At 32.8% G+C, this 142,487-nt stretch overlaps 17 protein-coding genes, 2 long non-coding RNA genes and 3 pseudogenes across 24 annotated transcripts in view; 7 read left to right on the top strand and 15 right to left on the bottom strand.

Moving 5' to 3' along the window:
• Positions 1-113, bottom strand: part of LOC146944280 (DOMON domain-containing protein / dopamine beta-monooxygenase N-terminal domain-containing protein) — a 3,396-nt gene extending 3,283 nt beyond the window's left edge. The window contains exon 1 of the mRNA XM_085742666.1: positions 1-113. This exon is cut by the window's left edge and continues 3,283 nt beyond it. The gene's annotated coding sequence lies outside the window, so the exon portion shown is untranslated.
• Positions 114-1,001: 888 nt separating this feature from the next.
• On the bottom strand, positions 1,002-3,469 carry LOC146944279 (F-box protein SKIP19-like). 2 transcript variants are annotated; one of them, XR_015025888.1, is made up of 3 exons: positions 3,022-3,469; positions 1,283-2,072; positions 1,002-1,163 (listed from the first exon to the last, which is right to left on the bottom strand). XR_015025888.1 is itself a non-coding variant. In XM_085742667.1 (2 exons), exons 1-2 carry the CDS (start codon positions 3,393-3,395, stop codon positions 1,433-1,435), a joined length of 1,014 nt encoding a protein of 337 aa, XP_085598793.1. In that variant the 5' UTR covers positions 3,396-3,469; the 3' UTR covers positions 1,002-1,432. The 2 variants fall into 2 exon arrangements, 1 of the variants encoding a protein (XP_085598793.1); XM_085742667.1 differs by having other exon boundaries at positions 1,002-2,072.
• A 3,665-nt stretch (positions 3,470-7,134) lies between these two features.
• Positions 7,135-9,650, bottom strand: LOC146944278 (F-box protein SKIP19 pseudogene; annotated as a pseudogene).
• Positions 9,651-14,159: 4,509 nt separating this feature from the next.
• LOC146944277 (F-box protein SKIP19-like) lies at positions 14,160-16,166 on the bottom strand. The gene is made up of 2 exons (XM_085742665.1): positions 15,641-16,166; positions 14,160-14,982 (listed from the first exon to the last, which is right to left on the bottom strand). The coding sequence occupies exons 1-2, from the start codon at positions 15,994-15,996 to the stop codon at positions 14,343-14,345; spliced, it is 996 nt and encodes a 331-aa protein (XP_085598791.1). The 5' UTR covers positions 15,997-16,166; the 3' UTR covers positions 14,160-14,342.
• Positions 16,167-18,364: 2,198 nt separating this feature from the next.
• Positions 18,365-21,480, bottom strand: LOC146944276 (F-box protein SKIP19-like). Its single transcript, XM_085742663.1, has 2 exons — positions 21,047-21,480; positions 18,365-19,177 (listed from the first exon to the last, which is right to left on the bottom strand). Exons 1-2 carry the CDS (start codon positions 21,427-21,429, stop codon positions 18,556-18,558), a joined length of 1,005 nt encoding a protein of 334 aa, XP_085598789.1. The 5' UTR covers positions 21,430-21,480; the 3' UTR covers positions 18,365-18,555.
• A 995-nt stretch (positions 21,481-22,475) lies between these two features.
• Positions 22,476-22,817, top strand: LOC146944275 (uncharacterized). The gene has a single exon (XM_085747930.1). The coding sequence runs from the start codon at positions 22,476-22,478 to the stop codon at positions 22,815-22,817; it is 342 nt and encodes a 113-aa protein (XP_085604056.1).
• Positions 22,818-27,092: 4,275 nt separating this feature from the next.
• On the bottom strand, positions 27,093-28,775 carry LOC146944274 (putative F-box/LRR-repeat protein 23; annotated as a pseudogene). Its single transcript, XR_015028128.1, has 2 exons — positions 28,291-28,775; positions 27,093-27,878 (listed from the first exon to the last, which is right to left on the bottom strand). The product of XR_015028128.1 is annotated as a putative F-box/LRR-repeat protein 23 (transcript).
• A 3,501-nt stretch (positions 28,776-32,276) lies between these two features.
• Positions 32,277-33,881, top strand: LOC146944273 (myosin heavy chain-like protein). 2 transcript variants are annotated; one of them, XM_085742680.1, is made up of 2 exons: positions 32,277-32,562; positions 32,807-33,881. In XM_085742680.1, the coding sequence occupies exons 1-2, from the start codon at positions 32,478-32,480 to the stop codon at positions 33,601-33,603; spliced, it is 882 nt and encodes a 293-aa protein (XP_085598806.1). In that variant the 5' UTR covers positions 32,277-32,477; the 3' UTR covers positions 33,604-33,881. The 2 variants fall into 2 exon arrangements, with proteins under 2 accessions (XP_085598806.1, XP_085598805.1); XM_085742679.1 differs by having other exon boundaries at positions 32,307-32,562; positions 32,804-33,881.
• Positions 33,882-34,114: 233 nt separating this feature from the next.
• Positions 34,115-39,829, bottom strand: BRCA1 (breast cancer susceptibility1). Of its 2 annotated transcripts, none has more exons than XM_085742676.1 (13): positions 39,751-39,829; positions 39,592-39,645; positions 39,438-39,508; positions 39,231-39,344; positions 38,088-38,608; positions 37,721-37,828; positions 36,649-37,629; positions 36,473-36,573; positions 36,111-36,297; positions 35,793-35,999; positions 35,541-35,706; positions 35,275-35,393; positions 34,115-34,750 (listed from the first exon to the last, which is right to left on the bottom strand). In XM_085742676.1, the coding sequence occupies exons 1-13, from the start codon at positions 39,795-39,797 to the stop codon at positions 34,400-34,402; spliced, it is 3,027 nt and encodes a 1,008-aa protein (XP_085598802.1). In that variant the 5' UTR covers positions 39,798-39,829; the 3' UTR covers positions 34,115-34,399. The 2 variants fall into 2 exon arrangements, with proteins under 2 accessions (XP_085598802.1, XP_085598803.1); XM_085742677.1 differs by having other exon boundaries at positions 36,649-37,623.
• Positions 39,830-41,463: 1,634 nt separating this feature from the next.
• LOC146944271 (Tetratricopeptide repeat (TPR)-like superfamily protein) lies at positions 41,464-44,889 on the bottom strand. The gene has a single exon (XM_085742675.1). It carries the CDS (start codon positions 44,445-44,447, stop codon positions 42,657-42,659), a length of 1,791 nt encoding a protein of 596 aa, XP_085598801.1. The 5' UTR covers positions 44,448-44,889; the 3' UTR covers positions 41,464-42,656.
• A 1,478-nt stretch (positions 44,890-46,367) lies between these two features.
• LOC146944270 (protein MAINTENANCE OF MERISTEMS-like) lies at positions 46,368-48,380 on the top strand. Its single transcript, XM_085742673.1, has 2 exons — positions 46,368-47,258; positions 47,404-48,380. Exons 1-2 carry the CDS (start codon positions 46,503-46,505, stop codon positions 48,172-48,174), a joined length of 1,527 nt encoding a protein of 508 aa, XP_085598799.1. The 5' UTR covers positions 46,368-46,502; the 3' UTR covers positions 48,175-48,380.
• A 3,373-nt stretch (positions 48,381-51,753) lies between these two features.
• On the bottom strand, positions 51,754-58,974 carry LOC146944269 (BAG family molecular chaperone regulator 3-like). Its single transcript, XM_085742674.1, has 3 exons — positions 58,669-58,974; positions 58,026-58,429; positions 51,754-52,126 (listed from the first exon to the last, which is right to left on the bottom strand). The coding sequence occupies exons 1-3, from the start codon at positions 58,892-58,894 to the stop codon at positions 52,025-52,027; spliced, it is 732 nt and encodes a 243-aa protein (XP_085598800.1). The 5' UTR covers positions 58,895-58,974; the 3' UTR covers positions 51,754-52,024.
• Positions 58,975-63,602: 4,628 nt separating this feature from the next.
• Positions 63,603-69,189, bottom strand: LOC146944268 (nucleoporin protein Ndc1-Nup protein). Its single transcript, XM_085742662.1, has 4 exons — positions 68,685-69,189; positions 67,800-68,024; positions 65,867-66,235; positions 63,603-64,474 (listed from the first exon to the last, which is right to left on the bottom strand). Exons 1-4 carry the CDS (start codon positions 69,099-69,101, stop codon positions 64,001-64,003), a joined length of 1,485 nt encoding a protein of 494 aa, XP_085598788.1. The 5' UTR covers positions 69,102-69,189; the 3' UTR covers positions 63,603-64,000.
• A 3,333-nt stretch (positions 69,190-72,522) lies between these two features.
• Positions 72,523-75,154, top strand: LOC146944267 (Tetratricopeptide repeat (TPR)-like superfamily protein). The gene is made up of 2 exons (XM_085742672.1): positions 72,523-72,660; positions 73,182-75,154. The coding sequence occupies exon 2, from the start codon at positions 73,347-73,349 to the stop codon at positions 74,427-74,429; it is 1,083 nt and encodes a 360-aa protein (XP_085598798.1). The 5' UTR covers positions 72,523-72,660; positions 73,182-73,346; the 3' UTR covers positions 74,430-75,154.
• A 4,881-nt stretch (positions 75,155-80,035) lies between these two features.
• On the bottom strand, positions 80,036-84,526 carry LOC146944266 (uncharacterized). The gene is made up of 4 exons (XM_085742671.1): positions 84,297-84,526; positions 81,333-81,377; positions 81,165-81,243; positions 80,036-81,032 (listed from the first exon to the last, which is right to left on the bottom strand). Exons 2-4 carry the CDS (start codon positions 81,354-81,356, stop codon positions 80,248-80,250), a joined length of 888 nt encoding a protein of 295 aa, XP_085598797.1. The 5' UTR covers positions 81,357-81,377; positions 84,297-84,526; the 3' UTR covers positions 80,036-80,247.
• A 2,065-nt stretch (positions 84,527-86,591) lies between these two features.
• LOC146944265 (uncharacterized) lies at positions 86,592-86,879 on the top strand. The gene is made up of 2 exons (XR_015025890.1): positions 86,592-86,655; positions 86,740-86,879. It is a non-coding gene; the product is annotated as an uncharacterized LOC146944265 (long non-coding RNA).
• Positions 86,757-92,909, bottom strand: ERD4 (Early-responsive to dehydration stress protein (ERD4)). Its single transcript, XM_085742670.1, has 6 exons — positions 92,425-92,909; positions 89,939-90,081; positions 89,577-89,852; positions 88,332-89,176; positions 87,760-88,015; positions 86,757-87,365 (listed from the first exon to the last, which is right to left on the bottom strand). The coding sequence occupies exons 1-6, from the start codon at positions 92,693-92,695 to the stop codon at positions 86,985-86,987; spliced, it is 2,172 nt and encodes a 723-aa protein (XP_085598796.1). The 5' UTR covers positions 92,696-92,909; the 3' UTR covers positions 86,757-86,984.
• A 9,432-nt stretch (positions 92,910-102,341) lies between these two features.
• On the bottom strand, positions 102,342-105,539 carry LOC146944263 (PKS-NRPS hybrid synthetase cheA-like; annotated as a pseudogene).
• Positions 105,540-112,563: 7,024 nt separating this feature from the next.
• LOC146944262 (Galactosyltransferase family protein) lies at positions 112,564-118,482 on the bottom strand. The gene is made up of 7 exons (XM_085742661.1): positions 117,040-118,482; positions 116,403-116,635; positions 115,451-115,741; positions 114,158-114,286; positions 113,874-114,047; positions 113,201-113,308; positions 112,564-113,106 (listed from the first exon to the last, which is right to left on the bottom strand). Exons 1-7 carry the CDS (start codon positions 117,962-117,964, stop codon positions 112,897-112,899), a joined length of 2,070 nt encoding a protein of 689 aa, XP_085598787.1. The 5' UTR covers positions 117,965-118,482; the 3' UTR covers positions 112,564-112,896.
• Positions 118,483-120,978: 2,496 nt separating this feature from the next.
• Positions 120,979-124,521, bottom strand: LOC146944260 (BTB/POZ domain-containing protein At5g03250-like). 2 transcript variants are annotated; one of them, XM_085742659.1, is made up of 4 exons: positions 124,289-124,521; positions 124,023-124,092; positions 122,209-123,420; positions 120,979-121,650 (listed from the first exon to the last, which is right to left on the bottom strand). In XM_085742659.1, exons 1-4 carry the CDS (start codon positions 124,345-124,347, stop codon positions 121,165-121,167), a joined length of 1,827 nt encoding a protein of 608 aa, XP_085598785.1. In that variant the 5' UTR covers positions 124,348-124,521; the 3' UTR covers positions 120,979-121,164. The 2 variants fall into 2 exon arrangements, with proteins under 2 accessions (XP_085598785.1, XP_085598786.1); XM_085742660.1 differs by having other exon boundaries at positions 124,023-124,078; positions 124,289-124,502.
• Positions 121,105-123,306, top strand: LOC146944261 (uncharacterized). Its single transcript, XR_015025887.1, has 2 exons — positions 121,105-122,799; positions 122,884-123,306. It is a non-coding gene; the product is annotated as an uncharacterized LOC146944261 (long non-coding RNA).
• A 966-nt stretch (positions 124,522-125,487) lies between the features above and the next one.
• PTAC12 (plastid transcriptionally active 12) lies at positions 125,488-132,644 on the top strand. The gene is made up of 9 exons (XM_085742658.1): positions 125,488-125,632; positions 126,101-126,814; positions 127,101-127,213; positions 127,550-127,809; positions 129,130-129,251; positions 130,207-130,275; positions 131,227-131,280; positions 131,418-131,567; positions 132,101-132,644. Exons 1-9 carry the CDS (start codon positions 125,579-125,581, stop codon positions 132,194-132,196), a joined length of 1,632 nt encoding a protein of 543 aa, XP_085598784.1. The 5' UTR covers positions 125,488-125,578; the 3' UTR covers positions 132,197-132,644.
• The last annotated feature ends 9,843 nt before the right edge of the window (positions 132,645-142,487 follow it).

Genomic DNA, 142,487 nt, shown 5'->3' with positions numbered 1-142,487 from the left:
TTTTATTTTCTAAAAAAGGAAAATAAGGAAAAAAGTGTTATTAGTTGTTGTGATTGGTGTTTCGGGCTTTGTGTTTGATGTGTAACAGCTTGTGTGATGCGGTGTTGATAGTTGAAGAAAACAAAGAACTCAAGTTTCTTCAATACTTTATTCAAAGTATTAAAAAAATAAGAGATTTGATAAAAAAAAAAAAAAAGTTATGTAAACCATGTTTTGTCTTTGTTTTCTAGCATGATTTTTTTAATGTAAATAAATAATTAAAGAAGTTAATTTCACAATACGTGGCAACGAAGATTGACTCAATTGATAAAGAGTTTGATAGATTGTGGATTCATCTTCTATTATCCATGTGATAGTTTATTTGATTGTAAATGTACAAAAAGTTATATACATTCACTTTCTTATTTGTTTCTCTAATAAAATTCAATTCCAGGCCTTGTTTAATAATTTTTATATAATCAATTAATTATATAAGTCAAAAGTTTGTGCATGACATTAGTGGTTGAAGAGTATGTCGTCATATTCGATTCAACAATGACATTAGTGGCTGTTATGTTACAAAACATTTTGGAGAGAAAAAAGTTCAAACCCACTAATAACAAAGATAGATATACGATTAATACTAGGTCGTTACATAAGTCACTTTGTTTTTCCGATAAAAAAAGTTTTTTTTTTTAAAGAAAAAGTCACTTTTCTTTAGTCAATTTGAAGGGAAAGAAGCACTAGTATAGGCGTAAAAACAAAAACAAGGTATGTGAAATCAAAATCAAAGAACTTTTGTGACGTTATCTAATGTACAATTTATAAGAAAAACATATTTTCCACCTACAAAGTTTTATAATGCGATGATAACTGGACACTGAGGTAGTTGCCCTTGCTGGTAGTATTAAACTACTGGCAGTCTAGCACACCATCGTTTCACCATGAACTCATCAAAATGCTAATCATTTTTTACTTCTATTTTAGATAAGTTAAGGAAACTGCACTTTACAAAACCTTAGTTCAGAGCCAAACTATAACTTTCATATATTCAAATATAAAGCAGAGAAATTGCATCTTACATCTATCAGATAAACACAAGTTGCAAAATGATTGTACTTCACAAAGGTACAATATGATTATCCGCAATTTACCCATATAGAAGACTGTCACACTGTGACAGCCTACCAAATTCATTAAACAAGCATCACTATTCAGAAAATTCAGAAAATGATTGTACTTCACAAAGGTACAATATGATTATCCGCAATTTACCCATATAGAAGACTGTCACTATGACAGCCTACCAAATTCATTAAACAAGCATCACTATTCAGAAAATTCATCAAAACAACATTGTTCGGCCGTTCTTGACTTTCATATTATCCAATGTTTAAGAGAAACAAGTGACCAAGACATTTACAACACATTTCTCCTCTTGTGCTGAAATGTTTCAAAAGCCATAGGGGTTATCATCAGAAAAATCACCCTCACCTAAGAAGTCATCATAATCTTCATAATCATAATCATAACCATAGTCAGACATCAAATCACTCTCATCTGCATCGTCTTCAACAGGTGATCCATAATCATCACATTCAGATGTTTGAAATGGATAGTCATCAGTGGCGTCATGTGGAAGCCGAAAATACTTGATCTGCTCTTTACACCGCTTCCCCAAAGTTCCTACCAAATTAACATTGAAACACCGACGTATGTCAAGAGATTCAAGGTGAGGACAGCCATCAAGAAGAGCAACCAAACCATCATTAGTCATCTCGTTTCCGATAAGCTGGAGATGGCGCAACCCAGGCATGTATTTTGCAATAGCAAATGCCTCATCATTCTTATCATATGCATCATCATCGTCATCATCATATTCAATGTGTGGATGTCTGTACCCTTGACTGTTGAATTTCAATGTTTTCAATTGAGGGCAACATCGGCCAATTGCTTCGAAAAGACGAGCGGATAAGTTGCTGATTGATATATCAAGTTCCTCTAAGCGAGGAAACTTTTCAGCAGCATCACACAATCCTTCATCTGATATGCTCCAGCAAGATGCAAGACGAAGGCGTTGTAGATGACTTGCGCTGAAAAATGCCAAGACAACAAGTTGAGATACTGTTACACAGAGATAATATCAAAAACATTTGTGACTTTAGTTAACTATCTAAAAATGACAAATTTTCGTACATCACATAAGAACATTTTAGGATATAAACATACGCACAAAAAAGTAGTTTGTATTACAAACATAGGCAAGTTTTCACTTCCAGCAATAACTACATCACACACATAAAAAAAAATCTATATGATAGCAATATCTAAAGTTTAATACAAAGGACAATTGATGGTTATCCTTCAAACAAAGTCTCACTTACTAACATTGTTATCACTAATAATATAAGATGGATAAAAGGACAAACAGAAATGATAACTTGGCTTCTGACAATGAGAGATAAATGAACTTTCTTTGTCTAACTGAAAACAACCCACCAGACAAGTGACAAAATTTATGAAACCTAAATGTAAATTAATATCATAGCTCTGTAGGTATGGGATGATTACGTTTAATATTTCTTTTGTCAGGAAACTTAAGCATTGTCAATGAATAGAATGAACTGAATTGATCAGTTTTCTAATCCTTTTCATTCCTACATCATCACCAACTAAACAGAGTCTATATACATTTCTAGTCAAAATCCCAGATCCTAATTTGAGAGTTGGGTAATATTACTTTCGAGTAATATTATTTTGAGAAGAAACATGCCTGCCACCATTAGTTACACTAAGTTCAATCGTCTAGATCTACTTCAAATTTATACAAAAACACAAGTTTATTACTTTCAAGTTCAAATGCAGCTACGACAATCATAAGCATTAATTTATCATTCTCTAACATGTCGGATTTTGAACTAAAGTGACAAATTAAGATGATACCAGCTATTATTCCTGTGAATTAAAAAACAACATAGCCACAATGAAGCATATAATTGTGAAATAAAAAACGAAAATGTTATAGAAGAAAGTGGAACATACGAATTAGCGATACGGTGGAGAAGATCATCAGTACCAAAATACTCGATGTTGATATCAATTATGTGACCGGAGCTGTAATCAACTGCGCGTTGGCATAAAGTCTCTAAATCGAGCTGATAGTCAGGTTCGCCTAAATTGGGCATGTCGATGGTGCGAAAGAGAAAAGGGTCTTTGGAGATTTTGCGCCAAGTGGTGCAAACATTGTGAGCGCGAACGAGAAGATCGATTGTGTCGAGCTTTCGGAAAATGGATAAGACTGCATCTCGTGGAAGATCTAGCCAGTTTCGTTCTCCAGAATCGATTATTGGTTTCGAATTCGAAGTAGTGGAAGACGATGGTAACGATGGTGGTGGTTTTGGTGGTAAGGATTCCATTGAATTGAATTGAAGAATTAGGGTTTGAGGATTGCGGTGGCGAGACACATAGTCATAGAAATGTAGACAAATGCAAAATGGATTTGGGATATAATTTTAACTTTTAACCTTGAAAACAATTTTTTTTTTATCGTGTAATACTCCCTCTGTTTTAAAATGAGTGTCGCTTTAGGCTTTGACACACGGATTAAGAAATGGAATGAAATAATCATTGGATATAACGCTTTTACTAAATTGTCCTTACTTTATTAGAAAAAGACAAACTTAAAGTTGCATTGTAAATTGTGTGAGAGAAAAGTTTGAGAGGGTAAAGTTGGAAGAAAAAAATTAAAGTTGTATTGGAAATGTAAAGCGATATTCATTTTGAAACAATTTTTTTTGGCTAAAGTGCAGTGGCGGAGCCCTTCATGGGCTGGGGTGGGCCACCACCCGGAAAAATTAAAAATTCAACGATTATAGGTCTATTTTGCGAGATTTTATATAATTTTGTGTCGGTTTTAGGTTTCGGTTGATCCAAATTCCCGCAAAGTGGTGTAGTGGCCCACCCGAAAAATTTAAATAATTCAATTATACGTCTGTTTTGTGAGATTTTATACAATTTTATGTCGGCTTTAGGTTTCTGTTGATCCAAATTCCCGCAAAGTGGTGTAGTGGCCCACCCGAAAAATTTAAATAATTCAATTATAGGTCTATTTTGCGAGACTTTAAACAATTTTTTAACGGTTAATTTTAGTGGCCCACCCCAACTTTTTTTCTGGTTCCGCCACTGCTAAAGTGATACTCATTTTGAAACGGAGGGAGTAAAAAACAGCAACATCCAAACTAAACCACATTGACTTGGTTTTTATTTTAATACACAATGTTCAAGCAATCATTTCCTTTTATAAATCTTTAACAGTTCGGGGCACTGATTAACATTTTCCTTAAAGGGTCTTGTAATTACTACTATATTTTCTTTCTACTTTTAGCTTCTTAACCAGTGCTCTGGAACACCGGTTAACAAGACCCTTATTTTAATAGTCAAGAGAACCAAATCAAACTAAACCGCATGTTTTTTTACATTTTGCCTCAAAACTGAATCAATCGAACCACAAAAACCCCAAACTTTTCTATTATGCTTTTAACTCTTTTTTTACAATTATTTAATTTATCTTTTCTATATTAGACGATTTTGTGAAGTAACTTACGATATCTCTTTTCAATTTCATACAAAATTAATAATATTTCTTAATACTTGTAAAATAACATAAACAACTTATAATTTGGGACAGAGTGAATAGTTTTAAAGGTTGTTTTTTTTTTTTCCGGGCAAAGAACAAAAAAGTGGTCAAAAGAGTAACCATCACTCAAGTATTTTACTCAATAATAGATATTATTTTATTATTTTCTTTCTATATTTTCTCAAATGTATGTTGTATTCAAACGAAGTGTCTAAATACTTGTGACCAATCAAGTATTTTCCTCTCGAATACTGTTGGCGGCTTTTTTGCTACAAAATATTCTGTTTTTATTCAGTAAACAAATTTTTGAGCTTATAATTTGTAAGTTAATAAAACCAAAATAGACATGTTTAGTATTAATTTTTTTTCTATAATTTTTTTAAACTAATATATAGTTTTTTTACAAGCTACTTCATGTAGTTTTTTTACAAGCTACTTCATGTAGATTACAATTTATCATTGTCTCTCTCAATTATACCCCTGTTATCTTTATTAAAAAATAATAATATTAATAACATCATTTTTAAGTTGTTTCATATTCATAAACTAATAACAAACAATTTAGATATATCTTTTATGGTGATATTTAGGGTGTACAAGCGTTAACTTGTGCACCATGGAAAAGTAAATTTTGATCATTAGATTATAGAGGAATACTGATCTTATCATGGTTACATAAATATTATGTATTTTATACGCGTGAGTATAGAAAATAATGAGTTTCTGGTAATTTTATGGTTGTTAAATGAGTTGGAGATTTTTGGGTAATTTTAAAAAAATAAATATATATTCAATTAAAAAACATCACGTAATTTTAAATGTCTAATAAACATGTATTTTGTCAACTCAGCATAGCACATTTGCAATTTTTCATTGTCACTTACCATCAAATATGTATTTTTAAATCACATGAGAGAGAATGACATCCAAACCCTAAATTTAAAGATAAACAAAATAAAATAAAATGACATCCAAAAACTTTAAAAAAAACAAAATCCATCATAATGTTGTAACTACTTTCAGAGGACCATATATTGAATTTTATCATCACATTAGACTAAGAGAATCCATACAAGTGAGTTTGATACCACATATTCACCCCAAATCTTTAGGCATTAAGTGTACAGTTCATATCACTTGTATGTTGCTTGCTCGATATACACTATTGCATATAATTTTAAACTTTAACTTACATTTGACACTTTAACATCTCTCGTTCAATTATGAGACTCCACATTCATCATCTACCACCAAGAACCACTATGCTTCCTCACAAAGTCAAATCGGACTATGATATCGTCTTTATACCTTATGAGGGAGGCAACACTAAATCAATCTATTAGACATAAAGCAATCATCTACCACCAAGAACCACTATGCTTCCTGACAAATCGGACTATGATATCGTCTTTATACCTTATGAGGGAGGCAACACTAAATCAATCTATTAGACATAAAGCAATTACACAAATGAGAATGATACACATCTTCATCCAATATTTTAAGTATGAAGAAATTATAACCCGTGTTTGACACGATATTCATACTAGTTTATAAGAAAAATATATTTTCCATTTACAAAGTTTTATTCTGCGATGGTGGTATTAAACTAATTATAGTCTAGCACACCAACGTTTCACCATGAATTCATGACTTAGGATCATTTTCATTTAATATCTTCTCCATTTCTTTCATTTGTAGAGATAAAGACATAATAAAATTTAAAAAAAATTAACTGTGGGACCCGTTTACTACTCTCTTCATTTCTTTCATTTGGAGATATATAGACACAAAAAAGTTTGAAAAAACATAATAGTGGTGGGACCCACTAAATGTCATCTACTTATTTTTTGGAGTCAAGATCCTCTCCATTTATTTCCCTCTCAATTTCCTTCGTTTAGAGAGATAAAGACACATAAAAAATAAAAAATAATTAATGATGGTGGGACCCATTTAATGATAGGACCCACAACTTATTTTTTGTGTCTATCTGTCTTCCAATTGCATCTTCCATTTGTTTTCCATTTATTTTTATAAATGGAGAGGATCTTAACCCGATTTTTTGTATCTATCTCTCATCAAATATAATGACATTATTCATTTATGTTAAGCAAATGGAGAGGATCTTTGCTAATTTTTTAGAGTTGGATCCTCTCAATTTATTGCTTTTTTTGTTGCTAGAATTCACCTTCAAGGTGAATAAGTGGGTGTCGGGGTTCAAACCTCAACCCCTGCATATAACAATGCATGTCCCTGCCAACTGAGCTATGTTTGAATAAAAAAAAAAAACATAAATAATGAATAGTTGTACTAAGTGTAGTAAAACCCACTACTTATATTTTTGTATCCATCTCTCACTAACGACAATCTCCATTTATTTTTATAAATGGAGAGATCCTTACTCAAATTCATCAAAATGCTAATCGTTTTTCACTTCTATATAGACAAGTCAAGGAAAAAAATTGTTAACCGCACTTTACAAAACTTAGTTCAGAGTCAAAACTATAACTTTCATATTTTCAAATATAAAGGCAGATAAATTGTTTCTTACATCTATCAGATCAGATAAACACTAGTTGCAAATTGAATGCGCTTCACAAAGGTACCATATGATTATCAGCAATTTACCCATATAAAAGACTGTCACTATGTAACCGCCTACCAAATTCATTAAACAAGTATCACTATTCAGAAAATTCATCAAAAAGTCATATGGTTTATCATCAGAAAAATGACTCCCACTTGAGAATTCATAATCTTCATAATCATATTCAGACAACAAATCTATGTCTGAGATCCCATCAGGATAGTCTTCAACGGGTGATCCATAATGACCTTCAGATATTTGAAATGGATAGTCATAAGGGAAAGCCGTAAAAATTTGATCTATATTTACATTCACATTTAGATGTTTTAAATGGATAGTCATCAGTGGCATCATGTGGAAGTCGTAAATACTTGATCTGTTCTTTACATCGCTTCCCCAAAGTTCCTACCAAATTGATATTGAAACACCGACGTAAGTCAAGAGATTCAAGGTGAGGACAACTATCAAGAAGAGCAAGCAAACCATCATTAGTCATCTTGTTTCCAATAAGCTGGAGATCGCGCAACCCAGGCATGGTTTTTGCAATAGCAAATGCCTCATTATCATCATCATATCTAACGTATGGATGTCTGTAATCTTCACCCACGGATTGAAAAGTTTTCAATTTAAAAGTTTTCAATTGAGGGCAACATCGCCCAATTGCTTTGAAAGGACGATGCTGAGTGATATATCAAGTTCCTCTAAGCAAGGAAACTTTTCAGCAACATCACACAATCCTTCATCTGATATGCTACAGCAACATGCAAGACGAAGGCGTCCTAGCTGATTTGCACTGTAAAATGTCAAGACAACAAGTGAAGAAATTGTTAGGCAGAGATGCTATCAAAAATATTTGTGGCGACTTTAGTTCAGTAACAAAAAATGACAAATTTTGTATTATAAATCACATGAGAACATTTTATAATATAAACATACGCACAAAAAACTAGTTTGAATTACAAACACAGGCAAGTTTTCACTTCCAGCAATAACTACATCATACACATAAAAAACATTTCTATATGCTAGACATGGACATATCTAGACATTCCGTATATGTGTGGCTAGAATTTAAAAAAATAAGAAATAACATTATTTGATACAATACAATTACAATGAAAATTGTCTCATATTCATTAGTTGAAAATGAGCTAAAATAACAACCTAATTTTGAAAAGAACGTTTCTTTCTGGGAAAATACTTGGGTGACATAATGTCACCGTGACATTAAATCTAGGCCACACAAAGGTGTTGTGTTGTGTGGCCCAGATGTTATGTGGCAATGTGTGTTGTGTGGCCCAGATTTAATGTCACAGTGACATTATGTCACCCAAGTGCTTCCCTTAACGTATAAGTTCCAAGACGATCATTTAACCACCGATCACTTATTTTATGACATAGCAACATGCAAGACGAAGGCGTCGTAGACGATTACATTTGATATTTCTTTTGTCGGGAAACTTAAGCATTGTCAATGAATATTGAATAGAATGAAGTAATTAAATTGATGAGTTTTGTAATCATTTTCATTTAATACTTTGTCTCCAACTACACAGAGTCTTTATACATTTCTAGTCAAAATCCCAGATCCTAATTTGAGAGTTGGGTAATATTACTTTCGAGTCCAAACATGCCTGCCACCATTAGTTACACTGAGTTCAATCCTCTAGATCCACTTCAAATTCAAAAATGCCTTCAACTTTATAGAAAAACACAAGTTTATTACTTTCAAGGTCAAAACCAGCCACAACAAAAAAATTCTTCTTACAAAAACATACCTTATATGCAAAAAAAAAAACCATCTATGTCTAATTTTCTCTAACATTAACATGTCGGATATTCGACTAAAGTGACAAATTTTTTCTAATATAACAGGCTATTATGATTGAGAATTCAAATTATAATAAAAATGAAACAAATATTTATTAGAATTAAACAAAGGAACATACGTAAATTTGTTTGCATGCAAATAGAGAGAAAAAACAAAACCTAGCCACAGCTGATATGGCGGAAAATAAACAAAGAGAAAACACAAACACCATGAAGCATATGACTGTGGATTAAAAAACGAAAAAATGTAGAAGAAAGTGGAACAGACTTATCAGCGATACGACGGAGAAGATATTGGTAGCAAAATACTCAATGTTGATATCAATTATGTGGCCGCAGCTATAATCAATGGCACGGTTGCATAAAATCTCGAAATACTTATTGCCGCCAAGACCAGTCATCCAGTCATGTCAATGGTGCGATAGAGGAAACGATCCTTGGAAATTTTGCACCACTTAGTGCAAACACTGGGAGCAAGAATCAAAATATCAATTGTGGAAAGCTTCTGGAAAATGGATAGGACCACACATTTTGTGGAAGATCCAGCCAGTTTCGTTCTCCGGAATCAATTATTGGTTTTGAATTCGATGATGATTGTTGTGGTAGAAAGGACTCCATGGAAGAATTACTTACTACTATTGTTTTTTGATGCTGTGGGAATCGCACACATTTCTTAGTTTCCATGGGAAGATTTTAGGGTTAGAGAATTGTGGTGGATACTTGTAAGCTAGCCGCGTTTTATGCTAAAAAATATTTTGGCTCTATCGAGTAGTAGGTTATCTTAGAGCTTATGCAAATAAATATGAAAAATAACTTATTTTAAGTTTATGAAAAATGATATAAGCTAGTAAAAAAAGTTATAAGTTGAAAAAATTGTTACTAAGACCCTGTTTGGATTGAGCTTATTTTGAGTTTATGAAAAAAAGCTTATGCAAATAAATAAGTTTTTATCTTAATTTATAAGTTCTCATTAACAAAAATTGTACCTTTATAAACTTTTTTTTCATAAACTACATTAACAACCTTATAAATATTTGCATCCGTTTGGTTTGAGCTTATTTTAAGCTTATAAAAAATAGCTTATGTAAATAAATAAGCTTTTATTTTATAAGTTCCCACTAATGAAAATCGTATTTTCATAAACTGTTTTTTCATTAACTACATTTAAAAATTATAAATAATACATAAAAACTTATTTATTTACATAACCTGTTTTATATAAGCTCTAAAATAAGCTAATCCAAACAGGGTTACTAACAATTTTTTTAACTTATAACTTTTTTTACTAGCTTATATCATTTTTTATTTAACTTTTTTACTAGCTTATATCATTTTTTCTTTAAGCTACTTCAAGTAGCTTACAATTATTCATTTTCTATTTCAATTATTCATTGTCTCTTTCTATTTTATGTTTTTTCTTTCTATTTTATGTTAAAATCTATACTTTACTTCCTTTATAATTTTCTTTTATTTCTAATAATCTTGTACAAAAAAAAATCTGACACACTTTAAAGTAAAATAGTATTGCGGCTCCATTTTAATATAATCAAAATTCGAATGCATGTTTTCTGCTATTTTTTATTCATAATTTCATTAACATATAGTTTTAAACCCTATTATAAAATATGAAACAATACAGAATAAACTTAAAATATGTGGAAAATTAATTACTAAAGTCGATAAGATATGGTTATTTAAAAGTGAATTTTATACTCTAAATTATAAAATTAATAACAAAATATTTAAATTTAAATATCATTGACATTTAAATCATAAAAAAATGAATTTATTTTTCTTAAAAGGCGGTTCAATATTAATATTAATATATATAATAAAAATACTTATTTATATAAAATAGATTAAAGTGTACTGCATATTTACTTATTAAGGGATGAAGTTGTAATTCAAGCATCTCATAAAGGTGAGGAGTATAATTTTTACTTTTCAATCGAGGTGAGTGTATATGTTAACATAAGAGGATAGATAAATGTAATTTACTCAAAATTCAACTATCTATCTTATATGTTATTACTTAGCTTATCAGTTATAAACCACATATCAACTATTCATTATTTTTGTTAATTACAAAATAAAGTTTGTAGAGAAAAAAGTCAAATACAAGATGGATTCTAGGGTGAGGTTTCTATTAAGTTCTTCATCGATAAAGTAAAAGAAACACAAATTCGTCCATCGTAACGGTTTCTCTCGCTGCTGCAACGACCCTCTTTCCGGTCACTTTTGTAGTCAATTCTGGTGCATTCTTTTTGTCTTGTTTCACTAAAGGCATATTCGCCATCAATTTTACTTTCTGAAGACTCGTTTTCCGTTAACTGTACTTCCTCATCTGAGACCTCGTGAATCTGCTACTTCGCTGCTCTGAAGCTTTCCGGCGTGATTCTCATTCTTTTTCCGCAGTGGATTTATGGCTTCGAAGTTGATTCTTTGATTCTGGAGCGTTTTGAAGTTGATTTCTGGTTCAATCTGATTCTGAGTTGTTTCTTCCTTTGCGGTGGATTTATGGTGTTCATTGTGTTCGATCTGCTCTGTGCTTTCTTAGCTCCGCCCTCAACGACGACGCCGAATTATGAAACCCTCGTTGTAAAGTTGTTCGCTTAAGTAGTCGCTCGTACTAGCGATATCCAGCTATCTCAACTTCCTCAGAAAGTGATAGAGGTTGAATCAGTCAGCGTTAAAAATTCACAAGAGTAAGAATTAGGCGTGGAAGATTGTAAGAGGAGCATCCATGGGAGATTCTCCCTCAACAAGGGTGATCCTCCAATCACCACCATGGTACTGAAATCTAAGCTTAGCTTGTTATGGAATGACCTTAAACATTGGACCGTGATTCCCCTAGACAAGGGGTTTTTTGAAATCAAATTTAATTCTATGGAGGATATGCACAAACTTTGGTCCTTGGGGGTGATTAATCTCAAACTAGGCCTTATTATGTTTTCATGTTGGACAAAAAAAATTAAACCTCAAAACCAAATAAAAACGCATGCCCAAATTTGGATTAGGCTTATGAATTTGCCTCAAAAGTCTTGGAGGGATCGTACTCTATATGAAATTGCATATGGGATAGGTACTCCTCTTAGTATTGATGAATCCACACAAACTCGTGTATTTGGTATATATGCAAGAGTCCTGGTCGATGTTGATTTATCTAGTAGGATGCTTAACAATGTGGTGGTTGAAAGGGATGGGCATGCTTTTCATGTTGAGGTTTGATACGAAAAAGAAACCTCTCTTTTGCACTCATCGTAAAGCTATATGACATACAATTCAGCAGTGCAGGAAACTATTGAATCAGGGTTCTCTGGGGGATGCTAACGGGCAAGCTAAGAAATCTGACACATACAAAAATAGACAGGATCCCTGTAAATATAGTAACTTTTCATTTTAGTCCCTCTAAAATTTTCTTTAACTTTTAGTCCCCAAATTTTTTTTTATTTTCACTTTTGGTCCCTCCTTTTAAGTAAACTCATGTAGAATTCATATTTTTGAATAAAATTATGCAGAAAAGTTTATAATATTATAAGAATCTTTGCCTCAAAAAATTAGATTTTTTTAACAAAACATGAATAAAATATGAATTTTTAAATTTTTGGCGGTTAAAAACTAATATTTAATTCATGTTTTGTTAAAAAATCTAATTTTTTTGGAGAGATTTTTAAAATATTCTACACATTTCTGCAAAATTTCATTAAAAAATACATGGGTTGACTTAAAAATAGGGACGAAAAATGGTGATTTAAAATTTTATACGGACTAAAAGTTGAAGAAAATTTTTAGAGGGACTAAAACAAAAATTCAATATATTTATAAGGACCAATACATATTTAACCTTAAAAAAAATAGAGAAAGTGGTTGATCATGTTACAAGTGTGTAGAATGAAGCTAGAGGTTTTATTTTTTGACTTATTACCCTCACCCTAAAAGTTATCCTAAAATAAGAGAAAGAAATTGATCGTCTTACAAAAGTCACTTGGTGTTTTATAAGAAAAAAATATAATTTTTGTTTTGTAGATTTGAAGGGAAAGACGCACTAAAAATAGGTGGCATTTAGCATGGGAAAGGGTTAGAGTTTCCCACCATGGGAAAGTAAATATTGACCATTAAATAAAGTAGAGAACATGGTTTTATCATAGACACTCAACACCAAATCATTTTTCACACTCATCAATCACCACGAACTGTCTCAACTCTCTTTCTTCCTCTCCTCCTCGTGAAACAAAAAATATGGATCTTTTCTCAAAAGCTTAGGAAGCTATCAAAGACAAAAAGCCAAGAATTGTTTCTCTTCAAAACAAGCCAATAACGGATTGCTTGTCTTGACAGTCTTGACAGTCGCCAATCACCACCAAATCTTATGCTTGCTTAACAACATCTTTCAAATTTCAATTGATAAAAAATTCACAGATCCAGAAAAATCATGAAACTAACATAAGGACTCAAAATCTCAAGAGAATTGCGTTCAACACAGTCCCCGTTAACAAAGCTTGTAACTTTTCTTAAATTCTAATTGAAATTTCTTCTATGATGTTATGTTTTAATTTTTATTTATGTTTGTTTTTTTGTGACTGTGGAGAGAAACTGATGCCCATGGAAATTTTTTGTTTAATGATTTAGGTTCATCATTTTAATTCTGAAATTTTGCCATTAAAATTTAAAGAATGGTTTTTGAAAAATCTATTTTTTTTGTCACCGATAATGGTTTGAAGGAGAGGAAGAAGAAGAGGAAAATATTTGGTGTTGAGTGTCTATGATAAAATCATGTTCTCTACTTTATTTAATGGTCAATATTTACTTTACCATGGTGGGAAACTCTTTCCCTTTCCCATGCTAAATGCCACCCTAAAAATAGGTGGACAAACAATTTAGCCCAAGTGAACACAAACACTTACATGTAGTTGTGATAATAAATGGACACTGACGCAGTTGGCCCTTGATGGTAGTATTAAACTACTAGCAGTCTAGCTCTAGCACACCCAACAACTTCATCAAATTGTCAAAAAAAATTATGTTTATTTAAATCAAATCAAGGAAAAATTACCAACTACACTTTACGAAACATAGAAGTAGAATCAGACTATAATCCTCAAATTTTCAAACATGAAGCCAAAGGAATTGAAAAACTGCTTCTTACATTTATTAGGTAAACACAAGTTGCAAACTGTGAGTGTGTTTCACAAAGATAACAAATTATTACCAGCTAACTTTCTTTTGATCCCAATGTTGCAAAGAAATAAAGAGGAGTGGTGACTAAGATGTTCACAAACATCTTTCATGTGCTGAAATGTTTCAAATTTGTCAAAAGTCATCATCATCATAATCATAGTCGTCATCGTAATCATATTCAGAGAATTCACTCCCACCTGAGAATTCATCATATTCATAATCATCGTCAGATAAAAGGTCTATGTCTGAGATCCCAGATGGGTAGTCTTCATCTTCATCTTCATCAAGTGATCCATAACCATAATGAAGTTCAACTTGAAATGGATAGTCATCAGTGGCGTCATATGGAAGTCGTAAATATTTTATTTGTTCACGGCATCTCTTTCCCAAACTTCCTCTCAAACTAAGATTGAAACACTGACGTATGTCAAGAGATTCAAGGTGAGGACAGCCATCAAGAATAGCACGCAAACCATCCTTACTCATCTTGTTTCCAACAAGCATGAGATGGCGTAACCCAGGCATGGTTTTTGCAATAGAAAATGCCTCGTCATCAAATTCCATTCGTGGACGTCTGAAACCTTCAATGTTGAATTTGAAGGTTTTCAACTGAGGACAACTTCGGCCAATGGCTTCTAGAGGAGCATTGGATAAGCTGTGGATTGTAATATCAAGTTCCTCCAAGTGAGAAAGCTTTCCAGCAACTTCACACAATCCTTCATCTGTCACATTGTAGCAACCTACAAGACGGAGGCGTTGAAGATGATTTGCACTGTAAAATGTCAAGACAACGATATTGTTACACAGAGATGTTACCAAAATATCTACCATATATTGGCAAACTAACCAGATGCCATACTATCAAAATATCAATGATGGAATTAGCAAAATATCTAAAAATGTCAAATTTTGTATTTATATATCACATACGAACATTTCATATTAAACAGAAGCACCAAAAACTAATGCTAGTAACAAACACTGGCACATTTTCACTTTCAGCGATAACGACATCTCACACACATAAAAATAATATATGATAGATAGACGGTACCTGAAATCTGAAATAAAAGACAAATCACAGGTAGTCTCACTTACCCATATGATTATCACTATTTATGTTCTCAGTTGCAGGCAGTAAGAAACATGATTCCAAATTATATAAAATATATTAAAGAACAAATAGAGATGAAAAATGAACTTTCTTCATCTAAAACTAGAAACAAACCACAGTTTAAGAAACCTAAATGTAAATCAATATCGTCTCTCCTCCAGAGCTATGAAGCATGGATGGAGAGGACACAGACAATCATATAAATCATATAATCAATATTTTAATAATGAACTAGCTCATAACCCCACCAGACACAACTGAATTATAGTACGATTGTGAATTAAATCATGAAAATGCATAAGAAAGTGGAACTTACGAATCAGCTATATGACGGAGAAGATCATCGGTACCAAAATACTCGATATTGATATCGGTTGTTTGGCCGGAGCTGTAATCAACGGCGCGTTGGCATAAAATCTCTAAATAAAAGTCGGTGCTGAGGTCAGTCCCGATGTTGGGCATGTCGATGGTGTGATAGAGGAAAGAATCCTTTGAGATTTTGCGCCATGTGGTGCAAACATTATGAGCACAATGGAGAAGATCGATCGTGTGAAGTTTCTGGAAAATGGATAATACGACATCTGGTGGAAGATCCAGCCAGTTTCGTTCTCCAGAATCGGTTATTGGTTTCGAATTCGAGGAGGAAGATGACGACGGCGGTAAGGACTCCATTGAAGAATTAGGGTTAGAGGATTGGAGTGGCAATGTTTACGGTTACATTTTCTGTACTTAATAGTTTCAATTTCGGATCGGATAGAGAAAGAGATCAACGGAGAATTGAATGCAAAATGGATATCAGTTTTTAAGTTTGAAGAGGTCCAAATGTTTATTTCCATCGTCTCAAAATAATATTCATTTTATATGGAAATGATTTTTTTTTTTTGAATAAATTTTATATGGAAATGATTAATTTGTTGATTTTAATGATAAAATTAATACTCTATTTGTCCCAATTTATATATCCTTTAGAGAGAAAAAAATTGCATCATATTATATGTCACTTTTTTTTTTTTGACGTTATATTATATGTCACTTTACAATACCAACAAAGCATTAATAATTTTAGAGAAAGAAGCATTAATGTTATTTATTCTATTATATTCTTAACTATTTATTATTATATTTTCTTTCAATTCTTTAATTTATCATTAAAATAGAATTCAAAAAATAAAAGTATAATAGTGGAAAATAATGCGTCATTTACTAAAATACTCTTGTTAACTGCCATTAGTGAAATAGTTAAGCTAAATAAAATTCAATAAATAAGAATATAATAATATAAAAAAATAATGAATACTGCATCGATATTTTATAGGGACAATCATTTTAAAACAGAAAAAAATGTTAAAAAGACAAATTATTTTGAGTCGAATATCTTTTTTATAAAAGAAAAAATTGCATTGGCCTCCAATAAATTCTTTTTAAATGATACAAACATCCCCTCTATTTTTAAAATAGACACCAACCTCCCTTAGTTTTAATTAAATGAATAAAAATATCCCTCCTCTCTTCACACCGTTTGATTTCTCCTATGAATGAAAATTGAAAGTTGAAGTTCACACTATGTTGAACATTTAAGTGATAGTTCCATTGTTAAAGTCGATCATCTCTCACACAACACCTTGACAGTACCTTACTACTTCACAATAGCTAAATTGGTGCTTCCAAATTCCATTGATTTCCCATTTAGTGACTCATTCTTATTATTGTATACACTATCGACCTCCATTTGTAATCCCTCCACTGTATCCACCCAAACACAAATGTAACCCAAAACACGACTTTAAGCATTGCAAATTTCAAAAAAGATAAAGGGAATTGAACAAAAAGAAATACATGTACGGAACGAAAAGGGGTGAGGATGATATTAGCCAAACATACAAGGAAAATGAAAGAGTTAATTAAATTAGTTTAGATCATCTCTACTGATTCTAAGTTCTCAAAGAGAACAAGGTTACATGGTGCTTGTTGGAGGAAACGAAGACGGTATAATTTTTAAAATGTCGAGGATCATAAATTAATTTGAAAACTAAAATTGATAGAAGTTTGACTGAGCAAAACGGTAGGGGGGGTATGTGATGAATAAGAAAATAGAAGGAATGTGTGTTACATTTAAAAAAACATCGGGGGAGGTAAGTGTATTTTTTCCATAATGTTTCTATTAAGTTTCTCATCGAGTAGAAAAAATACGTTGATAGACTTAATTAATGGACTAGACTTGTAGAAATCAAAATGATAATATTTACACATTTTCACACTCAATCTTACCCCTATCTCCTCCTCTTGTGAACGTGTCCTCTCCCATAGTACTTCAGTGGTAAATTTTCACAAGTTTCATTTTTTTTTTCTAGAGTTAAAAAATAAAAGTTGTTATTCCCAAATCGATAAAAAGAACGCGAAGGAAAAAAGAGAAAGTGGCTGATCGTGGTACAAGTTTTTTTTTTTTTTTTTTTTGAGGGAGTGGTACAAGTTGTTATATTGGTTGAGTTACGGAGTATCTGATGTTTCTAGTGATTTTCTTCGTTGTTTTCAAATGCAGAAAGAAATTGTGGATGGATGAACAAAGAAGATTACTATGTTCTAATGTTCGAACATATGGAGTATTTGAAAGCCATTCTTATGGTGCATAAAAACTCTTTATTTTACTAGACGTACATATATGAACAGAATAATAACCCTTGATTAAAATCGATTTATATAGTTGTACCCATAAAAAGTCTATAGAAGAGTTACTCAATCCCGTCAATCCCTCAACATATCTACCGTGTTAATCCTTTTTTCAGTTCCGGAAAAGCAGCTTTTAACCGTTAGTGAAATTCACCATTGAAAACGACGGTCAAACAAATTGGAGAGAGATAGGTTGAACTGTGTGTGCTCCATTGTGTGGAATGTGTACATATTCTCTTTTAATTTCTATAAAAAAAATATGTTTAATTTAAATAAATCAAATCAAGAAAAAAAATGGCAACTACACTTTACGAAAATTAGAAGTACAGAATCAGGCTATAATCTAAGATTTTCAAAAATAAAGCCAAAGAAATTGCCAAATTGCTTCTTACATTTATTAGGTAAACACAAGTTGCAAACTGTGAATGTGCACAAAGATAACAAATTATTACCAGCTATCTTTCTTTTGATCCCAATGTTGCAGATAAATAACGAGGAGTTGAGACTAAGATGTTCACATCACAACACATCTTTCAATTTCATGTGCTGAATGTTTCAAGTTTGTCAAAAGTCATCATAATAATAGACACCATCGGAATCATATTCAGAAAACTCACTCCCAGAGAATTCATCATATTCATAATCATCGTCAGATAAAAGATCCATGTCTGAGATCCCAGATGGGTAGTCTTCATCTTCATCAGGTGATCCATAATCATAAGCTACAGCTTGAAATGGATAGTCATCAGTAGCATCATATGGAAGCCGTAAATCTTTAATTTGTTCACGACATTTCTTCCCCAAACTTCCTCTCAAACTAAGATTGAAACACTGACGTATGTCAAGAGATTCAAGGAGAGGACAACCATCAAGAATAGCACGCAAACCATCATTACTCATCTTGTTTCCAAAAAGTTGGAGATGGCGTAACCCAGGCATGGTTTCCGCAATAGAAAATGCCTCATCATCACATACAAAGTGTGGACGTCTGTATCCTTCAATGTTGAATTTAAAGGTTTTCAATTGAGGGCAACCTCGGCCAATGGCTTCCAAAGGTTCATTGGACAAGCTGCTGATTGTTATATCAAGTTCCTCCAGTTGAGGAAGCTTTTCAGCAACTTCACACAATCCTTCATCTGTTACGCCATAGCAACATACAAGACGAAGGCGCCGTACATGACTTGCACTGTAAAAGGCCAAAGCAACAGGAGGTGATATTGTTACACTACCGAAATATTTTGAATGGTAGCTTTAGTTAACTACTAATAATGCCAACTTTTGTATTTATAAATCACACAAGAACATTTTTTAATAAACAAAAGCACCCTAAACTATTTTGTATTGCAAACACGAGCAAATTTTCACTTTCGGCGATAACTACATCACACACATAAAAATCATTTCTATATGGTAGACAATACATGAAATCTAAAATATAAGACAGTTTACTGTTATCCTAACAAAGTCTCACTAATATCATTATCACTAATAATAGAAGATTGATAAAAGAACAAATAGAAATAAAAATTTGGCTTAGAACAATGAGAGATACATGAACTTTCTTTGTCTAACTTCAAACAACCCACCGTACAAGTGGCAAAATTTATGAAACCTAAATATAAATTAATATTGTAGCTCTTGAGGTATGGGATGATTACATTTGATATTTCCTTTGTCAAGAAACTTACGCCTTTGTCTATGCTGGAATGAACTGACATTGATGAGTTTTGTAACTATTTCTTCCAATCATTTTTCAAAATTAAAATTCCGCCATGCTTCTCAGTTAATACATATGTTACTACTAAACAAAGTCCTTATACATTTCTATTCGAAATCCCATATGCTAATTTGAGACTTGGGACATTACTAGTCAGTGTCCCTCTTCAAGTCCAAACCTTTCCGCCACTCTTAGTTACACCAACTTCTATCCTCTAGAATCTACTTCAAATTCAAAAATGTTTTCAGCTTTACAGAAGAACTCAATTTTATTACTTTCATGATCAAAACCATTCATGACAAAAATCTTCTTCCAAAAATATACCTTTAACCAAATCCCATCAAGGTTTAAAATGAAATTTGATACTTCGGTAATATTCTAGTTACTTTTCCTACAAACAATTAAGTTTCAATAGATTATGCTTTACAAGTTCACACCAAGCAAGTGGTTCACCATTCATCACTTGACTTTGCCCATGTTCAGGAACTACCTCTGGAGATAAGGAAGTATAAAACAAGAGGAACACATTCTTTTGTTCTTTGTTTCACAAATGTCTACGGAACACACACTTAAACAATCTCTTTTCAAAATTAAAACACTATTAATTGTGCAAGCTCCCATATTGGCCCCATTAAATATAATAAGAGTGAAGGCCCATTTTGGTCCTTAACAACGTTCGTACGAGACAATTTAGTCCCTAACAAAAATAAAACTCCTACATTTTTATACCATGGATAAATTAGTATCTAACTATGTATAATATAAATATAGACCAAATTGCCGGTAGAATAACCCATCAATTTGGTCCGTGAACTATCATTTTCTCTCAAATTTGGTCCTTGAACAATAGAATTATAGTAGGTAGTCCTGAAACTATTATCCATCCATCAATTTAAGGGATTTGAGGGACTAAACTGATGGATTGATAATAGTTTAGAGACTATTTAGTACAATTGGAGAGAATGTGATAGTTCGGAGACCAAGTTGACGGTGAGTTCATTGACGCACGGTATGAAACTAGCAGGGACTAAGCTGGGTTTAATTTTTGTCGGGACTAAATTGACCCGCATGAAATCGTGAGGGATCAAAATGGGTCTTCACTTGTAAAATAAATGTAACTGTTTAAAAGCTGATATGTTAACTCAGTAGCAATTCTCCCATTGTCACAATAGTTTCAATCACCGGAAGTTATTCGGCAAAACATAGTGTACCTCCAGCAAATACCAATACCAATACCAACATAACAAAACAATCTATCTTATGGTGTAGGTCACAAAGCAACACTTCAATTATTGGAATTTAACAAAAAAGGATAATGTAGAAGAAAATGGAACTTACGAATTAGCAATATGACGGAGAAGATCGTCGGTACCAAAATACTCGATATTGATATCGGTTACGTGACCGGAGCTGTAATCAACGGCGCGATGACACAAAAGCTCCAAGTACTCGTCGGTGCTAAGGTCAGTCCTGATATTGGGCATGTCGATGGTGTGATAGAGGAAAGGATCCTTTGAGATTTTGCGCCATGTGGTGCAAACGTTATGAGCACGATGAAGGGTATCAATTGTTCCAAGCTTCTGGAAAATGGTTAATACCACATCTTTTGGAAGATCCAGCCAATTTCGTTCACCGGAATTGAGCACCGCTCTCCAATTCAACCAAAATGAAGAAGACGGTGGTGGTGGTGGTGGTGGTGGTGGTGGTGGTAAAGACTCCATTGATAAATTGGGATTAGAGGATTGTGCTCTCCGTTCATACAATTGAATTTTCCTAGTTCTTGAATTCTGCTCTTTACCCACAAAAATTGCTCGCTCCCAACTGAAAAGACCAAATTACCCCGCATGAGTTAAGTCACACAACGTGAGTTCATAAGAGTGACTATTTGCCGATATTTGGTACCGAGAAGCGTTTTAAAGTTATCTTGGATGGCTTACACCCTCCAACAAGTAGAAGTGAGATTACGCCGGAAGATAAGTGGTTGACAACTCCGGATATGGGTCACATTGTTGCTACTTGCTACAATAGAGCCGTTGTTCAATTGACTTTGCCCGAAAATGGTATATGTGAGACATGTTTCCCAATCTGAGGTGCTCCACCACTTAACCCACATTCCAACATCATGTGTCTTTGATTAATTCCCGACCACTTTCTTCATGTTTTGTTAAAAGAAGATTGTGTGTTACCACCGCCTTGTACGGAGTGGATGATCAACATGATTGGTGAGGTGGAGAAATGACATTTTGCTTTTACGGATAAACAAACCGCCTTCAATGACCTCATGTCTAAGGAGCCGAAGCCGCCAAAGAAACCAACAAATGAGCACAATCCTATTATTTGTGACACTCCGACTCCGGAAAAACGCAAAGCAAGATTTCAAAGTCATGGATGAAGACGTTGATTATGCACTATCACTAGTCTAGTTAGATAGGTTATGACACTTTTTGGTTGGTCGGTGTTCGTCATATTTTTTGGCGGTATTACACCAACGTATTTTTTGGTGGCTGGTTATGTAATTTGGATATTTGTGGCCAATATGTAACTAATATTATGTATATATATAAATAAATATATGAAGTGATTTTTTTTTTTTGTGGCCGGTTATGCCACGCCAATTATTGCTCGCATTTTTTGTCTCTAATTATTCAACTATTTATTTTATCTTTTTCGGTTATGTCACGCCAATTATTGCTCGCATTTTTTGTTTCTGATTATTCAACTATTTATTTTATCTTTTGTTTTTCATTATATTTTGTGAAAGTGAAACATGTGTGAAGATGCACAAGATCCAGTTGAAGTTCATGTCCTTTATGCAGTCGTGAAAAAGAGGGTTAGGTTCTTTATAAACCCCACTGACAAGTTGGACGAGTTGAAGGCAAAACTTGACGGATACTTTATCCATATTTGTGCAAATCAAAGAACATCTGATGTAATAGTAAATGTGTCAGGCGTGGACTTGGGAGAGGATAAGGAAGAGGACTTTTGGAAGACCGTGTATTTTCCACAACTTCCCGAAGATGATAGCGATGTTGCTTACATGTTTAGCGTGATGGTTGAAAATAACACTTTACATTTTATGTCTGATCTGTTTAAGTGTAATATTTATTAACGTGTAATAGTGTAATTTGTTTGAATTTGTGTCTGTATTGTTGAATTTTAATGAATTTATGTTTATATAATTTAACGATGAATTTATGCAATTTTGACCGTTTATGTGAGATTATGTGATTTTGGAAATTTAAGGACGAATTGGTGTAATTTGGATCATTTATGTATCATTAAGTGTGATTAAGTGATTATGCGTCATTAACGACGAATTCGTGTAATTAGGATCGTTTGGATCGTTTATGCGTTATTATGTGATTGTGTGATAAACGATGAATTTGTGTAATTTGGATCGATTATGTCGTATTATCTGATAATGTTGTTAAACTGACGTAATTCGGTTCAATTATGAGTGTGTCAATGTTACAGGTAATGACTTGATTGCATTGCATTAAATGTTGTCTGCTGCTATATCAGTAGTTTGCGTGAGTTAACTCACGCAGACCTATAACCAACGCGAGTTAACTCACACAGAGATTTACACTAGAGTGAGTTAACTCACGCAAATTTAACACCAACGTGAGTTAACTCACGCAGAGGCAATTTGGTCTTTTCAGTTAGGAGCGAGCAACTTCTATTGGGTAAAGAGCACAGTTATGAGCTCTTACAATAATTGGGCAAACCCATTATCTAGCCTTTGCAAAATGAAAAGAAATTGCTTTTCTCACCATCATGTTTGCTCTAAAACACCAGAAAAATAGGAATTCCAGTATTAACCAGCGGCAATTAACTGCCATTACCTGTATTTTCATATTTTTTTCCAGTGTTTTTGAGCAAATATGATGGTGTGAGAAAAGCAATTTTCTTGCAGAATGGGTATAGTTTTAGTTAAAAGAATTTTCTGCCACTAGTTTGCCTCGTAGGAGTGTTATCCGAACATCTAAAAACCAATAACTACTGTATAATTAGTATAAAAATAAATTATTTATAACTATTGATGTGACTAAATAAGCTAATCTTTTTTTCCTCATAAAAAAATTAAATTAAAAAACCCATAAATTTAATGTTTTGGAATAAAACATATATACACACCAAAGGAATGTTTTTCAATATCAACCACAAACACAGCCGTGAACCGTGTGCCATTCAAGGGATATTGGTCCCATGTGAAGGTGATAAAAACCGAAATACTAACCAGGACATTAGGGATAGTGCATTAAGAAAACACGGACAATGTATACTGGAAGTGGAAAACATAGACTATGTCTCTGACACCGGTTTATAAACATTGCCTAGATGTTGTTGGTACCTGTACTCAATCTCTGTCATTTTTATGTATTTCTTTTTAAATCAAACCATACAAAATATTTCTGTTAAAACAAATATCGTATAGAATTCTTTTGTTACAAATTTGAAGATAAATTTTTTGACATTTACTATTTTAGAGATTAATTTTTTGAGATTTTATATAAAAAAAATAGAATTTATTTTTAGGTCTCACAATACTCGAAAGATTAGCCTTCGTAGTTACGTGCGGAAGATACCCGGTTCACAACAGGGGCGGACCTGGCCTGGGCCTGCTGTGGCAAGTGCCACACCAGCCCAAACCCAATTTTTTTTTTTTAAATTATGTAGAAATAGAACAACAACAAAAAACAAAGCACTTGCTTTCCTTTTAATTTTTATTTTCTTTCATTCTTTCCTCTTGGGTAGAAAATTATTCATTGTCCTCGTGAGCTTAACTCAGTTGGTTTGGACAATGCATAATATATGCAAGGTTCGGGGTTCAAACTCCGGCCACTACCAAAAAAAAATTATTCATTGTCTTGATTCAGATATAAGAGGTATAATTATCAATAGTTCATGTGATTTTTTAGGTTTATGTTTATTGTCATGCTTTATCAAATGTCAATTGCGAAAAACCCATTTGGGTTGGTCTGATGGTATTGACTTGGGATTTGGAAGTGTGCTCCTCCTCGAGATCTCATGTTCGATTCTCTCCGGTCCCAATTTAGGTGGGCACGTTAATTTCCAACCAATTTTATACTCACACAGTTAATTGTTACGCTTCGTCTCCGGTCCCAATTTAGGTGGGCACGTTAATTTCCAACCAATTTTATAACTCACACAGTTAATTGTTACGCTTCGTCAAGAAGTGGTTGTGGGGTTATCATTTTTATGTTCGGATTATGATTAATTTTACACAGATTAAATTGTCAAACATGCTGCGAATTTTTTGCATATTAGGCAGGGTTATGATTAATTTTTTGTTCATGTTTTTGACATATTGTAATGGAGTAATCTAATATATTTTTTTGTTGTATAACTGAATGAGGATGAAGAATTTTTTTCAGTTATGCCTAGAGTCCATAAATTTTTAGTTAATAATTTTGGTTGCTACAACTATTTTTAATATAACTTCTTATTATATTTACCATTATTAAATTATTTGATAAACAATTTGTGCCCCAGTGGTATTCAGAGTCCATGTCCGCCCCTGGTTCACACCACAAAAAATAGTAAAATCACAATTTTAAGAAAATAACTTTTAGCTTGTTTTGATACAACTATATAAAAGTGATTCTTTTTACTACAAAATTATCTTTCACTTTTTAACATGTATTTTTTCTTGTCAAAAAAAAAACATGTATTTTTTCTCTTCTAAAAATATTATTTTTCGAGAACCCGTCCTTATAATTTTTCATTTGAAATTGTTTTTTGATTTTATTTAGATTCCGATTTGCAATACTTTTAAAATTATTATTTTTATAAAATAAATGTGAATTTTTTTTCTAAAAAAAAATTGTAACATTTTATTGCTAATTCATCCCGTCATTATCAATTCAATTTTTTTTTTTGTCAAAATTACAAAAACATTTTATTGAGAAAAAAAGTTCAACCCACTTGTAACAATGATATATACGGCCAATAGGTCATTAAGTCACTTTTGTTTTCCGTTAAAAAAACAAGTCTTGTCCAACGTAACAATTTCAGCATTGATCGTTGGGAAATTTTACCCTATACCCCTACATATTTACCTTCACCCCTACAAATTACAAAAAAATTTCAATTTTACCCTTTTATCATTTAATACCCTCACTTTCATCTTTTGTGAGTTCGAGTTCACCCCTACATCACTTGTTTTTTCTTCCCGGAATACTCCAAAAAACAGTTCCCTGGCATTATTTTTCACAAAACTCATGTTCATTTCTCCCTAGAATAAAACTAGAAAACTCTTGGTATTGTTTTCGGTGTGTGAACATCTACGTATAGAAACTTCAAATAGCACATTTCTGTAATTGCAACATATTCCAGTAACAAATTAAGATGCTGACATAAAGAGTTATAAAATGTATGGTGTGTTTAAATGGCAATTAGATGAGATGAGAGTCTGATTAAAAAGTAATTGGTCGAATCATGGTGGATAGATGCCAAAAACAAAAACAAATTATATATAGTTTTTTTAAACAACAGATCGAAATTAAATATTAGAATTTCACCGAATTTTAATATTCCAGGAACAATTCCGGGAACGATTCCTGGACAACGTAATTTCACCAAATTGACATTTCCATAACACGATTCCAATAAACCTTAAAAATCCAGAAAATCTCAAACCTCGATCAATGATTCGGTAAACAATTAAAAGAACAAACACAGGAAAAGGTTAAGAGAAAGAACAATGAAATGTTTTTGGCAAACAATTGTTACTGATTGTTGGGAGCGTTTTTTCAGCCAGGAAGGGATAAACAACACGTAAGTTTTTTTTTTCTCAGAAAAAAGGTGGGGTGAATATGGGTGAAAGAGTGAAGGGTAAACTTGGTAGTTTGTGTTAAATGTTGGGGTCAAGGTATAAATGTAGGGGTATGAGGTATAACTTCCTGATCGTTGAGTCGGACTTTACAGACTTTGACTTCTCAATCTGAAGCAAGGGAAATACGCAAATCCAACCAACGATCAAAGAACTTTTGTGGCGTAAGTTTTTTTTTTTTTGGTCGGTAGACGAAATGGCAAAGCCATTATAAACTCACACATACAAGTGGAAGTACCGGGGTTCAAACCCCAATCAAAGAACTTTCGTGGCGTAAGCTTTATTGCTCTTGGATTGTTTTTTGACTCAAATTCGAATTATATGAAAAGCATCGTTTCCACTTAACCAAACAACACAAGGAACCTATTATAGTTAGACAAAACTTTGGGTTCCAAACGCGAATGCCCAACACAACTAATTTCTATAATTCTATGTAGTTTTATACTGCAATTAAAACTGGACACCGAAGAAGTTGCCTTGATGACAGTACTAAATTATCAGGTAGCACACCAACAATTCGCCATATGTTAATCAAAATGCTAATCCTTTTAATTTTAACTCTAGATCAAGTCAAGGTCAAAAAATAGTCATGTGCACCGTCCAAAACCTAGAAGAAGTTGAGAACCAAGCTATAATTTCGAACATATAGCCAAAGAAATTGTTTTTTTACATGTAAACCACAAGTAGCAAAGAGTGAATGTGCTTCACAAAGATACAGTATACTTCAATAGAATGCATTGCCGACTTTTTTATGGTATGTTACAGAAAAACAACGAGGAGTGGTGATTAAGATATTCGCATCGCATTTTTGCTATGCTGAAATGTTTCAAATTTGTCAAAAATCATCCTGAGAATTCATAATAGACATAATCATCTTCAGACAAAAAATCTATAGTGACGTCATATAGAAGCCGTAAATACTTGATATGTTCTTTACATCACATCACTACCAAAATCCTTGACGCATATAAAGAGATTCAAGGTGAGGACAACCATCAAGAATAGCCAGCAAACCTTTGATTAGTTATCTCGTTTCTGAAAAGCTGGAGACGACGCAACCCATGCATGTTTAGCTCAATATCAAATGCCTCCTCATCATCATCTTCACTTGGATTACCCCGCTCTACAATTCTGAATTCAAGGGTTTTCAATCGAGGGCAACATCGGCCAATGGCTTTCAGAGGGCAAATGGCTAAGCCGCTAATACATATATCAAGTTCCTCTAAGTGAGAAAACTTTTCAGCAACTTCACACAATACTTCATCTGTTACCTTATAGCAACATGCAAGACGAAGGCGTTGTAGATGACTTGCACTGTAAAATGGCAAAACAACAAGAGCACATTTTGTTACACATCAATGCTACCTAAAAATCCACCGTACTAAACTAAATATTGATACTGATATTGTAATCATTAATAATAGAGGAGATGAATAAAATAACATATTAGTATATGAAAACTTGGCTTTTAACAATAAGAGATAAATGAATTTTCCCAGACAAGTGACAAAATTTATGAAAACTAAACCTGGCTTTTAATAAAGTATCGGACTCAACCAAAAAAATAATTAAAAAAATCACTCTTTTCTATTCAGTCTCTAAAGTATACTCCCTCCATCCAAAGTTATAAATCGTTTTGAGGAAATTATAAGTGGTTTTACATTATCAATGAAACAAACACATTTGTGAAATAACAGACGAAAGAGCAGATGAAAGTGGAACATACTTATCAGCGATGTGGCGTAGAAGATCATTGGTACAATAATAGTTGATGTTGATATTGATTATTTGGCCGCAGCTGTAATCAATGGCGCGATGACATAAAAGCTCTAAATACTTGCTGGGGCCAAGATCAAGAATGTCGATGGTGTGATACAGGGAAGGGTCCTTTGAGATTTCGTGCCATGTGGTGCAAACATAGTGAGTGCGAATGAGAATATCGATTGTGTCGAGCTTCCGGAAAATGGATAAGAGTGCATCTCGTGGAAGATCCAGCCAGTTTCGTTCTCTGGAATCGAATATTGGCATCAAATTCGATGGGGAAGTAGCAGAAGATGATGACAATGATGATGGTAGCGGTAAGGACTCCATGGAAGAATGAAATAGGGTTAGAGAATCTGGTTTATTATTACCTGTTGTAACAAAAAAAAATATTTTTGGAGAATACCAGTTATAATAAGAAATTTTTTATTTACACCCCATATATTTCTTACACCTAAATTTACTTAAAATTTTTAAGTTAATACCAAAACTGCCTTTTTCGTATAATTTTTCTCAAAACTCATTATGCTTTGTCACACTCCAAACCGCACTCTAAACTTTCACCCCCTCTCACCCATAAACAATCATGGATGTACAACCAATATCAAGATTAAAGATTCTATCATAATATCTTTCACTTATACTCTAATGCATATAGGTAAATATATTTCTTCTTTTTTCCAATTTTTCAATGATTTTGAGTTTCTATTTTGTCTTTGTCCTTTATCTTCTTTGGGGAAGTAGTTTTTCTATGGTGTGTGTTAATTAGGTTTAAGTGTTAATCTCAGATTAACGTAATTTAAATTTGCATAAAACTTAAAATTTACTAAGGTTAATGCAAATTAAGGTTAAGTATGTACACTTAAATTTAATTTAAGTATGTACAAATTGTTAACCTCTAAGTGACGTAAATTAAGTTCAAGTATGTACAATTAAACTAAGTTTAGGTATACACAAATGTTAACCGAAGGTTAACGTAGTTTAAATTTAAGAATGACTACATCACTTAAAACAATGTTAACCCAAACAAAGTTTAAGTGTGTACACGTAAAATCAGTTTAAGGATCTACATGTAAACCCATTTTACGTATGTACAAACTACTATCCTTACCATATATTTATTTGTATGAGCTGTTGTTTTTCTTTCTTTCTTTCTTTCTCTAACCTACTTCATTCAATTGGGTTTTGGATGATGAAGAGTGGGTTCCTAGTTACATCGAGTGAAAAATAGTGGGATCAAAATTATAATTAAGCCTTCTTTTATCTTCTTTTCACACTATTATGGTCTTTTTGATCCATTTACAAATGGATATTCAAACTTCAAATCTACGATTTATATGAAAATATAGGTGAAAGACTATATATTTGAATTTGAAGATCGAGAGAATTCATAGAAATAAAAAATATAGATTTGAAGTTTAGAAAACTATATGCAAAGAGACCAAAAAGATCAAATAACGTGAAGAAAAAATGGTAAATTACCAAATTATTTCCTGAAATTAAGTTAAAGGGTCACAATAGTAATTTTTCTAATGTAAAAATAAAAAATACAAACAAAAGTGAAAATCCATACAATTTCAATGTACTGTTATTACTCTATAACAATTTAAAATCGAATAGAAAATTGAAATATTTGAACATCCGACTCATAATTCAACTGCCTTAAAATTGTTTGAACTAGGAGGGAATCGGATGGAATTGATCGTAAAAATAATTGAACCACAATAATGTTGTAGCAAAGGATGGTTTAATTGATTGAACAGTTTGGTTCAGTTTCTAAATCAAAATTTTTATATTAACTTCATTATTTATAGATAAATAGTTAGACCTTCTGCTCACACTAGTTGTTACTTGAGTTCAAATCTAAATTTATGAAAGTAATAGGTTATATGCAACATCTATTATAAATTCCCAATGAGATTGCTAAACCGTATAAAAAAATTGTAAAGCTTAGATAAATGATCAGATTACTATAATAGGTTAGGTCCAATCCAAAGGATCAGCTAGCCTTTGCTAAACCGTATGCTAAATGCCTCCACTAAAGACAAAGGCCGCTTGTAGGGGCGTTGATCGCGCTTAAAACCACATGCATGGATATGATACAAGTATTTGTAGCTATGGTCAAAGGCAATGATATATTTTCTTATGTGATTTGGTAACTTGGGATAACAAAAGAGACAATATTCTGTGTAATGCTAAACCACATTGTATGAGTGGGTTTAACATTTCTCCATTTTTCAACCTAGTTGGTCGCAAGTACTTCCTCTTAATATGCCACGTACTAATCACTTTTGTATTAGATATATAGTAGGTATAACGAACAATGAACAAGAGACACAAGCATATTAAGCAAAACAAGGCATTGTATATCAACCCCTCAAAAAAAAAAAAAAAAGGCATTGTATATCAAGTTTATTTCTAGTTCAAAAAAACAACCAAAAAAAATGAAAAGTTAATTAAAGACCAAAAAATTTTGAGAAGTTAATTAGAAGATTAAAAATTACCCAAAAACAAAGCTACTACTATATATACAAGAACGATATCTCACACTCCAAACCTTGAATTACTAATCCAAAAAGAGGAAAATAAGAAGCACGCATCTGGAATATATAGTTCAATTTTAGCCTGAAAAACGATATCTAATCTGATCCTCTCAATATATGTTAAAGATACCTAAAACCCAACACAACACTCTCATCCTTTACTAATTTATATGAAGTTTGGATGAAAAATAAAGACTTATATATTGACTAGTCGAATATCTTTCAATGCATTACTAAAATTTGTCTAAGATTTTAATAAATCACAATAATATATTTTATTTTATTAGAAAAATAAGGATTTATATTGAATAATTAATAACTAAGTCATACAGAAATTATTTTATTTAAATTCAAACTAAAGAAGAATTGAACTTTTTATATATGGGAATGATTATGGTTGTTTACATCACACCGATCAAAATAAAACCGCAAATCAATTCAAAAAACTAAAAATAGCATAAAACAAATTTTATTGGATGTGCTTTTATAAAATTAGATATGATCAAATTTTAGATTCTTTTTCCAACCGAACAACAAACATAAATATTAATACTTACTATTTTTATTAGTACAATATATTACGTTAATAGTTTTTTTTTAAGGATATTACATTAATATATATTATTCATTGGTTTTTCATTCTTTTTAATAATATAAATACTAGTAAAATGTAATCTATTTTTTACTATTTCATGTTTAAAACATTATCGTTAATTTTTAATATATTATAAGTTATCTGTTGCATCAAATATATGATTTAACCTTGTCTTTCTAATATTAATAGATTTTTTTACTAAATTATAATTTGGATATTTAAAAACCGATTAAAACTAAACTGCATAGAATTAGATCGGATCGGGGGTTCGAATCCCGTCCACCACAAAAAAAAAGATCGGATCGGATCATCCTCGTGAGCTCAGCTCAGTTGGTATGGACAATGCATAATATATGCAAGGTCAGGGGTTTAAACCCGTCCACCACCCAAAAAAAAAGATCGGATCGGATCAATTTTTTTAAAACTCGTCAAAATCGAACCGAATCAAGAGTATTTAAATTTTTGAAAGGATGATTTTTCGCTTCATAGCTGATCGAAACCGTACTGTAAACACCCTAAACACCCTGTGACAAATGTTTTATCATCTGCATTCACACAAATTACATGGGCAATGTAGGAGTTTTTGTATTACATATATTTGATAGATTTTTTTTTTAATCAATAGATAGAATATCTTCTATCTTAAGAATAAGGATAATTTATTTATTATTGATTTTGAGCCTCAAGGGAAAACAAAACCATTGAAAATGTCAAACTCTTGGCAAAAATTTCGCAACAACCTCGAACTATCTTCCATTCGAACTAACCCCCACAATACACAATACTATATTAGAAATTAAGACACAAAAACATAAACTTTTCCCCGGAGAAAAGAGAAAAAGAAGAAGAAAGACTACAAAAGTAATTCTCTCTTCTTTGATCTCTTGGTACATCTTGCATTGAAATTCACAAAAACAAAAAACAAAAAAAAAAACCTTCTACTCATCCTTGTTAATCATATCTTTTATCACTATTGATTCTCCCTTTTGAAATTTGATCAATTGTGGGTATAGCATGGAAAATGTCCGAGCATTTTCATCTCCTCAATTAAATTCTTCTTCAAGTAACAATGGACCGCCAGGAGAATGTGGTATGGAAGGTAATTTCATTTGTTACACATTCAACCCCATAACAAATTTGTTAATGAAAAAAACACATCAAAAGTTTTGTCTTTTCTTTATTTGAAAATGAATTGGCCAATAATTGTCACTTAGGAAATCCATGGCATGTCTTAGGATCAAAATTGTCATAAAAAATAAAACAAATCAAACATTCCACATTATTAGGCGATATATGTGAATGATGAATCATCCTTAATTATTCTGTTTCAATTTTGCAAGTAGGCCTTGCCACAAATGTTAGGTTATTGTTGAAGCTAATCCAAGACCATAACGGGGCAAAAGACAACGATGAGAGAAGGTTTAATAGGGTGAATGGTATGATGTCTCTCTTAGATGAGGTTAGGACAAGGGTTCAAAAAGTTCAATCTTCTACCAAGAGAAGAGCTGAACTTAGGAGATGCAACACCGATCTTCGGCCTAACATTCCAAAGGACAGAAGAGCTCCTGATATGCCTCTAGATGAGAAAGAGAGACTAAAGAAAGAGCTACATTCAAGCCTGGTGGCACGACAGAGTCTTCAGGCAATGTGCTCAAGTTTGGGAAAAGAAAAGCAAATCATGGCTTCTGAACTTGCAAGAAAGGCTCAAGAGTTGACAGAACTCGAGGAGCTTATAGGTGACTTAAAAGCTCAGAATGACATGTTGATGGGAAGGCTGCATGCTTGTAGCTCAGAACAGAAGGAAAAGAAGAGCAGCAATGAAGTGGAAATGGAAGGGAACATAGTCCTTCAAGAGCGTAACAAGGCTCTTTCTGAACAACTCCAAAAGTCCATTGATGGCTACAAGTCTTTGAAGAGAAAACTAAAAGACACGCAAGAGGAAAAAAGGGAATTGCATGATACAATGGAGCAAATGGCGTGGGAAGTTCAATCAGGCATTGACAGGATTCATAGCTTCAAGGAACAAATGGAAACAACTAATCTAGAGACAAGTGATGTCGGAAAGGAAATATCAGTTTTAGAGCATATGCTTGAATCTCTTAGCATGAAAATATCAAAACATACACAGACAGAATTTTAATATGATAAGCATAAATCTCAATCTGGGATTGGCAGAGGCGAAGGTGAGAAGCATGGTTTACAGGGGAAGAGAATGGAACTACCAGGGCATCATCCATGTACAGCATGCCGTTATTCACTTCTAGCCTACCTTGTCTATTTCATGTCTATAGAGCATGCTCTCAGACTATGAGCAGAAAGAGAGCCATTAACAAAACACTTGACTGTAAAATAGATGTACTTGTAATGATTGGCGAAAAATGGTCATAAAGGAGAATGGTGATGTTGCAGTTTTATGAATTTAGGACTTTCATAAACCAGATTCTTACCTTATGTGTGCATGTCCTAAATTGAATTTGTGTCCCGTTCAATCTGATTTTATATTGTAGTGCTTAAAACTTACAATAAAAAAAAGGGCACCATGATGAGAACAGATTTAAGAAATCTAACTTACCGAAATTTAATTTTAATTATTATAAAAATGAATTACTCATCATGGCAACATGTCTTTATTAAACATGATAGATAGAGTATACTTGCATGGAGGCGTTTATTCAATCATCGCAGAAAGTTATTTTTGCAGCACAACAGGATGTAAACTAAACAAATCTGAGTTGTTTTTTACGGATAATAATATAATAAGCAATGCTTTAAGAACCATAAGTAAAGAAATTAAGAACTGCGGATAAAGTAGTTCAAAATTACAAAGAATGTATTACACTCTTAAGAAAGGTATATTGCAAGTCTCTGCATATATGTTTATAAATAAAGGAAAAACACTGATTTGGAATCATGTGGATGTGAGTGACCTATAAACTTTATTGAGCAAGGCTTTGCAGCTTGCAGCCAGCAATTGAATTCAGAATCCATGTATTGCTTGCAACCTTTGAACAAGTAGGCCTTGCCAAAGCCTCTGCATCACATCGCCTTTGGCTAAAAATTGCATCCTTTTCCAAAGGATTGGATTTAGCAGGAAGCTCAAGACTATAGATTATGAGGGTTCGGTGTTGATGCATAGTAGGCAGTATTTCATTTTGGTCACCTGACACTGGTTTTCTATGCAGAACTATCCCTCCAGCAGCAATCACAAGGTCTTGCAGATAGCCCTTGTATGAAGGGATAAAATCGCCCATGAAATAGAACTTGTAGCCATCAAAAAGCTTTGGTTGCTGCATGATAAATTTTATCAACAAAAACCACCAATAAGTTTGTGAATTAATGTGTTTATTGAAATAAACTGCAGTTGTTCTAGCTTAATTCAATTGAAATGACTCCAATATCAAATGTATAACAAATGGTCAAAAGTATTGGCAGCTACAGAAAGGTAAAAATTGACAAACACATTTGTTCCTACAATTCTCACTGCTCACTTTCCCTACTTTGATGAAGTCATAGTATATCTGCCTCCATATATATTTGCATCAAATTTTCTTGCAAAGAAAAGTTATCATGTTCGCTATAATTATGCTTTGCAGATATTAAAGATCAGCTTCTTGTACATCTTGAATGGCAATACATGATAGAAATTTGGATAAAGTTTATGAAAATAAGGCACGGTTATTGAAACCAAAACAAAAAGGTTCTGACAGCAAACAGAAGGCACGCTACTATTACAATTTCTTTCACCCTCAAAGTACTTTCATAAAGAAAAACAATTATTAATCATAACATGGCAAATATGAAATATTCTAACCTTGTTCACTGCTCTTAATCTTCCAAGACGGGGACCATCCTTAATTCCGTGGATGTCGACATTAACTTCATAACGTTCTTCATCAACAGGCCTTGTTTCTTTCATGCAAGCTTTGATCCCTGCTTAGCAAAAACCAACCAACACCAGAATAAAAAACAACGAAAAAAAAGAGAAGAATTTAATTGATATTTACTATGACCTTAAAGTAGTGGCTCCGTGGGAAACAAGTATCTAAATATAGAACAAAATAAAAGAACTGAACTTACAGTCAATGCTGAGAATCCACTTTCCCTCCAGAATACCCAACAATACTTTGAGAGTCCTTCTACATGCCCCATTTTCATCTGTTGATGCTATTACATGGGTAACACCTGAATCCCAAGTTTTCAGAACTGTAACCTTCAACACTCTTTCAAATTCAGAAACCACTTCCTACAGTTACAAAAACCAAGAATTTAATAAATAAAATACTCTTTAACAATAAAATTACTAAATAGATATCGAGGCAATTATATTACCTTCTCCTGCACGGACAGAGCTGAACAGCACAGCACAATTTTCTTGTGAGAACCATGAGCAATCTGACTTTGGCTAGTAGTGTCATGTTTGCGGCTACAGATTTTAACCTTCTTAGCTGTATGTTTTTTGCTATTGTGTTGGGATCCTGAACTTTCACACGGCAGCAAGGAGGGAGCATGTAGAGGGCATAACATGACAAAATTTTCCTGAAGAGAAACAGTACTATCTAGTTAGATGATTATTTTAAAAAAATAAAAATAAAAATAAAAGAAGCATTAACCACAGAGTTTTAAATGTGGTTTGGCTGTATCATGTACCATATCCCATCGACACTCAGGAGTCCACTTAGCACAAGGAACATGAAAGCTCCTGCGACAACTTTTCTCAAAGCAACCGAGTGCAGCTCCTTTAAGTCCACAAAAACCACATTTGATTCTCCGGCTTCTACTTATTTCTGCTTCAAGATTTATTGCATTATCATCTTCAAAATACACATTTGGGGCCCTGATGCATATGTATAAAACACGTCACTTATAAGTCAGAATTGAAACTGTAGCAAGTTAGTGAATTCAACTCGATTAAATCAATTATTGGCAGCTATATATGGTTATTTGAAGGATGGTCAGCGACTATTATAAAAATCAATATTAAGTATATCACTCATGCAAAAATTCAATACCATTCTGTGCAATTCCTGTGACAATGTATGACTTTAGGTTCTCCTTCAAAATCAGCAGTTACAGGTTTTTCATCAAAATAGTGCACCATTGGACCAGAAGCCTGTATTTCGAATCGCATAAAGTAAGTTCCAGTCCATCTATAAGGATGACAAGATAAGCAAGCAAACAATTTTACCTCTGATTCTTCTGACGAGAGACAGAAAGCACATTGGTACTCTTTGACATGGATAACACATTTCCTTAAAACTGGTTGAGCCGTCAAACTACAGTGATTCTCTTTGGATGAATCATTCAAAGGCCTGACATCATTACCTTGCTTGGTACTTTCAGTAGGCTTAATTTCCTCACCATTTTTAGTCCTAGAGATGAATTCAGGGGAAAGTTTTGACTTTTTAGTACTCTTCCTTTCTGTAACGCAAGGCATAGATTTTCTGGACAAACTGCTTTTTCTTTTTCTAGTATTGACAGTGTTTCTATTACTATCCACCTGCTGTCTTAAACTGGATGAAGCAGATCTAGCAAGCTCTTTGCATTGGTTTTGCATTGAAGTTAAATCCTCAGGTGGGTCATCCACAACATCCAGCCTTTGTTTTCCAGATCTTCTCACCTGCCTTTTTCCAGCAATCTTCTCAGAACATTGCATCTCATTATGTTGTTTAGATTCTGAAGTATATGAACTCTTAGCTGTCTTCCTAGCACCATTGTTTTGAACTCCTAATATATTGGAGACTGTACAAGCAATTGGAGGTGTTGATTCTGTACTAGTAACAAAAGAAACCTTCTTCCCCCTTTTATTAGACTTTTTCAGGTTAGAAGCTTTGTGCTTGTAGTCCAATGATTGCTCCTCAATGACTTTTGATGTTATATCTGCATCCATATTAATTTCATCACTCGGACAATTTAGTTCCCTAATAAGGTCCTGCCTAGATTTTTCTCTAGCCTTCCTGCTTCTCTTTGTAGACTTCTTTTTTCCATTTAGATCATCAGAACTTCTAATTTCAGAGGACATGACTGGTGGCAACGCTTCAGCCAATTGATTGCCATTGGGATTCTCAAAGTTGGTATTACAAGCATCAACACTTGTTTGATTCTCTTGCGACGCTGCCACCCATTCCTCTATATTTTCTTCAATTTCATCAGTATCCTCAACCTGCACCTAACATGCAACTTAATAAAACTTCAATGAATAGGTTATGCTTAACAAACTAAATCATGTATGAACAACCAGCAAAAATAATTCTCATTACCTGCGTTTTGATGGGACTTGAAAATAATTCAGGGGAGCATGGCTTTTGCGTCCATTCAAAAAACTCGCTATCAAATAAATCAACAGATGGTTTATTTTGCACCTCATCCTACAGAATAATCACAACAAAAATTATTAATATTTAAATCCAAAGCGTAAACAATTCAATCTGCTTGTATTTTCGTACAAGCCAAATTTCAATTCCACAATAAAAATATACAACTTTCAGTTAATCCATATTTGAAGTTGAATGGCTTCAAACATGGCAAAACAACTTATTTTTTAACAATATAATAGTTAGATCCAACTTCCAAGTGCCAAATGACTATTCGCATAACCTATTAGTTTATCATAAGCCATCTACTTACCGATAGAGTTTGTTTTGAAGGGCTTTCATCATCAGCGTCTTTGAGGTCACTGAATGAAGGAGGAACTGGTGTTGGACCTTCAATAATTTGATCCTCGTCAGTTTGTGCACTTAACCTTTCACCATCTTGCTCCTCTCTTAACCAAAAGAATGGTTCTTTCACCTGATCCCTTTTTTCACTTCCAATTGCCCTTACATTTCTCTTAATTGAAGCATCTTGTGTTCCCTCTATGTTAACTTGAGTAATAGATCCTCCTGTCTTCAAATTCCTTAGTGGAGTTTCCGAAAGAATGTCTTGCGGAACCTGAACCCTTTTCTTAGTCGGAAAAGAAGGCTTTGCACGGTTAGAAGCCAGACTTTTCCTGCTAGTCTTTAGCTTCTCCAAGCTTACCGTGCTTGTCTTAAGTTTCTTCCTGGACTTCTTTCTTGTGGGTGTTTTTTCCTCCTCGGCATGATTTTCATGAGTGCCTCCAGCTCCCTTCTCACCAGACTCAGCATCACCTCCACCTTGCATTTCATCATCTGTAACATAACCTAGTTAGTATACGAAGTTTCTCAATTAAAAAAGAGGCTCTTATAAACTAGACATGCAAACTCAATTAAAGACAAAACTGTGCATGACTATCTAACCGATGACACACTGTAAGCATATCTTAAGTGTAATCAACTATAGCAACGCATTATCTACGGCCATCTAATCTACAGACAACCTCTGATTGGTATACCAAGGCATTCTCTGCCGCCATCTAATCAACACATACCCTCTGATTGCTTGAAATTCACATTGACCCCACTAATTTATATAGGTCCCACTAAATCATATAGGTCCCTCATATATTTAGCGGGTCCGACATGAATTTTAACCAATAAAAGAGGGTATGTTTATATAGTGTTTTAGAGGGATGTGTTGCTAGCATAATTCATATAACATGGTCACAAGAAGGTAAAAAAAAAAAACATCAATACAAAAAATCAACGTATACAAGAAAATCATTGTTAGAAAATAAAGATTTAAAGAAACTACAATCAGTTCTTTTCTTAACACTCATTTTATATAAGGAACAAATAATTAAATAATTACTGGCCAAATAACATGTTATAGTTTCTTCAAACAAAAACAAAAATTATAAAAGAGGGTTCTAACCTGGTGATTTGGTAGCAGTTGGATTTTGAGTGCCGAATAAATTGATTCCAGAAGCAGCTTCCATGTTTTTGTAGATTGTGACCAAGTTGTCAATGTGAGGAGCAGGACGAACCTCTGAAATTAATCATAATCATAATTAATTGGGGTTTGATTCAGATTAGGGTTTTGTTAATCATACACAAATGATAATTTCGGAGAGTGAGGTACCTCGACGAGTGAAGGGAATTTTACAAACAGGACAAGAAGAAGCAGATTTCATAGACTTAAAAATACAAGAGCTGAAAAAAAAAAACACAAAATCACATGTTTAAAGAAATGAAGAATGAAAGAGAGAATTGAATTGAATGAATGAATAACTTACTTGCAGAAAAGATGATTGCAGGTGAGTGAAACTGCGGAATGAAGTAAACCCAAACTGCACAATGAAGCAAGAAAAGGTTATTATGAAAAAAAAAATGAATTGAATTAAAGAGAAAGAACACGATGATGATAATTGAATTGAATTGAATTGAATTGATACCAGATTGGACATTTGAGTTCTCTTCCCATTTTTTCAAGATCCCCCATTTCGAATTTCGATGAATTGAATCACAATGAATAGTGAAAGAAGAAAGAAGAAGGGTTTTAATGAAGTTTTGGATTGGATTTGAATTTGAAAACCGCGCTTTAGATATCTCACGCGCCAACAAATTCGCCTTTGGCGGTTCAAATTTTGGGAGGATTACACGATACGCTTCATCCTAAATAAATACATTTATGTTAATTAAATTACTTTTAAGATGTGTAGAAGGTTCATTTCTGAAAATTATTATTTTAGTAAGTCATTTTTTTATGGATTAATTGATCCTTTGGTCCCCTTATTTATTTTTTATTTTCATTTTGCTCACATAACTCAAAAAATCTTTTTTGTCCCTTATTTAACATGCTAATATTATTTTCTTCCCATAAACACAAATATTTTAGAAGAACCCGAATTCAATTCTAAAGTGAAACAACTTCTGATTGAATTTTTTTACCTATGGAACAAACTTCGGATTACTATGACTTCATTCTCTTAAAAATCAAAGAGTCAACATAAAAAAAAATTATATTATTTTAAATATTTTGATTTTGCTTTTCTTGCTATGTAATATTATATGTCTAAGAAGTATTCCATTTTTTTTTTGACAGAAAGTATTCCATTATTTAGTCGATATCAAATATTTCATTGTATTGCTATATTTTTTTGTATTTATTAAGTTCTCTTCATTAGAGATAATTATCTATGAAGCATATCGAGTATATATGAATATCAGTTTCAAGTGAAATTTAAACTTTAGCTCACCTTATTGTGTATGTTTATCTCTTTTCATTAGATCAGACATTCGCTAGTTCATTGTATTTTATCTAATAAATAGGTAGAAAATTTTTTAGTATAAATTATGGAAAGTAATAAACTATAAACTATGATCTTATGCTAAAATATACTATCAATAATAATGTCAAACGTTATTTCAATAAGTTCGATTTATATTTTGTGAATCAGATATCTCCTGCATGCAACTGCAAACACATAACCTCTGATTAAGCTAAAAGATATACAAAATTTCTTTAGAAGTAACCCCATATACTATATTTTGTATTACATCTTTCACAAGAGAGTCTTTTCGCTGCAATTAAATTCTTAATTGGTAGCGCATTGCCTAAGTTTTTTTTTGCTGCCAATTGTGTAAATATTTTAGGGACCAAAAGAGATTTTCTCTCCTTAGAGGCATTGCACTCTTTCAATTATGCATATTATATACCACTTTTGGTTAACAAAAATGATTGAAATATTCGCTCACCTTGGCTTCAAATTCAGAATTTCATATATATCATCAATGAAGTTGATGACTCTCTATACCTTTGCATGCGGCGTGTCTCACCTAATCTAACTTTGTTATTACAAAACATGAAATAAAAAGTTTGTGGACAACCCCACATATATAATGACCAAACTAACCATTAAATTTTGCGGAGTTCACATGAACTGTCACATCCTTGTTTCACCTATGTTTCGGAACGCGGTGCGGCTAAACAATTTCACAACAGAAACTCGCTGTAAAACCGAAGCTGTGAATTGGAGCTTCTAGTTTGTTTTCATGGTGAAAACTTTCAAGGAATGCGAGAAATGGTTGGCAAAACTAGTTTCAAACACATGCTTAATGTTCATTTAATTGTCCTGTTATAAATTGAGGGACTATATTGCTAATTCATAAAATTTAGAGACCAATTTGGCTGATTGATACAAATTTAAGGATACAATTGCTTATTCACTTCCTTCACGACCATCAGCAAGCCCTTGGCCCCCACTAATGGCCATACACTCTTAACCCATGGAGAAAAAATGAAGAAATGGAATTTAAAGTCTATGAATGGCTCTTTTGTCCTCGCAGTCCCAAACCTTTAGATTTGATATAGATATGCAAAATAACAACACCAAGACACAGAATTTAGCCAAACAAGCACTCCTTCTCAACTCACAACACTTGCAGGCCAACCTACACATGAGATGACAGACTCTCCAAGAGCCAATCTAGGCCACTTGGATCAATCACCTCAACGAAACACCAATGCACCTTTTTATGTCTTCATTTCTCATAACTTTTGATTCTAAATGCAACAACATTTTGAATTAATACAAAAAAGTGCCCTCAAGCCATCAAATCCCTTCCCCTTCTGATTTTTTTCTCCCCCTTCTTATGTTCTCCTCATGATGCTGGAGTTGATGGTGGAGGGGAAGGACATTGTGACTGATAGGGACATGAAGCTGCGGAGGTGGTGTGGGAAGCTTCGGTGTTGCGGTTGTCCGGAGAAAGGAGGGAGAAAAGGAAAAATGGATAATTCAAATGATCAAAATTGATATTTTTGTTGGTGTTTTGTAGAACACCTATATGCTAGCCCATGATAGAAGCAATTCTGAAAAGTGTATTATAGCCTTTTTCCTTTCAAAAATATTCAGCTCAAGGCCAAGCTTTCTTGCATTATTGCTCATTCTAACAAGTGAATCAATAATAAAAAGCCGAGCAATTTAAAGCGCATAAACTTGAGGGAATGTACTGTACAAGTATATGAAATGATACAAGCCTTAGCTCTGCCAGTACCCTGTTTTTCCAAATAAATGACATGTGACAGATGTCAATAACACCGAAGCATAAAAGAATTTGTATGAATATACCGAAAAACCTGTATAATCTTTTAAACGTTAACCAACTTATCCATGGGAGAGGAAGGGGCTAGAATTGGTTGATGCCTACAGTACAAAGTATATACTGAGAATGACTAGAAGTTAGCAAAATCTTCAGCCATGTCTCACTCCCTTTATATCTAATCACCAAATCTTACCTCAAAAACAATATAGCATTGTACTCACAAGATGTCGTTATCAAATCATGATAATTCTACATATTACCAGTAATCTTTACAGGAACATGAACCACCACTAAAATGGTGGAACCGACTACGATCCCTGATAATAATCTCTCTAGCGTAAACCTTGGATATGAGTTTGATAGCCATATGACAATCCGCACAAACTCTTAAATTTTTTATGACCCTGATTGGAGTACCTGGTGCTGTATTCAAGAGCATAAAAGCTATTGCAACTTTTTCACTATGATAAGACAGAGCTTGTTCCTTTTCCTCTTCCTCTATATCTGCAAGCACATTTGCTGTATGAGGCACATAACCTTCTAACTTCAACAATTCTGTGATCTTCTCTAGCAGTGCATACACATCCTGACTCCTAGGGTGAGACCTATCCCCCATTGTAAATTCAAAAACGCGGTTTCCCAATTCAACGAGACTATATCCGGGGGTTTTCCAAACACCGTCCTCTATCATCGACCTCCTCACTGTCTGTACATCAGACCAACGACGCTCGGAGGCATAAAGATTTGAGAGAAGCACATAATCTCCGCTATGTTTAGGTTCCAACTTCAAAAGGTGGGATCTTGCTATCTCACCCAAACTCAAATCTCCATGTACTGTACATGCTCCTAATAAGGTCCTCCAAATAACAGCATTTGGTTGCAATGGCATACTTTGAATATATTCATAAGCCTGTTTTACTAAACCAGCCCTACTTAATAGATCCACCATACAACCATAGTGTTCTATCCTCGGCATAATACCATATTCCTCTTTCATCCTTCTAAAATAATTGAACCCTTCATCCAACATCCCACAATGGCTGCAAGCATACAACACACCAACAAAAGTGATCTCACGAGGCGCAATCTTTTGTCTTTCCATTTCTTTGAAAAGCTCAAGTGCTTCTTCACCAAACCCATTAACAGCCAACCCAACAACCAAAGAAGTCCAAGAAACCACATTCCTTTCACTCATCTCACTAAAAACTTGTTGTGCCTCCCTTATACTCCCACATTTCGCATAAAAGTCCAACAACGAGTTATTCACATGCAAATTCCCCGTCAACCCAACCTTCAACAAATAAACATGAACCCTACGTCCTAACTCTAACGCTCCAAGCTCAGCACAAGCCGACAACAAACTAACAACAGTAAACCCATCCGGCTCCACACCCTTCAAACTCATTTCCCTAAACAAACTCAAAGCTTCATTAGGCTTTCCATTAAGAGCAAACCCATTAATCACACTATTCCAAGCAACTAAATCTCTCTCACCCATTAACTCAAACACCTTGTATGCACTTTCAGTATCACCACAAGCAGCGTATATATGAAGCAAACTATTCCTAACAAAAATCAACGACTCAAACCCGTTCCTCACAGTAACAGAATGAATCATTTTCCCTTCTCTAACATTCAACGACTTTGAAATTGCCTTAAGAAGAAAAGGGTAAGTATGAGTATCAGGTTCAACACATGAACCCAACATTTTACGATATAAACCAAGTGCAGGTGTTGAGTTATCACTTTCAGCGTAACCTCGAATCATTGTGTTCCAAGTAAAAACATTTGGGTTATGTAACAATGTGAAAACGTTGTGAGCGTAGGACATTGGTGCTGAGAGAGAAACAATGGTGAAAATAAGGTATTTTCCGATGTCAGGGTTGTTGAGTGGGACATTGTGACGTATGGAAAATGCGTGGATTTGTTTTAGTTTGTGTTTGGATGAGGCACAGTGTTGTAAGAGTGCAATGCATTTTGTGAGAATGTGTGGTGTTGGGTTTTGTGGTGTGTGGAAGATTGAGGAAATCTTTGAGGATACGTTCATTTGTGTCAGCTACTCTGTGTTTCAGAACAGAACACACGAAGTTGCAACAGGGGAAATTGAATTCGTTGCAACAAAGAATCAAACTACGGTTTAAGAGAGACCTCAAAAAATAAGGTTTGAGAATTTTTTATGATCGAAGAAGTTAATGGTGGAGTAATAATCAGGGAATTGATAGTTCAACGAGTTTGGTTTTGAAAATTGCTGTTCACACATTAGAGAAGGCTGAGACACACATGTAAAATACGTTTTTGCCCCCTCGGCAGTTAACTACCGAGGAATTAAAAATCCGGCTGCAGTTAACTGCCGAGGATTTCCTCGGTAGTTAACTGCCGAAGTTTTCTGAACATAAACAACACGAACAGAAGCAGTTCCAGTTTCATTGTTTTTCTTCAAACACTAACAAATTCTCTCCAAAATCACATTTTCACGAATTGCAAGCAAATCATCACCGCATTATCACAAGTAAGTACCCTTAATCATTGCAATGTTAATGTTAGTTTGTTAGGTTTATTTTTTTAAAAAATTAGAGTAGTTTGCATGTGGTTAGGTTAATGATGAGTTGATGATTAAAATAGACAATTTGATGATTGCATGTGTAGTTTTTGAATTGATAAATGAATGTAGATGTTGCATATGCTGTTTAAATGGTAATGTGGCTTTGAATGGTGGCAAATGAACACAATTTGAATATGTTTTATACTTTGCACACAAAGTGTTTGATCAAATGCCTCAATGAAAATTATTTTTATTATTTAGTTAGTTTAGGTTATGGAAATGATAGAAGTGATGTTAATTACAGTTTGATTAAGTGTATATTGATTTTTTAGTGTATTTAGGTTATGATGTGAATGATTAAGTGTATAGAAATGATTAAGTTATGATGGAAATGATGGACATAATGATGATTGTATGAATGATTTTATTGTAAGTGTATAGAAATGATTAGTTTAGGTTATTGATTTTATTGTAATGATGATTGTATGAATGATTTTAGGTTATGGAAATGATGTTGATTGTTGTTAATGTTAATGATTAAGTTATGACTAGTGTGTTTAATGTGTTTGATTATGTTATGGAAAATGATGTTAATTTATTAAAAATTTGTGTAGATATGGCCGATCAGGAGCCCATTGATCCATCTAAGATGATAGGTGGTAGGCGTGCTCAGACACAAAGCTACCGGAAGGAGAAGGAGAGGAGAAACGCACATATCCCAAAGAGGGGAAGAGGTCGGAGGGGGGGGGGGGGATGGTTCAGGGAGTTCTCAGCCTTCTGAGGCTTCTCAGGCACAGCCTGAAGAGTCGCAGGTGGTTGACCCGACCCAGGCGGTGGAGTACCTGAACTATCAGGATCACCATGATGTGACTGATGGTGGGTACGACGAGCCAGAGCAGCCGCATATGCCAGGGGAGCCAGACGATGATGACATTGCTATGGCGGCTGCCCCGGAGGTGTTGCCTACGGACGCTCCCTTTCCTGGAGGACCGCAGGACATATCTTTGCTTCACTCTTATGCCAATCATGTGGCATTGCCGCTTTGGTATAATCAGGATGACGTAAGTATTTTTTTTTTTTAAATGTTCTTTCTTTATGTTTAATTACGTGTTTTTTATATGTGTTTTTTTATATGTGTTTTTATATGTGTTTTTTTATATGGATGACGTAAGTAAAAACAATTATGTGTTCTTTCTTTTAGTTAACTTTTATATATGTTTTTTTTAATTCCTTTCTTTATGTTTAATTATTTTCTTTATTTTTCCTTTCTTGATTTAAATTGTTTTATTTATATGTTTAGATTATATGTTTTATTTATATGTTTTATTGATATGTTTTATTTATATGTTTTATTTATATGTGACTTTCTTTAAATATGTTTTATTTATATGTTTTATTTATATGTGATTTTCTTTAAATTGTTTTATTTATATGTTTTCTTTATATGTTTTATTTATATGTTTTCTTTATATGTGATTTTCTTTATATGTTTTCTTTATTTTTATTTTAGCATTTGTTAAGTTTAATATTTATTAGTTAAATGTTTACATTGTTTAAACTATGTTTATTTTTCTATTTTTGCGGTGCCGCAAGAAGCGTTTTGTAAAACCAATTAATCATGGCCCCAAGATTTTGAGTCTCGGACGTCCAAACCCCAATCAGAGATGGTTTTGGGATCCGCTTATGCAGAGTGGCTTACATGATTTGGTATACTTGGGCTACGCCACTGTGCCTCACGCTTTGCTGATGACTCTATGCGAGAGGTGGCATTCCGAGACCAGCATTTTTCACATGCCTATGGGGGAGATGACTGTGACTTTGGATGATGTCGCATGTCTTATGCATGTCCCGATTGAAGGGCAGATGTTGGGCCACCGGAAGAAGATGCTGAGACATGAGGGAGAGGCACTACTGATGACTCACTTGGGTGCGTCGAGGTCGCAGGCAGAGAAAATCTGCAATACTGAGTATGGTGGATACATTAGTTATCCTAAGCTGAGGGAGTTTTATACGACGCACCTTGGTAGAGCCAACCTTTTGGCGGATACACAAGATCCAGAGGAGCTGGAGGAGTTGGAGAGGGTTAGGACTTATTGTGTGAAGTCCTACCTTCTATACTTGGTTGGATGCTTGTTGTTTGGGGATAGAAGCAACAAACGCATCCAGTTGATCTATTTGACGGCTATGGCGGACGGCTACGCGGGGATGCGTGCTTATTCATGGGGAGGGATGGCACTTGCATACCTGTACGATGAGTTAGCTCAGGCCTGTTTGCCCGGAGACAGGCAGCTTGGGGGAAGCGTGACACTGCTCACTGTAAGTAAAAATTAAATTTAAATTTAATTTTTTTTGTTAACTATTATTATTTTGTTATATTTTGTTATATTTTTTTGTTAATTGTAAATTTTATTTTTTTAGTTAACTTTAATTTATTTATATGTGATTTGTATGGTTTATGCAGGCATGGTTTTTGTCGCACTTCCCTAAGTTTTACACTGTTGATCCAAACCCGGACTACATTGAAAATTTACCGGTTGCGGCGAGGTGGACTCTTCAGAAGGGTCATGGAGAGGGGGCCACGTATCGGTCATTGCTTGATCGCATTACGTTTGATGACGTATGCTGGAGGTCGTACGAAGGGCACAGGGAGTTCCAGCCTTTCGAGGAGGTATTTTGGTATTCTGGCTGGATCATGTGCGGCGATCGTAGGGTGTACCGTCACCTGCCGGAGAGGGTATTGAGGCAGTACAGATACGTCCAGTCCGTACCTAGACCTCCAACGGATGTTCCAGCGCTGACACCGGCTGAGATTGTGCAGGTCTTCACGGACTTCCGCACTCACACGCTTAAGGCGGATGATTGGGGTGAGCAGGCAGGAGAGCAACCATGGCGTATGGCAGAGGGCTATGTACGATGGTACACAGTTGTGTCTCACCCTCAGATTTTGCCACTTCTCCCGGGAGATGTTCCGAGGCCTCCAAACGAGGAGCAGATCGTTGCAGAGCAGTGGGAGCGGTACGAGGCGAGAAGCTCCCCTGACACCTATGACATGGTTAGCGGCGCTGTTGCCCATGCTGATGAGTTTTTGGGTCAGGAGGTGATGAGCATGACCCCTCAGCAGTTGTATGCGGCCTTCCAGGATGTTAGGCAGCAGATCGCGCCGATCATTACCAGGAGGAGAGCCCAGAGGCCGAGGAGGAGGAGGCACCAGCAGGACCAGGACCAGCAGTAGGATTAGGACTTGTTGTTTACATTTCGGATTTTCATGACATTATGTATGTATTTTGATGACATTATGTTCTTTTTTGTTTATGACATTTTGATGATTTGGTTCATTAGTTTGTTCGTTTAATTAGTGTTTGTTAAATTGAGCCAAATTTATTTTGCCATTTAAACACAGCTGCGCCACTTAAATTGAGCCAAATTTATTTTCTTTGACTAGCTTTGGCATCCAAACAATGTGTTTACAATGTGTAAAAACACATGTAATTCTGCCTTCAACAGGTTCCGCCAATTTCTAGGTTCAGGACGACTCGGCAGTTAACTGCCGAGGAAATGATGAAATCGGCGGTAGTAAACTGCCGAGGTTTTCCTCGGTACTAAACTGCCGTGGTTTTCGTCGGCACTTAACTGCCGAGTTTGTTTTTTTTAAAAAATTTTTTTTGTGATTTATTTTGTTTAGAATAGAATTGTGGTAGAAAATTATTAGAAATTCTTTAAAAATTATTTTATGTTATTTAAAATATTGCGATAGAGTGAATTCCAATAAATATTGCGATAGCGTGAATTCGAATAAATATTACAATAGCATGAATTCGTTCGAATAAATATTGCGATACAGGTTTCGTTACATTACATAAACGACGTATTTAAAAAAAAACAATTACATCACATTCCGGAATGTACCTTCCAACTGCAACAATTATCTTACCACTGAATGGGGCAAATTCAAACTTGTTAGGCAGCAATACTCCAACGTCCGATGAACATTTTGAACGATGGTATTCAAGTGCTAACGAAATGAGGTCCATTCCTTGACACTTAAATACCATCGTTCAATATGCTCATCGGATGTTGGAGTCCTACCAATTAACAAGTTTGAATTGCCCCATCGTTCAAGTTTGAATTGTTGCAGTTGGAATGTGCATTCCAACTACAACAACTGTCTTACCTCTCAAATGGGGTAAATTCAAACTTGCCAAACAACAGGACTCAAGCATTTTGCTGGGCATTCATGATTTCCTTTGAAAAGAATAAATTTTTGTCAGGCTTGATTTATATGATGGTATTCAAGTGCCAACGAAATGAGGTCCATTCCTTGACACTTAATACCATCATCTAAGCAAGCCTAACAAAAATTTAATCTTTTCAAAGGAAAAACATTAATGCCCAGCGAAATGCTTGAGTCCTGGCCGTTTGGCAAGTTTGAATCACCCTATTTCAGAGGTAAGACAATTGTTGTAGTTGGAATGCACCTTACCCTAACTAATGACGATCTTCTGGCGGAATCAAACTGTTGATGATATCTTCAGTTGATCTCAGCAACGTCACCCGCGTATCGATCCACTGGAACTTGGTGTGCTCCCAAAACATACTCGTCACGTTTTCGTCGTTCTTTAACTCCACCCAAGTGAATGATACGCTCCCCTCGTCGAGCTTTGGACGTTTATACCGAACATTTTGCACCCTTCTTGTGTCTCTTGGGTTGACTCCTTGGTTGAATTCATTCAGTTGATCCTTGAGATCTCTTAACGTTACATCAAGGCACCGAACCTTCAACCTCTGAGGTTCTCCGCCGTTGAATGTTGCATGAACGTCGATCCATCCGGCCATTGTTTCAAATCTACACACATAGAAATTTAAAAGAATCAATGAAAAACTCATTCAAACATTTCATCAAACACTTAATGTGCAAATTATACATAGACTCTAAAAATCATAAAAATAACCCTAAAATGTAATTGTCTAAAAAAAAAAATTAACGTAAAATATAGCAAAATTATTCAAATTATATTTACTCTTAAAATAAATCATATAGTCTTACTAAAATAAAATAAAAATTATAAAACACCAAATAAAAAAAATAATCCTAAAATTTTAAATTATAACATAATCATCATGCAAACATTTTAACAAAATTAATCAACTAACATCTAATCTAAAAATGATTTATAACATGTAAATCTAATTAAAAACTAAAATAAAAAATTAATTTAAAACACCAAATTAAAATATAACCAATAAACTTTAAACTATAACATAAACATCATACAAACATTTTACTCTAAAAATGAATTATACTATGTAAATCTACTCAAAAACTAAAATAAAATAAATATACTCAAAAACTAAAAAATAAAAACATTTATAACAACTAAAATTTAAGTTAATAGCATTATAATTACTTACTTGTGATTTTGTTGAATAAATTTGGTTGGATTTAGTTGGGTTTTTTAGAGAGATTTGTGAGAGAGATTTGAGAAATTTTTTTTGAAGATGTGATGAATAATGGAGATGAGAGAGCTTCTGCCAGACTTGTAGCAGAATACTTCGGCAGTTAACTACCGAGGAATTCCTCGGCAGTTAACTGCAGCCGGATTTTTAATTCCTCGGTAGTTAACTGCCGAGGGGGCAAAAACGTATTTTACATGTGTGTCCCAGCCTTCTCTAATGTGTCAACAGCAATTTTCTTTGGTTTTAGCTAAGGCAAAAAAGTTAAGAGGTTTGAGACCAAATCCAGATAAAGAGTAATAATCTAACCATTAACATTTTTCATTTAAAAAAATGATGAAGTAAATTTTTTTTTAAAGGAGTGATATTTTTCTTTAGTAATAGTAACATTTTTCAAAAGAATATAAATTTTTGTTAATTTAAGGTGTTATAATCAATTTTAGAAATGATTCATTAAAAAAATACAAATAGAACTCAATTGGTTAATGAACAAATAACGATTTGTTTATGAGAAAATTCGATCATCAGTTAGAATTATTATTGACCAAATTTTACTTACCTTCTTGCCGAACTCTAGATGACAGGACCCCTTTTACATAAAAATTGAAGTGCTAACACAAAAAAGAATATAAACAGTTTCAAAAATAAAAAGAATCGTGTTTGAGTGTTGAGAGATAAATTGTTTTGACTTGATGACATTGAGTATAGACGCAATATCACCTTCTTATCGAAGGGGAGAAATACAAATTTATATATGTTCAAATGAAGCAACATAGTAGAAACTCTTTAAAGATAAACATATATAATATCGTATGCAATGTTTGTATTTTAGTGTTCAAAAAACACAACTCTTCACAATGTTTGTGACGACTAAAATGTACTTTCAAAAATAAGAGAAGCGTTTTAGTAACGTGAACAAGTATAAGCGGTGTCCAACATTTTTTCACTAGTATTTGGGATTCGCCTTGGACTTGAAAGTCCAACAAAGATGTGGTACTAAGAAAATTTTGAAAGCACACAAATTGTTAGTTGTAGTCATTGAAGAGTATCGTCAATCATCTTAATACACCGTAGCTCGTGTTGAGATTCATAATCAAATAATAATTAGGTAAATTCGTAAGAAATTTGAAGTTTGGTTGGTATAGATACTCCATAAACAAAATTTATTTTTAAAATAAATAAAAATATGATATGACATTGAATAATTAAATGAGAGATACATACCAACCAAATTTCAAATTCCATAGATTTTTTTTTTTTGAAGAAGTTAAATTAGCCCACTAACTTAGCACTAAGGAGAATCAAACTCGATCGATTAGATACGGTTCCCCATTAGTTACGGATGTATTGTATATGAACATTTCTTTTGCTGAAATATACTAACATTTATTACTTCTATTTTAATTTCAAATGAAGACGTACAATACAAGTATAGTTTTTACCACTAAAAAAAAATAGTGGAATAATATCACCACAGCAAACATTGGCAGAGATAAGAAATAAAAAGGTTTTAAGTACTATACACAAGGAATATTGGAGTAATAGAAAAGAATACAAAGAAGGAAGGGATGGATGGAGAAGAATGAGGAAATTCAATCAAATAATTCCCACTTGTCGGGGATGGAGAATGATCAAAAGGTCTCCCACTTGGTTGTAACAACAACAGGCTTTATTGTAGCATTATATGTCTTTAGTAGATCCAAAGTTTCAACACATTTCTGTACTCTCTTTCCCTGTAAAAGCAACCATTAAATTTAGCTTGTTACTAATTATTTCTTAGGACTTTCCTCAAAAAAAAAAAAAAACTAATTATTTCTTAGGACTAACCAAAATTATAATGTACAATGTATCATATGCTACAATTGACTTGTGTTATATAGGCCAATTCTAATGCCAATGTGGCATCTGTGTAACTTGATCTCTTTACCACTATTGGATTTGAAATTTAATAACTATGAGTGTAAAATCCCAGACGACTTTAAGCATTGCCAACTGGCCCTATAAACCAACACGAGTCTTTTCAGCGTTTTTTGTCCTTACTCGCACGCTTACCGGGAAACTTCCCGGTAGGTCACCCATCCAAAGACTACTCCAACTCAAGCACGCTTAACTATGGAGTTCTTATGGAATGGGCTACCAAAAAGAAGATGCATCTTGTTGATATAGGTAATACCAAACAATTCTTATAAGCTTTCCTTCAACCATGTAGTCCCATACCTACACAGCCTCATGATCTCTCTCATTCCGATGTGATTCGGTTCCTCTAGAAACTGTCGGGAGCCGCTCATTGTCATGCCTTGTGCACCGGTGACCACTCCCCGTCCTCGTCAGCCTTGGGTGTTACAATGAGTTTGGTGTTTTTGTGTTCTCTTTATTCTGTTTTGTATATTGTGTTAGTGTTATTTTTGAACCATTTTTAAGTTGGTGTTTTTTGTGTGTGTTGAAAAATTTATGAAGTGTATGTACTCTTGGAAATATATTTTGGATTCAGCGCTATTGGTGGTGCCATCAGCAATATCAACATTCTCTCCACCCTTCAAACGGCTCTCGAGGATGCGGTTAGATTGGTCATATTGGACCACTTTTAATCAATGTTCCTTTTGACCTTATAAGAAAATCGAGTCTAGGAAACACCAAGAAAATATCAAAATAACATAATTGGCAGTTAATTGTCGATAAATTTTAACCGACAGCAGTTAATTGTTGATAGAAATTGATGTTAAATTTGTCATTTGTGTTTCTTAGCCTTGTTCAAGGGGTAAACAACAATGTTCTAATTATAAACAATAATAGATCAAAAAAAAGTTGATATATTTGATCCAAAATTTGAACCAAATACATTAATTTTTTTATCAATTTTTGTTTATAATTAAGTCTAGATAAGGGTGTACATGGGTTGGGTCAACTCGAAAAATTAAGTCAAACCCACCTAAAAAAAATCCAAAAAAGTGGGTTTGGTTTGGTAATTGAGTGAGTATGGTTTTAAAATGAAAAACTCGTAAAAAATAACGGGTTTTGGGTAAAACCAGACACAAACCCAATAAAGTCACTTATACAGTAATGCCAACTTTTATTTTTCCCACCGGGAAGGCGAATACAAAATATTTTGGTCATTTTGTTAAAAAAATAAATATATATTTTGGTCATAAATCAAGTCTATTTTCTCATATTGACACAACATTCTATGTTGAAAATCAAAACATGCTAGAGTTACAAATTCAGATGTTGCACTTTTTGGTTATTTTGATATTAATGCAATTTTATTTCATGCAACCTTAGTTTGTTGCAAGTATTATGATGAAATTTATTATTTGATATTATCATTTATTACTTTTATACGTCAAAATATAATGAAAATAAGTCACGGTGAATAGTGAAAGAAGATGCATCTTGTTGATATAGGTAATACCAAACAATTCTTATAAGCTTTCCTTCAACCATGTAGTCCCATACCTACACAGCCTCAGGATCTCTCTCATTCCGATGTGATTCGGTTCCTCTAGAAGCTGTCGGGAGCCGCTCATTGTCATGCCTTGTGCACCGGTGACCACTCCCCGTCCTCGTCAGCCTTGGGTGTTACAATGAGTTTGGTGTTTTTGTGTTCTCTTTATTCTGTTTTGTATATTGTGTTAGTGTTATTTTTGAACCATTTTTAAGTTGGTGTTTTTTGTGTGTGTGTTGAAAAATTTATGAAGTGTCTGTACTCTTGGAAATATATTTTGGATTCAGCGCTATTGGTGGTGCCATCAGCAATATCAACATTCTCTCCACCCTTCAAAAGTGCTCTCGAGGATGCGGTTAGATTGGTCATATTGGACCACTTTTAGTCAATGTTCCTTTTGACCTTATAAGAAAATCGAGTCTAGGAAACACCAAGAAAATATCAAAATAACATAATTGGCAGTTAACTGTCGATAGATTTCAACCGACGGCAGTTAATTGTCGATAGAAATTGATGTTAAATTTGTCATTTTATGGTGTTTCTTAGCCTTGTTCAAGGGGTAAACAACAATGTTCTAATTATAAACAATAATAGATCAAAAAAAAGTTGATATATTTGATCCAAAATTTGAACCAAATACATTAATTTTTTTATCAATTTTTGTTTATAATTAAGTCTAGATAAGGGTGTACATGGGTTGGGTCAACTCGAAAAATTAAGTCAAACCCACCTAAAAAAAATCCAAAAAAGTGGGTTTGGTTTGGTAATTGAGTGAGTATGGTTTTAAAATGAAAAACTCATAAAAAATAACGGGTTTTGGGTAAAACCAGACACAAACCCAATAAAGTCACTTATACAGTAATGCCAACTTTTATTTTTCCCACCGGGAAGGCGAATACAAAATATTTTGGTCATTTTGTTAAAAAAAGAAATATATATTTTGGTCATAAATCAAGTCTATTTTCTCATATTGACACAACATTCTATGTTGAAAATCAAAACATGCTAGAGTTACAAATTCAGATGTTGCACTTTTTGGTTATTTTGATGTTAATGCAATTTTATGTCATGCAACCTTAGTTTGTTGCAAGTATTATGATGAAATTTATTATTTGATATTATCATTTATTATTTTTATACGTCAAAATATAATGAAAATAAGTCACACAATTTTTTTTTTAGAAAAAAAAATTGGGTATTTTTTATGAAAAAAATATGAGGAATCATCGTTTAGTCTTTTAATGTTAATAAAAAAGACTTAATAGTGGTATTAGTTTGGGATCTTGGAGTGTGTTCCTCCTTGAGATCTCAGATTCGATTCTCTCTGGTGTCAATTTGGGTGGGCTAATTTAGCTTCTTCAATACCCAATCCAAACTGAAAATTAATGAGTTTGTCTAAACCACCTAATAGTTTAACGAGTGGCTATTTTACCTTACCAAACCGGAGTACCATGTATAATTCGGGTGTTTGGTTTAGCCAAACCTAACCCAAACGGACCCACATACACCTTAGAAGTAATAACCTCCATAAATCAAAATTGATCTGCAACTGGATTTTAAAGAGTGTAGATCCTAATTTCTTCTTATCCATTTCTTCTTATCAATGATCTTTATTAGGACAATCCTTTTGAGTTTATGTTCTTTTATTTGTTTTGTTATTGCATACGATTGTTTCCATAGCTATTAATAAAAAGTGGATGAGAAGTTTCCAAACACAATTTGCTTCAATTTGTATTGTCTTAACCTAAGTTATCAATTAATTATAATGAATAAAGTTTGTCTTCGGTAAAAAAAATAGAAGAGAAACCTATGTTCTATCGTCGGCATAACACAACAAATTAACAATAAAAAGTTATCCCACGACTAATCTATGTTATTAGTCATTAAAATGAGACAAATCTATGATTTTGACAATCTAATTTGATGACGTCACGATATTTTTTGACAAATTTAGTATTTTACCAACGACTTAATTTAGTACTCTATTGTTTAAAACTCTAAGCAAGTTGACCCTTTTTTTTTTTTGAGAGAGTTGACCCTTCTTTCTCTTATTAAATCACATAATATATTGTCACATCATCAAAATGGATGATCAAGATCATGACTTGACAAAAAATTGAAATGAAGGACCAAAATTACGCAAATTAAAATAGAGGATCAAAATTACGGTTTTGTCAAAATAGGGAGACCAAAACTACATTTAAGTCTTTAATAAATAAAAATTATAAGTATTTAACTTGTATTTTCAAGACAAAATTTTATTTTTCTAGCATTAACCTAGTTTTAAATAAAATTGAAAAAAAGCCTTGACAAAAAATACCGGTAATTAATTTTATTTGAAGATATTATTCCACCTTATGGTGAAGTCTAAGGTGAGGGAGCAATTAAGTTTCTCGCCAGTGGACCATTTAATTTTTACTATGTGATGAAATCAATGGTTGAAGTCTAAGGCGAGGGAGCAATTAAGTCCCTCACCGAAGGACCATTTAATTTTTACCATGTAATGAAATCAATGGTTTATATTTATTAAAATTATAAAAGAGAACATTTAGAACTACCCACACACGATCTAGTCCCTCACCGATCTGTTTTAATTTTAATAAATCTAAACAATTGATTTCATCACATGGTAAAAATTAAATGGTCCATCAGCGAGGGACTTAATTGCTCCCTCACCTTAGACTTCACTCCACTTTATAAGATATTATATAAGTTTTATTTATAAAAATAAAAGCTAGCAACAAGAGATAAGATTGTAGCCAATTTATAATTTATAATATAAATGATAAGATTGTAGCCAATTTATAATTTATAATATATATAAATAATAAATAATAAATTTATAATGATTTCATCACATGGTAAAAATTAAATGGTCCATCAGTGAGGGACTTAATTGCTCCCTCACCTTAGACTTCACTCCACTTTATAAGATATTATATAAGTTTTATATATAAAAATAAAAGCTAGCAACAAGAGATAAGATTGTAGCCAATTTATAATTTATAATATATATATATATATATATATATATATATATATATATGTATTTATAATATATATATATATATATATATATATGTATTTATAATACACTATATTATATTATTTAAGTGCGATCCAATAATAAATATTGTACAATCTTCACTCATGTTTTCAGCGCTAAGGCTATGTTTGGATTGATGGAATGTAATGGAATGGAGTGGTATGGAGTGGTATGAGGTTATGTTCCATTGTTTGGATTTCTAAAAATTGGATGGAATGGTATGGAACATGATGGAATCCATTCCATCCCATACCACCATCTTTCTCTATTTTTCATTCCCCCCAATTTGGGAGGTATGCAATGGAATGGAACCACTTAATTCTATTATTACTCTTTTATCCCTATTTTATTACTTCATCACTGTACTGATTCTCCTGCTTCTGCTCTAGTGTTACGCTATGCACATATTTCTTCTTGTTCAGTTTTTATGTTTGTTGTCTTGCAATCTCGTTGATTGTATCATTTCAACCAATTTTGTTAAATTCGATATTTTTTCCTTAAACCTGTGAGTATTATCAATTATATGAATTGAGACAAATGAATGTTCTTCCCCTTTCCCAGCATTAGATCGATGGATTACTGAAACAATCTCATACTAACAACTACAATGATCTAGTTTTATTAAATACTATATTAAAATTGTTCATAACATATAACTCTTTCTATATTAAAATTATTAAACGGGTAAAAAATTTACAAGGCTTTCCTTTGCTTTCCGTCATGTTTTTTTAATCTTAAATTGATTATTTCCATAAAAATAACATGTTTTAATATTATATAATAGTCTTTTTATAAGGGTAAAATTGGAATAAAAAAGTTATAACTCATTCCATTCCATCAATTTTCCAAACAATGGAATGAGAAATCTATTCCGCTCCGTCGTAATATACCCAAACAGAGGAATGGACTCTCTATTCCATTCCATTCCACTCCACTCCATTCCATCATATTCCATTCCGCTCCATTCCGTTATGTTCCATCAATCCAAACAGAGCCTAAGAGTTGAAAAGTATCACTAACTTATAAACATATGCATGTTATACATTTTATCAATGTGAGACTTTTAGCATCATCTACCCTCCCAGACAAACAAGTTGAAGCAAATATATAAATAAGCACAAAGTGAGATTTTTGTTGGAAATACCTGCAAAATTTTCTGCGCAGAAGCATCCCCTTCCGCCGAAATGCTTTCTAATCTGATGGCTTGTTTCATAAGCATCTCAATAAGGGTTATGATCTGAACTTCTGGTACTTTAACTCCATCAGAAATTGATTTTTCAATTGCAGATACTTGTTCTGCTAGCTGATCAAGTTGAAGGGACACATTATTGATGGCACGATTTGCAGTTTGGATTTTAGCATTGATACGCATCTGTATGAATCGTCGTTCAATGCTCGAAGCATCTTGAATCAACACCAACTTTGACTTGTCTTTGACTCCACATACATCCAAATACTCTCCATTTTCACGTTCTTTTCCTTTGTATATCACTCTTTGTTCTTCCGCCTTCAGTCCCGTTTCATCGCTCATAATCTTCTTCACCACCCCTGTCACAACACTTAATTTCACACTTAACAAATCACATCTATAAGCACATACAAAATTAAATGCAACTGCGTGTATCAGTGTTGTGTCGGTGTTATAGTGATACATTAACACATGTGACTCCGAGACACATCTTACGTCAGAAGTGTCGGTGCTACAAAATTTCACATCCTAACTAAACTCTACCAAAACAAAGGCGAATTAGTCACATAATCAACAAAATTATTCAATAAACACTAACCAAATGTGGCCATGGAACTGACGCAGATATCGTAACGGAGGGCAGCATAGGCGATTCGAAGGCGCAAATTGGCTACCGGAGCGTCGGGTTTCCCAGTCCGTTTTTGTACCAACATTCCTCCTGGTCTCATTTCCCATTGGTATTCTTCTTGTTCTCTTTTGCGAGACGACATGGTTTCTCTTGTACCACGACTTTCACTGTTAGCGTTCATCTTCTTCTTCATCATTTTGAACTATGTTTTCTAGCAAAACGAGGGAAAATATCTAAGACAAGAAACTTTGTACCGACAGAACTCAGAGACAGGTTGTAATGTTTGGTTCTTGTGGTGTTTTATATACTATCCCTTCCTCTTTAATTCATAAACGCTTTTGAATGATTTGACGTGTAGTAAAGAAACTAGTTTATCATAAAATAAAGTTAGGAAATTTGTTTTCAATAGTTAATAGATTTTACATATTTTGATATTTTATATTTTAGACTAAGACCATGGTACACTAAAATAACTTTTAGATCAACAAGTCTCACCATTTTATTAAATGAGAAATGAGATATAATTATGTTTTTTGATGCAATGGTGAAATATAAATTTATGCATGATCTAAGACTAATTTACGTATGTACATTAGACATAGACTGTATTTAAATTTCAAAATTATTGTTTTTATTTATTTATTTATTTATTTATAAATTTTAGGTTGTTTTTGAAAAATTGTGGATAAACTATCAACGACCAATTGAAATCATCTACGTGTACTCTACTAATTATTTTTAATTCTGTGTTTGACAAGGTATCCACAATTTTAATTCTGTATTTGAATTGGTTTAATATTGAAACTCACACGTATTAAATGTTAAGAAGTGAAGAATGTCAAGTTCAAATCTACGCACATCAAATGTCACTACAATATTTTATCATTTAAGCTGTATTTATAGAACATTTTAATATCTTTCTAATCAATGTTTTAATTAAACAATAGCACTAAAGATAGTAAAATAATTAAATATTTTGCAAGTAATTTGATTGAACTTAGACTTATATTAAAGACTTTGATGGTAGTTACGGGAGAGTGGGGACTTATGTTGTTTATGCAGGGCATGATTGGAGAAGGACCAATGAGAATAATGTCAAGTGTACTTGTAAGTTGGCTTGTGTGTGCAGTGACATCTATATCTATATTTGCCGACAATTGAAGGAACCATCTTGAGGAAGTCACACATGGCAATCACAAGCCATGTTGCTTTTGCTTAGTGTTAAAAATGGACACGTGGAAGAAATCCATTGGAGGGCAGTACATGATTTCGTTTGTGTGGTGGGTTTGTGTTAATTAAGATTGTTTTGTATGGTTGGTTCAAAGTTTGTTTATTTCGTTTTCAATGGTAGGAGAAAGTGAATGTCCCGGATGAGACATTACTTAGGCTCCTAAGTTATGTGATCTATGAGAGTGATGTGATACTGAGCTGGGATAACTGATATTGGCCGTTGATTAGGGTTCAAAGTCTACCGATCTAACGGTTTTAAATGGCTCAAGACCTTGTGAGTTGTTGGTTTGGTTGGATAGGTGGTTTGCTTGCAAGAGAATATCCTAAGTATTTGTTAATTAGATGCATAAGGTTTAACAACTTGAAGATAAGTTGCTAAGATTCGTAGTATTATTTATTAATTTTTTTGGTTGCATTGTTAAGATTATTGTGAATTGAACAATAAACAACAGTTTAATAATTACAAACCGACAACATAAATAATTGTCTCTCAAAAACTAATTACTATATTTTATACTTGTCAAACGATAATATTATTTTGAAAGTGTTTATGGCTCCTCAATTAACAATATATAAACATATGTGAACCAATAGCAACAACAAAAAATAATTATTATTTCCCTAAAAAAACAAAAAATAATTATTAAATTGATAATAGATTATGATTATAGAAATTAATTTAGATTTTTGAGTAAAAGGTGCTTACTTGCCAGATGTATTAGTTGCCATTGACAAGGACATGACTTTATGAATGTTGTTGTTGAGAGGTCGTAGTCTTGAGAACAAGATAGTTTGATTATATTGGTTGGAAACTTCTTTGATAAAATTTAAATTACGATCAATTGAGCAAAAAGAAATAAATCTAAATCCATATTTGAAATTTCATAGATCATCATTATTATTTTAGGATGACTGCCAACCAATTATCTACAAACATGAGGTTATTTTTGTGTGGAGTTTGAATATTTTAATTATAGGATCGGATTCACCCAAAAAAAAAAAAGTATGGGTAAGGATTATAACGGATTAAATCGTCAAATTAGTTCATGTCTTTGCAAGACATTTTTAAATTAGTCATTCACTCTATTAATATTTTAAACTAATTTATGTCTTTGTCAAAAGTTTCTGAATTGCAGTCTTATCTTTATGTTTTGGTGGTTTACTCAATTATAAAGTAACTATGACAGAAAATTTGTTTACTACACGCATAGGAAGATATATGATATAGTTACGAAAAGTGTTTATGGTATATCGTTAATTAAAATGTGTTCAATAAAATGTGGTATGTCGAGTTATAATAAATGTGGTATGTCAACCAAAATTTGAAAACTAACTAGGGATGTGGTCATCTCTACAAGGACATGAACAACCGTATTCTCTCTTGTCTAATAATAAACTCAACATCAATGCTTTTATAAAGTGAGGAAAATAAATTTTTATATTTTTTTAATGATATCATCAAACTCAGTGACATCTTTTTTATCAGAAAAGAAGTTATATCTACCACTACTTTTTACTAAAATATTTTTACGGGGAATTAAAAAGACATCATGTCATATGAAAAAAAAAATGTAAGCCTACAAAGGTGGAGAAAATCTTGTGTGGACCAAGACCAAGAATTTTGGTTTGGTCACACACAAAGAGAGAAGAGAGAAGAGAGAGAAGAGAGAAGAGAGAGAAAATGTAGAAGAGAGAAGAGAAGAGAGAGAAGGAGAAAATCTTGTGTGTGTGACCAAACCAAAATTCTTGATCCTAGTCCACACAAGTGTTTCTCACAAAGGTGTTGGATCAGCCATATGGTGTGTGCAGAACTAGAATCCTAACTTATGGCTCCACTTAGAGAACTTGTGAATCGCTTAAAAATTCAACAAAAATATGGTAAGACATACATTATCTCTTGATGAATTAGGGATAATTTAACTCCAATGACAAGTAGAATTCAATTTTGAAACAAAGGACATATGTTGAATGAAAGAGATGAAGAAATTTGATATTTTTGATATGAAAATGGTAACTAATTGTAATTAAAAAAACATTTTGGTGAGACCTAAATTACCCCTTGATAAATTGGAGGTAATTTACTCCTAATGACAAATATGACTCGATTATAAAACGAAAGAGATGTAGATCATACGTTGAATGAAAAATATGAAGAAGTTTGATGTTATTGAGATGAAATAAGTATATGATTGAAAAAATAAAGATGAAGAAAAGGAGATTTTTATTTGATAAGAGTAAAGTAGACAAAATGCAAAAATACATATCAAAAACCATACTTCAATATTGTTTATAGGCAGCCTTCTAAGGTGCATTAGCTGAGGACCAATAAGCAACATAAAAAAAAAATTAAAAAAAGAAAAAAACCACTGAAAATTAAGTTCCGATAGGTCAAATAATTTGAGGACATGTAAAGCGATACTCTCGACTTAAGGAGATCCACCAAACTCATATGGAATCATATCTTGGATTATACTACCTAAAGCATACAATATGAATCATATTAGCAAATGGTTCCCTTAAATATGATACAAGGTGGTGACTGGTTCAAGGATAAAATTTTCTACCAAAATCTATCTGTGGAAACTTCTCATTTTCTAAATCATTTTAGATTTGAAAATAAAAAATACAAATAAGAGATTTTATTAGTTACTGTCATGAATCATGATCCGGTCGAAGGAGAAAACAAAACTTAGAATGTGCCTCTCTTCTTAGACAAGCTTAATCCAAAGTAGCAATACAATTCTATCATAGACCATTTTCATGAAAAAGACAGAAAAGTAAACATGTCACAGGCTTATGTTCTACTTATAGCCATTTAATTGGAGTAAAAAATCACTTCTATTAGTGAGAACCAAAATCTATTGACAACAAGTGCCATCTTTGCTCCATTTATGTTTGCTCCATTTACTCCTTTTTAATTTACAGATGTGTGACATGTGGTAAAAACAAATCTAAAGACTGAGATTAAAAGACATCATCATATGCTTTCTCCACTCTCAGTCACGTAATCCCTTTCTCCTCCACCTCCTTCATTCCCCTTTCAATTTCCCAATTTCATTGCAAAATCCATAACCACATGAACAATTTTTATGAGATGAATTAATGAAAACAGAGAGTCTTTGTAAAATTAAAGAACAAATTAATTAATTAATTAAAACTAGAATCACAACAAAGGGATTGAATGAATTTTAAATTGACAATCCCGTTAATCCTTTAGATAAAAAAAAACGAGTCTTAAAACACAAATATCCTTTGAGGCTGATTTAAACCATGAAAAAGAAAAAACAAGATTTGAATGTTTGGATTTCGATTCTTAATACACGGTTTCGAAAATTCCTTATAAGTTTGCTACTTTTTGATTGATTTATGAGACAACACAAAAATCATAAATTGAAAATTAGTAAGTTTATTGAACTGATTCTGCAAATGGCAATTTGGAGGACGACATCGGTACCGTGAGGCTGTGGAGAAGATGAGAGGAACAAGATGAAAAGATGAAATCTTCAGCACAGGCATGTCTTTTAATTTGATTTTTAATATCAACCATTGGATTTCTTTTTGCCACATGTCACACATCTATACATTGAAAAGGAGTAAATGGAGGAAACCTAAATGGAGTAAAGATGGACAAAATTAACATACTTACAGCCTTACATATTCAATAGTAGCTTAAATTATCCAAAATTTAGATATAAAATTCACATTCCATTTTTTTTAAAGATGTAGGTATATCAATTTTTCCATATGACAGACACAATTCTCTATATAAAAAAAAAAAAAAAAAAAAAAAAAAAAAAAAAAAATCTCCTTTCAGAGAAGCACTTAAAAATTATCAAGGAAAAGAAAATCCAATCAATAACTCACACCTGTCAATGCAAGTATGTTCAACATAATCACTACAGATTAATATCCATCTCAAATTTCTGACAACAAAATTGAGAAACTTTTCCTTCCATCCCTTCCATCTATGTAATTATAAACTCTGCTTGACAACATCCACTTCCTATAGCCTCTTACAAGCATGTTGTCTAATCCAGTTAAGTAGCATCCAAATCATACCACAATGTAACATCTAGGTAGCCCGAAAATCAAGGAAAAGACGTAATTTTTGTATAAGCATCTCACGAGTACCGAAAAGTGGTTTCTCACTTGTGATCCAATCCTTCTCCAGAAGACTTGATTTAGTACCAGACAACATCTCATCATGGAATGCAGATACTATTTGGTAGATTGATGTCTTGAGAACGTCAGCAATAGCATAAGCTTTTGAATTTACTGGCCCGTTTTTTCTTTTAACAGAAGCAGCTGCAATATCTAATCTTCCACTATTCGCTGTTGCCCATTTGATACCGGCAGATCCCAACAGCTGATTTGGTGATTGCAGGTTTGTTTTCTTTCCCATGAAATTCTCGACAGCAAGAAGGCATGATATCAGGGTCGAAACCACAGCAGCATTACTCCCAGAAAGCTGAGCAGCCCCAAACTTATCTTCTTTGCGTGAACAGGCAGTCAGTGAGGCAACAATCCTTGAACACCAAGCATATTGCTGCATGCAAAAGCAAGCAAAAGCTTTTTAATAACTCGGATACATGATACAAAGGTCTTGTTTTGATAAACAACTAACTGAGAGCTTATAGATTAAGCTTTTAGCACATAAGTGTTTACCATACATAAGCCATTTTCATAACAAAAGATAAAATAAAGTCAAACTTTATAAGTCGTTTTGACAAGCTATCTTGGAGAGAGCATGTGGAAATAAACTCAAAACAAGTAATGAACATGTCATAAGCTCTCCCAAACTCAGAAGTATTTAAGCCAGTAGATAAAATCAAATAAGTCAATACAAACAGACCCAGATACACAACTCTAGAATGTAATGTTTTATTATTGTGCCACCACTACAAGTCTACATGTTCTCTCATCAAAGGCAATGAACAAATGACTTTTTGTCACTACCATTGGTTTTATAAGGAATTGGTTTTTTCCCTCGATAAGTCTATCCCCCTTTAGCAATTGCATTATCTATGCAGAAACATCTGTAATCATTTTCTCAGGAAAGGATACGAGCTTTTGCATGTGTAAACAGTTCAAAATCTTTCTCTAGTTTTACTTTTAACATGTAAAGAGGGAATGCTTAGCCTTATATATCAACCACACAACGATTGGTTGCAGGGGTAACTTTACATTTTCTACGGGTGTAACACAGAAAATTCAATATATAGTAGGATATTTTTGTCTAGGATTGTTACATAGATGAACTGTACAAGTTATACTAAACTTGATATTGACTAAACATATATTAGTATAATAAGAGTATTGGGTTAGTAAATCATGTCAGCATGACATCATAGTTAGTTAGAGTCTCATTACTTATGTATTATATCCTGTTATCCTTTTTATGATTTCACCCAATCCCTACAATTTCAACCAAGTGAAAAAACTTCAAAGCTCAGTAAGGACACAAGGTTTCTACCTTCACTTCGTTCAATGTGCACACACCCTGTTTTCAAGGCAGGAACTAATGTTTTAAACAAACACAAGATGAGGTTTCAGGGTATCAAAAGCTTGAGTTTTGTCACTTTTGATACAAGAACAACATTAAATTATCCATCCAGAACAATTAGAATTTTGTAGTGTTTTGAGTCTTCGAAGATTCTTATTTGAATGTGCATTCTGTTTCATTTTTATATCCTAGCACGTTTCTCTGCATAATCCATCCAGAACATTTTGGCTCCACAAATTAAAATAAATTTCACAAAAATCCTATGCAAAGTGAAAACTGGAAATCAAAGAGTAAGGTCTAGAAGACACCGTTTCAGTCAAGTTTGAATTTTAGTGTGACCACCCAAAATCTCAAAGCTTTGCAGTTATACCAAAAAAATAAATGATTTCATACCAGAAAATAAGCAATCTACAAATAATAGAATTATACATGTACCTGGAAGTTATACAGTTCTTCAACGTGCTTCACATCTGTTGGGGAGGCTAACTGATTAGATAGATTTGTAGGTTTGTCGGCAGAATTCCCCAAGTCCTCGCCTAATCTCGAGGCAAGTTGTTCAAGAGGCCTCAAGCACACAGCAATTACCCTTTTGTAAGTCTCACCGGTTTCTTCGAAAAATGCCGCACGCCGCCAAGTATCAACATTGTTCTCGGAAACCATACAGAGATCAAGATAAGCATGATATCGAAGAAGAGATGTTGGATTACTCTCCTCCAGAGCTGAAAGGAGGTGCTCACTTGGATTTGTTTCCGCAGCTGCTGATCCTTTTGGGGGAGCAAATATGGATCTCTTGGTATGTAAAACCTATACGTATTTGACCAATAAAGAGACTCTAATTAACATTCGTGCATAGTACAATGCACAGACACAGTAAGATGCACATTTAGAATATCAATTCAAGTAATACATCCCAAATTTTAAACATAACCATGCTAACCAAGGTAAAACAAAATTTTAGTCTACATCAAAAACTAAATCCTAAGGAAAAATATCACATCTGCAGCACATGGACATAGTGGTGCCAGCGATATTCACTATGCAAAAGAATATGATGACACAACAAATCACTAAATGACTGATGTATGACAACATGATACAGATTCACAATTACAAGACATAGATTTAATGTACTAGGTCGATAAATGGGAAATGACAAACACAGGGATCATTAGTTTGAGAGAAAACAATGTACTTGACAAACTAACATATCACGATATTACAACACCGTTTCATTTAGAGATTAGCAAATTCAGTATATACTAGTAAATGACTAAACTGAAATCAAAATTGCCAAGAGGGGAATGCTAGGGACACTTGCTTACACACTCTCTCTTAAACACTCACTTCATGATTGGTGCCACGTTTTCATTTTTTCACCTCTCTACTTGTTTACCAGATTTTAAAGTAGGGAAGGTTTTAATAATACTTTTTATTTTATTTTTTTATTATTGGCATTTTAAAAGTCATCTCTGCAAATGGTTCCACGCCGATCTCTGTCATGTACAAATCTTCAATATCATTCAATACCATTTACTTCACACCATAGCCATGTACAACAAATCAGATATTTCATCTTCAATTATAAAGTATAAAAAGCAAAGAATGTATTTTTATTAACAACTCACGTTTCCGCCACCTCAAAGAATATGGCCAGCGGAGGAGGACATTCAAGAGGAATTTTTTAATTTTTTAATCTCTTTCTATTATTGTTTGTTTTGAAGATTTCAATGAGAATTATAGAAAGCATTCCTTTTCTCTGTTTTTTAATTGTGTGCATGTATGAATTCAAAGGTATGGGTACATGAATTGAGAAATCCAGGTTAATCACATCGTCCTCTCAATCCTCTTTCCTCAGCCTTCTATGACACCCACACCCGCTCCCCCTGCCGTCTTCACCGCCTGGTTCTTCCTCTTCTTCTGTGCAGCCCTGTCGTCTTTCTCCGTTGCTCCATCGACAACCGTGTTTTCGTCGTCGTCTCTCTTGTCTTCACCGGTGTCTAAATCAAGGCGATTCTCATTGAAGCGGCGGCAGTTATTTTCGGACCACAAGGATGAAGTGACAAAAAGTAAAGAATAAAAAATTTTTTTTATAAAAAAAATAAAAAATATTGTGATGTAACTATTTCACCTGTTTAGCCGGTTAATAGGTTACTAATTGAGAAAGAGGGGGACGTGGCACCACTCATGGAGAGAGTGTCTAAGAGAGAGTGTATAAGCAATTGTCCCTAGCATTCCTCTTGCCAAGAATGACAACTAACAAACAGCTATAAAAAGTACTCTACAACATCGCAAAATTTAACAAAAGTTCAAGCCGAGTGAAAACATGAATCAAGAGTTAAGCAAATGTGTAGATATAAGGAACACCAACCGTATGTAAATTGTGAGTCAATTCCCAACTGAAGAAGATAGCGAAACTAGCAACAAAAAATACAATCTGCTCGGCAACAAATTTCTTAGTTGCAATGCTGCACTTAAAAGGGTGTGGAATAATCTCCAATAAAATAGCAGAAAAAATGAAAGCAACAGTGGAAAGCTTAAAAGCTCGTTTAGCAGCCAAAGGAATCCCCATTTTAAAATTGTAGAAAGGAGGACGCTGCACACAAACAAAGTAACCAAAATCAGTTAACAACAATATAAACCAAACCCACAAAAATGAAATGTATGCTTGGTTCAGCAGTCACAAAAATTAATTTGTTTAAATTCGTTATGTAGAACTGGTTTTGACTAAAAGAGAGTTGAATATTAAATTATTTATGATTGAAAGTATTCATGTAAAAGTCAGTTGAACGATAAACTCCAGGTCAAAAATCAATTTTAGAGGGAAAAACTCCAAATCTAGCTTCAGGTTAGAATCAATTTTATAGTAAAAATCAATTCTACATGAAAACATCCAAGTCCAATCATGTCAAAATCAATTCTACAACCTCTAGAATCAATTATACATGAAAAAAGTATATAACTTTATAGAACCCATTTGGTTTAAAAGCTTAACCTGAATAAATTGATTATGTATAATTGATTTTGACTAAAAGTTAGTTGAATGTCAAGTGATTTACGTTTGGATTCAATGCTAAATATCATTTCTATATGTAAAAACTACAGATTCTAGCTTAAAAGTCAAAATCAATTCTACTAAAATCAAACTATGTCAAAATCAATTCAAGGCCGCAAGAATCAATAACCAGTATTGGCTCCCAAACAAACAGAACAAAGATTGAAACTTTAAGAAACCCATTTGACTAAAAAGCTTAACCTGAATAATGGGAAACTCCAAAACCCAACGTCGTTTGAAAACATAGTGAAACCCATAAATGGCACCGGCAAGAAAACCCCTTAACCCAACTCTTCCCAAATCGTTAAATCCAAAAAGCGAAACCACCGCAACGGAACCGGAGACTGCGGCAGCGGCTACGAAGAGGAGGAATGTAAGTGAGAGCTTGAGGTTGCGAGGTTGGAAAATGGGGTGGGAAGAAGGTGAAGCGATGAAAGAGAGAGAAACGGAGAAGAGGAAGTTGAAAAGAAGGAAAAGGGGAAAAGACCAAAAAGGGGTTTTGGGGAGAAGAGTGAAAGAGAGGAAGAAGATGAAAGATGAGGGTATTGATTGCCATATCAAAAAGCTTAGGAATTTGTTGGTTAAGAGAATTTCTGGTTTTGATGGTGTTGGAGACATGACGAGTTTGGAGAGTGATTCTTCGTTGTTTTTAGGTTTTCGTTAGTGAGGTTTTTGAATCAGCTTTGCTTGCTTAATTTACAACTTTGAAATTCAATTGCTCCCTCGGCTCCTTATTATATTTCTTTTAAATAAAAAACAAATTCCTTTCATTTTCCGAGGTGTAAATTAAGAAGTGCCATTTTTTCATATAAATAAAAAAAACAAGTTGTCCCTGCGAATATAGACCATTTGAATTTTTATCCTTCAAATTACTAATCTTTCCAATCTGCCACTGCAAATATTAATCATTTGACTTTTGGTCATAATTAGTTTTTTTGCTGAGGTGGGCTGTCATTAGCGACGTGATGCCCATGTGGCAAGTGATGATTGGACGAGGTGGTTGCTTAAATAGGTCTTTCGTTCTTGCAAATATAGACCATTTTGAATTTTCGTCCCTGAATTTACTAATCAGATGGAACCATTTTTCAAATGATTAATATTTGCAGTGACAGATTGGAAGGATTAGTAATTTTATGGACGAAAATTCAAATGACTTATATCTACAGAAACGAAAGACCTATTTAAGTAACAAAAAAAGAACAATCATTTATCTTGTTGATTCACGCACACTTTGTTAATTTACACCAATTTTGATTAAAATTTATAAAATTATCCTTGATTTTATAGTGATTTTAATTAATGAAAAATAGTTTTTGAATACAAATGAAAACGTGCACGTCCGCGTGAGCATAACTCAGTTGGTTTAGACGATGCATAATATATGCAAGGTTTTGGGTTCAAACCCGACCACCACAAAAAAAAAAAATGAAAACGTGCACATTTTTTTTTTGACGTTACACATTTGTTAAAGTAGTAGTCACATAAAAATCTAAAAAATAAAAGATAATTTAGTATATTATGCTCAGTTTGTATTTTTCAATAAACATTTCAAAAATTCTTCTTGTTTTTTTGTCCGAAATTCGAACCCCAGACATTATCCTATCAACAGAGTTAAGCTCACGGGATTTTCAAAAATTCTTCTTTTAAAAAAATTAAACATTCTAAAAATTGATTATAGTGAAAAGAAAATCAGTATATTTATAAAACTATCTTACATTGAAGCAGGCAATCTTACTAAACCATTCTCGATGGAAGAAGTAAGGAGTGCAGTGTGGGATTGTGATGGTTTTAAGAGCCCGGGGCCAGATGGTATAAGTTTTGACTTCATCAAACAATTTTGGGATATTTTAAAGGAGGATTTTATGTCTTTTCTGACGGAATTTCACCGAAACGGAAAATTGGCTAAAGGAATTAATTCAACATTTATTGCTTTGATTCCTAAGGTGCAGAGTCCCCAATTTCTTAATGATTTTCGTCCAATATCTTTGGTGGGATGCATGTATAAGGTGGTAGCAAAAGTCTTAGCAAACCGTCTCCGTGCTGGTATTGGAAGTGTGGTTTCAGATTCTCAGTCGGCTTTTGTCAAAGGGAAACAAATTTTAGATGGGATTTTGATAGCCAGTGAGGTTGTTGATGAGGCCAGAAGAAATAATAAGGAGCTTCTCATGTTTAAAGTTGATTTCGAGAAGGCTTATGACTCGGTAGACATAAATTATCTTGAAGCGGTAATGGTGAATATGAATTTTCCAACACTTTGGAGGAAATGGATAAAGGAGTGTGTTGGGACAGCAATGGCTTCGATTCTTGTAAATGGGAGTCCGACGGAGGAATTTCCGATTGAGCGTGGTATTCGTCAAGGGGATCCTCTATCGCCGTTCTTATTTTTATTGGCGGCTGAAGGATTTAATATTTTAATGAAAGCGGTGGTGGAGGCAAATATGTACCACGGCTTTGGGGTTGGAAATGGGAGTGATGTTCGTGTAACGCACCTTCAGTTTGCGGACGATACTCTTATAATTGGTGAAAAAAGTTGGCTGAACGTGCGAACAATGAGGGCGGTTCTGCTTTTGTTTGAGGAGATATCAGGCCTCAAAGTGAATTTCCACAAAAGTATGTTGACGGGAGTGAACATTTCTGATTCTTGGTTGATGGAGGCCTCGTCGTTGATGAATTGTCGTAGAGGTAATCTTCCTTTTGTTTATTTGGGAGTTCCCATTGGTGGGGATCCGAGAAAATTGATCTTTTGGAAACCTGTCATTGATCGTATTGTGGGGCGTCTGTCGTCGTGGAATAACAAATTTCTATCTTTTGGTGGTCGTCTGGTTCTTCTAAAAGCTGTCCTGTCCTCTCTTCCGGTTTACTTTCTTTCCTTTTTCAAAGCCCCTGCAGGTATAATTTCTTCTATTGAATCTATATTTAAAAGATTTTTTGGGGTGGTGGTGAGGGAAATAGGAAAATAGCTTGGATTAACTGGGATACGATTTGTTTACCTAAGGCAGATGGGGGGTTGGGGGTTAGGAGGATGGGAGTTTTTAATATTTCTTTGTTGGGAAAATGGTGTTGGAGGATGCTGACAGAGAGGGAGGGATTGTGGTATAGAGTGTTGAAAGCTAGGTATGGTGAAGAGGGTGGTCGTATTAAGGAGGGGGGTAGACTTTCGTCAGCATGGTGGAAGATGGTGTGTCAGATTCGTGAAGGGATAGGTGTGGGGGTGGGAAACTGGTTCGAAAGTAATGTGAGTAAGGTGGTAGGGGATGGGCGGAATACTTTATTTTGGTATGATAAGTGGTGTGGGGATATTCCGTTGCGGATGAAGTTTCCTCGCCTTTTTGATTTGGCGGTGGAAAAGGAGAGTACGGTGAGGGATATGGAGAGGCGCGGTTGGGGGTTTGGAGGTAGGGCATGGGTGTGGAGACGAAGGTTGTTTGCATGGGAGGAAAAGTCTGTGAGGGAGTGTTCTTTGCTATTACATAACATTTCTTTGCAGGATACTATTATTGACAAGTGGCGGTGGTCGTTAGATCCCATTCATGGTTACACGGTGAAGGGAGCTTACACCTTTCTTACAAGCAATGGCGTCATGGTGGACAGGTCTAATGTTGATGATGTTTGGCATAAGCATATACCCTCAAAGGTGTCTTTGTTGGTTTGGCGCCTACTCCGTAATCGCATTCCAACTAAAGATAACTTGGAGCATCGGGGTGTACTATCTGTTGCTGACACGTCATGTGTGTACGGCTGTGCTTCCAGTGAGTCGGCGGAGCATCTTTTTCTTCATTGTACTATGGCCGATAACATGTGGGCTCTTGTCTGCAAATGGTTAGGTATTTCTTTTGTGCATGCTGGTGAACTTCGACATCACTGTATTTAGTTCACTAAGATGGCGGGAATGCCTCTTTTTACTCATTTATATTTCAGAAGTATATTTATAAGGAAAAAAAAACATATTTATTTCTGTATAATTTTTTTTTTTTTAAGAATTTAACCCTGTTTTTTAAAACCAACACAATAAAAAGGAAATGTGATTCGTTGGGGAAAAAAAGAGTAAAATAAAATAAAGAAATCTTTCCTTTCCATTCGCTCTTTCTCTCCGGCCATCACGACGCCCTCCATCTCACGACGCTCATCGTATTCTCTCTGTCTTCTCCATTCTTCCGTACAGTTGTTCCTTCCACAGGTTCGATTTCCCTTTTTTTCAAACTCCTAATTCTATTTCCCTTTGATTTTTCAGTTCCTACTGTGTGTGTTGTTGTTAATGAATTTGGTTTCACCTTCAATTTTCACATAACCTTTTGAAATCACTAAACCATGTTTCACTTCACTATTTTATAAATATATGTATATATCATAAGTGATATTGAGGAGGGTGTGAAAGTTCCTCGCCTATTGTTGTTTATATTTGATGAAACACTGTCTATCATCTATGCGTTTTGGTCATCAGAGCATTGAATTTCATTTTTATTTTTTTTTAAATTGTTTAGCACTATCAAGAGTCTTTGTATTCAGTTATCAATTTGTACCTCAGTCCTTGTAACAATGTTGCTTCTCTCATTTTATTATTTGAATTTCTTGTTACAAGATACAACATACTATAATCATGAGTATCATTCATTTTGATAAAATTTGTTTCTTTGCAACACAAATTTTCTTATAATTTCGTTAAGTTCTTTAAATATATCAACTTCCTTATGTTTGCAGGGAGGGCTTAGAAATTGAGGGAGAACTTCCTGAGAAATTTACATGTTATGAAGGTGTCTTCTACAATTACTTTAAAGTTTAAGGAAAACACTACTGTGTGAGAAAGGGTTTTGAACATTTTGCTCTCACCCTTCGTTCCCATCAATATCAATCATTCAATCAAATATGGCCATGGGCATCAATATCATCATTGCAAAACGCTTGTTCAATTTACGTGCTGTTTATTCCACCTCTCTATTCTATTCCACCATCCCAACAACAACTCCATCCAAAACACCACTCGAAAAACAATTTGAAACCTGGATCAACCACCTCAAACCCGGTTTCACTCCAACCGATGTTAACCATGCCCTCACCTCCCAATCTGACCCAGACCTCGCTCTTGACATTTTCCGTTGGACATCCCAACAACGTTCCTACAAACACACTTCCTTAACTTACCACACCATCATCACCCACCTCGCCACCTCTCGCCATTACCAACAAGCCGAAACCTTAATTGAAGAAGTCCTCGCCGGCGCTTGTGAACCCACGCTGCCTCTTTTCAACACCATCCTCCGTTTCTGCTGCTCCCGCAAGTTCCTCTTCAACCGCGCCTTCGACGTGTACAACATAATGCTAAACTCACAAGATGCTAAACCTAATCTTGAAACGTATACTTTATTGTTCAACTCACTTTTACGTAGGTTTAATAAGTTAAATGTTTGTTATGTTTATTTACGTTCAGTAAGGTCTTTAACGAAGCAGATGAAGGCAATTGGTGTTATACCGGATACTTTTGTTTTGAATATGATTATTAAAGCTTATGCTAAGTGTTTGGAAGTTGATGAGGCCATTAGGGTTTTTCGTGAAATGGGGTTGTATAATTGTGAGGTGAATGCTTATAGTTATAGTTATATTGCTAAGGGGTTGTGTGAGAAAGGGAGGGTGGAACAGGGGTTTGGGTTTTATAAGGAAATGAGGGTCAAATGTTTGGTTCCGAGTACAAGTACTTATGTGATTATTGTTTGTAGTCTTGCGTTGGAACGGAGGTTTGAGGATGCTATTGAGGTTATGTTTGATATGTTGGGGAATTCTAGGTCGCCGGATTGTCTTACTTATAAGACAGTATTGGAAGGATTGTGTCGCGAAGGGAGGGTTGATGAGGCTTTTGAATTGCTGGATGAATGTAAGAAGAGGGATATTGGTATGAATGAGAGGATGTACAAGACTCTGTTCAATGATTTGCAGTTTGTTTGCAGGGACTAGAAGATTCTGTACTGATTATCACACCCTTGTTTTGACAGTGTGATTACGAGTTCATTTTTTGTCCTAGTTGAATTTGAATGATCCATTGCTTTGTGCTGGTAGAGCCTGATTTGGAGACTTATGATGAATTATGTTAAACATATATGATCAGAAACATCTTGCTGCTTAGAGAATTTTCTAAAGTTTTGAAGTAATTTCCATATAGATTAGTGTGGAAGGAGAAGGTAGTAGCAGCAGGGCACAAGCTCCTTTTGTGGCTTAATGGGGCTACTAACACAAGTATGTTATATATAACATTACCACTGCTTTGCAAGGCCGCATTATTCATTCCCCTAGTGAAGCAAAAACTTGCTGAAGTTGCTTGAGGATAGTTTGCTGGGTGAGCATCTTACGATATCATATAACTGTCTAAAGCAACCCAATAGTCGTTTGAGTTTATTTTTCCCTGCTCCTTGGTCCATTTCTTTGTTCCATGAATTCAACTGGAATAAAGCTTAGCTGAAAGTTTTGTAGTCATTAGCATTTGTCTTTTTTTTCCTTCTTTTTTTTCTGCCTCAATGCAGAATTTTATGTTTAACTTTAAACCTCCATGGTTTGCAATATTTTCAATTTGTCTTGCTAAGGGAGGAATTTCATTGTGTAATATTATAATAGTTTATGTGGCTTTCATGTTTAAGAAATAATTCCATTTGTTCAAATTGAAATACTTACATAGTTGTCAAGGACATCTAAGCCCTGTTGAAAATACCAACCACTGCCATTTTTTCAAGTTTTTGTCAAAGATAACTCAATTTTCAGATAGGAACTGGTTGTCTAATGTCCAAAAAGGAACTGTATATAATGTAACGAAACTTTTTCATGATTGATAGTGTCCACAGTTTTAGATAGATCGTAGACTATGTAAATCTATGCGAAAGTGTGTATATGGTGCAGTAATATTCTTTCAATGAGCAAATAGTCACTTTAGTCCCTGGCTCTGCACCTCGCTGTCACATAGGTCTCTGACTCAGGATTAAATACAAACAAGTCCCTGACTCTACACTTCCGTTATCACTTTAGTCCCTGTCGTTAAAAAAATCTGTTAAGTGATGATGTGGCACGCTGACAAGGAGTATGACGTGTCACAGAGATTAAAGTGAAAGTAAAAAAATGGTCACTTTGGTCCCTGAATCGAAAATCAATATCCTCAATTTACTGTTAGATCCCTGACTGTGTATACTTACTGTCAGTTAGGTCCTTGAATCGAAAATCAATATCCTCAATTTACCGTTAGGTCCCTGACTGTGCATACTTACTGTCAGTCAGGTCCCTGATAGTAAACACGAAATTAGGGGTCAAAATCCAAATGCACGTCTGAATGAACTACAAATGCTTACATCTTTCATGCCAACTCCAAGGGGTCCGAGGCCAACTATGTGATGTTTGTTAGTTTATTTATGTACCGAAATTGCTAAATTATAAGCACAACTGTGATGCGATATTTTGTTTAATATTTTGCTGAATCATTATGTAATCACTTGTTGAATTATATGCCCAAATATGGTGCAATCTTTTAATTACTGTTGACATTAATGACTTAATGGTTATGTTATGGAAATATTTGTTATTAAACTATGGAATCATTTTTATAAGTGTTATAATAATATTTTGATATTTAGCACAAATACCTTAGTGTTGAGTAAGTAGCATGTTAATTATATGCCCAAATATGGTGCAATCTTTTAATTACTGTTGACATTAATGACTTAATGGTTATGTTATGGAAACATTTGTTATTAAACTATGGAATCATTTCTATAAGTGTTATAATAATATTTTGATATTTAGCACAAATACCTTAGTGTTGAGTAAGTAGCATGTTAAACTAACAACTTGCCAAGGATCTTAGTGAAATTTCGTGTTTAATGTCAGGACCTAACTGATAGTAAGTACACACAATCAGGGACCTAACAGTAAATTGAGGATATTGATTTTCGATTCAGGGACCTAACTGACAGTAAGTATACACAGTCAGGGATCTAACAGTAAATTGAGGATATTGATTTTCGATTCAGGGACCAAAGTGACCATTTTTACTTTCACTTTAGTCCCTGTGACACGTCATACTCCTTGTCAGCGTGCCACATCATCACTTAACAGATTTTTTTAACGGCAGGGACTAAAGTGATAACGGAAGTGTAGAGTTAGGGACTTGTTTGTATTTAATCCTGAGTCAGAGACCTATGTGATAGCGAGGTGCAAAGTCAGGGACTAAAGTGACTATTTGCTCTTCTTTCAATTGATAATGGTTGAAATATTCTTGCATGTAAAGTGTCAATTGACACCATAAACCATCATTTATTTTTTTTGTTAAACAAAGATATAAGCGAGCACAACTTTGTGGACTAATCTTTGAGACAATTGATTTATTTAGGCTTTCTTTGCGAGTTTTGAGGGGAAGGAAAGGATAGGTTAAGGAGGGGAAGGGAAGGAAAGGGAGGGAATGGAGAAAGGAGGAAAAACCTTTTGTTTGGGAGTTAAAAAACCAACAAGGAAAGGAAATGGAGGGTTTGTGTTATAATTTTACTATTTTACCCTTTTTTCTCTTCAAAACAATACATTGTGTTATATTTTGTAATTTATCTTGAAATTTATTTAAAACAACTTATCTCATAAAAAAATAAATTATTACGATCTATTTTTAAAAAACAGCTTATTTATAAAATAAAATAAAAACTTATTACGATCTCTTTTTAAAAAAACAGCTTATTCAAAACAACTTATTTATACATAACAGCTTATTACGATATCTTTTTCAAAAAACAACTTATTTATACAAAACAACTTATTACGATCTCTTTTCAAAAAACAACTTATTCAAAACAGCTTTATTATGCAAAACAACTTATTACGACATCTTTTTCAAAAACAACTTATTCAAAACAACTTATTTATCCAAAACAGCTTATTACAATATCTTTTTTAAAAACAACTTATTCAAAACAACTTATTTATACAAACCAGCTTAATACGATCTCTTTTTCAAAAACAACTTATTAAAAACAGCTTATTTATACAAAACTGCTTAATACGATCTCTTTTTCAAAAACAACTTATTCAAAAATGCTTATTTATCCAAAACAGCTTATTACAACCTCTTTCAAAAAAAACAGCTTATTCAAAACAACTTATTTATGCAAAACAGCTTATTAACACATCTTTTTCAAAAACAGCTTATTCAAAACAGCTTATTTATCCAAAATAGCTTATTGCAACCTCTTTTCAAAAAACAGCTTATTCAAAACAGCTTATTTATGCAAATCAGCTTTTAACGACCTCTTTTTCAAAATCAGCTTATTCAAAACAGATTATTCATCCAAAACAGCTTATTACAATCTCTTTTTCAAAAACAACTTATCGAAAACAACTTATTCATCCAAAACAACTTATTACAATCTCTTTTTCAAAAACAACTTATTGAAAACAACTTATTTATCCAAACAACTTATTATGACCTCTTTTCAAAAAACAGCTTATTCAAAAAAGCTTATTTATGCAAAACAACTTATTACGATCTCTTTTTCGAAAACAACTTATTCAAAACAGCTTATTTATATAAAACAACTTATTACCACGTCTTTTTCAAAAACAGCTTATTGAAAACAGCTTATTCATCCAAAACAACTTATTGAAAACAGCTTATTCATCCAAAACAGCTTATTACAATCTCTTTTTCAAAAAACAGATTATTGAAAACATCTTATTCATCCAATAAGCTGCTTTGCATAAATAAGCTGTTTTAAATAAATTGTTTTTTTTAAAAGAGATCGTAATAAGCTGTTTTGGATAAATAAGCTGTTTTGAATAATGTTTTTAATAAAGAGATCGTAATAAGCTGTTTTGGATAAATAAGTTGATTTAAATAAGTTGTTTTTGAAAAAGAGATTGTAATAAGTTGTTTTGGATGAATAAGCTGTTTTGAATAAGCTGTTTTGAATAAGCTGTTTTTTGAAAAGAGGTCGTAATAAGCTGTTTTGGATAAATAAGTTGTTTTGAATAAGCTGGTTTTGAAAAAGAGACTGTATTACGCTGTATTGTATAAATAAGCTGTTTTGAATAAGTTGTTTTTAAAAAAGAGATCTTAATAAGCTGTTTTGGATAAATAAGCTGTTTTGAATAAGTTGTTTTTCAGAAAAGATGTCGTAACAAGTTGTTTTGCATAAATAAGCTGTTTTGAATAAGTTGTTTTTGAAAAAGAGATTGTAATAAGCTGTTTTGGATGAATAAGCTGTTTTTAATAAGCTGTTTTTTGAAAAAGAGGTCGTAATAAGCTGTTTTGGATGAATAAGCTGTTTTGAATAAGCTGGTTTTGAAAAAGAGGTCGTTAAAAGCTGATTTGCATAAATAAGCTGTTTTGAATAAGCTGTTTTTTGAAGAGGTCGTAATAAGCTGTTTTGGATAAATAAGTTGTTTTGAATAAACTGGTTTTGAAAAAGACGTGGTAATAAGTTGTTTTGTATAAATAAGTTGTTTTGAATAAGTTATTTTTGAAAAAGATATCGTAATAAGTTGTTTTGCATAAATAAGCTGTTTTGAATAAGCTATTTTTTGAAAAGAGGTTGTAATAAGCTGTTTTGGATAAATAAGCTGTTTTGAATAAGTTGTTTTTGAAAAAGAGATTGTAATAAGCTGTTTTTGGATGAATAAGCTGTTTTCAATAAGTTGTTTTTGAAAAAAGGTCGTAATAAGCTGTTTTTGATGAATAAGCTGGTTTTGAAAAAGTGGTCGTTTAAAGCTAATTTGCATAAATAAGCTGTTTTGAATAAGCTGTTTTTTGAAAAAAGGTTGTAATAAGCTGTTTTGGATAAATAAGTTATTTTGAAAAAGTTGTTTTGAAAAGATATCGTAATAATTGGGTTATATCTAAAATTTTCAATTTGAATTATTATGAGGGCAAAATTGTCAATTTGTATGTTTAACCCCCCAAAATCCCCCAATTTGGGGGAACTTTAAAATTGAACAAATGAAGCCCTTCTAAAAATTTTCAATTTGAATTATTATGAGGGCAAAATTGTCAATTTGTATGTTTAACCCCCCAAAACCCCCCAATTTGGGGGAACTTTAAAATTTAACAAATGAAGCCCTTCTAAACCCCCCAAAACCTTTCCCTTGTTTTTTTAAAACTTGCAAACAAGGGTTTAACTCTCCATAAGCCTTTCATTCCCCTCCCCTCCCCTCCAAAACCCAACTCGCAAACAAAGCCTTAGGAATCAAAACTTTGAACAAATAGTTAAGGGACTCAAACATCTGCTATCATAAAAAAAACATTTATGATAATCTTAAACAAACTTCAAAATCTTAAATAAACTTCAAACAAAATCTTAAATAAACTTCAAACATTTGCTATCATAAAAAAACATTTATGATAATCTTAAATAAACTTCGCAAAAATTTGACATTTTTATTGTTATTTCAATTTCAATGCATCTTTGAATTACTCAACTCCATTGTATAAATATTATTATACATTTTTATTGTTATTTCAATTTCAATGCATCTTTGAATTACTCAACTCCATTGTATAAATATTATTATACATAAATGATTATACTAAAACATTAGAAATGTGTAAAAATATAGTCTTTATATTAGAGGTAAAGTAGTAGTAGTAGTAGCAGCATAATCAAATGGAAATGGGGTAACATAATTGGATAATATCGAAATAAAAAGAAGGTACTATCCAAAATATGTCTTAAAAGTAGATACCAAGAAGGAAAAAAATAGTCTGAAAAGTAAACCATAGTAAGTTCTTGTAGCCAACAACTTTGACATACTTCATCTATATAGGATAGCGATAATTGTCAGCATAACTGTTGTAGTGGATCATCGGATTGGGTCTTGACATTGGCAACCTTGAACCATAATGTCCATAATCCGGTCCCATGTGATGACCATATCCATTGTAACCATGTGGTCCCATGGGAGGACCATATCCATTGTAACCATATAGAGGCCCTGATCTTGGATACATTGGTGGTGGTATTGCATATGCAGCATGTTGAGGTTGGTACCAAGGCATTGGTGGTGGTGGTGGACGATATCCTGAGAATGGTTGATACCCTGACATTGGTGGTGAGAATGGTTGGTACCCTGACATTGGTGGTGGTGGTGGTGGTCGATATCCAGCAAACGGTGGTGGGGGTCCTGGTTGATATCCTGCAAATGGTGGTGGGGGTGCGCGATGGTGTCCAGCAGTCGGTGGTGGTTGCGCGTGTTGGTGTCCAGCAGCCGGTGGTGGTTGTGCATGTTGATTACCAAAATCAAACATGTTATTTTGGTCATGCATTTTGTTACTCCTTTGATTGTGATGTGTCTTATGATTATGACCATGAACATGTTTGGCTTCATACTCCTCCTCGGTGTCACTACTCTCGTGACACCGACGAGAATGATGCTTCTTTTTTGCATGAGAACCAGCTCCTTTTTCATTTGGTTCTTGTTTAAAAGACCAAAGTTGTGCTTTTCTACCCATCTTTTGAAGAAGTTTGACTAGCATATGGGGATTTACATTACCAACAACTATTACCTTCCCTTGCTCTGGATCAACAGAAATAGTTTTCACTCCTGATTATAATTTTTATAATTTAATGAAAAAAATTAAAATATTAGCAAAGGCTAGACCAAAAAGAAATTAGCTAGTACATATTAATTTTGAAAGAACTAAGAAAAATATATATAGGACAACATCAAACACACCCTTTAGTTCTTGTAACGTTTTCTTCACATCCGAATGACAACCATTTGTGCACCCAAAATCAACTTTCAAAGTAGAAATCTGATTGTATGCAAGGTATGAAAATAGTTAATAATAAACATGAATCTTTGTATGGACAAAATAAATAAAAAGTGAAAATATTTGCTTACAGGAAGTTCAGCAGTGTTCTTCATTAGCTGTTGTGGTGGGATCGTCTGTGAAAATGAGTCACTACAAATTTTAATGTGTTTAAGGGGAAAATTGGAACTAAAAATTATTGATATTGAACCTTAAAAGAATAATAAACAAAAAGATAAATCATTTAAATTAGTTAACGAAAAAAGTTATTAAATTATTTACTCTGGAAAGAAAGATATTGTTCTTACTTATCTTGTGCAATATGAAAATCAAAATAAATATAGTTCTTGTGCAATATTTATTTGTTATGAGAAAAATAGTTTAATAAATTTAATATAACAATTTCTCAACAGAAAAAATTAATAATATCAAGTAAAAAAAGATTAATGTCAACAAAAAGTTTAACTAATTAAAAAAATGTTTTGGGTCATCTATGTATTTTTTTAATGTTTTATTTACCTCCTTAAAAAAAATGTTTTATTTTACTTTTATCGGTTGAATGGTTGTTTCTTTGAATAATTTTTTAGACACAAAGATTTGAACACTTTATTTAGTCATACACACAAAAATACAAATGATATAATTAGTTAAAAATTATAATGATTATTTAATTACTACTTTTCTACTTTTTTCCTCAATGGGTGTGTTTGGTAAAATTAAGCTATAAGCTAGCTGATAGCTGATAAGCTAGCTTATAGCTGATAGCTGATAAGCTGAAAGCTTAGTTGAAAAGTTAGGTGGTGATTAAAATTAAAGTGTTTGGTAAAACCAGCTTTTTAAGTAATTAATAAATATGAAATGACATAAAAGTACATGTATGTTTAATTTATATAAGTTATTTGTATAAACATTTTTTCACCTAAAAAAATGTATAAACATTTTTAACTAATATATTTATGTATTTTTCCTCTTGAAAATTATAAATTTGAAATATGAACTTCATTGAAATGTTTTTTTAACTAAATTTGCTCAACTTCATAATCATATCTTTCAATTTTTTTATGAAAAATTGTATGTTTTAGTTTTTTCTTTTGAAAAATTTGTGTTTTATTTAAAATGGTAAATATGTGAAAAGAAAAAAAATGCTAAATATGTAATAGGAATATAACAAAACCGTTTCAAACATAAAACAAATGCAAAAGAGCAATGAGGTAGTGCAGCGGTATCCCTAACGTGGGTAGTTTATTTTTTAACATGGCTAGTTTTTTGTTTATAAAAAATAATAAAATAATGTTAAAGGTTAAAAATGGAAGAAAATGTAAAAAGCTAAAAGCTCAAAAGCCATTTGGAATAGCTTCTCAAAAAACGCTAATGAAAAAAGTTTTTTACCATACACATCACATTCTATCAAAACAAGCTTATAAACTTGTCCAACAAGCTATAAACTAGTTTTTTTGTGTTACCAAACACAGCCTATGTCTAACTAAATTTTTTTTTTTGGAGGGAAACCTATGTCTAACTAAATAAAGTGTCTAAACATTTTCTTAGAGACATCTTCAAAATATCACAAAATAAATATTAGCTTTCAAATCGAATTGGTTTCACGCAAAAATGAGATGTCTAAATCTTTGTCTTCATACAGTAATTGATCTGTTTCTTTTAACTTTTTTTTTAAGGACTGTTTCTTTTAACTTATTATTTGTTTATTTTAGTGTTACTTACTCACCCATCCTTCGTGGTTCAGATAATAGCCAATAGAAAAGGTTGAATGAAATAACACTAACAAATCTAGAGGAGGTGCTATTTATAGAGGGGGGGGGGTTAAAATAGCTATCTTGTTTCTTTTAGAGATATTGGGCCTTAAAAGAGTTGAACCCAATTATTCATCTTCGACCTAAGGGAACCTCTTTTTTGCAACCCCCGCTAATTCAAAAAAATCCGTAAGCCATATTTACCCATCCAAACCGAGAAAAGTCATGTATTTTTTTAAGGACAAAACTTACATACAGTACCATAGGTACTGTTTTTGCTGTTTCCCAATCGAATTCGGACACGTGTGCTAAGATGTAATCCTTTTAACGCCGTTTCAATCTCTTCAAAAACATCCTTCTATCGACGAAAAAAAATAACATCCTTTTTTTGTCTGTTCTTTGGCCCAACTTCACCATCTCTCTGTGTCATTCTCTCCCCCTTTTCTTCATCATTGTATAATGACAAAACAACACATATTTATTTTCAATTCTCTACATCACGATTTATAATGTTAATTCAGAAATATGCATGCTAGTCAAACTACATGCCTTGCAATCATGGCAGAAAATCTTCCACATATAATTGATTCCATAGATTGTGATGAGAAATTGGATAAAGGAGTCAAGGTTTGCTATATTCACTGGTTTGGGAACCTTCCTCTCGGTTGTGTATTTAGATGGAGAGGAGTGGGAGTGTGTGAGATTTTGTTAAATAATGGTGAGTAGGAGAGAAAGCTTGGACGGTGCCGATCAGATAGAGATTAAAGGGGAAACAAAGGTGGGAAAGGAAGGTTAATCAGGTTCCGTCGAAAAAGTTAACGACGTTAAAATTTAATATGATAAATATACACGTGTCCAGTTTTGATTGTAAAACAGCAAAAACAGTACCTATGGTACTGTATGTAAGTTTTGTCCTTTTTTTAATTTACCCATCTTGCGCTCGAGAGGATGGTAAATTTGAAGAGGTAGGATTTCTAAAAAAAATTACCCATTCAAACGGAAAAAAGTTTTTTGTTTTTAATTTTTAATTTTTCCATCTGATGCGCGAGAAAAACGATGTTTTATCCGTCAAGATTGGTAAATTTGAAGAGTTACGATTTGTAAGAAAACAATAAGAGTAAAAGAGTTGCAGCAAACAATTCATACCTAAATCCTAAACATAAAACAATACTCACAGATTTATATACTAAAATCAACAAACCTAAAAGGAGCAGACATATTTTATGCAAGAAGAAAAAAAGGAGCACACAAATACATCAAGGCAAAAAGTTTAATCCATTGAAATATTTGGAGAAGAAGTCGTACCTATTTCATAAGCTTTCTCGACTCCTTTTCTCTTGTTTTTTCTCCCCTCTACCACTTTTCCAAACCCTTTATTTATAGAGGTGCATTAGGTTTAAGGTTAGGAAATGATAATTCACATTATTACAAACTAGGATAAATCAAAAAATATATTTTTCTTCCTTGGTTATATAAAAGAAAATATTTTTCTTCCTTTGAAAACTTTTCTTGATGAGATAAATCTTCTAAGAAAATATTTCTTATTTAGATTCAGATAAATTTTTGCCATATAAAAAACGATTTTTTAATATATTTTGAAAAAAACAATGACGATTTCCCATATATATCTCTGTATCTGAATTTTCCATATATATTATTACCTTTAATGTTTTGAGAATTGATATCAATTGATGGGAACAATTAACAGTCACATCCTGTTTTGTCCAAAAAATATCATAAATGGATTGTGTAGTTTTTTTTTTTTCCATAAAAACTTCCAATTATTATTATTATTATTATTATTATTATTATTATTATTATTATTATTATTATTATTATTATTATTATTATTATTATTATTATTATTATTATTATATCTTGCTAGCAAAAGGTTGGATACTAAGGTACCATTTTTTTTAGAGAGGGTTCCATTTCTTTATTGCGTTTTTTTTTGTGTCCAAGGTTCGAACTTTAGACCTTGCATATATTATGCATTGTCCTTACCAACTGAACTAAAATCATGGGGACTTTCTTTAGTGCGTTTAATAATATATCTATCGCATTTGGTTATACTTTTTTTAAAATATACCAAAATCAAATAGTTTTGAAAAATAAATCAAAATAAGTTATATTTATTGTGCATGATATTCTTCCTATTGTTGTGGAAATTATCCAAAAATACTTGAAAATACTTATTTAGATTTTCTTTTAACAAAAAATTCTGATTTAGATTAGATTTAAATAAATAGTTGCACTGCAAAAAATAATTTTATAAAATTTATAAAGAAAAAATTAAATAATTGTTAATAAATAAAGTCGATTATAATATATGTTTTGAAAAAAATATGATTATTTCCGATATACTCATATCTTTTTGATGATTTTCACATGCTTAATTTTTTTTAAAGGACGGTGTTTTATACTTTTAATTTTAAAAATTGATTGAAAATTGTGAATATTAAAATAGCAATGATATTTAATGAAATTATAAATTGAGTTTTTCTATCACGTGTAAATTTACATGCGTTAAAAAATTTAAAAGAGAAATGGTATTAAATTGTTGGGATTACAATCATACCTTGTTTTGTTGGAAAAATATCATAAATTGATTTTGTAATTTATTGTGTCTCTTGTTAGTCGATAGCAACAATGAATTGATTCGAGTAAGGAGTTTGAACCCTTGAGCAAGTAGTGGAGGGTTTAATTTCGACTAATATTAATTACCGCTAAACAATGGTAAAAAAAAAAAAAAAAAAGCTTTGTACCAGCAACAAGGGAAAAAAAATTGTCATTATGTTTTTGTTTAGTGTTTTTTACACTATCAAAATATATAATAATTTTTTAATATTTGATTTTTATGAATTAAGTAAATTACAATAAGTCATCGTGAGCTTAGCTTAGTTGGTAGGAACAATGCATAAAATATGTAAGGTTCGGGGTTCGAACCCGGCCACCACAAAAAAAAAATTACAATAAAACAAAAAACAAAAACTAATTTACGGGTACTACATCCCATTACATTAAACCGAAGCTTAATAATGCTGCTTGTATTTGATGTTGGGGTCCGATTAATTTGGACCACCAACTCTTTGAGTCCAACTTGAACCATCTGAGTCACCTACAATAGGAGGTTTGGATCCAGTTAATAAGATTCCCACAACACCATAAGAGAAGACACTACCCTACACACAAGTTAATGAAAGTTTTTTTTCAACCATTAGATTAAAAGGAACATCGATCCTTATTATAGTCTCTCCATACTATATATTTTTCATCATTTGTTAGTCATCTACCAACAGCTTGCACCCTGAAAGAAAATTCCAAAAGAACATTGTGAACGAAAGAAAGAAAAATCAAATAGATTGGTAATGTGAAGATGAAATTCTGTACAACATATAAAGAAAAATTAAATTAAATTAAATTAGATGAAAAAACATGTGAGTGGGGAAGAATATAACTAGTGCTGGTGGGTCTTGGCGGTGGAGAGAGATGATTCCGTTTGTCAACAAATAAAATGATTACAGACTTGCGTAAAACCAGAAAAACAATAACTGAGACCATATGCAATTGCAGATTATATTTGTGTTCATCCATTCCCATCATTTTCATTGACACACTTAACTGGATGTGCCGTGAAAACTATGTGAGTTTCAGGTGTATGCTGGTGTGGTGGTGCGCAAGAATGAAGATAGGTTTGTGGAGGGTGTATGCTAGATTTGATACTGACGGACTATATAACAAAAAAAAGGTAAAGGACAAATCATCTGAGTCAAGTTCAGAAAGAAACTTTGAAATATAGAGAACATGAATTGAAAACACTTCACAACTATTACAAGCTGAACAAACACTGTATAATAATAATAATGATAATAATAGTATTACCAAACCTTGCATAATGACATTCACAAACACTCCCTGATTCCTATATCTTGTTATCAACAATTAATAATAAAAATAAAACATTACTAAATGACTGCTACAATTAAAACTACATCAAACAAATGATGTTTGTCTTGAAACTTCAGACCGTGCATCTTCGAACTGGTGGTCGTCATCGATCTTCTCAGAACTCAAGCTTGGTGGAATGAAAGACCTATAAATCAATTCCATGTTTGGAACTTCCTTGACTTCTGTAGCTGCAACCTCAAGCGCCTGATGTTGAAAAGATGGATAAAACTTCTTTGAACAGATGACACCAAATAATACCGTCAATATGGGAAGAGGAATCAACAATTGTGCATAGACGAATTTCTGCACCCCAAAGTAACCATACATGGTTACCTGGTACAATACCATAGATGCTAGTATACGGTTGTTTATGTGGGGCCACATTCTTCCATAACTTTCATATCTTGGTACATACACTTTCAGTGCCTGTTGATACGTTACAAAATAGTACATAAATGATTAGTATGACAATCTTAATGGAAAAAATACATCGATGAATTTTGTGTATTATAGTAACAATCATTTCCTTTCATTGTTGCAAATCTCTAGTAAACAAGTTATTGTGTATTTGTGCGTTAACAAAAATTAATTATGGCTAAAAGCGAGTTGAATGTAATATATTTTATGTTTGAATTCATTCATATAAAATTGAGGTGAACAATAAATTTGAGGTTAAAAATCAAACATAGAGGCAAAAAGCTCCAAACTTTAGCTTCAAGTTAGAATCAATTATGGAGGCAAAATCAATTCCTTCAATGAAAAAGTGCTCATACAAGACACAGGACAGGGTTCGTCAGAAAAAAAATGAACAGTAGTTTACCTGATTTCGTAGTACGAGCCATCCGAGGCCGAAATATAGAGCACCAAATGGGATGATAAGAGGAGCAATACAAGAGTAACAGAAAACAATTGTGGCAATCAGCATGTCAGCCGGAATTCTTGTTGCATAACCAAGATCTCCAGGAGCCCAAGCTTCTTTCAACTCAGCTTCAGTCTTGCAAAGAAACTTTTTCTTCAAGTGGTAGATAATTAGAGGAACTAATCGGGACAGCTCAAGGCCATATCCGACGAAAAATCTAAAACAAAAAAAACAAGAAAAATCAGTTCATATGTGATGTGTCAACCTTTTATTTTTAAAAACAAAGGTGAAATATTTTTTAATTAATGTCTAGTAGGTAGGAATAGTCCAAAATTAGAAATCGACACAAAATCATATGAGAAAATAATTGTTACATATAAAAACATGAACAAAATACAAAAGTGGTTATTTTCTTATTCATACGTCTAGTAGGAAAGTGGCTGTGAAGCTTTAACATAATCATCGACGTAAAATATTATCTTTATGGACAAGCAAGTGAACAAAAACAAGTTGAAATTAGGATGCTATCTTACTTCAAGGCGACGAAGGTCAAGAAAAAAGTAGCTCTGCGCGGGAGACTTTCAGCTAGCACGGGAACAATATCTTTCGGTTTATCCTGAATTCTCTTGAATGTGTCGAACAAGGTTCCAGCTAAAGCAACTCCAATGAAAACGTTCAGCACCGTAAAATAAAAATATTTTCCAGAAGTTGCCCTGGCCGCATGGCTTTCAGTTGGAATGCCTTCTAATTTAGACAAAAACATAAGCAACTTGGGTAATATAGCCAAGAAAATGATCAGTGCAAGTTGAGGGAGATAAGCTTCCAACACTGTCTTCAAAGTCTCAATGTTCACTAGTGGCTTTAGGAATGGGAGAAGTTTCACCAAACCCTTCAAAGTTGTAAATGCAGATACAAATGAGATGGGAACCATGTAAAAGAATATGGCGAGTGTAACAACGAAATACACCAAGTACTGCCTCAGTTCTCTTTGAAAATACTTGATTTTCAAATTAGGCCATAGTAGTTGACAGGGTTCAGGAGCACCGAAAACTGACCAATGATCAACCACTTGTGCATGTAAACTCTGAGCTGCAGATGCTGCAACCACCCTGTTTGAGAAAAAGACAATAGCAGCATTTTGTTGCTTTTCTCTGAGAGTAACCTTTTGCTCGGATTCCAATTTCGCAACCAATTCATTAATCTTTTCATTGCAATACTCTATGCTATCCACCTTTTTACCAATAAGTCCAAGGCAGCCAGTCTTGTTGGTCGGTCTTGTGCCTTCTGGCTTGGCAGTTGTTTTTGAACCTGCGTATACTACTTCGGCACGGGCAAGCTTCTTCTTATACCCTTCCAACTCCTCCCAAATCTTGTTCACCTGTTAGTAATAAATATATAGGAATTAAAATATATTTATACTATGGGAAAGACGGGAAGATTACTAGCAGAAAGATGGACATTAATGTGCCTATCTATCCGCTTTTTCTATTGTGCTATTGATAGTTAACTTTGAAATTATCTTTATATAATGACGATATAGATTATATATTGCAACATTCACAGGCAAAAAACAATAGGAAGAGTATCACAGACAAATTACATATTTAGATTACATTACATGGACAAATCATTAGTAATTCTGCTGCATACTCTTTTAGATTTCTAAATTCCACAACGATCAGAAACTGGAAATACATGCTCCAATGTAAGGCAGTGAATCAGAAATAGTGAATGTGATTCAGAGGGTATCGAGAAAGGTAATCAAATGAAAACCATACCTTTTTGTTGTCTGTTATTATCATAGATCTGTAAAATGTCTCGGGATATATGGCTTTAAAATAAGAATCAACCTGTTCCTTCCTAGTTTGACCGTCAAGAACAGGAGGGATGTCTCTCACAACTATCGCAAACTGTTCAGGCTTTACATCAATAGTCTTGAAAGCTTCAGATCGCAGCCATGACACATGTTTATAAGCCTTCCATAAGAGGAACAACGAAACAAGCGAAACAAAATAGCAGGCGATAAAAAATGCCCACAACCTTACACTCTTTGCCTACACATACAAGAACTAGTTTAATAAAAAGGAAAAATTATCATACTACTATGATATACAAAAATGGTAAGGAATACTGATCTTACTGTGATGTTTCCCATCGATAACTGGTCAAGTTCATTGAAAGACCCGTTGCTAGTTGTTAGTTTCTTTCCAGCACCACCAGTTTTAGCAATAGGCAGAAGAACCGGTAGCAGAATAATGCCGCATATAACCAGGATACTGAATACTGGCAGTGAGCATGAAAAATAATAATTAAAAACTGAAAACACAATTTGTCTCTTATCGGATAAGCATGTCAAATAACAATTGAAAATAATGAAAAGTTATAACCAAATATATGCATGCGAGAACACATTTTGAAAGACTAATCACAAAATACAAGCCACAAAGTGTCAACATATGTTGAGAGGAATAGAAGTGAATGATTTCACTCTTTCAGAATTGAGATAAACAAAACCATGAACAAAGTTGCAAGAGAGTACACTGATTTGATGTTCACTGAATGAGGAAATAAATCTAGAAGCACTCTGAAAGCAACTGAATAACACACATACATCTTAATGTAATTCAAAATATTCTCCTGGTTTTCTGTATGACCAGCATAACAAGTAGAACCATGAATATACATTTCATATGACTTATGCTTGAGATTTCATGTGTTAAATCATTGAACCACAATTTTCGTAAAACTGATTCCTAAGGATTCATATTTCTTAAGAGTACAATTTGATTATTTCATAATAGTATGCACAAGATAGTGAAGCTTAACATTTCAACACTCTCTTTAAGTCTCAAAGTTCCATAACACAATATTTTATTTTCCATTTTACAGACTGAAAACTTCCACTGACCAGAAAAAGTTCTAAATTGATAATCTATATGCTAACAGTAGAAGTAATTTTTTTTCTCTTTAATACACTGATATGACATTATGACATGAGCACACCCTTAGGCTATGTTTGGTTCTATGGAAAGATTGGAAGAAGGAAAGAAAGTGAGTGGATGGATCTTGTTTCCATCGTTTGGCACCACCATAAAAAAGGAGAGGATAGAATGTTTTTGCTGGGACCCACATGCAAAACCTTTCCCCACTGGATTGGAAGGAAAGGTGGAGAAGCGACCAGTTTTTTTGGAATGACAAAAGTAACCCTCAGAATTAATATGAATAATATGCACTGTTCGTGTTGGGTGGTTGAAACTTGAAACAAAAATAAAAAATTGTACTAAACTACTGCACATTGCTAATAGCTCGTACTCTATTCCATTTTTAATTGGCTGGACGTGCTCTCCTTTTTTTTTTCTGTCAAAAAGTGATTGATTTTTGATTATACTAGTTAGTAAATTACAAAGTCATTTCTTCTTCAAAAAAAAAAAAGTAAATTACAAAGTCATTAGCCTCTTCTATCAACGTATTACATGATAACATATCTATGCTTTTTTCACTCAAACATATTCATGTTTTAAAATTAAAAATACAACAATATTAATAAATGTTTTAACCGCAGTTATCAAATTTTATTGTTATTGATACAAAATTGAGTTTTAAAAATTTTATTGTTGGAAAATTGTTAATTTTGTTTAACTGAAATATTCATTCTCATGTATACTTTAACTTATCAATTTTTATTTATTAATATGTAAATATGAACATATTATATTAAATAAATAATAAATATATAACTCATTTTATCATAAGGATATTTATGTCATTTATCAAATATACATCTTTCTTTCCTTTCACTTTTTCACTTATTCCAAACAACCTAAAAATCATCACACTTTCCTTTCACTTTCTATTCACTTTCATTCCTTAATCATTCTTTCCTTTTACTTTCTTTCCTCGCAACATCCAAACATAGCCTTAGCTTTCTTTCTTACTTTACAGATAAACTCAACATAGAGTAGCCTTTTTCCTAACATGGTTAAACTAGTACAACTTTTTATATAATAATATGGAAAAGCACTTGGGTGACATAATGTCACCGTGACATTAAATCTGGGCCACACAACACATATTGCCACATAACATCTGGGCCACACAACACATACAACACATTTGGGTCACACAACACAACACCTTTGTGTGGCCCAGATTTAATGTCACGGTGACATTATGTCACCCAAGTATTTTCCCTCTCAATATGATGAACTCATATAGCAGTTAAAATAATCTATCAATAGCTATGAGTTTAAAATTTTCATTTTTTTTTTTTTCAAAAGCCCTCTTTGTTTAATCTTCTTCATAAGTATAAAATCTATAGATATTGTTTCATAAATGAAAAACTTTGACTTTTTTAATTTACAAGCCAAACTGCTCCTAATAGTTAATTAAGTGTATGTTTAGTTCCACTTTTGAGAAAACTTAGGCAAAATTAACAGTTAGTCTTAACAATCAATTTTTAGCCTCAAATTTAATGTTCATCTCAACATATCTTAACTTACTCTTAATCGGAATCAATTTTACAAAATCAATTCATTTACAACCAGAACAAGAGCATAGATACAGACCAAATAAAAAAGAGAGTTTCAACAAAAAAAACAAGGTACATAAAAAGGAGAAAGAACAAACCAGTGCTGAGAAAGACAAAGAAAACAGCAGTATCAACACCAGACATAGCAATAACATCTTGTTCAGAAGAAGAATAAGCTTCCTTAATCCAAGAGAAAGGGTTACGTGTCTTAGAACCACCTTCAAATGGATCTAAACCCTTCAAGATCCTATTAGGATAATACACCACATTGTTCCCAGGTTTACTTTGTAAAAAAGCAAACAAAATCATCAAAACTAGAAAAATAGCAAATGAAGTACCAAGAGAGGTACAAAACGAAGAAAAATCCATCTGGGTTTTTCTCTATTCAATCAAAACAAGTAAAGATTGAAACTTTTCAGTGCTTAGAGTACATTTATTCAAAAGGGTAACGTTGGAATTGGAATTAATGGATATTATGGAAACAGTTACATAAAAAAAGGAAAAAAAAGGGTTTTTTTTTTTGTTATGAGTTGTGTGTGTATGAAGTAAATGGTAACGAGTAGTAATGAGGGAAGATGAAAATGGAAAGATACGTTAAGGCTTGTGATTAAATAAGATAAAGTGGTCGTTGCTGTGTGTAGGGTAGGTTTGGTTTTTGGGTTTCTTTGTTATAATTCAATTCAATTAATGCAAAAGTTAGGATTTTTTTTGGGAAAAATGTAAAAATGTTGTTTTGAGTTTGAAGAATGTGATGTGATGTGATGTGATGCGTGGGAGGAACGAGTAGGGGGAGTGTTTGTGTGAGAGCGGGATTGATGGAAAACGGTGATGCAGAGGAGAGGGAAAGTGATGAGAGAGAAATAGCTGTTGGAAAAGGACAAAACTTTCCCCATGTTATAAGAAACACCACACATGACAAATATGCCCCTAATCTAACTATTAGTACCCTTGAAAGTACCCTTATTACCCCCATAAATATTGAGAAATGATATTTGTACGGTCATTTTTTTTGACAACTTTTGAAACAACTTTTTCTTTTATATTCAGATATCTTTTTATTTTCAATATTGTTTTGATTTTTGTATTAATACCTCATTATCTTTATAAATTTATGGTTGTCTCAAAAATCTCATTAAAATAGTTTTTCAAATAACACAACTCTAAATATTAGAGATTTGATGCTTCTTCTATCATCCCCTTAAACACAACACAACGAGCATCACTCCAAATTAGATTCTTAATCATATACCAACTTTATGTTTTAGTTTCTTTAAAAAAATTCTTCAACTATTAATATCTAAAAAAATTCCATTTTCATTTTTTGTCTCTCCTTCTAGTAAACAAATACGTATTATGAATGTATAAATATTATGAATGTCTCGAGAAAAAAAAAATTGGTTAATATTTATATATTCATAATATTAATGAGTACTCGGCACACATCTAGAGACCAAAATCTCTATTTACCCTTTAATAAACTTGAACAAACACCCCTACATCCAACTTTAATGTGCAATTAATTTTGTGGTTAAATATATTTTTTGTCCCCATAAATATACCAACTTTTCTTTTTAGTCCCTCTAAATTTTTCTTAGACTTTTAGTCTCTATAAAATTTTCAATCACCACTTTTAGCCCATATTTTTAAGTCAAATCATGTATAACCTTCATACTTTTCAACGAAATTGTGCAGAAATATGCAGAATATTGTAAAAATCTTTTCAAAAAAATATTAGAATTTTTTATTCCTAAGCATTAATGAGTAGTTACATAAACTCAACATTCATATTATGAATGTCTCGAGAATTGATTCTACTTTTTTAAAAATATTTGGTTAATATTTCTATATTCATGTGAACCATTCTAATAGAAAGATTAATGAGTGGTAACATAAACCCAACATTCATATTAATTATGAATGTCTTGAGAATTGATTCTACTTTTTTTAAAATATTTGGTTAATACTTATATATTCATGTGAACCATTATAGTATTTAAAAAGGAGAATTGGTTTGGTTTTTTCACTCATACATTCATAATTAATTTTGTCACAAGAATTAATTCTATTTTTTTTAAAAATAAAATATTAGTGTGTTAATTGTTATCTTACTCCTATTATTTTCTTTCGAATTAGAACCTTAGACCTATAATTCTTTAATCCTTCATTCAACTAAGTGAGTTACTCATTCCCCATGAATTGATTCTATTGAAAGTTAGAAATTCTAGATTCTAATTTTAGATTTGATTTTTATATTTAAATTTATTTTTCAACTCACTTTTATATGAATGTATCCGAACGCAACACATTTTACTTTCATCTTAATTTTAGTCATAATCAATTTTATATAATCAATTAGCTTCCTTCAAAAAAAAAATATAATCAATTAGCTCCAATTCAAATTTTATTTATGATAACGAAACATAGACGAAGTTCTTTGCATGTGGAATGTTTGAATAAAATAGAAGTTGTTCCGACTTTCTTTTGATGGATAACAAAATAAACAAAAGTACGGGACACAAAAAAATGGTTAAATTTCCTTTAAAAAAATGGTTAAATTTCATACAAAAGAAAAGGGTTAACTTTGACGGTTAAATATTCGATATTTTGTCTTTTTTTGACACATGATATTTTTTTCTTTTTTGGTATTAAAAATAAGCTGCGTTGTTTTGGTTTACTCCTTTTGGTATTAAGAATAAGCTGCGTTGTTTTGGTTTAATTAGTAATAATAATAATTAGTGGTAACGTGTTATGTTTTTTTTGGTATATGTTTATTCTGTTCTGTATGCTGTCGACTACGAAAGCAATCATTCAAAGCATAACACTCCTTCATGACAAAAAAAGGCATCACACTCCAGCGCACGAAGTTGACACAATAGTTGGCTATATTTCACTTGTATTATACTATATTAATTAATTCTAATATGGAATTAAATTTGAAATTTATTTGTTACTATGCATAAGTTCTATCAGCAACTCTCAATGAGGTTGCTATATATGGGAGTCAAAGCTTTTTAATATAAAAAATCACCACCAAGCAGACATTTAATTAACGACTTCTATATACACTAGAGTTTAGTCGAGTATAAATAGTCAATAATTTGAAATAATGTCACATTTTTTTCATTTTGATTGTCTTTTATAATAATTTAAATTACAGATTAGTTTTACTTACATAACCAACGTTTTTCATGGTTAAATAAGAATATTTTATTCAAGTATCATTGTGTGACGTAGTTGATACATGGCCAAGTTCTATTTAAAGCAAGGGGATTCAGAAGGTGGATCTCATGTTGATATGAAAAAACATTCGTTGTAACAAATCAACTTCTTAAATTGATCAATACCTCAAAAAGATTTAACTTAGAGAGAAAGTTAACCTCTTCACGTGTTATCATGGCTCAATCTTAAGGAAATACAGATATATTTTTATCTCCATTCTATTATTAAATATTACATGATTTACACCAACAATTGAGAAAGAAAAAGAAAAATTAAGGGTTAATTATGTTTCTAGTCCCTATAAAATAGCGACCTTGTAAGTTTAGTCCCTACTTAATTTTAATAGCATTTTTAGTCCCTAATTTTGTTTTTCTGCACTGAGTATTAGTCCCTACTCAATTCAAATTTGTTTAATTTATGCTTAAACTCTTAAATTTTTGAACAATTTTTTGCAGACATGTTTAGAACATTACTAAAAGTTCGTCCGCAAAAAATTATCGCAAAATTTGATTTCTACATCCAGATTTTATTACTTTTTATCTTTAACTTTTGTCGTTTTAAAAAATTCATATTTAATTCATTTCATGTCAGAAAATTCTAAATTTTAGTAAACGAACCTTTCATAGTGTTCTAATCTTGTCTCAAAAAAATCGTTTAAAAATTTAAGAGTTTAAGGATAATTAATCAAACTTTGTTTTAGCAGGGACTAAAATTATAAGTAAATTTTTTTTATAGGGACTAAAAATGCTATTAAAATTAAGTAGGGACTAAACTTACAAGGTCGCTATTTTATAGGGACTAGAAACATAATTAACCCAAAAATTAATGTCTGTTTGCATGGCATGAAACGCACGTTGAATTGAATGGTTTTTGACGGGAAATACTTGTGTGACATTAATGTCACGGTGACATTAAATCTGAGCCACACATTGGGTGACATTAGATGTGTTGTGTGGCCCGGATGCAATGGTAATGACAATGTGTGGCTCAGATTTAATGTCACCGTGACATTAATGTCACCAAAGTGCCACCCGTTTTTGACGCGGTTGTATACACACTGTTAATGTCACATTAACATATTCTTCTTTCTTCTTCAAAAAAAAAATGTCACATTAACATATTCAAAGTTGCGTCAAAATATTTGTTTATGATTAAGAATCATATCAAAAAGGCTAATGTTAACTTGTGCCCTCAAGGCACATGTTAAGATACTCATTATAGAAATATACATATCAAAAGGCGTGCATTCAACTTCTTAAAAGTTGTTATATTGTGTTTTCCAATGCAAAATTGCTCTATTTAGGTTGTTTAAGATGTGCCCTAAGGGCAAAAGTTAACATGACCCTATCAAAAAGCATGATGTTAAATGTGTTAGGAGTGTAACAAAAAAAATGTGTTAGGAGTAATAAATAGTTAAAGAGAGTCTAATTTAGACAAAAGTGTTACTCTATAGTAAAATAATGTTTATTTGATTAATTCATAATGTTTCTTCAATATATTAATTAAGGTAAATTCTTAGATATCTTGAAGTTTGGTTGAGTACTTGTACCTTGTAGGAAAATTTGTTTAAAATAAATTAATATAAAATTATAATATGACATTGAATTATACGATAAATGGTATATATTTAACCAAATTTTATGTGTATCGTTGTGTTCATCTTCAATTTGTCATTGATTTTCTATTTGTAAAGAGAGACTTATTTTCAAATGAGAGACCGACCACTTCTATGTTTCAAAAAAAATATTATTGATACGAAGTACCGGCTAAACTTTGTCATAACTAATTTTCGTCGAAGAACTAATAGACCAACCATCTCCAACGAAATCTCTCCATCCTAATATATATTCCATCCACAATACTCAAATATGAGACAAATGACATAGTGATATTGAATCAGTCACGCTTGAAATCCAACATTTTCCATAAATGTGGTGAACTCACCTCCTATAACACAATTCAATTGAGGATCCGATTTCAGAAGCTTAGTCAAGCTGAACTAAGGCTCCAATATCATTTGTTGGCGAGTCCTAAGGCCACAGGAGCAACAAGAGATCAAATGCTTTGCAATCACTCCAAAGAGAGACGTTATATCTCACCTAACACCTTAGGACATGTATATAAGTTACACCTCTTATATATCAAATATTTATTCATCTACATGAATGTAAAATTTAACTCTCATATTAAAGTCCAACAATTTATACACTATTTTTCTACACTCATTCAACACTTATTTTACTTATATCTTTCTCAACTTATTAAATACTACTCCCTCCGTTTCAAAATGAGTGTCGTTTTAGGTGTTTACACACATATTAAGAAATGCAATGATTAAGAGAAAGAGAATGGTTATTTTACCAAATTATCCTTATTAACCATTGGTTAGTTTTAAAAGTAATACTTTGGAAGTAGTGTGCAGAGTATTAATTAGAGGGTACAATTGAAAAGAAAAAGTTATTATTGCATTGGAAACTGAAAGCGACACTCATTTTGAAACAATTTTTTTTGGCTAAAGCGACACTCATTTTGAAACGGAGGAAGTATGTCACACCACCCTTTCTTATTTCTTTCTTCCTCGAGATATATATCCTAGGATGTCCACCAAATATTTTTCTATTTAAAACTTTAGCTTTATTATCCAAAGGACATTGTGGTAGTTTCTCATAAATATAGATAAGTATTCGTTATTTCAGTTATGGTCTAGTCTAGCATCCTCCTACAGTTGTACTTGGATGCCTGTCAATTTACTGCTATGTTATTTTTTGACGTAATAACACCAATTTTTGTTGCTGACGTGGATAGCTTTGAAACTAGACAGCGTGGACATACCGTATACGATATTTAGCATACACGTGTTAGCTGGCATACGCGACAAGTAGCTTGGGAAAGTGTTGCCGACAGTGTGACAAGACAAAAGAGGAAATGTCATCTGACCCACAACATTGGATAAGGATTTGGAATACTATGCTTATTTATGCCTATGCCCAATTGCCTAATGCTTAACTTTACTACTCCACCACTCAATTTTTTACTTTTAAACCAAACTTTTTTACTCTTATATTCCATTAAATCATTAATATCAGATTGGTTGATATGGCTAAAGCCTAAATAATCTATGAAGGGCTATGGCATGTGCCACCTATTGAGAGAAATGAGAAAGGCTAGTTGCTGAAAAGGAAAGGAGCATGGTAGGGTAAACTAGACAAGAAACTAGGAGGACCCTCAAGCAATAAACACAATATGGTGTATTGTAGACGAACACGCATCCAACACGGGTAATATGTAGGGGTGGCAAAACGGGTCTGACCCGCCGGGCCGGCCCGTTTGGCCCGCTATTTTTGGCGGGCTGAGTCGAAGTTTTGAACTCGCTTTCTATAGTTGACTCGGCTCGTCTCGTCTCGTTAAAATACGGGGCGGGGCGGGCTGGTCCGCTTAACTCGTTGGAAACGGGACGGACACGGGGCGTGGCATGGCGGTCCGCTTAACTCGTGTTTCGATTTGCTATTTTGAGTCTTATTTTATGTTTTTGGATTTATTTTGGTTGTTAGATATATTTTGAGACTTATTTTATGCTTTTGGATTTATCTTATTTTTTGATTTTATTTATTTTGAGACTTATTTTATAATTTGGTTGTCGGATTTATTTTATGATTTGTTTTATGTTGCACATTTGCCATATTTTGCTATTAGTTATGATGTTGAATTCGACAATTTGATAATTATCTTGTTTTTCACAAATTTACTTGCTACCTATTCTTTTATATTTTTTTACGATAAAAGCAACATAGTTTTTTTGTTACAATTAAGTTGTAAAAAAAATAAAAAAAAGTTTTTGTTTGACGGGCCGGCCCGCCAACTCGCAATCCCGCCACTAAACGGGGCGGGGTGAGATTTTGGACTCGGTCACAAAATTTGACTCGGCTCGTCTCGTCTCGTTTTTAGCGGGCTTAGACGGGACGAACCTAAATGGGGCGGGCCGGCCCGCTTTGCCATCCCTAGTAATATGTGTGCTTGGATTTATGGCAAAGTTACAATAACTAATTTTTATTTTTTGGTGAGTGATAAAAACTAATTTTAAATAACATGATTTTATTTGCTCAAAACTAATTACAATAGTTTTAATTGCTTGAGAAAAAAAAACTAATTTTAAATAACTTGATTTTAGTCAATTTTGTGGACCTTTAAAAAAAGGGTCATGTTAACTTGTGCCCTTAGGACACATGTTAAGCATTAAATTTCTTGCCACTAATGGTAAATATTAAATGAAAAAAGTTAATATTAAATTTTTTAAGCAATAAATTAACACAATTTCCGATACATAATTTTTATTAATGGAATACTTAACATGTGCCCTAAGGGTACAAGTTAACATTTCCCTTAAAAAAACAATTCTATGGATAACATTTGAAATGTGTTTGAAGACAAAACAATTTATAATTTCTTTCTTCAAGTTGAAAAGACACCATTAACACGATTCTTAATTAAATATTTTTTCCGATCACATTTATAAGCAGTTTTCACTTTTTAGATTCATTAAATAACTGATGTATTTGAACTATATATAGTCTTGATACATAAGTTAATTAATGAATCTAAACAAGTAAAAATTGCTTATAAATGTGATGAGAGTACATTTTAAATCATTTCAAACTAATACTCCCTCTGTTCCTTTTTAATTGTCACATTTTGACTTTTTACACAAACCAAGACAACAAATACTTTTACTACTTTTGATACAACAATTTTTCTTTTTCCTATAATAACCTTAATCATTTAATACTTCATTTCATACATTTCTCTCTCTGCAATAAATATATAGGGGTAATATAGGTAAAGCCACATTTAATAATACTTTGAACTTTGAAAACGACAGTTATTTAGAAACAAAAATTTTATGCAAAAGTGACAATTATAAAGGAACGGAGGGAGTAACAAAGAAGAAGAAAAAATGAAGAGATCCAAATTTATGTTACTCCTTAATGACTTAGGGGATCCATTTTGACGAGAGATTGGCCGCCTTTCTCTTATTTTCACGTAATTCAGCCATACGCTCTCTCTTTTTTCAAAAAGGAGTTGAATGAGATTGGTCAAAAGGAGTATTTAATTTAATTTAATGAACAACAACTACAAGTGTAAATTTTCAGCTTAGATCCTTTGCTAAATTTTGATATTGAAGTCTAAGATAAGCCACGGCCCAAGGGTGTTGAATGTTCCCTACTCCATCTCGATGTATATATGATTATTATATTCACATTTCAAGTTTTTAAAATATTCTCGTCAACAGAAAAATCAAGGAATCAATGAGATTATCACCATAAGAACACTAAACTAAATATTCTTTAGGAAATGTTAACTTGTGCTCTCAAGACACAAGTTAATGATTCAAATATATAAATAATTTATTGAAATGTGTACGTTGCATTTAATCTTTAACTTTTTAATCAATTAAATGCACAAAATTTTAGAGAATATTTCTTATTTTAGGTTTCTTAACATGTGCTCGAAATATGGGTTTATACACACATACAATCCTTAAGAACTTGCATTTTCGTTTGATATATAAACCTTCTTGTTTGATTTGAAACCCTGCTAAATTTTTATTTCCATTCAAATTGAACGTGTATTATATTTTGTCATAGTGTGATTTTCTCCAAATGCTAACCTATGTGAACTAAGATAAGTACAATAATATTAGGATAAGAAAATTGTTGTTCACACATTTGAGAAGGCTGGAACACACATGTAAAATACGCTTCTGTCCCCTCGGCAGTTAACTGCCGAGGAATTCAAAATCCAGTTGCAATTAACTGCCGAGGAATTCCTCGGTAGTTAACTGCCGAGAAAAACATTAATGCAGCCAACAGGTTCTGCATTAATGCTAAGCATTTCCAAGGCATTTTTGGGCCAGTTTTTACCTGTAATTTTACCTGAGCATTTCCAAAGGCAGTTTAAATTATACAACAATGAAACTCGGTCATAAACAAGAAAAATACAATATCTTTTACATTTGTCCATAATTAAATCAAACCGACATTTGGTTCAAACCACACAAAAGTTTGAAATTCATCAAAACGGAACATAGTGTCCATAATCAAACAACACATTACAACTCATTACACATCATTAAATTAAATCCCTACTTACATTCATCACAATTGCATATGGAACGAACATACATATATATATATATATATATATATATATATATATATATATAATACATTATTTTCCACCATATTCCTAAACATAAATCCGACGTCGCTATCGTCTTTAATAAGCCAAAGGCATCTAGCTTGCCGTTTTCCATGCGAATTCATCTCTATCTTCTCCTAGGTCTATGCATGGCATTAGAGCAGACAAGTGACGTGTATATTGATTTTCACCAAGATGCTCAAAATAAGTGTTAAGTTGTGTCTTCAAATCATCAAGAGAGTCCGTCGGTGTTATCATAACCTTAACCGTCTTCTTAAACGCGCAGTACCTAACACGCCCTTCAATTCTTGCAACCTCAGACATGTTTCACTTGACAAAAGCTTTAACAAAATAATCATAGATTAGAACAAAATTAAATGGAATGTAATAACGAATAAATCAAATGCGTAAACATTAATAAGCTATAAATAAGTATTGCACTAGTTTCAAGTCAATAAAAGTCATGTTATCATATATATCAATATAAATTACATAATGTTACTTATATATTGGCCACAAAAAATTGGCATTACAATTTTGACCCCAAAATATACGTCGGCGTAATTTCTACCAAAAAAAAGGACTAACACCGACAAAAAAATCACTTGTTAATGGCCAAGTGATTGGAGAAGATCAAGTGACATAAAATCTTCCTCATTTTCCGCAATAACTTCAAATTGTTGCTTTGGTTTTTCGGGAGTGTCCAACAAAATAGGCGCCACTTTGTTTGATTCCTTTTGTGGTTTCGGCGGTTTGTTTCCTCTTTCAATAGCCATGAGCTTTCAGAACAACTCATGTTGATCCAAATACTCATCTTCCCAAGTCACCGCATCTTGTTTCTTATGATTGTGCCACTCCGTAGATGATGGAGGTAGTGGACAACCATTCTTCAAGTAAATAAGCACAAAGTGATTCGGAATTACCCCAAGGCACATGATGGGAGTATTTTGCTTACCCGACGGTGGTGGCCCTCTTAGTGGGAAAAAAGATTCCGAGTTACCAACTTCAAGATTTGTCAACACGACCACACACCTTTTGTAATAATTAGCAACAATGTGCCCCATGTCCGGAAAAGTCAACCACTTATCAACAAGATGTGCACAACTTTTTTTATTTGCGGGAGGATGTAAGCCATCTAAAATGTAGTTATAACGATCCTCACCCGCAAATACTTCAACATAATCATCTCTATGATCTTTCAATTCTTGAATAAGATGTGTACGAATCATGAGATGATTTTGTTCGGTTAAGCCCATGAACTCGGCTATAGCCCGGAATCCACAATGTCCATCGCCAATAACATCCACCACTTTTTCAATAAATGGAAGCATGAACCGTGACATATAATCAATAGGCCTCATAACCGGGATAGCCTTAGGCTTTGGATACCGAGAAGGCGGTGGAAGTGTGGAAATTGGTGCTTTACCAAGACGAGCACCTTTTTTCCTTTTATATGATGATGTTGTTGGTGATGGTGACGGTTGACTTTCGGGATTTTGGGAATCAACAACCTCCCAAGAAGAAGGGATCTGACTAGTCGATGTAATTCTTCCTTTAAACCTCGCAATTGTTGCTTTTTGTGGTGGTGGAGACATCATGGTGGTTTCAGGAAATGCCAATTGTCGCAAAGCCTCTTTGACTTCAAGCTTCATTTGGAAAAGGGAGTTTCTTGAGACGTTCTACAATACCCTTCAACTCATCATCGACAGATAAACCAAGTTCATTACTTTCTTCGCCCATGCGTAACCTTCGCCAATGGTGGTGTATCTCATCCAATAAAATTGGCTTTTCTTCAAGGAGTTTAGTTGCAATTTCGCATGCACATGGTAGGCCGTAAGATGTCCTTTGAACACAACCACAAATTTCCTTGTCCATGCACAACGTTTCCCTACAACGTGACTCTTCCATAGCAATGTTGTCCAAAGCATATCTAGACACATGACCACCTAAGCCGGAGTACAAAGTGACATCTTTGAATCTATGTTCCAACACGGTAACGCTCTGACCAAAGGTTGTTTGTATCGCAGTGTGTTGAAGCAACAACATGTCATGTATTTTCTCCCAACAAGTACCCAAATCACCCACACTATTGTCCAAATATTTCTTCACCAAAGCATGAGCCGATTCTACCCTATTGGTGGATCTACAACCAAGATGCAACACACGGTCTGTCCATGCCCTCACTATTTTCTCCTTCACTTCATTCAAGGTGGTCATGGCATAGGCTAGGAAAGGTGGGAAATCACTACAAGCATCTTGGAACTCCACTAATGCATTTGCATATAACTCTTGAGTGGGCGATTCAACCATAGCTTTCCATGCCCTCATGATCTTCTTGACAACATCGCGATTACTCATCTCTTTCCCATCCTTTTTTCCCAAAGGATATTTACAATCTAAGACGCACCTTTGTTTGCACATGAAAGTAACAATTCATAGCATAACTTTCCGGGAAAACAATTCCAACCGCTTTCATCAAAGACCCATCCCTGTCGGTAACAATCACCTTAGGCATATTCATCTTTGAAGTAAGAAGTTTACCCAACATTTTTAAAACCCAAACAAAGTTTTCCTCTTTCTCATGCATCAAGAATCCAAACCCAACCGAATATATCAAATCGGTCGAAGTTACCCCAACTACCTCAAACATTGGCATCTTATACATGTTGGTTTTGTAGGTGGAGTCCGTAACCAAAACCGTTGGAAAATTGTTAAACAACTTAACGGATGTTGGATGAGCCCAAAAGATATCTTCGATTGTAGTACTTTCACTTTGTGTTCTTGAGTAATAAGTATAGTTGTGCTCCTCCAACTTCGAGATTAGATATTGCAACGGCTTCTTGTCACCTCTATTTGCCTTCCATATTTTTTGACGTTCATTGTACACTTGCTTCACATTTGTCATGCAATGTGGTCTTTTGTTCTTCAAGTGTATCAAAATATTTCTTGGAAGCATCTTGCTCTTGGTCAAGTCACGTACAATCTTCTTGTCGTCCTCCTTTAATCTACCGGCAAGAATGTGTCCTTCTAAAGCCGGCTCCATCGCATGGTTGTGAACTCCATTAAGAATGTTCAATCCCCATTCCTTTGTTTGCGTATTTTGATATCCACTAATCATGAACAAGCACCCGCATTTTCTTGAGCCCGTTGTCGCATGCTTCAGTTTTTTTTTAGGCACTTTGTGAGCTCCACTCCTTTCACACACTAGGCGCAAAATTGGATGGATCAAGCTTGATCTTTGTGTAACAATTGTAAATCCTGCCTTATTTGCTTGACAACGTACCCACCCAAGCAATTCTTCTCTATCTTGAAACATAACGTCGTCAGAAAAAAAACCTAGCCGTGTCAACTTCGTGGGCTTGAAGTGGGACGACATCGGGGCTAACATATTTAGAAGCTTCAACATGGATGGATGCTCCATCAATGTTTGGTTTGACTTCAACCTTAGGCGGTTTGACATCTCCGGAAATTTGGACAAAATTACGTTTTGTCTCTCCCGAAACATCTTCCGCGTTCTCGGTCATTACTATAATTAAACAACACAAAAATATAAATTAACAACTAACTAATGCATAAACATCAATGCCATAATGAACTAAAACAAAAAAAAAAACAAAGAAAAAAATTTTGGAAAAATGGCAGTAGCTGCCATTTTCGGTTGTGAAAATTTTTTCACAAGTTTTCCTCGGTAGTTAAGTACCGAGGTTTTCCTCGGCAGTAAGGTACCGAGGTTTTCCTCGGCAGTATACTACCGAGATTCCCCATGACAGTGTTCTACGTAACTGACGTAGAAAACCATGACATAACCAAAAAATAAACCGAATAAAATGCACAATACCTGTTTTTTTACGTCAAAAGTGTGTTGATACATCCCATGCTTGATGCTTGAATCATTTTGGAGCAAGATTTGATGAAAAAAAATTTAGGATTTGGGGATTGGATTGGAGTTGTATGGAAGTTGATGAGAAAATAGTGTGTAGGGGGAGCAGGTGACTGTTTCATCTGATGAAACAGTTTTTCTCGGCAGTTAACTACCGAGGAATTTCTCGGCAGTTAATTGCAGCCGTATTTTGAATTCCTCGGCAGTTAACTGCCGAGGAGGCAAAAGCGTATTTTACATGTGTGTCCCAGCCTTCTCAAATGTGTGAACAACAATTTTCTTAGGATAATGGTAAATCAAAGTTGGGTAGAGTTGCACAGTAGTATTATTATTTGAAGTTGCAGCAACGCGCCCAACCCCTCCGCAATTTGTCTCATTGACAAACCACACCCGCCTTGGTGATTGGTAATGTGCAGTGAAGTAACTATCCATACATACATCTGTCTGTATATATATTGACAAAACTAACAGTTGTGCAAAGTACTAAACGACGTTCATCGTATGGTTAAACCGATCAACCCATATTTGACATTCCCATTCCCATCCGTACATCCTCTAATTCGTTCGTGTGATTGATGTTTTTTTTTTGTTACTATATTTTTTTCAGAAAAGCATTACTACTTTTTTGGAATTATTTTCCTAAAAAATTTTACATTTAAATTTTTATTCTTTTAAATATTATGATGTTGATATTTTAAATTTTAGAAGTTTAATAGAAATTTAAAGTACGGTATTTTCTCTCAAATTTTAATGGGAAAGAGGCCACGTTCTGGTAATCGGAGGCAGCTGACCCCATTAACATTCTCAATTTTTAATGAACTTTTGAATAAATTTAATTTTTTCTTAGGTAAAATTAAGTTTTGCCCCCACAAAAAATTATTGAATAATGTAAGTTTTTTTTTTTGACAAAAACAAAGGATATTCATTCATTCATATTGATAGAATACATCAGAGACAATAACATGATCAATATCGCTAAAAACGTAAAGGGTGAATCTGCGAACAAACTCACAGCACCCAAGTTAATAGCATCCCACGGCAAAATGCCTACAAATGATATGATAAAATCTAAATCACCAGAATACTCATGCTTCTGGATCTGCAACGTTGACGGCCAAATCATTGATTGAATCTGTGATTGTCTGAAGTTGATCTTTCAATACGAACCAAATGAACACCGCACAACAAAAGATGCGAAATCAAACAACGCCGCACAAGACGACGAACAACACAACGTCGCACTAAGACGACGAAATCACAAAAAAACACAAAAGAAAAACTCGATGTATGTGAAAATCACTTATTTAGATTGAAAGAAAGGAGAAAAAAGATGCAGAGGGATGATTCTAGGTCAAAAATTGACCTAAAATCACCCCTCCTCGATGTGTGAAAGAGGAAGAAAACTTAGAGAGAAGACAGAGTTTCTCTTGAATAATGTAAGTTGTGCAGAATTAAATATACAATAATGTGAGAGATACATTTTTGATTTATTATTTTGGTCATGCTAATAAGTGTCTTTAACACATTGTTTAAGGAATTCACAAAAATAAATTTTATCTTATAAATACAAGTTAAAATAGTCAAGTAATAATTACATCACTTTTTAGACCAAAGATACTTACTATAGTTGTTTAAACAATGTCGTAAAAACACTTGTTAGCATTTTGCATAACTTTTTTTTGTCAATTACAAAGAGAAATATTTTAACGCGGTGTTGAAAATGAAAAAAAAATTCTAAACATTAATAAAATTAAAGACACGCGGAAACAATTATATTTCGTAGATATGGAGATAAGTTCAATATGTTAGGTATACAATGGTATAATTTTATAATTTTTAGTTCTTTCCATAGTGAAAATGATGTCATCAATTTATTGTTCATATGTTAGATACAAATTTTACAAAAATATTTATGGTATATAATTTTGCTCCCATTAACTAAAAATTCTGGATCCGTCCCTGGCTCTATTGATCTAAAATCCAGAGAAGTAAGTAAAATCTATCAGACATTGTTTTTTTTTTTCTTCTTTCACTTTCACGGATAAGTGGACATAATAAATTTCCACCAATATTATTTTTTCTAAACAAAGGAAACTTGCTATAGAAACAAGCCCCTAATATATATATATATATATATATATATATATATATATATATATATATATATATATATATATATATATCAAAAGAGAAGATACAAAAAGAGAGGGGGGCATGAAACCAAACCCTCAGTAAAATTAACAAAACCTAAAATAGGGAAGCCCCATTCTATTTCTAGTAAAATCCTCCCTAATCTGATTAGGAATTTGATCCCACCAAAAATGAGTATTAAGATCTAAGCCAATGCCAGCCAACTTGTCCGCACAATGATTCCTTTCTCTGTAAATATGACAAACTGTAAAAGACATTGTGGAAATCAAATGTAAACAATTGTCCCATCTATTTCTTAAGAGCAATGATATTTGAACAACTATTTGGTACAACTTTTATGACAACCTTCTTTTTCTCTCTTCTTATTGGTCAAAAACAATGGAGAGAGAAAAAGGATGAGAGAGAGTAAGAATATAATATGAGTATGAGAGAGAAAGTTGTTTAAAAGTTGTCACAAAATGATTGTACAAATATCATTTCTCATTTCTTAAATTCTAAGGAACTATGGATTTACACTTAAAAGCTAGAGTGACCAACATTGAATCAGTTTCAATCCGTAAATGATTCCAACCTTTTTGAGGAGCCATTTCTATGGCTATCATAGCTCCATTTAGTTCTGCAGAAAGAGAATTAGCTATGCCAGGATTGAAAGAAAAGGCCCCCATGAATTCACACCTCCACAAGAAGAAGGACCATGATTCCCTTTTGAAGCTCCATGAGACATTGTTTAAATTAGAGGTCAAACTTGAATACTTTTGATTGATAATTTAATTATGAACTTAATCATAATTGATAATTTTAATTTAAAATTTAAGCATTACAAATATCAATTAAAGAAAGGATTTTTTTAGTTAATTAATTAAGGAAAGGATAAAAAGAGTTTTAATATATCATTTCAAAAATTAAAAATATCAATTTTGGATATTAGATAAATCATATAAAATTGATTATTTTTCAATCTCATGAACTAAATATGACTTTTGAGTCATGCATTTTATTCACAAAGATCACCACCAATTACACACATGTAACAACCATTATATCATGTAAAATAATATGATCTCTAATTTTCATGTATTTAATATGACTTTTGGAATCATGCATGTCATAAGATAAATTATACTCCATCCGTTTCAAAATGAGTGTCGTTTTAGCCAATTGCACACAGATTAAGGAATGAGATAAAATAGTCAAATGTCATAGCAATTTTACCAAATTATCCTAATCAACTATTGATTTGTTTTTTATTAAAGAAAGAATAATACTTTGGAAGTAGTGTAACATAGTATTAATTGAAGGGTACAATTGAAAATAAAAAGTTATTATTGCATTGGAAACTGAAAGTGATATTCATTTTGAAACAAATTTTTTTGGCTAAAGCGACACTCATTTTGAAACGGATGGAGTATTAGGAATACAAATTGATGTTAAATTTTAAACTCTATTACATTTATCTTGTTTTTTTGAAAGAAAACTCTGTTACATTTATGTATTGTGTATCTATTATCTATTCTAAACTCTATATATTAGAAATACAAAAGGTAACTGTGTTTTTTTTTAATAATCTCAAAGATTGTAATGTTCCATTATTTTTTAAACAAATTATAAATTAAATCACTTATCTTTGGAGCTAAGACGAGGAACATCATCAACATTAACTATTTGTTCGGTCTCTAATTTTTCTAATCTATCCTTCTGTTTTTTCTTCTTTTCCTTTTTTTAAGCACACATAATAAAATAAAAACTATTTATAGTCACTAGCTAATAACATATACTGTTATAAACTATTTAGCTACCTCTACATACTATATATATATATATATATATATATATATAGACTCCCCTTAAATATGGCCCTGGGCCGTCGTCTGTCTTGAACGTGCTCTAAGGCTACCACTAATTTTGTCGAAATCAAGTGTTAGCCCCTAAAATCACGTGAAATTAGTGTTAAATTGATTTTTAATGAAAGTGGAATATGGACAAATTTTGAACGATTAAACACCTGGTAAAATTTATAAAAATTGCATAAATTCGGCCGGTTTTACATAATGTTGCGATTTTACAAAAAGTCCTTTTTTCGGACCAATTTTGTTTTTCTCGCTCGTTTTCAAAACATATCCACACATTTTTTTAGGATAAATTATCAAAATACTCTTGTGATTCCTTGAAAATCTTTCGTTTTCACGAACTGAAATTTCTCCCATCATTACACGAGACAAAACAACTTGAACTAGAAACATAGCAAGTATAATTTGAAACAGTAACGAGTAACGACGGATTTTGATGCTAAAATGTGATTATGACGTCGACAAGGTCGCAAGTCACAACATGATTCTGAAACATTTCCTGTCACATTTCTTAAATGATTTTGCATATGGAGTTTACCCAAATGTCAGATTTAAACATGATAGGCAATTGGGAAATCACAACGTTGTTAATCTCTTCTTGAATAACAAGGGAATACACCTTGTTCGAAGAAGGAAGAGGATCCAACACTCGACTCTTAAGAACATAAAAAATATCGTTTAATCCACTAAGAAATTGAATAACCTGATCTTTTATGCGTTCATTACAAGCAACACACATGGCTTCACAACGACACCAAGGAATACAAGTGCATGAAGGCATAGGACAATGCGAATTCAATTCCTCCCAAAACAATATCATTTCAGTGAAATAATCAAGAATGAACTTAGAACCTTTTGTTTGAGAGTGTTGATTGAAGAACGCAGAGAGACAATCCTGATACGATCAGGCTTAGAAAATTGTTCTTGCAAATCTAATAAATATCAAAATCGTATTCATGAAAAACAAGAGCATGTGAAATTGATTCAGTAACATATTTAATTATCCATGAGTATGAGTGAACAAGGTGATTGCATCGTTCCCATGCGTCACGATTCAGATCAAGAAAATCAAGAACTTTTAAAGAATTATCAATGAAGGAGAGTTTTTTTCTTCGAACCCAAATCTCATCACATGGAACAACTAACTCCAAGCTAGATAATTTGATCCATTTAGTGGAGGAGTAACAAGAACCGAATTAGGACCTTCACTGGGATGAACAAAAAGAGCAGATTCTTGATTGGCTTGTTGATTCTGATTTACAATTGCTTGTCGAAGAGGCATGATGAAAACAGAGTATTGAGATCAATGAAGAAATGAGAAAACTGAAGTGTAACAAACATAAAAAACGAAGAAAGTTGATAGAAAAACAAGATTAAAACGTGAAATTTGATGAAAATCATTAAGAAACTAATGAAGAAAAGAGAAATTGTGATGATCAAGAAGAAGCTTGATGAACACATGAGAAAAACGAAGAGGGAAATGTAACTAACTGTGAGTTATGACAGCTCGAAATGATTGGATTGTAACAAACTCCTTTCCTATGAAAGGATCCTGATACCATATTACAAGAAAAGAAAGGTTGAATGAAAAGAAAAGAATTCGTTGATTGTTGAGACTTGTACATCAAGTATATAAACAAAAGATGATCCTTATGGTAACTATAGTAGATTACAAGCATAGGATTCTAGTTTCTAACCAACTAGATAGATTACTTGCTTTGCAATTAACTGTTGCTACGGCATCAGGATGTAAACATTTATATTTCTCACTCTAATAAAGACAATATCGATCTCTATATCATATATAATGATGCTTTAGATATTACTTGGAGAGCCACCGACATGTTTGGTTATCCTAATTAGCAAAATAAAAATCAAACTATTGAGTTAACTAATAATTTGTACAATGACAACCTTTCCTACTGACAAGTTTGGAGGCAATAAGGTTGATAATAACCTTTCCTACTGTTTCAAAAATACTCTCATTAAATGTGATCATGATGATTTAGGTTTTAAGGGTTTTGCATATACTTGGGATAATAATCAACCTAATAGCAACTTGATTTCTTCTAGACTTTATAGATAGTTTGCAAATACTGGATGGAAAAACCTTTTCCCTAGTTTCAATATTCTTTTAGATTTTAGTTCTAACAATGTTTGCATGTCTCAGAGAAAGAATAAGGACACTATATCAAAAGACTGGAACAGGTCTGGATACAAGATGAAGAAAGCATGAATATTGTTAAGAACTCTGAATAATCTTCATGACTGGGGAAGGAGTAAATAAGGGAATCATAGTATCAATGGAAAAGAGATTCAAACGAAAGAAAAAAAACTCCTCCTAATGAAAGAGGAAATGCAATTAATCAAAGCAAATGAAGAAGAATTAGATGAGATTTTGAGGCTCGAAGAGATAATAATAAATCAAGCTTTTATTTGTCTAATTCCTAAGAATAATAATCCATCTACTCCTAATAATTATAGACTTATCTCTTCATTGTTATTTTGAAAATTGCTGTTAAAACTAATGCTAATAGAATTAAGGATATTTTAAATGATGTAGTTCATCATTACCAGAGTGTTTTTCTGTCCCTAACAGGATCATTACTGATAATGCTATTCTGGCATATAGTCACTCTCTCTAATACTCACTCTCTTATTGGTTTAAATCATTGTGAGTGTACATTTTAGAAATAGAACCTATACACGTGGTGGGACATGCATCAATTTCATCCAATAAATGAGTGAGTGCTAGAGAGAGTGTTCAAAAGTAAGTGTTGCTAGCATTCCTCTAAACCTAATTACGGAGTATTTTGCAACTTTTCAGAATAATTTCATAGCATTGATAATGTGCTGAGTACTAATACTAAGTTATTCAAACTTACAATTTTAAAGACCTAGCTGAGTATTTGCTCAAATTTAAATACAATGCAACCGCGTAAATGTGAAGAAAAAGAAAATTCCTTTTACCACATTATAATAAAGAAACAGCTTAAAAGCTTCAAGTGACTCTGCAGAAGCTTTCACTAGAAATGAAATCGTTTGTTTTTTGCACATTAAAGCAAGATTTTGCCATCCATATGACTACAATCCTTAAAACTTGCAATTTCATTTGATATGTAACTTTCACTGGTTTGCTAAATTCTATTTCACTCAAATTGAATGTGTCATACATTTTGTCATCACTGTGATTTTCTCCAAATACTAACTATCTAAGATAATCACAACAACATTATGACAATGGTAAACCAAAGTGGGTGTAGAGTTGCAAATTGTTATTATCTGAAGTTGCAGCAACGAGCCCGACCCCTCGACAATTTGTCCCATAGACAAACCATCTGCCTTGGTGATTGGTAATGTGCAGTGAAGTAGCCATCCATGCATCCATACTGACAAAACTTCCAGTTGTGCGAGTACTGAACGGCACCTACCGTGTGGTTGAATCTCTCAACCCACATTCCCATGCTTACATCCTCCATTTTAAAGAGCTGCAACCAGAAACAAATGTTTCACCAATCAATATGTAAAGATAACACTAACAGAAAACAAAGATAGCTATAAACTATGTCGAAAAGAACGAACCCTCAGCTTCCTATCCTTGTGTTGAGATATGATGAAATCAACAATATCTTTTGAAATTACGTATCCAGGACCGTTGGCGTAAGGTGGATATACTGCTTCTGGCCACTCCTGCACCAATTAAATACACATTAAAACCAAGAAAAGCTATAAGTCAAACCGTTAAATGCAATTTGGAGTTAAATGGTCCATCCTTAGATATGATATGGCATCTTTCGCTCTATGTAGTTCACAATCTGATTGTTGTTGTGGTGCGAGTGTCTATGAAATATTGCTCCTATTAAGTTCTCACATTAAGATGTCAAATATACAAAAACATCACTTGAGAATTGCGATCAAAAATAACAGTATAACACCATAAAGCAAGAACCGACACACCACTTACAATAAATAAAAAATCCATACACATACCTATACTAGCTACAAGCTTAAGCCTTAAACAGAGCTTGTACATAAGCATGAATGATAAGCCCTTATAATGCATTTTAAGACCCTGATTTGGGGCAAAACAAATCTCACCTGCATACAATGGTTTGTTGGGATACACAAAAGGAAAAACCTAAACCCAGACTATAAACACTATGAAGTGATGGAAAATTCTAATTTCAACAACCAAACACAAAACACACACTCAAGCATTACCTACAAGTTCAATTAAATGCAAAAATTACCATACCTCATAGGTAACTGCCCATTTGCCATGTCTAAGAGGCCGGTGTAAGAGATTGAGATTACCCATATAAAGGGACTTTTCCCGGGGTACAGCTTCAATTTCCTTCAGGACGGTATCCACTCTTACAAAAGTGTCGTCGTCACATTTCATGATATGTGCAGCAGTCACATTTTGAATCTGCATGAAAGAAAATAGGCTTAGAGCTGCAAGAATCAAACATTCTGAGCAGGTTGACAGACATTAGCTGGAAACAGAAAACTTAACTGAAAGTTCAAAAATGAACTTACCCCAAACTCACAGATAGCAATGGTTTTAATCACAACAAGCTCATAGCGGTCCATAAAGGGCAAAATGACAATATCACCAAAGTAAGCAGCCTCCTTCCTCAGCACTGCATTTACTTCCTTTCTTGGATTCTTCATGGTTGATATTTAAAATAGACACAAAATGCAGAAAAATTAGACATGTCATATGAATAAGAATAATACTAGTGAAAACATAATAATGAAAATACACAATTCTAACAATCACATTCTGTTTGTGTAAAAATTGACAACATTTTTTTCTTCACAAATTGCATTAAATTTAATAGCATTGATTTGAACATATATTAATCATACAATTCCGATATATCTACATGTATTTGTATTATCATATCATGCCATTGTCTCTATACTTTACTTTATGTTCTGTTGTGTGACTGCAGTAATGATAAATATATAGCCTTTGTTTTGAGACAATTCTGCAGTGGGCTTATTCTACAACTTCTGTTTTATTCTAACAGAGAATTTAGAACATAGGAAGTAGTTTGCAGAAACAATAAAGGTTTCCTCAACCAAAAGATCTAATTTGTTTGGACTCCTTAGGCTTGACCCCTTAAGACAATGGAAAGAGAAGACAAACGGCGACATCTTAAGGAAATCAAAGTCATTTATATCAGCTATATGAGACAATGAAATTTGGAAGAATCCGATTTATTGACAACTTGTTTAAAAAGAATAGCTTCAAGAAAGCCGAAATAGATAGGTGATAACTAGTCCTGCTTTTAAATTTATAAGCACTCGCATAGCTTGCTTAGTTATACACCAAAATTGCAGGCTCCATCACCAGTGCCTTATAATATTTTGAATTTTGGACTGGTTGTTCTACTATGCTAAATGCATGCAATGCCTATCGAGCCCCGATCCTATAGTCTTCTATTTTGTTCAACAATCATTGGTGATAGATAAATCATAGCTGGACAGTCGATGAATCTTTATTAACGTTCTCTATTGTCACACTGACTTCTCTATTTAATGATCTCACATCTATCCAGTTAATGAAACCAATCCTATTCTCTCAACCTGAAGAATCAGCTAATTTAAATAATTACCAACTCCAAATTATATTGGCAGTAGCTTCTTCCTTATCAAATTAAGAGTCAAAAAAAGCCACAATTAAAGCTTAAACAAAATTTTGATAGTGTCCCTTTGGGATTTAAACTCACAGCAATTCACATTTCTTCAAGCCAGACTAAATTAAATTCCATGTTTCTCTAGATTATGTTCCTATGGCAAATAAAATAAAGGCAGCATCCTTACCAATGCAACAAAGAATCGTACTACTACATCTGAAGACTTGATTGCAGCATCTTGCATCCATGTTTTTCGAACTGCCATTCGTTCTGCAAAATGATTTGAAGCAGAAAGAACTCCAATAAAAAGTCTAATAGCGTGTTTGGGTAGAGCACTGGCTTTCCAGGTCTCTGACATTTCCAGTACTCTTTGAGGTGAGAAACTTGGGTGTGAAGTAGGAAGAGATGTAGCAAAAACTGAATGAACATCAAGGTCTCCTTTAACTGCCAACCCTGTGGCATCTTCAAGTGTAAAACCCTGATAAAGTGGAAAAGAAAAATCAGTTGGAAAAGAATGTAACAAAGAAGCATGGAAATTATAATGGCAATTAAATCCAATTATTAATTGAGTTTAAGCCAAATGAGGTCCTTCGACACGTGTTACATATCACTATCATTATTAACTGTAAAATGGCTTTGCGGTACATGTACATCCCTATATACTAAAAATCCCCATCTATGAGATTCAATAAAAATGCAAGAGGAACTCACCGTGACAGCAATGTGTTTTTGAAGTTTGTTAGAATACTAAATATTAGCATTTATGTTAGAATGTATAAACTATGTCTAATGTTGATTACCTGGGAATTAGGAAACATGTTAGGTATTGATAATTAGGTTATTACTTAGTTTCTAAATAACTCCTAATTGTCCTTCTTGAATCTTTATTACTCCACTTATTGATTGCAATCAAGTTATAAATACGAGATCAAGAGTGCGGTTCATCAACACAAATTCCTTGCAATAAATTATAATCATCTCTTTGAAAAAAGTTCAGTATGGTAAAATAAAAGTAACAACATTAGGAAACCTATCGCCATGAAAATTGATAGCAATACATAAGCAAAATATACAATTTTACTTCATCAACTTAGTGCAAGCATGAGACAAAAACATCTGTCATATCTCAATTAACTTACTGTTCGGTATGGAAACGAAGTCATGTGGCGACCGCCAACATTAATATGGTATCCATCAACACCAGCCCGCAGTGTAAGGACAAACATTCTACCCTCTGCAAAAGGAAATGGCCAGGTCACTTCTGGTTTCTGCTCACGCCCTATGAACCGTTTGAACCATGATGTTGCTTTGGACCCTTTCGAGTCAACAATGTCATTCCGCATCCATTTTTCACACTTTCTATACCCATCAACTGAAAAGTATGGCCACAATATTTATTAATCTTGGATTTATTACATGAGTAAGATACAAAAATTATGTCAAAATGTAGGTTAAGGATTACAGTACTCTATTATCATTTTTTAACAACAAAATATGATAATATTAATACTGTATAACTAGATGAGCTACATTAACTCATCATCCTTGTCACTTTAGGGATACACTTTCTCATGATACTACAAGCTGCTAATAAATGGTTGCTAAAGCATGGATACACAAAGCCTACCAAAATATGTTAACAAAGTCTTAACATTCGTTGGATTTATACCAAGGAAATGGAACTTTTTTACTTTTCTATTTTCTTTCCATTCAACACTTTTTCCTACCAAAATAGTATAATAGAAAATGAAAAAACAAAACATGATAAAATCATACCAAGCATTCCGTCATCATCCTCAGATGGCCGACCATCACATCTTTGAGCTGTTCCCCAATGCATTCGATAACATGTATTATGCTCAATAACCGGACGTTTGCTCCAATCCCCTTTTAGACGAGGATTCAAGTGAAGAATCTTTGGAGGGTCTTCCCCTTCCACCGACTTCAACCCTTGTAACTCAAACATAAACTGTGAAACCGAAACCAATCCATCACCCTTCCTAATCTTCGCAAGCTGGGAAGAATACTCCTTATGAGCATAATGTGGTGTCCCCACCACAGTAATCGAAGAACCTGCAGCAAGCCCACATGGAAGAAACATCAATCCATCCCCTTTCAACATATCTTCCCCACTCATCGATATCCAGGAAGGACAAGACTCAGCCTTTCCTCCTTCAATAAAAGAGCTTTCTAAAATCTCCTTATCATCAACCATTTCTACTTCTTTCCAAGCCTTCAATCCTAATGTCCACGCCTCATCCGCCATTTTCTCAAGCACAGACAAATCACTCGTCCTATTCATTTTCAACATAAAATCTCCAGTAATCCTACCAAACCCCTGCGGAATATCCTTCATAGATTCACGGTCATCACCATCCTCCTCCTCCCCCTCCTTCTTCGGTTCCTCTTTCGGCCTCAAGGGAGCATCCAAATCCCGATTATCCTCCAACTTTCTATGAAATGCATCTTTATAAACAGAACCAACAAAAGGTTTGGTCAAATCAGCATCATCAGAAACCCCAATAGCTATCCCTCCATCTAACCTACCATCACTCTCATCACCACTCAAAGTTGATACAATTTTCAGAAACTTAGTAAAATTACATGAAAGAAAAATCAAGTACAAAACCCCAACACCAAACAAAAAATGAGATAACCTAAACTTCCTAGAATTAAGAGATTCATTTTTCAATCTCTTCATCTTCAAAAACACAAAAAACAACAACAATACACAATATACTCTACAATACAACACTTTCTTCAGAAAAAACTATACAAACCCAGAATTTCAATTTCAAGTTTGAACAAGTGGGTCAAAGAAAAATTGGATTTTTTTAAAGTTTGAACAAGTGGGTCAAAGAAAAATAGGATTTTTTTTTGAGAAAGAATGAAACTTGAAGAAGTGGGTGAAAGAAAAATGAGGTTTTTTTGAGAAAGAATGAAAGTTGAATAAAGGGCAAGAGAAATCAACCAACACCACAATGGTTCAGCGAATTGGGGCAAAAACCATTGTAGAACCCTAAATTGATGTTTAGCATGTGGATGAAGAAGGTAGCATTTGAAAGAATGAAACCCTAATGCGGAGATAATGAAGAAAGTGGTGGTGAGATCTTGGTAGATCGTGGTTGAAGAAACCGATACAAATATGAATGAATGCATACAAATATACAAATAATAACAAGATTGAACAAGATATTAACTCATCAATGTAACTCCAATACTTTGAAAGGAGAAGGTAGAAAATTATATATATTTTGATTTTATGAGTAGAAAAATATCTATATTTTGATTGATATGTATTTTTTGGAGCCAAAAATGGACTCTTTTTATTTTATTTTATTTTCATTTTATTATTACATCAACTAATCTTTGTCCAATCATAGTTCGTCTTTTTTCATGTGAGTTTATCATGTAAACTTTTTTTTTTTTATAAATAAATTGGTGTATTTGTCCTCGTGAGCTTAGCTCAGTTGGTATGGACAACGCATAAAATATGCAAGGTTCGGGGTTCGAACCCCGGCCACCACCAAAAAAAGTTGGTGTATTTACCCGGCGACTTCTCTGTTAGACGTATAATTAAGAATGCCATAAAATTTTGTATGCATTGTATCCGTAAATAAAATTCACCATGGATTGATACGTGACAAATATCTTAATAGGTACACACAAATAGAATAAAATAAACCATATAAAATAAATCATATTTTAAATTGTTTAAAAAAAACCATATTTTAAATACCCAAAAATTAATAGATGCACATGATGATGAAATTAACTGAGTTAGTATAATTATTAACATAAAATAAAAAATTATTTTACACGATGATATTTGCAAATATATCTTAATATACATTAATACTCTTCTAGCGGATATTCATATGAATGTGAAAACGACGTAAATATCGTTTTTATCTAATAGAGAGAGTTAACTACTATGTATACTCGTAGACATCCATTATCATTCCCGATAATAGTATAGTAACAACATTAAACAATAACAACAATAAAATAATAATAATAATTATTATTATTGTAAAAAAAATGATAACTATAAAGAAACACCTCCATTAAAAAGAAATAATCTCGAATTATAAAAGAAAAAATATATTGTTAGAGTCTAAATAATAATAATAATTTTACTTGCCACACCTAAAGAAGAAGCCGACCTTATTTGTTTTGACCAATGACACTCTATAAGGAGGTGCGAAATTGTCACATTATGTTGCCCACAAAGAACACACAGTGTATCACTACTTATTCCTTTTTTAAAAAGATCATTTTTACTGGTAGTTTTGCATGTAGAATCCTCCAAGAAAAATGGATGTGTCTTGGAATACTTTCTATTTTCCACTCTTGTCTTATGAAGTCTGGTCTGCTAGAAATGTTTTGAGGGGACTGATGTTAATGTGACTTATATTGTTCAAAAGACACAAAGATCTAATGTAAATTTTAAGAGTATTAGGACGGTGTTGTTGGAGACACTAAGTGGACGTCCAATTTTACCAATATTTGATGTTCATAGGACACCTCCTTTTAGTGGTTTCCATAAGTTCAATGTTGACGTAGCAAGTCCGATAGAGAGGGGTAAGTGGGGTATTGGTGTTGCGGTGAGAAAAAATAAAGGTGTTGTCGTTGATGCTAGTTGTCGACAAGTCTTTTCGTTACCATTTTCAGAGGTTGCAAGAGCTTTGACTATGCGGAAGAGTTTGAAATTTGTGAAATACATGTCTTTTCTGAATCTTATTTATAGTAGAATTAGATGCTTCTTATATCATCTTGATGTTGAATGCTTATCAACAATCTCCCACCTATGTTGGTTCTATTATTGGAGAATATATTAATTTTAATGTTTGTTTTCGTAGTTTAATTTTTTTTGCATGTTAGACGTGAAGTCAGCCAAACTCGTCATTATTTAACTAAATATGTTATTCGTAATTTAGATTGCATATGGATTAAAGAGACTCCATCTTATATTTATATAATATTGACATTTGATTTATTGTCCGACTTTCGTTAATGAAATTGTCTTTTAACGTCAAAAGAAAAAACATGAAAAGATGATACGTAATGTAAATATTTATTTCTTGCTCCTTTCCTTTTAATTTTTGTTCCAGGTAATCTCCAAAGACCCAGATATGTGATTTTCATGATACAAAAATCCAGTCACTTTCTACCAGAAGCTTGAAAAAAAGATGTATGCTTTTGATTTTTTTACAAAAATAATGCGATATTTATTTATTTAATTTGATAAAGTACATGAAATACAACCACATAATTCAACATCACTAAAAACATATGTTTAGGCCTTAGTGTATATACTATAAAATGACAAACTCATTATGATTTTTCCTATGAAATTCTCTGACCTTGTATGCACATATCTAAAATTGGTTGATCATGAGTACTCCAAAAAAAAATTGGTTGATCATGTATTGAATGTAACACATATTTCTCAACAATAAAAAAACGTAACCCTTACTGATTAATCAATGCTATTTAACCATGAATAAGCGAATGCGTCAGCGTGTATGTTTGCATTACAGTGTCAACAACATATACCTAACCCATGTTCAACTTTTGCTAGCTGCCATATCTTATCTTTAATATTAATTAAAATTATAAAACTTGGTCAAATAAATCCTTGTAGAATGACTAGTTAATAAACACGACACTTTATCACTAGTTAATATAAGAAGAAGTGGTGGACTCAATTGCTTTTGGCAAAAACAGACTAATGTAAAAATGAGAGTCTAATTTTTGTTTTGTACCTATACATTATTCTACCAACAATTTGAGTGAGTTTACAATTCTATATTCTATTTGAGTAAGAACATATAATGTGTAATAGAAGAAAAAAAAATTATCTCCACTTACTTAAGCTAAGAAGTTCAACTAACTCCCTCAACTACTTTCATGGTTTGGATTTTTATTCACAGATGATGATGATGTATTTACATTATTTGATTCATTAGGATTGGAAGACCCTGATTTTCTTCTAAATCCAAATCTTTTTGGAAAAATGCTCCAACTTTTCTTTGATTTTGTTAGCTTCTGCAACTCTTTTCGAATGCTTGAACATTCTTTCTCCAACTCTAATAGACGTTCTCTTACATTCTCAGTTGTCTCTGCAGAATCCACTTGACAACTCCCTGAGGGACCGATATTTGCCCTTGGATTTTGTGAGTTTTCAAGATTTTCAGATACAAAGAACCAACCGGATATCGACGTGCGAAGTCTAAGCTGCTCGAAAAATAGGACTTGAACAATTACTCTTAGAGGCAACCTTTCATTTTGTGCTGCATGACTGCTTCCTTCCAATGATAGCTTTTGGCAATTCATTAGTCTGCATAATTGTTCCCGTTCCGAATCTGTCAGCCATGTATGTGCCTGAAGTTTTTTGTTACATTTTGAAATGATTAGGAACAAAAGAAAACAATTGTAAAGTTTAATTAGTACATGATTGTGATTTCATGGTACTAAATTTGTGAAAGGTTCATTCACCAAACATACTTTGTTAGTTTATTTTGCTACCTCTTCTTCTTATTATAACCATGTTTTGCAATTTGTACATATATTAAACAAAGTAGTAGTATATTTAACATGTCCCTTCTATGTATAGATGTTTCTAAAATATCATCTTGTATATGATATCTTCAACTCTTACTTCTCATCTCTCAACATTTAGTAGCAGTAATTAGAAGTATATTTTGAGAAAAAAAAAAAATGTACTGAGAAATTTAATCTGTGATTTTTATTTAGGGACAATTTTTTGATTCATTAATTCACCAGCATCGAAATCATCACAAATCTCATTATTTCCTCCACGATCTTAGTTCTTCGTAAACTTTTTATTATTATGCCAAAACATCTTACAACCTTGAAGCATAAGAAAGGAGTTCATATAAAAAAATTACTGGCAAAGAAAGGTATACAAGATGATCTAACCTTAAGGTATACATCTATTGCGTGGTATATACCGTCGTCAAGGGGCCTGGCATAATCAGGAATTGCAACAGCAAGTGCCTGAAATTTAGACAGGTTTAGATTAGCATCTGAAGCGACTTCTGCGAGATATCCATCTACCAAGTTAGCGACCATTGTCATCGGTGTCAACGTATCAACCCCAGCAATTAATGTTCCAATTTCAGTTATACATGGAGAAGCAGATAAGGATGCAGGCTGGTAGATAGACATAAAATGGTCCAAAATCCTCTGAATACAATCTATATCATAGAGCGTCTCGACCGAGTATCCCATATTCGGAATGAGAAGATCCACAAGTGAAGCCTGGTCTAGTTGAGCTCCTACCCTTTTCTCTAAATTCTCTTTGCATGATGGACTTGCACGTAATATCATCGCGGTTCGGAGCAACCGAAGGAGATGCTTAGAGGATGTGACACCTCTCTTATTAGGAATCAACTCCACAATTTCTTCTAGTAAACCCCTTTGATCAGCTTCAGAAGTTGTAGGGATTGTTGCATGATTTGTATCTTTGAAACTTGATTGTCTATTCATCAAGGGAAGAAACCTCCTAAGGTAATATATAAGAGATGCAGCAATAGTCTCCGATTTCATTCCTTTCGATTCAATAGCTAAAATCAATCTTTTATATAATGGCAGGCTCAACAAAGACACATCATAAAACCACCAATTATCACCAACAGGCTGTGGTTTACTTTCACAAGACATTCCATTCAACAACTCATGTTCCTCTTGATTTTTCGCATCATTACGGCCAGTCACTTGCCAATTGAACAAATCTGGATCCGAACAAGCCTTCATAGCCAAGGAATCAATGCATCTAGAAACAATATGGAGATCTTCTGCAAAGTTTTGCACTTCCTCGCACGTTTCAAGCGCTTTGATGGAATCTGGCCAATTGCTGAAAACTTCATTTAGAAAAGATTCTGTGTGACCAATAAGATTATCTGCACCATAGTTTTCAGTCATTTGGAGATACTCTGCTGCACATCTTAGACTAACTACATTCAATGCTGTGATTTCTAATTTCACACCATAGCAAAACTTTGTTATGAGCTCAAATGTTTTGGCTCCACCAGGAACATCATGAAGTTGCAAAACACTACTTGATCCATCCTCACTTGTGGACTCTGCAATTAGTTTCTTTAGTAGTCCACTTCTAGAAAGTAATGGAAACTGCATCAAAATCACAAATGTTGAAAAAAACTAATGACCAACATGAATTAGATACTTTAATTTAACATGTTGCATAGACCAACAAAGACAAAAATTTAATTATAAATGCTGGAAATTTAGAAAAACACTCTCTTAACACACATTTCACTGTATTTTTGTACTTTTGTTGCAATTTGAACGAGTCTCGATATTTTAAAAATTGCACCCACTAATTCATTGGGTATCGCACAAAATTTGACGATGTACATCATGTTGAACATGGCTCATATATAGAGGGGAGCTGAGCTAACGTAGCTCCCTCCGATACGGTTCATTGGTATTGTTGTAATCTGAACTTTAGTACTATATATACGGCTTGTAACACTTTGAACACTAATTCAATCAAGTAATATACGAAATTATAGTCACAGAGAGGCGGACACAATTGACCGAACTACGTAAACAAACGATCACATTCCATTGTTTATGATTTAAGTTTTCTTTAATAATCTGTTACTAGTAGTTGTTCTAATAATTAACTTGAGGATAAAATTGAAATAAATTAACTAATGTTACATTAAGAAAAAGTGTGCAATAAGTTTTAAAGTTAAATACAAAAGTACCTTGTGGAGGAGAAAAGAAATTTCGCCAACTTCAATAGTAACATCACTTGGAAGTCCTGTTGTACAAACCCTTGAATTAAAACAAGATCATGGTCAATTATACAATTGAGAAACCTATTCTCACTATCCAAAAAAATAAAATGAAATTTAAGGTTCTATTTTGACATAGGAACATTGACAGAAACAAAAAAATTACACACATTGTTAATGTCACATATTATATAAGATATAAGGATGAATATTGATATAGAGAAATGAGTGCTGACCATGTTTGGCCCTCACGACGAAATGCTTCAGGCTTTGATCCCAGCTTCATGGATGCCATTACATGGACATAGATTTATTTATTTGTAATTACAGATTATTTGTTTGAAGATTGGTTGATGAAATCAAGAAACATGAAATGAGAGGAGATAAGAGAAGGAAGAGGAAGAGGAAGAGGAAGAGAAAGGTGGAAGTGATTGTGACAATCCTCCACACATTCACAGGTGGCAAGTCTAATGCCTAATAACTGAAACAACGATAAAAACGGTTGTGTATTTCACAATGGAACTTTTATTTTTCAATTATTATTATTATTATGTGTGAGTAAAAAACAAAAAAAAATATTAAATGCGTCTTGTGAGTATCATATTACGATGGTCAAACATCGAACTCTCCACTTATTCTAGGTTATATTACTTAACTTAAAAAAATAAAAACAATTAGATGTGTATTTTTTATTTTTTTGTATAATTTGGGATCATCTTTGCACAATTGTTGAAATGATCCTTTCAACTTTGTAAGAACTCAAATGGTTGACAAACTCTTTCTAAAAACTTTAATATTGTTCCTAGACCCTTTTTAAATGTTAGTTTTAACATTTTATTTTTGATTTAAAACAATGGAATATAAATATTAATGATAGTTCTGTGAAAAAAAAATTAATGATCATTAAGAGTATTTTATTATAAATTTTGTCAAAAAAAAAAAGAGTATTTTATTATAAATACAAATCATCAATTAAATAATTTCTTAATCTGTGTACAAAATTCATAAACTACCAAAGATATGAAATGAAGATATTATTTTAATGATAAATGTTAATGGTTAAATTAATTTTTTCTCTTTCGTCTGGATTTAAACTATTTTGGTGGTGGTCGGGATTTGAACTCTAGACCTTGTATATATTATGCATTGTCTATACCAATTGAGGTAAACACATTTAAACTATAAATATATTTATAAAATCAAAAGTTTTTTTTGACGAAAAATCAAAAGTTAACTTCAAATAAAATTTCAAAAAAACAATCAAACATGTGAAAATCAATTTATTCAAAATCAATTTTAGTTATTTGGAATCAAACACACTAAAATTTATTCAAACATTTAGACATTAATTAAAAGATATTACTATTATTACTGTATATGAGAAATTGAAAATATAGCATTTTAAAAAAGGAAATAGAGAAAAATGGAAAATGATAAGGGAGGGTGTTGCAGAACATAAGTAGCACAGATGAGTTGAGTGAGCTTCTCTCCGGACGACGTTTCAGTTACTGCAAAACGGCACCGTTATGTCTTCAATTCAAGCCAATCTTCTACCCAACTTGTCCTTCAACCATTTTCAGGTTCCAAACTTCAATTATTTACCTTTCAATACTATTTCTTAAACCCACTATTCATTTCATTAATTCATACTATATATATAAAAATATCAACTTTAGAATTGAATAAACTGAAAAATTGCATATTTTATCACTTATTTTCATTTAAAGCTATATATCTTGTTTCATTATGGTTCTGTTTGCTAGAAAAAACAGATAGCTGATAAGTTAGCTTATAGGCTTTGTTTGCCAATGCCAGATTTTGAGCTTATAGCTTATAAGCTCATATGATAAAAACGACTAGTTTGTTAACATTTTTACTAGCTAATAGCTTATTTTGTTAAGTTAATTCAATTAGCTTATAGCTTATTACTTTTTCTCTCAAAGTTTTAAATATTTTAATTAAACATATAGTTTTTATGTCATTTCATATTTATAGTTTTTATGTAATATGGAGCTAATTTATAGTGTAAACTGCTTGCAACCATGTAGACATCAACATACTTGGTGGGTGTTGGCAATTTACAAAGTAGAGTTGGTTTCAGAAAATCAAGAAAGAAGTTACCTTCATATAGTTGCATAAGATGTGAAAAGAATGATGAAATAAAGAAAGATGAAGTAAACAAAGATGAAGAAAATAAAGATGAAGTTATTGATTATGTGACAGTTGAACGTCCACCTTATTATAGTTACATGGACTCCACCTCTGGTCAGCTTGAGCCGGCCTCGGGTGCTAGAGCAAGTATTCCTGAAGTTGAGTATTGGCCTGAAGGAACTGTTGAGCAAGTCAGGGCTGCTAGGGCGCCTACTCCGATGGGAGAATCGTTAGGTTCTCCGTCATATGGTAGTAACCCTGGTAGTAGGAGGAAGAGTTATAGAACTTCGGTTTCTGGTTCTTCCTCCGAGGGTAATGTTGAGGGGAATGTTGAATTGGATGACCCTGGTTTTCCTGAGGTTTTGGTTGAACCTCAAGAAGATTCTGAGGAGTTCACGTCCGACTATGTTGTTTATCAGTCTGAGCCTGAGGAAGAAGAGACTGAGTACAAACTTGATAAGAAATTTGGAGCTCCTCATCCATTTATTGATCCGAAAATTAAAAAGCCGATAGAAGGAACACTTACGAGTGAGGAACTGTGGTGGAATTGGAGAAAGCCGGAGAAAGAACAATGGTCCAGATGGCAAAGGAGAAGACCTGACACTGAAACGGTTAGTTTGCATTAAATTGTCTTGGAAAAGTTTTTTGATGTTGTAATTACAATGTGTGTGCTTGTGTCTGTGTATGCATTTGCCGGTTTTGTGCTTTATGATTGAGTTTTTTATACCTAAAAATTTATTCACCTTTACAAGGTTATGCATTATTTAAATGGTCGTGTGGCCAGTTCATAAGTCCTTTCTTTAGTAACATTACCATATCGACAATCAAAGCCTTTTCTCACATTGTTGATAGTGAAGTCTTACACCTTGTGTCTGAATTTCTCTATAATATTTTCAGGTTTTCCTGAAAGCCATGGCAGAAACTGGACAAGTGAAGCTTTATGGTGAAGAGCCAACGTTAACAGAAACTGCTCTTTACCGAGCCAGGCGCCATCTTTATAAGGAAGAAAGGTATTGCCGACTTTTATGCTCACAACATAGTTCTGATTAGAATTAAGAAAGTGGTGTTTTCTGTAGTGAATCTTAATGCAAAACATATAAGAATTAAGAAATACTGCAAACAAGAAACTCAATAGAAAGGTTGGACAGTAGTTTCTTGAAGAATGAGTAAATTCGTTAAAGGCTAAAGAATAACCTTAATTCTAGTATTACTTGATGTGATTAAAATCATAAATTAAGGAGAGTAAGCTGATAAAGTTTACCACAATATGCCATGGGAACTTGTTATAAGGAGAGTTACTTGAAAAAATTTACTTGGAAAATGTTGAAAATTTCCGATTTTTGCAGGCTTGAGGCTGAGCAAGAGAAACTGGAAAGGATTGGTCCAATTGCGTACTATTCAGAATGGGTAAAGGCATGGAAGAGAGACACATCTCGTGAAGCTATTCAGAAGCACTTCGAAGAGACTGGTGAAGATGAAACCACTCAACTAATTGAAATGTTTTCCCACCAAACTGACCGAGAGTATCGTGTAATGATGGGGACTGATGTTCGCATCCGAAGGGATCCTTTGGCAATGAGAATGAGGGAGGATCAGATAAAGCAAAGTATTGACTTTGAAAATTAATATTTGCTTGTCATGTCTTCGTTTTTATTTTATTTCAGTCATCTTGTTATCTATCCTTTCATCTTCCTTTTTAGGATTCTATGACCATTCAACTGTATTTAGCATTGTTTGCCAAACAACCTCTTGACCCTACACCTAGAAGTTTAAGCAGTTAGAGAAGGGCATGAGAATAAGTTGTCTATCTAAGACATACTCCTATACACATGAAAGTCTACTAGGTATAATTGTGAGATCCCTATTGCTTAGTTGATAGTCAACTTGATAGGGACTTGGGTATTATGGGTGCCCAGTGGAGTATTTAAGTGGTTTGATTCTTCCCCTTTGGTAGCTAGCTTTTAAGGGCGGGTTTTCTAAGTATTTAGATACTTAGCAATTGCAATTAGAACTGGTTGTCGGCGGCTCGGAAAGGATTACCTGCGGAGGGGCAGATTGGAAATGGCCGAGTAAAGCGTCGTAGAATGCCAGTCGCTGAGATGTCGGCTCTCAATGGCAGTGCTATGTTAGGGACTTGGATATTATAGGGTGCCCAAGTCCCCCATCTAGTAATATGCTCAGTGGAGTACTTAAGTTTCCTGGTTCTTCCCCCTTTATAGTTAGTTTTTAAGGGTGGGTTCTCCATGTGCTTAGATACTTATCACAACTCTGCTCTGTCCAATATTTAATGTAGTTATGGTTTTTTTCCTTCTAGTAAATAACATTACTGTGTGTTTATAAGTATTACTGTGCTCTTATTAGGACTCAATTTGTCCGTATATAAAAAAAAAGGAATGAAAAAATATATGAAGACACATAACTGAAAGAATAATATTAACTTCCATATGCCTTTTTTTTCAGAGAAAAAACAAATTTTATTGAATTTTGTCTTGGGAACCTTAATATTGTCCTGGAAATGGCCGAGTTTTGTCCTGGAAAATATATGCAGAAACAAGCAGAATGTATTTCTGAGTTGTCCTGTTAATATTAACAGGACAACTCAGACTAATATATGAAGAGTTTTGGGGCTGATTGGAAATGGCCGAGTTTTGTCCTGGAGAATATATGAAGAAACATACTGAAAGAATAATATTAACAATCATATATTTAGTTTTGTCCTGGAAAACTCAGACTAACATTTTACCTTGATATTTTATTTAATGTTATCTACTTTTACCTCTAAGTATCTTTCTTAAACCACTCACTATTTGCACTAATGACTTCATGCTTTATGCGTTGACATCTTATGTTCAAATACTTGGCCACTCTAGATTCTAAATAATCTTAATCCAGAATAGCAATTGTTAAATTTCCCTTCTTTCTGCAGTATGGGGTGGAGATCCAGTTTATCCAACTGTGAACTATATTCAAGATCCAGATGAAGTGATTGACTACCGAGGGGCAGATTTTCATGAACCAACACCAAATATGCTGCCTTTTCTGAAGGAGGTTATTTTCTATATGCTCGTCTTATTTGTTTTCTATCATATGTTGCTTTCTGAAAATTTCGATTGCTAAAGGGACTACATTGTTATAATTAAGATCTTTACATAAAATAAATATGGAACATATCTTCAGGATGGAGTGCTCAAACGATATTTGAGATAAATATATCACTCTATGATTGATGTGCTGGAATATCAAGCATAGGTCGGTTTGGATTGATAGATTTGAGCTTATCTACTGGCTTAGGCACCTGTCGGACTGCTTGAGAGCTTATGGAAACATTCTTTTCAGCTTATTTCCATATTTTAAAAAATTTGACTTTATTTTATCTTTTGATATAGAAATAGCTTGTACACAAGCACCTATGTGACAAATGCTTATGCAATAAGCGCTTAATTAAGTTGTTTATCCTACAAGACACTTATATATATATATATATATATATATATATATATATATATATATATATATATATATATATATATATATATATATATTATGAACTATCCTCTGTCCAAAATATAAGTTAGCTGTGGTCATTGATAATTACTTTTACAATCCTCTAAATTTAATTATTATGATATCATATAGTTCCTTGTTCTAGCTTCTTAGGTATCTTGTCTGACTTTTTTCACTAACTAAAAAAATTAAAAAAGTAAACGATAATTCTCCTCATTGCTTTATAAGTAAAGACTAGAGATGGAATATTAGCTGTTAAATTGATTTGCATTCAAATATTTTCAAGTTATCTGCTGCTTGTTACACTTACATCGATAAGGATGCTCCCAAGAGCACATGATATGTTTTCAAATATATGATTTTTTTTCTTTCCTTCTCTGTTGTTTGTTGAAATTATCAATTTTCAGACATGATGCATAATCCAATATTTTTATGAAATATGTGGTTATTTATTCGTTGCTAGCTAGTACTGAACTTCTTTTCCATTATATATGATCAGCATGGAAAAATCATTTCAAGGGAGGAGCTAGAAAAAATTCTGGAAAAGCAAAAGACTGAACAAGTTGAGGTAAGGAAGTACTGTAATAAGTATGAAATTCATAATAATGATAGTGAAGATATGGAACGAATGAATTATTTTGCAAATAGATGACTTGCTTGTTGGAAATTGTTTAATTTTTAAAAAAATCTATTGTTGAGCTTTGTATGGTTCACCAGCTCGGGTGTCAGAAAGTGAAATACAGACATTATATATGGTTTGGAACATTGATTGACTTTCGTTTCATTATATATGGTTCTGAACATTGAATGACTTTCGTTTCATTTTATGACTCGGTCTCTTCAATCGGGTTAACTTATAATTGAAAATCTGGATGTAAACAAAAATTGTAGATACAATTATAAATTCAAATGCAGAAAAGTGTGTAGTAGAACCAGTAAATGGTGAAGAAGCATTTTAAGGTTGATAGAATTTCGCACACTGAAAATGTGCAAAGGAAGTGAGAGTTCGATAGTAAGTAGAGAGTTGAGAGAAAGTGAAAATGATTTCATTGATTATGTTAAGGGATGAATACAACCTCATATAGCGACTTACCGTTCTAAGTTCTAACGAATCGAGTGTTCTAACTTCTAAGATCTAACAGATTGGATAACTAAAATACCTCAATGAATTCCAGAATGTGCTGACACGGCACATTTTCTTGTGCATAAAAGTATTCCAACTTTTTATAATAACTTCACCTAGCTATACTCTAATAAAAGTAAATACTATATGATAAGATTAAGCTTTCTCTTTATCAACCGACCTGTCATTCAATCCTTAATATTTTGTTACCACAGTATAGACATGTGACCATTTTCGACCTCATCAAAAGCTGTATCATGTTTATATTAAGTCGTTAACAACCAATTTTTTGTGGAATTATTACTTGGCATGATTGCTTGACCGTTGATTATTTTACCTGAACTTCATAATAGTGTTCTTTAGTTTGATAACCTTTTATTATTTGCAATATGGCAGGTGACAGACATCGATGAAGCTATGGCTAAAGCAGTCGATATTGGTGAAAATGATGTGAGCTTCGATTCACCATCTTTTTACTTTTCTAACTTAACAAGAGCAACTTCGCATGTCGTTGTCTGGCGAGTTCCATTCCAAAATGGTTGATTTTGAGTAACATTTCCTGTTTCATTTCTTACTTTATTGACCAGGATGAAGAGGATAGTGATGTTGATGTTGAAGAGGTAGTAGGAGAGGAAGAGGTAGAGGCAGAGGGAGATGAAGAGGAAGAGGAAGACGAATCAAAGATTAATCGTAATTGGAGTGTTTTGAAAACTACTCCCCAGCTTCGCAAATCAAAGGTATTGTAAATCAGTTACTTGTAGTTTTGTTTTGTCCCTGTTAATGTTATGTGTTGTTTGAATTGACTTATTTGAGCTCATATAAGTTATGAAGGTTATGAAAACAACTTGTTTGAGCTCATTGATGAAGCTATAGTTTTTGTTTTGTCCATCTAGGATAGGTTATGAAAACAACTTGTAGCTCATATAAAAATTGTTTGGCTTTATTTGACTTATTTGAGCTCATTGATGAAGCTATAGTTATGTTTTGATAGGTTATGAAAGCAACTTGCAGCTTATATAAAAATTGTTTGGCTTTATTTTTATCTTTTATTATTGAAATTGCTTATATATAAACACTCATGCTATAAGTGTTTAACTAAGTTATTTATCCAAACTGGGTTAAGCGTTCAAATCATGCTGGCTTGACTATGGTTGTCTTTTTTATATCTCCTACTGGGACTATAAAATCAGAAATATTTGTAAAACATTTTTATGTTTAGAATATTTTCTTACTTCATCGGTAACAATGTGTACCTATCCAAAACATGCAGCCAAAACCAAAGAAAGAGGGTCCTATGACACTGGATGAGGCTGTAGGTGATTCTGAGAACCTCACTGATTTCCTCTTGGATTTTGAAGAAGAATGACAGACCTCCTCGTGAAGCGCATGTTCCATGAAAAGTGGTATACTTCAGAAGTAGGTGTGCACGTTATGTTCCATGAAAAGTGGTATTCATTATCAATTTCTTGAACTATTAGTATTAGTAACTTCTTTATTAAGCATTTTGAGCTAGAGTTAAGTTCCCACTTGAGTTATTGCCACTGAAACAGTCCCTTATGTACTTCTTGACAACAATTTTGATACCCCTCTGCATTCATTTGGAACTTAGAAAATATTAACTAGGTGAATAATAGTTTCAATATCCTAAAAATATTGGTCCATATTGTAATTTTGGTGCAAACTAGAATGTAGTGTATTAAACAACATTCCTCAAGTAGTTTGTATTCTTATTTATTGCCATTTTAGGACTTCATGTACTTGTAAGTTGTAAACTCTCTTGGTTGTGAAAGTGAATGAACTCTTTACTTGGAAAATCTTAATATTGTTTGTAGACGTCGAAAAATGTGCTCAAATAAATCATAACCATCCAATTTAATAGAATTAATCTAACAGCTCAAAAAGTTAAGAAATTAAATGTTCAAAATTATAAAAGGTGTATATAATTATGAATATGAAACCTTTTAATTATAAACTAAATTATGTAAAGTAAGATGTTATTTGTGTCTGCTACTAGTTTGACAAGGTGACAATTTTAATTCTAAATTTTTAGTTATAAAAATGGCATTCATATTCAAAATAGTATGATAGACTAAATTTGTTCATTGTTGTCAACTTAATGGTAAGAACATACTTTGTAAATTCAAATAACGGAGAAGTTCAAATTACATATGATAGTTGTAAAATAATAATTGATACCACCGTTTTTAATAATAAGTTAGAAGAAATTTTTTTCCTTCAAAAAAAGTTAGAAGAAATTTTTCAGATTTCCTATATAAGACATAATTAGATTTATAAATTGGTTCTTGGTTCAATTGGACTTATAAACATATGCCAAGGGAATGATTGTTCATGCCGCTCAAATTGCTCACATTTTCAAAAAAATATTTACCTGAAGTTTTGACCCGATTGTGATTTATGTACAAAAATATTGATCATGAGCTACGATTTGATCGATTGAGCAATTTAAGAGGATTATTGAACAATTATCTACTAAAGGTTACCAACGCAAACCAAAGGGTGTCGACCCAATAAAAAAAATTGTTTCTAAAAGATTTATATCACAAGTTTATTTTTGGTTCTTTAAAAAAAAAGTTTTTTTTGGTCGAAAAAAAGTTAATTTTGGTCAAAATCACTTTCAAGTTTGAATTGTTAGGAAGTTTACCCTATACCCCTACACCTTTGCCTTCACCCCAGCAAACCTTTGAAAATGTCAATATTACCCTTTTATTGTTTAATTTTTTACACTTTCATCTTTTATTTTCACTTTCAATCTTTCTAGGTTTGGCATGAGTTCACCCCCCACATTACAATTTTGATATGCAAACTTTTCTGGATATCTTAATTGAAAAACTTAAGTACATAATTTCCCAGTTTGATTAAAATTTTCCAAGAAACTAATACTCCATTTTTCCAGAATCCATGAGTCATTGCAAAACAAAAAAGTTGAAGAACCATTTTTTTTATCCACCCAAGTACCCCAACCGTGTCTTCCCCTCCCATCAACCACCCCCACCCTCACTTCAACTTCCATCTCCATTAGAAACTTCCATGTAATCTAAAATATCATTCCCTTAATACCACCCATCCCAATTGAAAACTCTATCACATAATCTGCAAATTGAGGGGGTATGGGGTAAATTGTTCGAATTGTTAGAGCAAAATTCAGTGACATGGACCATATTAGGAGCCATGACTTGTAATGGGCCTAACTGAGTAGTACTTTTCAATTTCTTCTGGGATAGTAAACAGGGAGGAACTTTTTCCACCCCAAAAATCAATTAAAATGCACATATTTCGCGATGTAAGCATAACTCAGTTGGTAGCTACAAGTATAATATTATATATGGGTTAAGATTCAAACTCCGGAATCTACACTTCTTCACGTTTAAAATGTGTAAGCTCCTACTACTTGACTATTTGATAAAAAAATAAATTGCACACATTTCAAAGAAGAAAAAAAATGGATTTTTTACCATATAGTCTCAAAATTTATAATGTATTTCTGAACAAAAATACAGATTTTGTTCTGTCCAAAGCATTCACTAGTTTTGCGGATTTAATTTATATATACTGACATTGTAGAACTTTTATAATTATGTATTCAATCAAATCATTCTTTAAAAAAAAATGTATTCAAACAAATCATTTCATGTAAATATTTTTGGAGATAACTTAGAAACTAACATTATTTTAGTGTGATTTGATTGGATGTTTGTGTAAAAACATTTACACCATCAGTTCAAAGAAATTAATCTCTTTTAGAAATATGGAGTGGACAAAGTTGTTTTTACTAATAACTATCTATTTACCAACATGGTGTAACATAATTGATAAATAATTGAGTTTCTTATGTATATGGTCGTGAGTTCAATCTCTCATCAATGCATATGGAGGAGCACTTATCGAAAGTGTCAATACTTCAAATGATCTCTAGCTTCCAGACAAAGGATACATGCAAATTCATTGACGTATTTGCCTAACTTAACCAAACATACATATAAAAAAACAAATTCCAATATTAGCTACCTTCCCCACTAAGTCAATACCTAAGATGAATGATAGGAAAAATTCCCAAAATTGAAAAAAGGAAACTGGATCACTCTATTTCATTTTAAGAATTAGGAAAGTCTTGGGGTGCTTGCTTATCCTCATATTTCATATTACAAGTGGAATTAACCTTTTAGAAAAGGTAGTGTTCTATCTATGGAATTTTCTACTTTTATTACGGAAATTGTTTTCCACTTTTAATATATTGGTGGAAAATATTGTTTGGTTGCTTATTTTCTTTTGTCGGTGACTTATTTTTGTTTTTCAATAATTTAATTAAATATAAAGCATATCATATATTATATTATATATATAAAAATAGCTGGTATTTTACCACAGCAATCATTATTTAAAACTATACAAAAAGCATATATAAAAACAAATACGCACATTACTATTTTTTGTAATATTTAATTCTCCTATTTCAAAGATGGGCTATAATAAAATATGAAAATTGTGTGTCCTAATGGAACTTGTGCCGTAAACAATTTGGCCTACTAAGTACCAACCCTTTGAATTATATTTGTTAAAAAAATTAGTTTTTTTACTTTTAACTTTTTGCATATGCACAAAGAAGGCAAATATTTTTTTCTTGGTTTTTTAGTGTGTTCTCTCTATACAATTGTGAAGATTTTAAAGATCTAGTTCATATATAAATTTATTTATTTAAACGGTGATTTGTAAATCAGATAACAAATCCTTAACCACAAGTTTAAGGAATCAAAGTTTTTGGCTTCTCATATAACATTTCATGTTTGACCAAACCATGTGCTGCTATTGTCGTTATACAAAGCACTTTTATCAATATTGAGCCTTGTCACCAATCGACTTAATAATGGGAACCACTTTGGTGCCATTAATGGCACCAATGTCACCATACCATTACATCTCCACCACACACACACACATCACACACACATTTCCACACACATTCACACACATCAACAGCCAGGATTTCTCCAATGGCACCAATGGCACCTAAGCTAAGTCACTGAAGTATTTCCCCTTAATAATGGAGGCCAAAAATGAACAGTCAATGGAGTATTTTACACCCTCAATTGTAAGAGAAAGTGATTCCTATTATCAAACAATAAAAAGTACAACGGCGAAGCTCGCAAAAAATTTATGCAGGGATCAACTATAAAGAAGATTTTTTTTAAACAAACATATTAAATTTAAGGATAAAATATATTTTTAGTCCCATAAATTATAATTTTTTAGGTTTAGTCCTTAAAAAAAATTATTCAATTTTTGTCTCAGTTTTTTAAAATTTTACAAAAAATTGTGTTTTTTAGTCTTGAATTTAATGTCTAACAAAAAAATTAAGGACTAAAATTAACAAATCTTACGACCTTAATATAAAAATCGCTATTTAAAAACGTTGGGCAAAATGCATTTCAAGAACTCAATTTCATTAATAATTGCATGTTTAATAATAGATTAATAATGTCTTTTCAAATGTAAATAAACAGGTTATTTGCAAGAAACTCATTGTCCATTTAATTTGTTTATGACTATTGTCTTGATAATTTTTATTGTTAAAAAAAGTTTCTCTATTGTTGTTATTGAGATCGAAAAAAGTATCAAACCAATACAAATAAATCTATCAATCTTGTAGTAGTTTTTTTACTTTATTATTTATGCTAATTTTTGCAACTGAACTTGTTTGGGGTAGCTCAATGTTTATTATTTGGGGTAGCCGAGTATAAATACATACCGACCAATTCAAAAATAATATTTTTTTTGGGGTAGCCAAGGCTACCCCTCCCATATGGCTACCTCTCCCATATGAAGGGCTACGCCCCTGAAAAAGTAGAAAATGATTCCCAGCTTAAGGGGAATGCAAGTATAGAGATCACCTTTTAATAGTAACTTCATTTCAATTCTCTTTTATATGATCAAATGATTTCCTTCTTTCTTTTTACAATAATGAAAATGGTATTTTAATCTACCACCTCATCTTATAATCCATATAACTCGACTCACTTGAATAGTCTGGTGATGTTGACTTCTGATCATGAAAATTTGATAAATTTGGTTTTCTCTAGACTTTAGTAAGATAAAATTCGTATTATTCAAATTTTATCCAACCAAACTTTATAGATGTCATAGTGTTAAACTTTTTTTTTCCTTCCATTTTTTTTTATCTTAGCAGAGTCTAGAGAAAACCAAATTTAATAAAAAGCCCAGGTGTGCTCTTTTTCTATTTGTAGATCGCAATAATTTATTCCTTCTGGCCTACACTATCTAACTGAGGTGAGGTTTAGCATGGGAAAGGAAAGTTCTTTCCCATCATGGGAAAGTTTAACTACATCCATTGATTTAATAGTTTTTTATTTGGATGGTTTAGATCCATGACTTGATAATTGTTGTAACTTTTTGGTGGTTACATAGTAGACAAAAAAACCGACCCCACCATTGATTAAATATCAATTTATCATTTGATTTATTAATTTACTTTTTTTTATTAATTCATCTTCTTCCCTCCTCCACTTCTCCATCTTCATCACCATCTTCATACATTCATCAACATCAAACCCAGAAAAAGAAGAACAGAAAATTAAAACCCAAAAAATAAGAATTGAAATCATAGATCCACTCTTCATCATTCTTCACCATCATCACTAAAAATCCTATATCCACTCTTGATCATCAAGATCCATGGTTCCTCAATGATAACAACAACAACCTAGAATCATCATCTTCATCCTCATTCTTATTCATTCATTTTTCAAGAATTCGTAATTCCAGATTTTGAAATTCAATAAAAGTGTCATCACCTCGTCACCGTATGTTACAACTTTTTTTTTAAACAAACATCATTAACAAACACTCCCTGCAAAATCTGTGCATAATAGGAGAGAAGAAACATTACAAGTGCCAATAACAGTACCTAATTATAAGCAATATCAAAAGGGGAAGAAACCTAAGAACAGTAGCACTAGACTCAAAGTCACAGTACTGCAAAAACATAATAACAACAACAGCACCAAAATGAAGCCTCTACTGTCCCGAATAATTTGTGTTCTGAAATTCATCTGTGTTATACATTGACAAATGTGGGAGGTATTCTGGAAAAAGCAAAAAAGAATTAAAAAAACTAATTTAATTTTTATTTATTTTTATTTCTGAACAGGTTTGAGACTGCCACCTGTCCTGGGAAATGGACCTTTCCCATGGTGGGAAAGAAGTATCCATTCCCAGGCTAAATGCCACCTCTAACTGATTCTTTGCTAGATCTTAAAAGTGCTCCATACATTAAAATATCATTCTTTCTTTGGAGATTTATAAATCCCAGCAATCAGTACTCCATTAAAAAAATATTAACATTATTTTAATATATGTATACTTTTATTTTATTGCAATACTTCATTCAAAAATTGAACAGCATCATTAATGTGTAGCATTTTCTTAACCAAGAAATGGGTCCAACCCACTTGCCCTGCTTCGAATGTGGTCCCATTAATAATGGACTGATTCCTACCTGAGCTTTATATTCAAATGTGTATCTTTGACAAAAAATTAACTAACATATACTAAAGCTTTGAAATGTACATTTATCTTAAGGGATACTCCAATGGTTTTAAATTCAGCTTGTAGGATATCAATATCCTCGAGGCAATTTTCAAAGGAAAAAATTGTTGACTATCCCATCTCAAGTGGTGCATAATTTTCTTTTCTATACTAGTACTTTGATATTCTCTTGGTCCCATGATAAATTTACTTTACACATATTAATAAAATATTATCAATGAAAACAAAGTTTAATTTCCTGATTCACCATTACCATACATATAAAGGGAAGGATATTGATTTGAATACTAGCATTGAAGATAAAAATTAACACTCATTTTGAGACAAATATATTTTGTTAACATGTTAAGACCGTCATAGGAATAAAGTACTCTATCAGATCTTATGTATAAACAACAACAACAAAATCACACTTCTTAAAAAAAGTAGTTAATCTCATTAATTCTCTTAAAATAATAAAAAAAAAAAACTGTGTTCCGAATTGTCCCTCATATAAATTTGGTCTATGAGAATAAAATGATTATTGAAAAATAAAATCTAAGTTAATTGAATGGTAGTTTAGAAATAATATCGCTAAATTTGACCCAAAACAAAAAGAAATAATATCACTAAATATAGTAGAAGAAATTAACATTTGCTTCTATTTTGGACTATTAAATATAAGTTTTTTGTTACTTATATTTGAGAGGGAGGAGTTGAGATCCTCTTCATTTCCTACAATAAAAGATAATATCCATTACTATAGTTTTGGTGTATAAATGTCCAATTAATATCATATATTTTAGAAATACGTGCATTTATTTATATCAAAACTATAGTAGACATTACCATTTATTGTAGCAAATGGAGAAGATCTTAACTCAAGATGGAGAGGGTAACATTTATTTTATTCACATCCTTAATATAGGTACTTCAAAATTTTGCCCACTAGATATTATGCTCATGTAGGTACAATTTTATTGATTGAATGCAATTTGTCACATATTTTGTCTTTTAAGTTTTTTATCCAAAACTATGGCTGTTACCTAAAGTTTCTCTTTATACCCTTAATTATAAAGACAAAGATACAAAATTATTACATGAATTTAATTTATACCAAACTAATTATATCAAATTTATTGTTTTTTATTAATGTATTAGAGCAATAATATTAGAGAGGAACAAAAATTTAATATTAATCTAAAAATGATAGAAAATTTGAGATTTGACTTGAAGGGGGGGAATGTTTATTAATGTAGGTCCATTTTCACTAATGTAGATGATGATATAGAAATGATTAGGAAGAAGCAAACATAGTATTATAATTAAAAACATTATAAACTGTTAATGGGGTTTATTCTGTTTGATGATCACCCTATGTCACCCAAAACATGTCCAAGATAAAATCCAAATTGCTGCTGCCTTGTTTTCTTGCTCTGCTCCCTTGCTCCCAATTACCTTTGAAAAATGGCAAACAAAGAAGCTGAAATCAGAAACATTTTGGTCAACATGTTTCGTACATTGTTCTTCTCTCTCTAGCAATGCTTTTCTTTTGGGGGTTAAGTATACATTTGAAAAGGGACACATATGGAAAAACCCTTTTGATTACTAATAATTATGATTAGCGACACTCTCAACCTTTTCTTCCTCATTAATTAGTCTTATTCATGCCTACAAACCAGATTGATTAACAGTGTGTTTGGTAGAGGTGATTTATGAGAGAGAGAAATAGGTGAGAGAGAGATACAAGAGAAATGTTGTATTTCTTCAGTTTGGTTCAACAAAGAATTAGAGAAGAGAGACACACAGACGTGGGACCCACTGCTTTTTGGAGTCTTCCCAAAACTGAAGAGAAAGAGAGAAGAAAGACCTGTTTATTTTGTATCTTCCAGAATTACCCTTTGTTTTCTCCTCTTCCATTTGTTTAGTTTTTTTTTTTTTAACTAATTACGCCAGCACTTGATATTACCGTATGAAAATAAAAAGAAAGAAATATCAACACATGATGAATCCAACATACCGTAACGTTTTTATTGAGACAAAAATAAGCTACTATTTTTTTTAGGAAAAAATAAGTGAGTTAATGTATACAAGATACAAAATCATTACGTCGAAAAAATATAGTACAAAACTATTTTTTCTGGTAGTGACAAAACTATTGTAATAGTGGATTCAACGCAAGCGTAATATAAAATAAGCAAAACCATTAATAAGTACTCCATTAGTTAGTTTGACTAATAAATTAATTTAATTTGTACAAAAATAATTAATCATAAATTACATGTTTTTATTAAAGGATATTTTTGTCTTTTCAAAAAATTGTAGCATCTCTTTCTCTTCTATTTCTCTCTTCTTTCTCTTATACCAAATAACCCATCAAATCTACTCTATTTCTCATCTATTTCTCTCTTCTCATACTCTCTCTCACCTATTTCTCTCTTCTCATTTTCTTCTCGCAACCAAACACACCCTAAGAGATGGGCTCCACACTATTATTCTGTTTGGTTTGCCTCCTTTTTATAAGTTTATTGTTGTTAGACTGTCTATAAAAAATTGATAAAAGTTAGCAACGCACATTCTAATATATATTTTTTAATATACATTTTTTATTGGTTAAAATTCACATGGGTTCCACCAAATTTATATGAGACCCACATGATTTGTTGAGTCTCATATGAATTTTAATCAATCAAAGAAAGTGTGTTGGAAAATGTGTGCTAACATTCCTCTAAAAAATTATAATCACTTGTTACAAATATAATGATCATTTCATGATAATAATTTCAAATTATGTTGCATACTTCTTGATACATACATCCCATGATCATTATTATAAGCAAAATTTTGCATTTTACATTCATTCAATTAATGAAGTATATAGTCTTTATTATAGACAACATACATCATTAATTGAATGAATATAAAATGCAAAGTTTTGTTTATAATAGTGACCGGAGTGTGTACTTAAAATATGATGATTTTTACGATCTTTATGGTGAAATTTTATTTGAAGAATTAAAAGTCATTAGAAAGGTTGTAACAATTAAATTAAAATCAAGTTATATGACATTGAATTATTTAAAGACATTTGATTGTTTTCTTAATGCATGTATGATGTATAGAATAATATTATTACTCCTCTTACTCTTATAGATGTTGAAAAAGTTTCTCTAAATTGAAATGTTCAAATCTTATCTGCGATTTAATATGTCTCATAATAGAATAAATAGTTTTGCTTTGATTTATTTTGAATTTTTTAAAAAAAAAAACTTTGATTATGAAAGAATTATTAATGATTTTACAACAAAAATGCATAAAAAGTGATATTCAAATAGTTACACACCATTTTATTACTTCATCCATTACACTCAAAGTTATAGGATGGACCTTGATGATGATGAGGAGGATGTGATTTTGAACTCCTTTTATTAGGGTTCAAATAGAGGCAACAATCATGGTATTCACCGGTTATCATGGGACAAACTCTCTATATCGAGGGAGCACGGAAGTATGTCATTTTATTCTCTCTATTTTAGCCGAGCAAGCTTGGAAATTATTGTCAATCCTCATTCTTTGGTAACTCAAGTTTTCAAAACCAAATATTTTCCGCAGAGTAATTTCCTTGAATCAAGAATTGGAAATAAGGGTGTGGAAAAGCATATGCACTTAACGTGTTCTATTGAAAGAGGGGCTGCAATGAAATATTGGAGATGACGACCATATAAGGGTGTGGTATGGCCGATGGTGCGCTGATTCAAATGTTAGTAACATTATTCCTTTCAATCTTCCCATAAATCCACGTCTTATGGTACATGATCTAATATGTGAAGACACCAAAAGTTGGGATGAGGTTGCAATCTATAGCAATTTATGTCATGAGGATGCCCATTTTAATTTATTTATGTTTGTAAATTCCTTTGTTAGATTCAATCAAAGATGATAGTTTGTTTTGGTGGTGGAATGCTAGAGGTATATGTTCACAGTAAAATCCGCTTATAAATTAGTCATAAATAACTTAATCGATAGTTCTAGCTTACATGTAATTGGTGATTGGTCCTTAGTTTGAAATTTCGAGGCACCATCGGTGGTATAAAAAA

This window comes from Medicago sativa, chromosome 2 (assembly GCF_051527215.1).
Source record: "Medicago sativa cultivar Bolivia chromosome 2, Bolivia_mono, whole genome shotgun sequence".
NCBI classification, from domain to species: domain Eukaryota; kingdom Viridiplantae; phylum Streptophyta; class Magnoliopsida; order Fabales; family Fabaceae; genus Medicago; species Medicago sativa.
The sequence above is the reverse complement of the archived record's forward strand: the minus strand, read 5'-3'. Positions and strand labels throughout refer to the sequence as shown.

Bases quoted from the DNA above. Each gene is read 5' to 3' on its own strand.
- LOC146944273 (XM_085742679.1), top strand. From the start codon at position 32,478: ATGGAAAATGTCCGAGCATTTTCATCTCCTCAATTAAATTCTTCTTCA. The intron at 32,563-32,803 runs GTAATTTCATTT...CAATTTTGCAAG, and splicing joins AGGAGAATGTGGTATGGAAG to TAGGCCTTGCCACAAATGTT.
- LOC146944279 (XM_085742667.1), bottom strand. From the start codon at position 3,395: ATGGAATCCTTACCACCAAAACCACCACCATCGTTACCATCGTCTTCC. The intron at 2,073-3,021 runs GTATGTTCCACT...GGCATTTTTCAG, and splicing joins CTCCACCGTATCGCTAATTC to CGCAAGTCATCTACAACGCC.
- LOC146944275 (XM_085747930.1), top strand. From the start codon at position 22,476: ATGTGTGAAGATGCACAAGATCCAGTTGAAGTTCATGTCCTTTATGCA.
- LOC146944271 (XM_085742675.1), bottom strand. From the start codon at position 44,447: ATGAACGTATCCTCAAAGATTTCCTCAATCTTCCACACACCACAAAAC.
- PTAC12 (XM_085742658.1), top strand. From the start codon at position 125,579: ATGTCTTCAATTCAAGCCAATCTTCTACCCAACTTGTCCTTCAACCAT. The intron at 127,810-129,129 runs GTATTGACTTTG...TTCTTTCTGCAG, and splicing joins GGAGGATCAGATAAAGCAAA to TATGGGGTGGAGATCCAGTT. The intron at 131,281-131,417 runs GTGAGCTTCGAT...TTTATTGACCAG, and splicing joins TCGATATTGGTGAAAATGAT to GATGAAGAGGATAGTGATGT.
- LOC146944268 (XM_085742662.1), bottom strand. From the start codon at position 69,101: ATGTCTCCAACACCATCAAAACCAGAAATTCTCTTAACCAACAAATTC. The intron at 66,236-67,799 runs GTTGGTGTTCCT...AAATACGTATAG, and splicing joins TGACTCACAATTTACATACG to GTTTTACATACCAAGAGATC. The intron at 64,475-65,866 runs GTACATGTATAA...TTTTGCATGCAG, and splicing joins AAGAACTGTATAACTTCCAG to CAATATGCTTGGTGTTCAAG.
- LOC146944267 (XM_085742672.1), top strand. From the start codon at position 73,347: ATGGCCATGGGCATCAATATCATCATTGCAAAACGCTTGTTCAATTTA.
- LOC146944260 (XM_085742659.1), bottom strand. From the start codon at position 124,347: ATGGCATCCATGAAGCTGGGATCAAAGCCTGAAGCATTTCGTCGTGAG. The intron at 124,093-124,288 runs GTCAGCACTCAT...TTTTAATTCAAG, and splicing joins CGTCGTGAGGGCCAAACATG to GGTTTGTACAACAGGACTTC. The intron at 123,421-124,022 runs GTACTTTTGTAT...ATTTTGATGCAG, and splicing joins TTTCTTTTCTCCTCCACAAG to TTTCCATTACTTTCTAGAAG.
- ERD4 (XM_085742670.1), bottom strand. From the start codon at position 92,695: ATGGATTTTTCTTCGTTTTGTACCTCTCTTGGTACTTCATTTGCTATT. The intron at 89,177-89,576 runs GTATGGTTTTCA...TATTACTAACAG, and splicing joins TAATAACAGACAACAAAAAG to GTGAACAAGATTTGGGAGGA. The intron at 87,366-87,759 runs GTAAACTACTGT...ACGTATCAACAG, and splicing joins GGCTCGTACTACGAAATCAG to GCACTGAAAGTGTATGTACC.
- LOC146944262 (XM_085742661.1), bottom strand. From the start codon at position 117,964: ATGAAGAGATTGAAAAATGAATCTCTTAATTCTAGGAAGTTTAGGTTA. The intron at 114,048-114,157 runs GTAAGTTCATTT...TCTTTCATGCAG, and splicing joins TTGCTATCTGTGAGTTTGGG to ATTCAAAATGTGACTGCTGC. The intron at 113,107-113,200 runs GTTCGTTCTTTT...TTCTGGTTGCAG, and splicing joins ACAAGGATAGGAAGCTGAGG to CTCTTTAAAATGGAGGATGT.
- BRCA1 (XM_085742676.1), bottom strand. From the start codon at position 39,797: ATGGGGGATCTTGAAAAAATGGGAAGAGAACTCAAATGTCCAATCTG. The intron at 39,646-39,750 runs GTATCAATTCAA...TTCATTGTGCAG, and splicing joins GAACTCAAATGTCCAATCTG to TTTGGGTTTACTTCATTCCG. The intron at 38,609-39,230 runs GTTAGAACCCTC...GTTATGTTACAG, and splicing joins AACTGCTACCAAATCACCAG to ATGATGAAATGCAAGGTGGA.
- LOC146944269 (XM_085742674.1), bottom strand. From the start codon at position 58,894: ATGATGAAGAAGAAGATGAACGCTAACAGTGAAAGTCGTGGTACAAGA. The intron at 58,430-58,668 runs GTTAGTGTTTAT...GTGTTGTGACAG, and splicing joins CAGTTCCATGGCCACATTTG to GGGTGGTGAAGAAGATTATG. The intron at 52,127-58,025 runs GTATTTCCAACA...TTGCTTTTACAG, and splicing joins CTGCGCAGAAAATTTTGCAG to GGAAAGAGAGTACAGAAATG.
- LOC146944270 (XM_085742673.1), top strand. From the start codon at position 46,503: ATGTTTATTTTTCTATTTTTGCGGTGCCGCAAGAAGCGTTTTGTAAAA. The intron at 47,259-47,403 runs GTAAGTAAAAAT...TGGTTTATGCAG, and splicing joins GAAGCGTGACACTGCTCACT to GCATGGTTTTTGTCGCACTT.
- LOC146944266 (XM_085742671.1), bottom strand. From the start codon at position 81,356: ATGAAGAACACTGCTGAACTTCCT. The intron at 81,244-81,332 runs GTAAGCAAATAT...GCATACAATCAG, and splicing joins AGAACACTGCTGAACTTCCT to ATTTCTACTTTGAAAGTTGA. The intron at 81,033-81,164 runs GTGTGTTTGATG...AATTATAATCAG, and splicing joins AACGTTACAAGAACTAAAGG to GAGTGAAAACTATTTCTGTT.
- LOC146944277 (XM_085742665.1), bottom strand. From the start codon at position 15,996: ATGGAGTCCTTACCGCCGTCGTCATCTTCCTCCTCGAATTCGAAACCA. The intron at 14,983-15,640 runs GTAAGTTCCACT...GACATTTTACAG, and splicing joins CTCCGTCATATAGCTGATTC to TGCAAATCATCTTCAACGCC.
- LOC146944276 (XM_085742663.1), bottom strand. From the start codon at position 21,429: ATGGAGTCTTTACCACCACCACCACCACCACCACCACCACCACCGTCT. The intron at 19,178-21,046 runs GTAAGTTCCATT...GGCCTTTTACAG, and splicing joins CTCCGTCATATTGCTAATTC to TGCAAGTCATGTACGGCGCC.